General features: G+C 33.9%; 3 protein-coding genes and 1 long non-coding RNA gene across 4 annotated transcripts; 1 reads left to right on the top strand and 3 right to left on the bottom strand.

Annotated features, from left to right (window-relative positions):
• The first annotated feature begins 514 nt into the window (after positions 1–514).
• Positions 515–2,346, top strand: LOC139523438 (uncharacterized). The gene is made up of 3 exons (XM_071317482.1): positions 515–635; positions 1,621–1,816; positions 2,124–2,346. The coding sequence occupies exons 1-3, from the start codon at positions 596–598 to the stop codon at positions 2,272–2,274; spliced, it is 387 nt and encodes a 128-aa protein (XP_071173583.1). The 5' UTR covers positions 515–595; the 3' UTR covers positions 2,275–2,346.
• A 4,611-nt stretch (positions 2,347–6,957) lies between these two features.
• On the bottom strand, positions 6,958–22,935 carry LOC139523435 (uncharacterized). Its single transcript, XM_071317480.1, has 16 exons — positions 22,769–22,935; positions 21,383–21,660; positions 20,518–20,551; positions 19,378–19,806; positions 18,353–18,557; positions 17,841–17,972; positions 16,874–17,068; positions 15,860–16,013; positions 15,390–15,535; positions 14,548–14,761; positions 12,625–12,763; positions 11,870–12,353; positions 10,461–10,509; positions 9,193–9,416; positions 8,248–8,332; positions 6,958–7,703 (listed from the first exon to the last, which is right to left on the bottom strand). The coding sequence occupies exons 2-16, from the start codon at positions 21,651–21,653 to the stop codon at positions 7,423–7,425; spliced, it is 3,042 nt and encodes a 1,013-aa protein (XP_071173581.1). The 5' UTR covers positions 21,654–21,660; positions 22,769–22,935; the 3' UTR covers positions 6,958–7,422.
• A 16,295-nt stretch (positions 22,936–39,230) lies between these two features.
• LOC139525032 (uncharacterized) lies at positions 39,231–94,412 on the bottom strand. The gene is made up of 19 exons (XM_071320210.1): positions 94,127–94,412; positions 93,096–93,143; positions 92,007–92,054; positions 91,598–91,645; positions 90,709–90,754; positions 88,765–89,553; positions 88,249–88,453; positions 83,869–84,015; positions 68,139–68,333; positions 66,902–67,055; positions 66,479–66,618; positions 65,275–65,488; positions 63,596–63,734; positions 62,875–63,358; positions 62,497–62,545; positions 61,448–61,671; positions 60,396–60,480; positions 58,319–58,466; positions 39,231–39,594 (listed from the first exon to the last, which is right to left on the bottom strand). The coding sequence occupies exons 1-19, from the start codon at positions 94,389–94,391 to the stop codon at positions 39,231–39,233; spliced, it is 3,792 nt and encodes a 1,263-aa protein (XP_071176311.1). The 5' UTR covers positions 94,392–94,412.
• A 13,235-nt stretch (positions 94,413–107,647) lies between these two features.
• On the bottom strand, positions 107,648–112,191 carry LOC139523439 (uncharacterized). Its single transcript, XR_011664617.1, has 2 exons — positions 111,552–112,191; positions 107,648–110,948 (listed from the first exon to the last, which is right to left on the bottom strand). It is a non-coding gene; the product is annotated as an uncharacterized lncRNA (long non-coding RNA).
• Positions 112,192–122,824: the final 10,633 nt, after the last annotated feature.

Here is a 122,824-nt window from a genome sequence, read left to right on the forward strand (position 1 = left end):
TGAATAGTTGCTTACAATTGAGAAAAATAAAAATACATAAAAACATTAAACAAAGACAAAGGATACATGGCTTCAGAAACTTGCAGTTGTTGAAAGTAAGTGATAGAATAAAATAAAAACGAACTCCTAAATTTAAGATGGTGAGTCCGTAATCAGAAGATTAACAGCTTTGGTCCACTCAGATAAAGAACACAGTTGTGTTTAGTCTGTTTATTGTGCAAGTTTTAACCACTGTTTTCTACAGTTGATTTTTTAGGTTATTACATTTAATAAATGACTGAATAAAACCAGTTGAAAGGCTGAGATGCATCGATTCACTTCTAATATGAGCAAAGATATAATACATACATGATTTTGAGTGTTGTTAAAAACATGTACATGTAGTAATATTCAACACAAAGAAAAACAGCGTGTATCTTGTTTTTATATTTGACATGGGGATGCAAACAAAATCAATCATGTGACATTGATAGCCAATAACATTGATTTTCCAATTTGACCAATTATTCAATAACCTCACCTAGTAGTGATAACTTAATAAATTAACAGGTTTTGAGAACAAATACAGAAATTGAAAGCTTCTGAATTTTGAGGAATGGAGGGTTTCACTCTTTCTTGTCTATTTTTTGCTTTTGGTAAGTTGTATAATTATATATGGTATCCTTTTAATTTTTTTATTTGTTCAGTAAAAAAAACCATAATTACATATTCAGTGTTTGACGACAAATATTATATGTGTGTTTTTCATGTTACGTAGAATTTTTTGTTTGTAACTATGCAAACGAGATTTTATCAAGAAAGTCGTGAATTCTTTGTACCGGTCAGTCTAACATTAAGCATCAATCTAGAAATAGTATGCTCATCAATCAGTTGGCCTTGTGGATTGTGAATTGCTTCCCTGTCTGAATAGGATACTTCTAAAACGATAGAAAGAAAAATCGACTGATTTTTTTTAAACACGTTTGATATATTGTCTCTTTATGAATGGTTTAAAGATCAATAACAAGTGAGAGAAAAGACTTATTCCAAATAAAGAAAACAGTAGTATACCGATGTTCAAAACTCATAAATCGATAGAAAAAAAACCCGAGGGAAACGCATTCAATATAAGAGGAGAATTACGAAGCAATATTAAAATATAACACACACACAATCGAACTAAGCATTAGACAAAACAAATAAAACATCAAAACTAAATACATGAATTTGGGATAGAAAAGTACCGTGACACGTCTTATAATAATGTGAATTCACATTCAAATATAAGAGGAAACATACGACAAAAAACCACAACGTTAAAATGTAACACACATAGAAACGAACTATAATATGACAATGACGATTTCCATAAAAAAAATAATAAAACAATTTCGCAGAAAGTATTTTTATTTTTCATTTTCGCCAGTGCTTAAACCTTGTTTAATGATTTGATTGTAAAATACATAATCAATAAAAGTAATTCGCCATCGATACCTATACAAGCATCTGGTATAATATAGTAGCTAAAATATATACCAGTATCAAGGATATATAATACAAATCACCTCAAGAGTCTAAATGTAAGTTATGTAAACACCATAAGAATTGAATATTAACTAAAATATGTCTTTCTATATGTAGTAGCACTTGCTCACCTAAATGTCAGTGTTAGCACAGATCACCAGATGGCACAGTCGGCTTGCATTGGTGTATCCCAAGATAATGCATATATTTCTGCAATACCACGTGATTGTCATGGGGGAAAGACATGTGAAAGCATATGTACCGATGCCACAGCTACAATGGATAGATTTTCAGATACAGGAGGACCATTAAGGTTATTATTATAATTTTTTGAAACTTTAGTTAATATGAATAGGCATATATCGCATATATTTGTTTTTGCTCTGTTTTTTTCATAAAATTTAACCATTTGGTGTACTTTTCTTACAAATCTTCAAGTGACCAATAATATTCATAGTACAATAATATCTGTCACACTTTACAATAATAAAAAACTTTAATTAGTTAAAAAATGACAACAACGTGTTACCAATGTCATGCATCCGAAAAGCATTTTTTGATTTACCAACGCATAAAGCCTAATATTTGAAAGTAATAAGACATCATTGAATCTTTTTCAGCACCGCTCGTTGTGTAAATGCTTTTCACTTTTACAAAAGACGTGGTGACGAAAATGTACCCTACAAACCTTTTGTGGTGACATGGAAGTATGGAGTTGCAGGATGCTTCTACACACACTGTGGACCTAACTTTTGTTGTTGTATCAGTTAAACAAAAAACATATTTGTTAAAAAAAGATATTGTCTTTATTGTTAACACCAATAAAGTCATTCTTCGATCTAATGGCTGTACCTTTTTCATTCGGAACTTTTTAATCTAGCAAAACAAAAACGAAGGAACAAGTTAAAGTTTTATGATTCTATTAATTTAAAAAAAACCGTTTGTTTCAATCCCTTATACATAAACGTATATCCAGAATTTTTCATTGCATTTTTTGGAGTCAAAATGATTTTCTTGAATACATTTTGTGAGGGTACAACGTTATCGGTAATAACTCTAATATCGTGTTTTGTGTGTTTTCTTTTCCTTACTACAAAAAAAGTCAGTTTATAAACTAAACGTTTCAAGATATTTGAGTATGTATTTTTTTTAATTTCATTTAAATAAACAAATCATGAATCACAGGACATGACGAATACATTAAATAGCGAACAACACACGTTTAGTATATCCTGAATATGTTTATACACTAATAATTTTGAGTTTTTCTAGTCAATTTGTTTTTATCCTTTATATATAATATGTCGTTACCTATATAGACTTAAATCCAGTTTGAAGAACTACACAATGCTGCTTATATTTATACTTTCTTGAAGAAACAATTATATGATACACATTTTAAACAGCAATAATGAAACGTGCTCGTTAATAGCCAAGGTAGCTACAGAAAATGGTGAGACACTGCCAACACTGATAACAAGTTCAATATCGGGAATAACTGGACTATTCCGGTACAGTTTCGGCAAAGACGGTTCGCATTCGACAAGTTCTTGATGCAATCTGGACTCAATTGGCAGATAAACAATATTAAAACAATTCTCCAGATAATTACCGTTCCATATGACACCGTCAAAAAACCAAGAAGATTGTTAGAACTTTTATCCGATGCAGCAGAATCTGTCAAGACATAGTCACGCTTGTAATCTGACTAGAGAAGATCGGCTGAGTTTCACCGAATGTTACGACACCTTACTGTCGGGGTGCTTGGCCTATCTATCCTGACCATTCCCGACCCGCAGGAAACTGTTACAAACTTAAACGACTGCGTTCAGATAATGATAGGACAATCTAGATAATTGAGCGTAGTAATCTTTTATTTTTCACTTTTCGTGTCTCATTCTGTTTAATCTCAAACGGGAACATAATTGGCAATGTGTGAACATCGCATTGCAATTCAATTTTATACGGGATTCGCATATTGCCGATTATTGCTCCCATTTAAGATCAGACAGCTATAAGACACGAAAAGTGAAAAAGTCGGATAACTATCTTCAACTATCTATTTACGAACGGATAACTTCCGCCAGCGTCGGTTCACTGTCTGGTCAATGTCTGATCTCTGTCGGATTACATTAGGTAGAATCAGGGCGCAGTCGTGACAGATTCGGTCGAATTTAACCATGCGAAAGATACAAATCGGATTATTAACGGAATTTTACGGTCAAATTTGCTGGAAATCGGTTAAATATCGACGCTTCCTGAACAATATCTAATTGTTGTCGTCATTAATTTGTTTTTTTGCAAATTTTAATTAAAGTTTGAATTTCCATCAACGATTCAACGACTTTTGATAAATGTTAATTATAAACGTTTAACATTGCTCTGCAGTGTTAGTGGTTCAACCTTATCAGAGTTAATGATGCACTTTGTTGAAAACCCAATATCTAAATTTTCGTGCATTACATCAGAATAGTTTTAAACTGAAAGCAAACAGATAAAAGCCTGTCTCTGAATGCAAAAAAAGAAAAACCCAACACAACAACAAACAAACGAAAGGAATTACAAAAAAGACCGTTATAGTTTTTTTTTTAAGCATTCCATTTACTAAAAAATACAAAAGTGTATCGTTTAAGTCATAATCAGTTATGTCTTCCTTGCTGATTTTGTTTTGTTTTGAATAAATAGGATAACTATACCAAAGAAATTTAAAAAATAATAACCAACAGACTCCAAGTCTGAGTACGAGTATGACTACAAATAATTCAGGTAAGATATGAGGGAGATCTCAAAATAATTTGACCTACACTTATTATTGAAAGGTGTTAAATCTCTGCGTTGCAATGTGAACAAACAAAAACCATTCATCAAATTGTTTTTGTTTTCCTAAAGGCTTACACAATTGTTCTTCAATCTCTCCTTTTAACAGATTTTTTTTCCGAATATTACTATTTCACAACAATCTTTTGCTCGTGTTTTCTAACCACTACTGTATGTTAGCTAATCAAAATGATTAATTATTTAAGGGAAATGAATTATTCTATTATTAATTTCTTTTCAATTTTTTTTTAGCAACATCCCCCCCCCCCCATTGTATAAAGTTATGGAGGATATAATACATATATGCAATTGAATAATTGGAAATAGTTTCAAATTTTTTTTGTATAGAAACTTGTTATTGTTTTTCGCATTTTGAAAAAAAATATTATCCCCACAGCACAACCTTCTTAGTTATTCCAATGATCCTTCCTGTCAAATTGACTTTTGTCTGATTTTAAAAATGAAAAATCAATTGAGTGTTCTAGAAATTTTGGTCCTCAACGCTCTTCAACTTCGTACTTTATTTGGCCTTTATAACTATTTTGGATTCGAGCGTCACTGATTAGTCTTTTGTAGACGAAACGCGCGTCTGGCGTATAGACTAAAGTTAGTCCTGATATCTATGATGAGTTTATCTATATTATTTTATCTTGAAGTTCGTGCCTTTGTTATAAGGATACATACGGGGACTTAGGCAAAATGATGACTTACTTCACCCGGTAAGCAGATCAAATTGAAATAGAAAAAAGAAGACACCATAAAAATAATGAGACTGAGTAATGTGTTAATGAACATTGATGGGATATGGGGTTGGGTTGAGCTTTACGGGGGAAATGATAATATATGTACACAAACCAGATATTTGTTTTAATTTTACTTCTGGGACTGTGTATTAAAATGGAGTATGTTTTAGATTTTTTGTTTGCATTGTTAATTACATAATATGTCTTTCCTGGACCTTTTATAGCTTATAATCCGCTATGGTTTTTTTCATTGTTGAAGTCAGCTGCTAACCTATACTTGTTTTTGTTCTAAACCTCAATCATATGGTATCTGGTTAGAAGTTGTCTTTTTGGAAATCTTACATGCTATGTTTTGGGAAATATTCTTTGTTTTATGATTGTTTGACTTTTCGTATATTGTTCTTCCCGAAAACTAGTCCAACAAAACTCATTTAAACGATATGGTCCAAGATTCATGCTTTAAGTTTTCATGAATTATGTTGTTTCACTTATTTCCGTAGCGACAACATAGGACCGTACACGTTGCATCACTTTCAGATGAATCAGAATTCACAACGAGGATTTTGAAGAGACTTATGACATAATAACGAGTTTTCCGTAGACATTTTATTGGCGATTTGAAATGCTAAAAGGTTATTGGAACTCTTTCGAGACATCCTCGTCACAAACTCAAAGCAATTGTTGAAGTTTGTTAGAGTTTTTAAATCTAAAACTTTTCAGTTAGTATTAAATTATAAAACAATAATGTTTACAATATTTTTATTGTTTTAAAACGCCCCTGACATATACTATGTCTTACTATGCATATGACTCGTAGTCACACTCGGTTCGAAGTCAACCAGTTATAGTTAATCGGTAATACCCGGCGTCCCCATATTGTTCCAAAATGACACTTAACCAACATTAGAAATCAACTTACAGATGAAGTATATGTATGTTAAAAATATCAAAACAGTAGAACATGAATCTCATCTGAGCTTTGCTTGCTTCTCTGACTGCATCTGAATACAAAACACAATGTAGGAGAAAAGGTAATTTTCAGTTCAAAGTTTTAGCATTTCCTCTAGAAGTTATGACAAGACGCAATTGCGAATCCTTAACAACTTAACAACAAGGTGAATAAGCCTGAAAGTTTACAACAGTTCTTAACAAGTTCACCGTTGTGACTAGAACATATCAAGAAGGTTGACAGATGGCTATTCACAGAAAGATAGTGAACAAAAGACACCAGAGGAACAATCAAACTCATAGATCGAAAAATAAACTGACAACGCCATGACTAAAAAAGAGAGACAAATAAACAAATAATATACACAAGACCCAACATAAAAAAAACTAAAACTTAGCAAAACGTAACCCAATAAAAATCGTGGTGATATCATGTGCTTTAGAACGGCAAGCAGATCCTGCATCACATATGACACCTGTCGTGTTGCTTATGCTATTACAAAAAAAAAGAAGGTAAAATCATAAAAATACTGAACTTAGAGGAAAATCAATTCGGAAAGTCCATAATCACATGGGAAAATCAAATAATAAAACGCATCAAAAACGAATGGACAAAACCGGTTAATATTCTAATTTGATAGTTTACATTTGTGAAAAAGGAACGAAATTGTAGTAACGACATACGAAACATATTCGATATCATCTGTGAGACGGTCAACCAACTCGTAACGGCGCCCTAAAAAAAACGAAGGGAAAATTCCTGGAACACATGGTTTAATAGCTTTCGTGTAACCAGCATCCATCTATCAAGGAAATCATGTACAAAAAAACAAGTCCTGGAATATCGTTTCAGTTGGGAGATATATGCACCATATGCAGGCGCTGCTCGAATGTTGTTAAAGAGCAATGGAAAGTTCGCAGTTGGGTAATTAAGAAAGCTTCGTGATTGTTTTAGTTTGCTTTTAATTTTTTTTATTATAGTCAACACAATACTTATTAATAAACTAAGCATAGATACCAGGATTGCAATTTTGTATTTGCACCACAAGCGCATTTCATCTAACAAAGACTCGTCAGAGACGCCCGAATGACAGTTAGTTCTAAAGACAAACAAACGTACGACGTTGAAGAGCATTGAGGACCAAACAGTCCTTAAAATTTTGTCAAAACACAGCTTAGGTAATTAATTTCCTGAGGTACAAAAGTCTAAGTATTTCAAAAATTTTAAGTTTTATAAACACTTATTGATAACATCACTTACACCGTAACTAAGACGCTAAATATGAACTAGTATAATTTGAAAATTTGTAAACAGCTTTCAACTACAATCATATGCAATCAGTTATATATGATATATGTATAACTATGTACTATATATTTTAGGGGTTATTGCGTTATATGCTTCGTGCTATCAATTTACATTTTTAGATATTATGTTTAGCAATTTTGCACCACATTGTGCTGACTTGGCTGTTTCGTGGAAATTTTTCACAAGATCCGTGCCTCTCTGTATTGCGCTATCCGACAATCGCCACAAATCTAACATTCGAAGTGTCTGTTTAACAGCTCCTGGTTGACTATTTTTGATTTTATTGATTTCGTCATTTGTAAAACCAAGATTTTTTGCCATTGTTTCCCATTCTCCAGCTATTGCAAATGACATTTTCTCCAAGCTGTCGTTTGAAAACATTCCTGCAATTTGAAAATACATGCAAGTTTATACCAGCAACAAAAGGACGGTGTGTACCATATGTACCAAGAATTTAATAAACAAAATATATCGAGAAATAGCGACATATCGTTTATTGCAACGCCGGTCACTCGATCGAAGCTTTAAATCAAATGCGAATTCTATATTAAATTGAACAGTTCATAACTTAAATCATTATGCATTAAGTCATTGTTCTTATGTCTCCCAGTTAACCTTGTGAAGACGAAATGTGCGTATAGCGAACAATAAAATAACTGTATGTCTGTGATGCGATTACACAGAAGTTTATAAAATAGGTTCAACTGTCTGACTATATCATTGGGTTCTTCTTATGTGATTACATGTGTATATTTGAAAATGCATTCATAAGAACATGCATAATCAATGCAATTGAAAAATGTAACGATACCAACTTAAAGACAAACACATGTTTTTAGTTGCAAAGTTTGAACATTCAAAGCCTTAAAATTACACAAAGACACTAAAATTTTCTTTCAGTCTGATAATGCTAAATTATGTGAATACCTTTTCCAGGAAGGTATGGTTTGATAAACTGATGCGCTTCTGATTCCAAACTTGGATCATGATGAGACGCTATTATCTCCTCAATCTAAAACAAAGCAACAGGAATGACCTACAGTGTTCACCATACTATAGAGTTTTAAATAGTTCTTATATTGTTTTTACATATTTTTCTCGAATACTTATATTTTATCGCTTGATCTATGTACATGATCAAAATTTACTTATGACTTCAAATTGTTTTACTGTACGCTTATATTGCTATTATGATATCAGTTAAAAACAATCATGTCTGATGACATCACATACAAATATCAAACTGTGTTTGCTGATCTTTAAAGAAAGGAAGATCATACCCATAAAAATACTATATTGGGTCAAGATATATTTTTTCTTTTAGGTGTTGCAATTCATCACTCTATGAAAATGTCAATGGTTCTTTTTTCAGCTCTAGTCAAAATGTTTCTAGATTGTAATATGAGCGTGTCTTTATTGTGTTGTGTGACAAAAATCCAGTGCTCGAGCAAAGTGTGTTCGACTCTGATATTTAAGGGCATTTTTTTGCAAGTCTACATGCCTATCGTCAGTGTTTGATCTTGGTTTACATCTCGCTTCTTCCAAAAGAAATCCTAGATCGCTATGATATAGTCAATTGGGTAGGAATTGGCGTTAACAAAATAAATATTATTACACAGTATGCAGGAGAAGGTGGGAATGTAAATAATTTGCATTATCACTGATAACTGAAAGTGAATAAAGCAACCGTACCTTTTCTATTTTAGTGGCAAGAAAAGCTGTAAATATTAAAATTATGAATATGTAATATTTTGATCGTTACATATATTTGTCAAATTTTCATTATACAATTAAACATTTTAAACTCTTGTCACAATATACTACTCTATATGAATATAGACTTATTAATTAACATGTGTACATCAATCTTACCCTATCTGATTCTATCGGTGCATGATGATTTGCCCAATATAAAATGAAGTGCTCGCATCTCTCTCGTTGTGGTGCTTTCGTTGCTTCTTCGTCAATATGTTTAACGATTTGATGATACAGATGGGAGTCACAGTTAGTTAAAAATCCGCCAAGTCTTACCCATTTTGTTGAATTGAAATTTGTACGTGTTAACTGCCAAGCGATAAACTTAGCAAGTGCTTTAACTGCAAAACATGAATTGAACATTTCACATGTTTTATACGTCATACAGGCAAGCTAATTAACAACTTGTTTTATGCAGTCAAAGAAAACCATAAACTTGTTTTGAATTTATTTTTGGATATTTTTGAAATACAAAGGGGATAAATCATTAGACGAGAAAAAAAACCCCATCAGCAGTAAAATGATCAGCATACAAGACGTCAAAAAGACAAATAACAACCAATTTAGGCTATATAATTTGGGTGGTAGAATTAGAAAAAATATTTTTCAATAATACATTTTGTTTTACACACAAGACCACTGTAGATTGTTACTAAAAAGATTTTGTTGGCATGATACAGGTTATGTTCTCCCCATATATGTAATGATGGTACGATACTAAACCCCTAATGAAAGATATTGCCTGATTATATATGATGCAGAAATAATCTTGCAATCAGTTTTATTAAGGTCTGAAGCTGGCATGTCTGTTACTGCTGGTAGTCTTTTGTTAATGTATGTATCATTGCAATTATGACCAGTTTCTTTTGTTAGCCTTTCTGATATCGGACACCTACTTCTATACACTGCATTTGCCTGTGCTTATTGCTGTGTGTTTGTTGTTTTCTAAATTTCTAAACAGGTATCAGGAGAGGGTTGAGATCTCAATAAACATATTCAACTCCACTTAATTTTTGCGACTGTCCAATTAAATATCCTCTAGCCTTTGTTAGTCTTGGATATTTTTTTCCCTCAGTTTCATGTCCATTTACTCCGAAACATTTTTTTTGTTTTAGTTACAGCTGATATGGTGAAGACCACATGCTGATTTTCAGCTGTTTTCTGTTGTTTTTTTCGTTTGGGTTGTTTCCTCTTTGACACTTTCCCCATTACCATTATCAATTTTACCTTTGCAAGTTGTGAAACTTTATCGTTAAAAAATTCGAAATGTATTTGACTTGTCAATAAATGCTCATTTAGACCAAAGTATCAAACTCATACTCTCCCGGAGTAATTATGCTTTCTAATGTGAATAGATATGATTTTTTTAATTAACATATGCATACCTGGTACATCAAGAGTATATGGAAAGTTGCCAATTATTTCATCCAGAGGCTAGTAAATTAAAAGTAAACACAGCATGTTCATAAAACATTATTGTTCATAATGACAGAAGTAATACAAATAATTGTATTAAAACGTTTGATGGTTCAAACCTATGCTGCAAATAAAGCAACATGACAAGCACTCATAACACAAAATCTTATCGTTTATACTATGATACAGAATGCAAAGTGAAGAGTGAACTTAAGATATAGTAATATCATTCAAGACTGAATATTCTTACATTCAAACAATCGTGCTTTTTTCAAATTCACGGTAAGGCTCTCAAAAAAACATTGCAAATTTCTGGTTTAAGGGAAACGATATTGTACATGTTGAATGTCTGGAAGTACCTATCAGCCACGTTTGTCTTTTCTTCAGGACCCAACACATCGTGTTTCTGCAGTACAGAATAAGACAAAGTCTATAATATTCCGTGGCTCATATGAAGGTCGGTCCTTTATCAGGGGTCCTGACCCAATCCGTTATGTTGTACTTATAAGCTTTGACTACCGATCTAGTCAGTATTTCTTTTAAGTTTCGATGTCTACTATACGCCACCGTTGGTGGTTTTTGAAATAGCTCCGTTTTAATTTATTTTAACTGCACCAGCAAGTATACAAACATGAAGTTTAATGAAGTAATTCATTCTGTTGAACGGGCTTACTAGTATAACACTGCAGTAAAACAGATTATCCGATAAAATAAACTAGCTGTGAAACAATTAAATCGTAAGTATCTACAGTATTGAAAAATATTTTTTGGAATTTAATTACCGTTATTTTGAACAGAAATAGGCGCTAGTATTGGAAGTAAATGAAGCCCAGAAATTTGGGATATTAGAGCATTCGAAGGTACCAATGAAATTATTGAAAAATATAAATACATGCTGGTGCATTCAAAAGAAATTAAAAGGGAGATATTTCCAAAACCACCAATGATGGCGTATAGTAGACATCGGGACTTAAAAGAAATACTGACTAGATCGGTAGTCAAAGCTTATTACAACATGAAGGATTGGATCAGGACCCATGATGAAGCACCCACCCTACATAAGAGCCAGAGAATATTATAGAGTTTGTCATATTCTATACTGCAGAAACACGATGTGTTCGGTCCGGGAGAATAGGCAAACGTGGCTGATAGGTACTTCCAGACATTCAACAAACAACAAAATATCAATGTGATCGTAAATATATGCATTTATGCATACATTATGAGATACATGTATGTATAGATGTATTTTCTATCATTTCAATAACAGCATAACATGTAAACATTTCTTCACATTTTGGTAAACATTTTCATTTAATTATACATTTGTTGTTAAAATAAATTGATTTGAATGCACATAACGTAACATGTAGCTTACCCTTGGAACATACACAACAAGTGACCCTGACCTTGGTAGGGACAAACGACCCGGAGGTACACTGTACTTCAGATATCCATGGTAGTTGCTGTCTTCTCCTTGCTCTGCCTTGCTGACGACTACTAGGTGTTCGGAATATCTGCTAGAAGGGAGATGCTTATAAAATTTTATCTTCAGAAGTGAATGTTTAAGACGCTCTAGATAAAGATTTGATTCAAACTTTATTTCGATCTCTTCTCCATCAACAACACCAAACTCTGCACCCTCAGCTGGTCCATCATTATAACCAATATAATCCAAGTGCTGCATTGTGGTTTCTACATTTTCAGATTTAACACATTCAATAATCACTTCATGAGGATTTGAATGCTTTTGACGACATATAACTGACACATTGGTGACACAGTTTAATCCTTCTAGTATTTCAGCTGCTCTGCAAATATCTTCGTCTGACATGTTATCTGGAACAACTAGACCTAAAACTCTATAGAAACATAATAATAAAGTAAATATAACATCTTTGTCATTCAAAATTGCTATTTCTTTTTATTCCTTAGAGAAATATCTCTCATACGTTCTTATATGGCAATTAAGATATCTCAAAAAAATATATTTATGAGTTAAAACGGATTAACCAATTCGATTAGAGTAACTAAATACCACTCATTAATTATTTGACTAACGATTTATATTTATGTGTGATCTGTTATTTGTCGTTTTAAAATCCTTTTATGAAAAGCTGATGTAGCACTCACTGATATTTATCATTTCCGGACGGTAGTTTAAGGAACCTTGCTTTTGGATGTTCTTCAGATGCCTCTATAGGTACAATTTCCCAACTCTTTCCGGTCAACTTTGAAACTACACAAATGGTACCCTCCTTCTTTTCAAAATCTATCAAAATAAAAACATCGAACATCACATTATTCAAAAGTGAAATCACAAAAATACTGAACTCAGAGGAAAATCAATTCGGAAAGTCCATAATCACATGGCAAAATCAAATAACAAAACGCAACAAAAACGAATAGACAAGAACTGTCATATTCCTGACTTGGTACATGCATTTTCAAATGTAGAAAATGGTGGATTAAATGCAAATGCAATCTATTTCTACATTATCTTGTATTTGAAATATGGTATAAAATAAACAACATGTCCCTGTATAGTTATATGTGAGCGTTATTATCTACCAGGAAGCATTGCTGTGATTGCAACGTAAAGCATCAAAACATATAATGAAACACCCATTGAAACTGACATATGTCAACAACAAACAAAATTAAAAGTCTTGCTGTTTAAGTTGACCAAAAGGATTTAGAAAAAATATATTTACATTCAAATTTTCTGTTGAAAATGTGTAAGACTTATAGAAAACTATAAAACAAAAAGTGTTTTACTACTGAGAAAATAACTTATAAAATATTTCTTGGTGACTAAAGGGAACTCAAATAGACACTAAACTACTTTCTAAGTTATATTTATTCCTCAGTTGGATTGAGCTGGTATATATCGTGCATCGAATGAAATGCCACGAGAGAGAAAGGCCATGTTAAAGACTTTTCAGAAATATTGTCAGTTGTGTGCAAACCCATTCAACGTTTTGGTGTGATCGGAACCGCCGAAATCAATTCAAATGATCTTATAACAAATGCATTTGCTATCCCAAACAATGGTTATCAGTTATTTTAAACTAATGAAATTTAATGAACGAATACATTTATACACATTTGTAAAGGGCTAAAACGCATACATATATAAAAGCCAGATAACGATTGCAAATATTACTGTATGAAATATGTTCACCATTCGGCTTTTGTCATGAATATTCCCCTTTTCATATTTTCTAAAGTACATCAAACTCATCAAAATACTTTACAAGGAGTCGCCTTTTAGTATGGATAATAAAATATGTGGATGTCATGTTGATGTCATATTGAATATTGTATTATATTAGTTTAAATCAAAACTTAAAATGACCCCATTTTTTTTATATGTTTTACATCAAACAAATCCTTTGCTTTGGTATTTGAAAATCCACATCAAGATTTACAAAGACTTCTATACAAATAATAAGTCAATGTATTTGGGGCGACAAATAGCTATAGATATAGATGGACGGACTAATAGGCGTAAGAAATAAAATGCATGTTCACCCTGCTTACTTAAGGGTTAAACAATGAACCCAATTTCATGCATTGATATTAAGATAAATGCGATTTTAGTACAGTTTTACTTGTTTAGTCATTTACCAATATGACAAATAAACAAATTTCTTTTTATTTCGGAACCTCAACACTGACTACTTAGGTATGTAATTATGAGTATACAAGTGCAGTACATGTTGTTTCTCATAGTACAATTATACTGTTATCAAATAACACGTACGTTTGAATACTTCTTTTCGATTTGAAATTTAAATTATTGTGGACCTAATACCGTAAATTCGGTCTTCAACGATGTTCAATTATTTGTTTATCTATAAAAATACAACAAGTTCGATGCGTCATTTTAGATTATCAAAACATTTAAAGCTCGCGATCAATATCTAAACGAACACATGACAAATGTTTAACTTTTATCAAATATTGTATTCAAAACATGTCAAACACGTATATGTAACTTGAGCTTATATAATTACTGTCTGAAACTGTTGTATATATTTTAAATCACCACACCTGGATCAAAATCACTAGCAAAGTTGTCCTCTGCGTCCGTGTCTGTAGTTTTTCTAGACAGCTTGACTTGATTTTTTACAGAAGTTATTCTGTTTGCTACATTTGGTTGAGTAGATTTCAATCCGACTAAAAAGTTATCGAAATCGCTATCAGCATCAGAATCGTGCAAATGACGTAGAATCAGACGATTCTTGTCCCCATCTGTCTCCTTTGTCTGCAAATCAGAATATCATTTACCTGTTTATACATGAGAGTAGTATATACATACGCATATTATTTGCCAGCATATATATAAAACTATCATTCTTTAAACACATAATTATGTATGTGTATCATACAACAAGAAATCGTTTGTATATTTTATTGTGTGTATAGTTTTGAAGATTCGGATTATATAATTAGCGTTGTTTCTCCATTTGTGTATAATACTTATTTCCAATTCTGTTTTTGGTTCATTGATATAAGAATAATGGAATGAGTGCCAATATGACAACTCTCAATCTAAGTCACAATTTGTAAAAAAGTGATTAATTATAGGTCAAAGTACGACCTTCAAAACGGATCTTACTATATATAATAGGTTCACACCGAAACGCAAGCTAGAAAGGGATTCACAATTACTAATGAAAAACCATTCAAACTAAAAAAACATCGGTATAATCAATATAAAATCGAGAACTAAAAAAATACATCAGCAAACGAAAACTATTGAACATCAGATTCTTCACTATTTATATACACTAATTAGTATTTACACTATGTTTATTTATTAATGATTGCATAAATGAATTGCATTATATATATTATCGAACTGTAGTTCATGAATAAATTTTTCAACAAACCTTCAGGTCATCAACAAAGTCACTATCAAAGACATCATCCAACTGCAATGCATTTTCATCAGGGTTCAAATTGTTCACTACCCATCTGCTACATCTGTTCAGAGTTTCTTGGTTGACAGACTGATTCTTGTTTATATTTTTGTCAACTGGATAATATAAAGATATAATTATTAATTTCTTTATAATGTTTTTGTAGGCATTTATGATATAACTAGCCCACCTGAAAGAGGAAGAAGAGGAAGTCAACTGGATAACAGAAAGAAATAATTATTACTTTTTTGTTTCTGTAGGCATTTGTGATATAACAAGCCCTTGTGAAAGAAGAAGAACGGATACAACAACAAGAAAAAGAACAAGAAAAATGACAAGAGCAATGACAAGAACAAGGAAAAGAACAAAACAAGAAGAAGAAGATCAAGAACAAGATTAGTAGGATGAGTTAGTGTTGTTAAAGCGTCTTGCACACTTACCAACCCATCCAAAATCATACATCTCTAAATCAGAATCTTCCTTCGTGGTATTTTCGCATGATATATCTATATAAGAACCAGCTGTTTTAATATTTTGCAACTCTTTGTGCTTCTTTGAGGCATTTTTAATGTCCGCATGGGTCCATGGTACTGCCTTGAAAAATACAACACATAGTTATACTTAATTAATGTCTGGCTTCAATGATAACATATAATGCCAACTGCTGCATTACATTCAGAATATAAAAATCTATAATACTAAAATATATTGTTAAACATACTGAATAGATTTTTTTATTTGATATAGTTTTCAAAATCCTCTTCAAAACCATATCAATTTACAAAAGAAAACTAGCCGAGGAGTAGAAGCGCTTTGAATCTTCTTTGTGTATGAACATTGTGAAATAGAAAATATCCGAGCATCTACTGTCATGATGTACAAATGAACTGAAAAATACTGTCTTAAGTATGGTGTCATAGTAATTCGATAGATAATTTTCATTAAATCTATAACCCCTAATTTTCTATAGTATGACACAGAACGCCAAGGTTGTCATTAAACAAGATCATTGAAAGAATAATGTATATGCCATTGTATAAATACTCGACTAACTAACTATATAAATTGTGAACGGTGGAATACTTTTGTCGTCAGTAGAATCTTCATTTTACCAATGCTTGTAGGTCTATTTTGGTAAATCGTGTTAACAGGATGAAAACTAGGATATATTTCTAAAACAGTTTCTCTGTTTATACAAAAATAGTCCTAGCTGTTTTATCAATTCTTCAAGAAATCTTGTTGCAAAAGATGTTTTCTACTTCTGTGATACATATTCCATATTACTTGTAGCTTTTACAAGCCCTGGTGATTCTTATTCCTTCTTTATTATTTCATTTTCCTATTTGGTTAAGACTCACATAGATGTATTTACCTTAACAGTATCATTGCGCAGCCATCAATTTTGTGTTTGAAACAATGTTTTTCTTTTCATATTAGTTTTTTTATAATATTACCTTTGTAGCAACAACAGTTTTCCCAGCAAACGCTCTCTGTGGAAACTTTACTTTGATATTTCTGTCAACTTCTGGTTCAAACACTTTTCCTTTTTCGTCAACTTCGATTTCATGACGTTTTTGTCGAGCAACAGCAACACATTGAATGTTCTCAAATTGTTTGACGGGTATTTCAACTCCAACAAAGGAAACACCCTAGTTTAAAAAAAAAAATGATAACAAATAATGACAGTACGTCTAGAAAATGTAACGACAAAATATTGACCACAGTTGCACCACATATCAGATTTCGAAAGAAATTCCATTTAATATTACTGAACATGTTTTGCAAGGTAACATGGAAAAGTTCGATTGCTATATACAGTTTATAGATTTTGATGTCCAGTATCATTTATGTTGATTAGTTACACCATCAACTTCGCACTTGCAGTCTGAATCGATATTTGTGTTTGTTTGTAGTATCATTTTAACAAAAGAGCAATATAGTTTAGTGAAATGATACTTCATACAGGGAAAAGATTCTGCATAAAGAAACTAAATATGTTGAATAAATTGAAACATTTCACTTTTTTTATAGTGTTTGAATGAATAACTCTGTTATTTCTTGCTTAATTTGTTGAATATGAAAAAAACATGATTTTTTGTTTTTTAAATTGTTGGTATTATATAATGTTCGGCGCAAATATAATATCCGTTGCGTAACTTACTAAGTGATACTACATTAGATATGAAAAAGGGGGTATAAACTTAGAATAGGAAAAGCTAAGTGAACCTCGCTTCTCATAATAACACTTGAATATAACCACATTGTATAAAAAAACATTTGTAAAAATGCTCGAAGCTCTCGAGATTTATAAAACAATAGCTGTTTGAAATGGTAAACAATTGGTTGTTGTGGAATGTATAAATATACATTCAATGTAATATTCTAATTACACAACGTGGTCAAAGTCTTTGTCTCACTTACTGTCACTTTTGGCAGTTGGATTTCTGGAAGGGATTTTCCTGATCTCCATTTCTGACCATTAATTGATAACTTGAGTGTTGGAAGTAGGCTCTGATCATGTGATACAATTGGCACATACACACGCATTGGCAACTAAAATGTAAGCTTGTCAGTACAATAGTTTTAGTAGTTACATTTTTAAAGTTAAATACAGAGATGTGTATTTAATTTTTGAACATTCAATCGATTTAAACCTTGACTTTGATTAAAGGGCATTTGATTTCAATGAGGGTAACAGATCATATCGCATAAGTGCATATTCTTCCCGCAGGGTATGTACGTAGTGATTTTGTGTAGACATTTAAAAAATGTTAGTAAAGTCTTTTGTGGATAGTTGTCTCATTGGCAATCATACCACATCTTCTTTTTTATATTTTGAACCAAACATTTGCGAAGTGTCATTATAACTACACAGTTCGAATTACATTTTATAAATACATTTATAGTATGAAACAGTTACTGATGAAGTATACCTCAAACATCTTTTTGACCTTTTGCGGTTGAATTGTGATAACAGAGGATATAACTTGCTCGTCATTGGTTTCCAAACATTTATCTAGATCTTCTACAGCATCTGATCCTTGACAGCTAAAATAACTAGCATCAGTTCCATCAGGCATTGTATAAATGACACAGCAGATATCCTGACTAAACTTGTTTTTTCTTGGATTGTAATATCTAAATAAATGGATGAAATTTGCATATGATTAATATTAAGAACAACAAAGAATAAGCACACAAGCATACATATTTGAAAGTATTAGTTAAATATAGTCACAATTTGTAAAGACTAAGAATCGAAGCTGCTGATAGCTTGCTAATTTGATAAAACTTAGAATGGAAACTAGGATTGGGTTTTAAAAGAGACAATAACCCGACTCAACAGCAGCAAACAACTAAAGGCCTCCAATGAGTCTTCAAGACAGCGACATATCTCACACCCGGAGGCGGGCTTCAGCTGGCCAACAATTAATGTGTACTGATTCAGTAAATATGGACAGCACACTGAATTTTAAAGCACTAAATTTAAAAATCATTCAAAACAAACCAGACCAGAAGCTTCGACAAAAAAGGCGGGGTAAAACATGTTTTTTGAGATCTAAATCCTCCTTATATGTATATATCCAATGGAGAATAAACAAACAAACAGAAATACGCACAGCGAAAGAAGTCCATGTTCGATTTCAGAATAGGTAACATAAGAAACTACGCAAAATGACAATGATTATAAATTAACAAAGGACTACTAGCAGTTACTGAAATTCCAGCTCCAGACCTAAATCAAACTGATTAAAAGATCATGGTTTCATTATTTGTTTGTACCATTGAATATTGTTGAATTCATAATATTTAAATCTATGTCATTCGGTGTTTTGCTTTTGTTTCTCTTAGTACAAACTACTTGACCTTTATTACCATGTAAGAAATAACTGCTGAAAGGAAGACTTTTACTGAACTGATTTATATTCATACAAAGTAATAAATGAAGCAAAATTACATGAATGGTGGCCAGTTCTTCCAATCTCTTTTTTTCTTTTCCTCTTCTTGCTTTCTTCTTTTTTCCTCAGCTTCTCGTTCTTCTTGTTCTTTTCTTTGTTTCTCAGCTTCCTCTTGTTCTTTCTTTTTTCGTTCTTCCTCTTCTACTTTTTTCCGTTCTGCGTCTTCTTTTTCTCTTTTACGGGTTTCTTCTGCTTCCTTTTCTTCTCTTTTTCTTTTCTTCTGTTCTTCTAATGTTTCTAATCCATCACACCATTGTTTCATTTGACTTGACACACCAGTAAAATCGGAAAATGACAAAGCTGCATTACTTTCAATCTTCAAAACTAGTTGTTCTGTTTTCGCAATGAACTCCATAAGTTCTTGTTGTTGTTTTGCAAGTCTCTGCACGGTTTGAACTTGTTCTAGTTTTTTCATATCAATATCATCCCTATTTGGAATAAAACATGCAAAACTAGGGTATGATATATCAAGCACAGCATAAAAATAGTTTAACTTTACATTGGCATTTAAAAAATTTTTTTTGAATTAAATATGCTGATGGACAGCCGTTTAATTTTACGCAGCAATTCAAATACCTATTTAGGACAAAAACCTGTGGTGAGCAAATGAACCTGGATTGAACCAGACTTACACGCTGTACAGGACTTTCAACATGCTAGTTAAAAAGGTTACAGTCCGCAGGAAGGCAATCCACTTTAACTGGACACCAATTTAACCAGTCTTTGATTTTACTATAACATGCTGCCTGCTGAGGAAAAATTCGCCGAAGAGAAAGTGTTGGTATGGACGGGGATCGCACCGTCGATCTCCCAAACGTATATGGAGCGCTACCACTTGTCCAGATATCAGAGGCGATTTTGCAGAATGTTTTAAATACTTAGGCTCATGTATAAAGTGTTATTAGAAGGCCGTATGGTATTTTTTATCCAGGTTATTCGGACACTGATAGATAGTTATCACATTGACCATCATACCGCCTAGCGTTTTCTTAGCTTGTATCTATGCATTGCTAATTTTGCAACGATGTTCTATTAAATGTGAATTTGTGTGTTTTAGTCAGTTGCTGTCTTAATGACGTTTATCACCTATCTTTATACTAACACTACTCTGATATGTCATTTTATGGTGTAAAGTTTACCTATTCAGCGGCCTTCCTTGTGGTGAAAATTCAACTGCAAAAGAATGTTATAAAATAAACTGCAAAAAAATTAAAACAAATACAGATAGATTTAAATTTAAAAAAAACCCACATCACGTTAGTGGTAGCATACTAACAATTCAAATTATATATTATCATAGTTCATCATCAGGATAGGATTATCAAAGGAATAAAAACGAACTGTATGTCATACATTGCTTTTGTAATTACTACAATGTATATCATAAGTGTTTCATAAAACAAGCGTAAAAATGTTCTCTGAAATGTGCATAAAGAATAAAAGAATATACACCTGACTGTGTAACATTATTTATCAAACGTGAAATAGTATCATGGGATAAGTACAATTACAGGTTTATAGAAGATATTTTTTTTGTCACCGAATTAATCAATTCGGGTACATTGTTTACTTGCAAATACCCGCAGTAATGGATATTTAAAAAGGCAGCAATTTCGTTTTGAAATTGCAAATTCAACTCTATCATAAAAAAAAAACCCACCTGCAGAACACCCCAATCCCAACAAACCACACACCCTCAAAATAAAACTATCGACAAAAAAGCCGAATCTTGAGTAAACCTAAAGAAAATTATCCATCGTTAGCGTTTAAATTTACATTCAATTGACATATGAATTAATCAAATCTTCATCTTGAAAAATAAGATATTTGACTCTTTGAAAACATGGCCAGCACTTACGAATATTGACCAGTTTATGCCAAAACAAGATCTTGACAGTAAAATATATTTACCAGGATCATATCTAACTTTTATTCTAAAATAGTAATTGTAATGAACCTTCACATTAAAACAATCGATTAAATGCATTCTGTAAGATAACGTACTTTTTATCAAATTCTTTTTCATCAATTCTTGTAGATGTTCACCAATTTTGATGCTACAATTTTTCACCAATTCTCTGACATTTTCGAGTTCTTCTATAATTTCTGTTGCATACTTTGAAACTGTTTCTATATCTGTCTGTGTCTTTCTCATAGTCCTTGATACGGTTTCTTCATACTTCTCAAATGATATGTTTTGGTCGGCGGGATTTGGTAATTTTTTAAGCGCCTCTTTTCGCTGTCGTAATAAGTTTAACGCTTCGATTTCGACCATTTTGATACTGTAAAAAGAATCTGTTTTATAATTCTTTACTATCTAAGTGACTCATATGATTTTGTAATCAACTGTGAAGAAAAAAATGTACTCATCAAGGGAGAACCCCAGTTAACGTATCCTATAAAACTACAGATTAATTTTAACTTATGTTTTTTAACCGACAGACGTATATCAATAGGCAAAAAAAAAACAATAGAAAAATTCCGAAAACCCTTACCGATACTTCTGACTTAGAGTAAGACATACCGAATGTCTGATGTTACGTAATTTGTATGTTCTGGAGCCATTAAAAGAGAGGCAAAAGCTATTAAAGAGGCATTCAAACTCATAAGTCGAAACAAACTGATAATGTCATGACAAACTAGAGGCTCTAAAGAGCATGTGTCGCTCACCTTGGTCTATGTGCATTTTCAGCGAATGACACTCCTCTCCAACATTGTATACGTGAATATAATTATTGACAAAAATCTTGGTTTTGTTGATCTTGTATTGCTGATCGTTTAATCTGTTTAGTTTATTTCTCTCTTCTTCAGTTTTCCCCCCAAAATATAATACATGGTAAAGATAATCCTTATTTGAGGGACTGGCCAATTACTCGTATAAAGTAACAGGCTACTACCTACATCAGCAAAATTTGACTTTATACATTGTAGTCGATCGTGTCTTAACGATGATGTTTGCTTAATTAAGTTTTTATCTATGATCCATTATACTTTTTTTAAATATATTAAGACAAACATACAAAAAATCGTAAAGTAGATGGAAGCGTTATGCAATTATGGCGCATCTGTTTACATGACTTTTGTATGCATTTGTTTGAGAGATTTAAAATATCTAGTCTAATACATTGTATTGAACGTGTTTTATAATCAATGAAATTTAAGGGTCATAAAGCGCCCTCATCAAATTTTCTTCTCAAACTAGTCATTGCCACCTCCTTTAACACCATTAATTACAGGTTTGTAACCAGGAAAATCAAACGCATGTAATCTGACATGCTTGTTCTGAAGATATTTTGCTTTCGATTAGCTTTTTTATTTCTTAATTTTATGAATTCATTCTTTAAATAAAATATATCAAGTTTCAATCATGATAAAAAAACATTAACAAACCTTAATAATGACCATCAATTGAAAGATTCCGCCTTCAATGTTTAAAAGCTATTTCAGAGCTACACGACATATGAATACTTGTTCTTAAATGATTAAAAATATTTTGAAATTCTTTTTAACTGGAATACTTATTCTTCCGGGTTAGGTGATAGACAGACTAATACGTCATATTAACAAATACGTTATAAAAATCTTAAGTTTAAAGGGAATAAACACAATTATGTATCTGGCTTATTCATGTATCGCACTAGACTTGTTATTCATTTAAACTAAAAAATATACATTCAATTTAAATATTATCAATAAAATGCGTCCTGATATTCGCAAGGTTTAATATTGCCTTTCAATTTATAAAATACAAAAAGAAAATGTTTCTTCAGATGAGTAACATTTTATTTATTCAAAGTGAAATATTATCAACGTTATGCTTCTGATACATTATAATCTTTCCATTTTTGTTTTCTCGCTCAGTGGAAATTAATTAAGATGTTATACAATCCAGCAAATAAAATTTCAAATTGAATGCATATTCGGGACTAAAACAAGTATCAGTGTCAAGGAAACAACTCCACACAAGTAACAATTTTTAAAGTAAACCATTATAGGTCATAGTACAGTCTTCAACATCTTGGATCACACTGAGCAGCAAGCTATAAAGGGCCCAAAACATTAACTAGTGAAAACCATTCAAACCATGCTTTGTACAAGACACTCTGAATCGGACTGTTAACGTACTAGCTAATAGAGTAAAAGTTCACAGGAAATTAAGTCGTCATACCAAACAACATTTCTGACTCTGTACGAGCCAGTCCTTGAACTAATGTAACTCCTTTTATATCACGTTGTTTGCTTTGAAAATCAAAAACATATTTTAACGTCGTTTTTTGTGTGTGCCGTAGTTGTGTAATCTTACATCTTTACATCATACCAGCCAAAAGTCCAGATATGCCAATATGCTTTTTTGGCTGGTAAGGACTCCAATTAAAATACACAGAGAGTCGGTAGTATAGAATATCATACAAAAAGTGTAATAAACCATAGTTTCATAGAATTCTTGAAGATACTAAAGCAAGATTAAAGAATCAAACCTATACATTGTCGTTGGAACCTACACTTAAATATCGAAGATCAACCTCAGAGTTGATTTCATACCGTCAACGCTGTGCAAAATAAAATCTCCTGTACCATTCGTTTGATGATTCTGTAAGTAGTCAGTTATTGCTGGGCTACCCCAAACCCCACGGTTGATCTATTGCAAGACCTACCTATTGTATTTAAAACGTAATTGCTCTCGTCATGCATAAGCCTGCCATTAGACGTAAACCAAGCAATAACAAATCATCTAAATAACCCGTACAGGAAGACGAAGATCTTGTTTAATATAATAAAATGTCAATTTTCAATTTAAATCTCGTAATAATAATTATAATTACTTAAATGTAGCTAATCGTTTGCAAATTGCTACGTAACTGAACAATCTATTACCATAGTATATGATTATGTCAGGGAATTATAGAACATTCTCTTATCTAAGTCACAATTTGTTAAAGTAAACCATTAAAGGTTAAACTATGGTCTTTAACACGGAGTCTTGGCTCACACCAACCAGCAAGATATAAAGGCCCAACAATTACAAATGTACATGACTTTTTTTGTGTAGAACCATTCAAATCGGAAAACCAACAGTCTAATATATATATAAAAAACGAGAAACGAGAAACACTTGTGAGCTACATAAACAATCGACAACTACTAAACATCGAATTCATGACTTAGGACAAGTGCAGACACATGCAGCGGGTTTTAACGTTTTAATAGGTACCATCATTTGCACTGTTTGAAACAATAGTGTAACAATTTACTGTAACCGTGGTTTGGTAGTAAAATTTGTCCGCAAGACTTTTTCCCCTAGTTAATCAAGTCCATATCCATGTATAATAATATTTGAAAATCAGATATATATATTTATCTTACCTCCTATACATTTCCAGGAATATGATTGGTTAAAAGCGTCCGCGTGCAAACCGTGTATATTTGATATTAGGTCAGTAGGGGGGCGGGGTTTATCTCATACACGGTTAGTAGTGGAGTTACGTCCCTTTATATTCCATATTAGGTAAGAAGGGGGCGGGGCTTATTTCATACACGGTTAGTAATGGTGTTATGTCCCTTTATAAAAACAAAACGGTACTGAGAAAAAACTTAAATGTTCCAACAGACGAAGAAATTGATGATTAAGATTGAAATAAATTCATAAAACACATTTAAACCTTACAAGTCGTTATTGTTGGCATCTGTTTTTGTACGATCAATGGAAGTATTTTCTTAATGCTAACAGTATTAAAGACTTGATCATTTTGAGAATCACTAGTCTTAATTTCACACGTTAAGATAGTCGGTAAGATAAATTCGTTACATAGTGTGCTAGTGACGTAATACGGTATATATGGGGTAAGTAAATTCCATATGGGGATTCGAGCTTCGCTCTCACCCCATATGGAATTTACTGACCCCATATATACCGTATTAGGTCACTAGCACACTATGTAACTAATAATATATCTGATTTTCTGATTTTCAAATATATATAAACGCTTGGCAAAATATTTAATATATAAATTTAGATATTGAAAACTTCCTGACGCTGTTTTCCAAGACGAACAGTAAACATGTAAACATGTAAACAACCCCTTGTATTAATATAAATGTAAGATTAGATTACTGATATGAAAGATTAACTTAAGACATTTAAAGATATATCATTTAAAGTTGTTAGCATTGTTTTAAATTACCACTGATTGAATGCTACGTCATGTTATAATTGTTCATATAAAATTTTGCAATACGTCAAGTAAATTCTTCAGGTGATTCCCCTTATAATGTTTTCTTGTAAATTATCATGAATGTCATTGTTTTTTATTCGCAGCGTGAAACGTTTTATTGAAAGGCAATTAAAACAAGAAGATTTGGTATGATTGTCAATGAGACAAGTCTCCACAAGACACCAAAATGACACAGAAAATTAACAACTATTGGTCATCGTACGACCTTAAACTATGAGCAAAGCCTATATGGCATAGTTAGCAATGAAAGGCCTCACAATGACAAAAGACTAATGTAAAACAATTCAAACGAGAAAACGTGAAAACTAACGGCCTAATTTATGTTCAAAAACAAATATGCAACCCATCAACAAACGACAAGCACTGATTTAAAGGCTCTAGTCGTTTGATAGGCACATACTTACAGAATGGGACGCGGTTAAACATGTTAGTGGGATCTCAACCCTCCCCTAACAGCGGTGTTACCGTACAATATGAGAACGAACTATGAAAATCTGTTGAAAAAGGCTTAACTTATCGGATTGATACAAATAGAAATGCATATAACAAAACCAGAGAGTGGACGTGGTCGGGTACTTGTATATCCCAACAAAAAAAAAGACACTAAGTACAGCTCTGAGAGTTCTCGCATCTACTGACAGCTAGTTAAAGCCACTAACAACTAATAGAAATAATAATGCAACTAAGACTAAATTAACGTGATGTCCACAATATCTACCCCCTTCCAAAACACACAGAAAACGAATAGACAATGCTTATTTAAGTACCGTATTGTTGTATTTTTGCCTGTGTCAATTGATTAGAATCAATTTTAGGTTTGAAATATATTTGTGTCTTGGGATGTTGTTTCTTTCAAGTTTATCTTATTCGTCTTTTTTAATTTAGAATTTTTATTAGAATACAAGCAGTTATAAAGTACGCACTTTATTGTGACATTCTAAATAGATAAAATGGAATAGTATATTAAATATTTGCAAACAAATTCTTTTTTATAAAAGATAATTATAAACGAAATCGTTTTTCATATATATAGTTATAAAGTTGATAAAAAGTTTAACCAACGTAGAAAATATTAAAATTTCTCAGTGTAAGACGAACGTTATAAACATACACGAAAAGCCTTTGATTTTATCATTTGTCACCATAGTTCTTTGTTCTACTTAAATATCAAAAACTTGTTTCCATAAATGCTTTAATAAAAAAGATTTATTATAATTTAACTATTATACATAAAAACATAAAATTTAAATCACCGCAGCATTATGGTTTTATTTAGTTTACTTTGTAATTCTCTCATGAATTTCTAATAAGTTGCTTTGATTATGACTTCCTTCAGTTAGCAAAGGTAACCTTTATAAAGGCAATGAATATGGAGTATACATTTTAACTTAAACGAAACTTTTTGTGATTCATGAATAGACAGAAAATAGGTGATGTCAATATAAAATTTGGCAGAATATGGTAACAACTTATCTGCTGGGTAGTGGCTTGTGGTAACGAAATGACCGAATTTAATTTTAATAATTATAAAGTATTTTTTACTATTATGCATGTAATACTTGTCGATGGACATTGTTACATGTACATCTGCAAACCCTAACTATAGTTAATGCCTTTGTCTAGTTTTTTTTAAATTTTAGGTTCTACAAATAAATGTAATACAAAACATTACCTGTGAAAGGAGAGGAAGTCTGTATGAATTTTTGACTAGTGTGGATCTAGCCGTCGATAGCAGCCGGCGTTAATATTCATGAGGCCAGCCTTCAATAATATTCATGAGCCGTCAATAATATTCATGAGATGACTTGCGTTCGAAGAAGTGTTTTTAGAAACTATGAACGATAATTATTATTAAATAACGTTCCTATTTATATTTGATATTACTTCAAATAGGCATGTCAATGAGTGTCTTCTTCGAGGTCCGCGTTTATTGAATCAACTTTGGGTCTTCTTCAAGGTCTGCGTCTTTAAACAACATTGTAAATGTAATAAAAACAATGTAAATGCCTCCATAAATATAAAACAAAGAAACGGTCTTTTAACATTCTGTGATTAGTGAAATAATGTAAACTAAAGCAATAACAAGTTTTAAAAAAATATAATTAAATATAGAAATTAAACGGGACATTACAACAAACAAATAAAGTAAAGAACAGTTCTTATTAAAATTTTGTGATAATTAAATCAATGTAAGCTACAATAAATTAAAAATATTGATTAAATATAGAAATTTAGGAATGACATAGAATTGATGGTCATTTGTTCGTTGTCTACAAATATAGTCCAATCATGAAACTAAAACATACAATATTACGACAGTATTTTCTATTTAAACATATCAGAAAAATAGAAACATAGTTAATTGCAGAAATAAAAATAACAGAAAAATAACAACTGTCAATTACTATTTCAATGACATATGATTCTTCAAAATTATGGAGACCAATCTGAGTCATTATTAACAATTCATATTATTGCCTCTACTATGGCCCATAGCACTTATGCCCTAGACCCGTACGAGTTAGTCAGGAGAGAATAAGGGGGTACCCTGGTATATCACAAATTCGGAAATGAACTATTGCCGGCTGGCCAAACGAAGAGATTCTCCACGTGGGCAATGGTATCAGACGAAGAGGTACTTATTGCCTTTAAAATGGCCCATAGCACTGATACCCTAGACCCGTACGAGTTTGTCAGTAGAGGGTTCAAAGGGGGGATATGGTATCCGGTTTACAACGAATTCTTACTGAACTATTGCCGGCTGGCCAAACTAAGAGATTCTCCACATTGACCATCATACCAGAGGTAGAGGTTGGCATTGCCTCTAACATGGCCCATAGCACTTATGCCCTAGACCCGTACGAGTTAGTCAGGAGAGGATAAGGGGTACCCTGGTATATCACAAATTCTAAAATGAACTATTGCCGGCTGGCCAAACGAAGAGATTCTCCACACGGGCAATGGTACCAGACGAAGAGGTACTTATTGCCTTTAAAATGGCCTATAGCACTTGTACCCTAGACCCGTACGAGTTTGTCAGTAGAGGGTTCAAAGGGGGATATGGTATCCGGTTTACAACGAATTCTTACTGAACTATTGCCGGCTGGCAAACCTAAGAGATTCTCCACATTGACCATCATACCAGTGGTAGAGGTTGGTATTGCCTCTAACATGGCCCATAGCACTTATGCCCTAGACCCGTACGAATAAGTCAGGAGAGGATAAGGGGTACCCTGGTATATCACAAATTCTTAAATGAACTATTGCCGCCTGGCAAAACGAAAAGATTCTCCACGTGGGCAATGGTACCAGACGAAGAGGTACTTATTGCCTTTAAAATGTCCACTAGCACTTGTACCCTAGACCCGTACGAGTTTGTCAGTAGAGGGTTCAAAGGGGGGATATGGTATCCGGTTTACAACGAATTCTTACTGAACTATTGCCGGCTGGCCAAACTAAGAGATTCTCCACATCGACCATCATACCAGGGGTAGAGGTGTGTATTGCCTCTAAAATGGCCAATAGCACTTATGCCCTAGACCCGTACGAGATAGTAAGAAAAGGATAAGGGGGTACCCTGGTATATCACAAATTCGAAAATGAACTATTGCCGGCTGGCCAAACGAAGAGATTCTCCACGTGGGCAATGATACCAGAGGAAGAGGTACTTATTGCCTTTAAAATGGCCCATATCACTTTTACCCTAGGCCCGTACGAGTTTGTCAGTAGAGGGTTCAAAGGGGGGGATATGGAATCCAAGATACAACGAATTCGAACTGAACTATTGCCGGCTGGCCAAACTAAGAGATTCTCCACACCGACCATTATACCAGAGGTAGAGGTTGGTATTGCCTCTAAAATGGTCCATAGCACTTATGCCCTAGACCCGTACGAGTTAGTCAGAAAAGGATTAAGGGGGGGGGTACCCTGGTATATCACAAATTCGAAAATGAACTATTGCCGGCTGGCCAAACGAAGAGATTCTCAATGTGGGCAATGATACCAGAGGAAGAGGTACTTATTGCCTTTAAAATGGCTCATAGCACTTATACCCTAGACCCGTACGAGTTTGTCAGTAGAGGGTTCAAAGGGGGGATATGGAATCCAAGATACAACGAATTCGAACTGAACTATTGCCGGCTGGCCAAACTAAGAGATTCTCCACACCGACCATTATACAAGAGGTAGAGGTTGGTATTGCCTCTAAAATGGCGCCTCTAAAATGGCCCATAGCACTTATGCCCTAGACCCGTACGAGTTAGTCAGAAAAGAATAAGGGGGGGGGGGATACCCTGGTATATCACAAATTCGAAAATGAACTATTGGCGGCTGGCCAAACGAAGAGATTCTCCACGTGAGCAATGATACCAGAGGAAGAGATACTTTTTGCCTTTAAAATGGTCCATAGCACTTATACCCTAGACCCGTACGAGTTTGTCAGTAGAGGGTTCAAAGGGGGGATATGGAATCCAAGATACAACGAATTCGAACTGAACTATTGCCGGCTGGCCAAACTAAGAGATTCTCCACACCGACCATTATACCAGAGGTAGAGGTTGGTATTGCCTCTAAAATGGCCCATAGCACTTATGCCCTAGACCCGTACGAGTTAGTCAGAAAAGGATAAGGGGGGGTACCCTGGTATATCACAAATTCGAAAATGAACTATTGCCGGCTGGCTGGCCAAACGAAGAGATTCTCCACGTGGGCAATGATACCAGAGGAAGAGGTACTTATTGCCTTTAAAATGGCCTATAGCACTTATACCCTAGACCCGTACGAGTTTGTCAGTAGAGGGTTCAAAGGGTGGATATGGTATCCGGTTTACAACGAATTCTTACTGAACTATTGCCGGCTGGCCAAACTAAGAGATTCTCCACATTGACCATCATACCAGAGGTAGAGGTTGGTATTGCCTCTAACATGGCCCATAGCACTTATGCCCTAGACCCGTACGAGTTAGTCAGGAGAGGATAAGGGGTACCCTGGTATATCACAAATTCTAAAATGAACTATTGCCGGCTGGCCAAACGAAGAGATTCTCCACACGGGCAATGGTACCAGACGAAGAGGTACTTATTGCCTTTAAAATGGCCTATAGCACTTGTACCCTAGACCCGTACGAGTTTGTCAGTAGAGGGTTCAAAGGGAGATATGGTATCCGGTTTACAACGAATCTTTCTGAACTATTGCCGGCTGGCAAACCTAAGAGATTCTCCACATTGACCATCATACCAGTGGTAGAGGTTGGTATTGCCTCTAACATGGCCCATAGCACTTATGCCCTAGACCCGTACGAGTTAGTCAGGAGAGGATAAGGGGTACCCTGGTATATCACAAATTCTTAAATGAACTATTGCCGCCTGGCAAAACGAAAAGATTCTCCACGTGGGCAATGGTACCAGACGAAAAGGTACTTATTGCCTTTAAAATGGCCACTAGCACTTGTACCCTAGACCCGTACGAGTTTGTCAGTAGAGGGTTCAAAGGGGGGATATGGTATCCGGTTTACAACGAATTCTTACTGAACTATTGCCGGCTGGCCAAACTAAGAGATTCTCCACATCGACCATCATACCAGAGGTAGAAGTGTGTATTGCCTCTAAAATGGCCAATAGCACTTATGCCCTAGACCCGTACGAGATAGTCAGAAAAGGATAAGGGGGGGGGGGGGGTACCCTGGTATATCACAAATTCGAAAATGAACTATTGCCGGCTGGCCAAACGAAGAGATTCTCAATGTGGGCAATGATACCAGAGGAAGAGGTACTTATTGCCTTTAAAATGGCCCATAGCACTTATACCCTAGACCCGTACGAGTTTGTCAGTAGAGGGTTCAAAGGGGGGATATGGAATCCAAGATACAACGAATTCGAACTGAACTATTGCCGGCTGGCCAAACTAAGAGATTCTCCACACCGACCATTATACAAGAGGTAGAGGTTGGTATTGCCTCTAAAATGGCGCCTCTAAAATGGCCCATAGCACTTATGCCCTAGACCCGTACGAGTTAGTCAGAAAAGAATAAGGGGGGGGGGGGTACCCTGGTATATCACAAATTCGAAAATGAACTATTGCCGGCTGGCCAAACGAAGAGATTCTCCACGTGAGCAATGATACCAGAGGAAGAGGTACTTTTTTTGCCTTAAAAAATGGTCCATAGCACTTATACCCTAGACCCGTACGAGTTTGTCAGTAGAGGGTTCAAAGGGGGGATATGGAATCCAAGATACAACGAATTCGAACTGAACTATTGCCGGCTGGCCAAACTAAGAGATTCTCCACACCGACCATTATACCAGAGGTAGAGGTTGGTATTGCCTCTAAAATGGCCCATAGCACTTATGCCCTAGACCCGTACGAGTTAGTCAGAAAAGGATAAGGGGGGGTACCCTGGTATATCACAAATTCGAAAATGAACTATTGCCGGCTGGCTGGCCAAACGAAGAGATTCTCCACGTGGGCAATGATACCAGAGGAAGAGGTACTTATTGCCTTTAAAATTGCCCAAAGCACTTATACCCTAGACCCGTACGAGTTTGTCAGTAGAGGGTTCAAAGGGGGGATATGGAATCCAAGATACAACGAATTCGAACTGAACTATTGCCGGCTGGCCAAACTAAGAGATTCTCCACACCGACCATTATACCAGAGGTAGAGGTTGGTATTGCCTCTAAAATGGCCCATAGCACTTATGCCCTAGACCCGTACGAGTTAGTCAGAAAAGGATAAGGGGGGGGTACCCTGGTATATCACAAATTCGAAAATGAACTATTGCCGGCTGGCCAAACGAAGAGATTCTCCACGTGGGCAATGATACCAGCGGAAGAAGTACTTATTGCCTTTAAAATGGCCCATAGCACTTATACCCTAGACCCGTACGAGTTTGTCAGTAGAGGGTTCAAAGGGGGGATATGGAATCCAAGATACAACGAATTCGAACTGAACTATTGCCGGCTGGCCAAACTAAGAGATTCTCCACACCGACCATTATACCAGAGGTAGAGGTTGGTATTGCCTCTAAAATGGCCCATAGCACTTATGCCCTAGACCCGTACGAGTTAGTCAGAAAAGGATAAGGGGGGTACCCTGGTATATCACAAATTCGAAAATGAACTATTGCCGGCTGGCTGGCCAAACAAAGAGATTCTCCACGTGGGCAATGATACCAGAGGAAGAGGTACTTATTGCCTTTAAAATGGCCCATAGCACTTATACCCTAGACCCGTACGAGTTTGTCAGTAGAGGGTTTAAAGGGGGGATATGGAATCCAAGATACAACGAATTCGAACTGAACTATTGCCGGCTGGCCAAACTAAGAGTTTCTCCACACCGACCATTATACCAGAGGTAGAGGTTGGTATTGCCTCTAAAATGGCTCATAGCACTTATGCCCTAGACCCGTACGAGTTAGTCAGAAAAGGATAAGGGGGTACCCTGGTATATCACAAATTCGAAAATGAACTATTGCCGGCTGGCCAAACGAAGAGATTCTCCACGTGGGCAATGATACCAGAGGAAGAGGTACTTATTGCCTTTAAAATGGCCCATAGCACTTATACCCTAGACCCGTACGAGTTTGTCAGTAGAGGGTTCAAAGGGGGAAAGGGAATCCAAGATACAACGAATTCGAACTGAACTATTGCCGGCTGGCCAAACTAAGAGATTCTCCACACCGACCATTATACCAGAGGTAGAGGTTGGTATTGCCTCTAAAATGGCCCATAGCACTTATGCTCTAGACCCGTACGAGTTAGTTAGAAAAGGATAATGGGGGGTACACTGGTATATCACAAATTCTAAAATAAACTATTGCCGGCTGGCCAAACGAAGAGATTCTCCACGTGGGCAATGATACCAGAGGAAGAGGTACTTATTGCCTTTAAAATGGCCCATAGCACTTATACCCTAGACCCGTACGAGTTTGTCAGTAGAGGGTTCAAAGGGGGATATGGAATCCAAGATACAACGAATTCGAACTGAACTATTGCCGGCTGGCCAAACTAAGAGATTCTCCACACCGACCATTATACCAGAGGTAGAGGTTGGTATTGCCTCTAAAATGGCCAATAGCATTTATGCCCTAGACCCGTACGAGTTAGTCAGAAAAGGATAATGGGGGGTACCCTGGTATATCACAAATTCGAAAATAAACTATTGCCGGCTGGCCAAACGAAGAGATTTTCCACGTGGGCAATGATACCAGAGGAAGAGGTACTTATTGCCTTTAAAATGACTTATACCCTAGACCCGTACGAGTTTGTCAGTAGAGGGTTCAAAGGGGGGATATGGAATCCAAGATACAACGAATTCGAACTGAACTATTGCCGGCTGGCCAAACTAAGAGATTCTCCACACCGACCATTATACCAGAGGTAGAGGTTGGTATTGCCTCTAAAATGGCTCATAGCACTTATGCCCTAGACCCGTACGAGTTAGTCAGAAAAGGATAATGGGGGGTACCCTGGTATATCACAAATTCTAAAATAAACTATTGCCGGTTGGCCAAACTAAGAGATTCTCCACGTGGGCAATGATACCAGAGGAAGAGGTACTTATTGCCTTTAAAATGGCCTATAGCACTTATACCCTAGACCCGTACGAGTTTGTCAGTAGAGGGTTCAAAGGGGGGATATGGAATCCAAGATACAACGAATTCGAACTGAACTATTGCCGGCTGGCCAAACTAAGAGATTCTCCACACCGACCATTATACCAGAGGTAGAGGTTGGTATTGCCTCTAAAATGGCCCATAGCACTTATGCCCTAGACCCGTACGAGTTAGTCAGAAAAGGATAATGGGGGGTACCCTGGTATATCACAAATTCTAAAATAAACTATTGCCGGCTGGCCAAACGAAGAGATTCTCCACGTGGGCAATGATACCAGAGGAAGAGGTACTTATTGCCTTTAAAATGGCCTATAACACTTATACCCTAGACCCGTACGAGTTTGTCAGTAGAGGGTTCAAAGGGGGGATATGGAATCCAAGATACAACGAATTCGAACTGAACTATTGCCGGCTGGCCAAACTAAGAGATTCTCCACACCGACCATTATACCAGAGTTAGAGGTTGGTATTGCCTCTAAAATGGCCCATAGCACTTATGCCCTAGACCCGTACGAGTTAGTTAGAAAAGGATAATGGGGGGTACCCTGGTATATCACAAATTCTAAAATAAACTATTGCCGGCTGGCCAAACGAAGAGATTCTCCACACGGGCAATGGAACCAGAGGAAGATGTACTTATTGCCTTTAAAATGGCCCATAGCATTTATACCCTAGACCCGTACGAGTTTGTCAGTAGAGGGTTAAAGGGGGGGATATGGTGTCCCTGTATACAACGAATTCGAACTGAACTATTGCCGGCTGGCCAAACTAAGAGATTCTCCACATCGACCATTATACCAAAGTTAGAGGTGTGTATTGCCTCTATAATGACCTATAGCACTTATCCCTAGACCCATACGAGTTAGTCAGGAAAGGATAAGGGGGGTACCCTGGTATATCTCAAATTCGAAAATGAACTATTGCCGGCTGGCCAAACGAAGAGATTCTCTTCGTGGGTAATGATACCAGAGGAAGAGGTACTTATTGCCTTTAAAATTGTCAAAAGCACTTATACCCTAGACCCGTACGATTTTGTCTGCAAGGGGTTAAAAGGGGGAGGTGGTACCTCTGTTTACAGCGAAGTCGAAATAAACTATTGGCGGCTAGCCAAACTGAGAGATTCTCCACGTGGACCTTTATACCAGAGAGAGAGGTGGACCTAGCCTTTAAAATGGCCTATAGCACTTATGCCCTCGACCCGTCCGATTTTGTCAGCAAGGGGTTAAAAGGGGGAGGTGATACCTATGTTTACAACGAAGTCGAAATAAACTATTGCCGGCTGGCCACACTAAGGGATTCTCCACGTGGGCCATAATACCAGTGGTAGAGGTTGGCATTGCCTCTAAAATGGCCCATAACACTTATGCCCTAGATCCGTACGAATTAGTCAGCAAAGGGTAAAGGGGTACCCTCGAATATCACAAAGTCGAAATGAACTGTTGCCGGCTGGCCAAACTAAGAGATTCTCCACGTGGACCATTATACTAGAGATAGAAGTGGACCCAGCCTTTAAAATGGCATATAGCACTTATGCCCTAGACCCGTACGATTTTGTTAGCAATGGGGTTAAAAGGGGGAGGTGGTACCTCTGTTTACAACGAAGTCGAAATAAACTATTACCGGCTGGCCAAACTAAGGGATTCTCCATGTGGGCCATTATACCAGTGGTAGAGGTGGGCATTGCCTCTAAAATGGCCCATGACACTTATACCCTAGATCCGTACAAATTTGATAGCAGACGGTTTAAAGGGGGATATGGTATCCCGGTGTACAACGAAGTCGAAATGAAATATTATTGTCAGCTGACTGACTAAGATATTCTAAACGTGGACCATTTTAGCAGAGGTAGAGGTAGTCATTGCCTTTAAGATGGGCCATAGCACTATCCCTGATGGCGTTGTCCATTATATCAGATGTAGAGAATAATATTGCCTCGAAAATTACGCATGGTTTTTATGTCCTAGACTCGTACCTGTTGGACAGCAAAGGGAAAGTAGGACTCTTGTATATCACAAAGACCAAAATAAGAGATTCTCCTTGTGGACTATTAAAAAGATTATCGTAGTTGTTTTCTCTAAAAAGGCCCATATATCGTATATCATAGATCCGTACGTATTGGTAGGAAAAGAGTAAGAGAAGTACTCTTGTATATCAAAATATTCAAACATACTTTTACTTGCTGGCCATTTTAAAGGCAATTATTACCTTAACCTCTGTATCGTGGTCCATGAGGAGAATCTTTTAGTTTGACAAGTCGTCAATAGTTCAATTCGACTTTGAGATATATAAAGGTACCTACCTTTCTCTTTGCTGACTAAGTCGTACGGGTCTAGGGAATAAGTAATATGGGTAATTTTAGAGGCAATGCCTACTTCTTCCTCTGATATAATGACCCACGTGGAGAATTTCTTAGTTTGACCATCCGGCAATAGTTTGTTTCGACTTCGTGATGAATCGGAGTATCACATCCCCCTTTTTACCCTCTACTGACAAACTCGTACAGGTCTAGGGCATAAGTACTATATGGGCCATTACACAACTACTACATCTACCTCTGGTGTCATGACCCATGTGGAAAATGTCTTGGTTTGGCCAGCTGGCAATAGTTCATGTCGACTTTGAGATATATAAAGGTACCAACCTTATCCTTTCCTGGCTAAGTCGTACGAGTCTAGGGCATTAATGATTTGGGTCATGTTAGAGGCAATGGATACCTCTCCCTCTGATATAATGGCTCGTGTGGAAAATCTCTTCGTTTGGCCAACCAGTAATAGTTTATTTCGACTTCGTGTTAAACCGGGTTACTACCCTTTTAACCTACAGCTGACAAACTCGTACGGGTCTAGGCTATCGTTTAGTGGATAAATCGGGCAACTATATGGCTAACAATAACAAATCTCTCTATTCAAGCTCTAATGTCAACATGTCACACTTAGGTGACATTACAATGAATAGCGGCAGCGAGAACGTTACGTTTGTGATTTTGCTCCCAACATGCTTGGGCCGCACATGTATTACTTTACAATAAATGAAAGTGATCACAACTTTAATTATTAAAGTTCTAATAAAATAAATTAAAACTTGAAAGTTTATATGTAAAATATTTAGCAGCCCACTTTTTATATTCATTTTAATGTCCATATGCTAATCACACATTATCATTTTACTTTTCACAATTTACATTTAACACATGTTAGTCCAAGTTTTTATTTTCGTCTTTGCCTCACTTTGAGCTGCTCTATTTTCAAGTTCCAAAGAATTCAGTTCTTACAGATAAAGTTTGATAATTGGTCTAGATATCAAACCAGTTTTGTTCGATTATGACTGATCGTGTAAGTCCATCTTTGCCGTAAAATAATTTGTCAATGATCTAATTTACTCTTGATACATAGTCCTGAATCTGAACTACATTTCCGACTTTAATGTTCTATGTGTTTCGATCTGTGTATCGGTAATGTTCCCTAAGCGAATTTATGTATTCCTGCTTCCATCTTTTTATGTATTTTTTACGAGTTTTAATTAAAGAAACTTCGATTGTCTAGCCAGTTACTGATTCATGCGTAGTGTCTTTGGTTCCTGGTTGTAAACTACAGTCTTCAAGTCCGTTATACGGTAGCGTCCTGGTCCGTTTTCAATGTAATAAATGTGACGGACTAAGGGGTTCGTCGTCCGTTTGATCCGATGAAACGTATGTTAATGGGCGATCACTGAGTAAACTTTCTACTTCAGTAATTATCGTGTTGAGTGTTTTATTGTCCATAAGTGCTCGTCCTTATACTTTTTAAATGCAGTTTTTCGTTATTCATCTCAACCTCTCCCACCATCCGCCGAACAAAATTGTTCCATAAGAATTAAGCTTCTCGGTTCCATATGATGATTTTGATAAATGTTCAATTTCTTATGCTCCCGCATCATACAAATCATTTACAAATACTCAACGTGATGCATGAAAGAAGTCTAACAAAGCTCTTTGTTGATCAAAGCTCGAAATATTATTGTCGACATAAAAGTCTTTCTTTAAAATTGTTGTCAAGTCTGTGGAATTGCAGTCAAATGTTAACGTATAACAGCATTTAGGATAAACGGAGAGAAAGTTGCTCCAAATTATACTGACTTGAATCTGTTTGCGGTTAGTTGACTATTTGGGTCATCCGGGTTACTAGGTTAAAAGAATCTGGTAACATCACGATCCTCTTCATCCAACCCATATTAAGAAAGGCTTTTTTGTATATCTGACGACACGGCGTATTTGTGCATTCTAAATCGGAGAAAAATTCCGGTTAAATCATTAAAGTTTGGCCAAAGATCCATCAAACAATCATTTAATCTTAGACTAACAGGTGAAGGTTTGTAGCTGCAGTCAAATACAATTCTTATGGGCGTGGTTGACGACTTTTACAGTATGATGGTGCGGTATGGAATGAACATTTGTTTTGGTTGATCGTTCATCAACTCTCTCGATAAATCCACGTTTTTCTTGTTCATTTATAATTTTTCCGTTGTTCTATAAAAATGTAAGTTCACGACTAAGACGCTTATTGACATTATCTGTTCTCCGTTGTGCAACACCTCTGTTGTCTAGTAAGGTGTGGTGTTCCTCCTTACAAGGTAACTTAGCAATATATCTTTCTGTTTCCATATGGTAACCTCTACTATTTGATTCATATACATCTTGGAATGGTCTGTTTTCAGATTTGTTGTCAGTATTATTTATACTAGCAGCTTCAACTTCTCAAAATTTCTCCAATATATGCTCTTCAAATTTGTTACCTACTAATATGTTCATCATTGACGTAAGTGTGTGATCTGGATTTGCAGGTATTCAATTGATTGTGCCGGACAGAAGGTTACGGATTTTCGACTTGACGGTAGTAGGTCCTGCTCCTCATACTATTCTATCATCGACAATTGACCAGTAATAATCGATTTAGATAGAATTCAATAGAGAAACTTCAACCATTGGGTCATGTGAGAGCGCATGGGCTAATTTCAAGCCAAACAAATACTTTCAATTTGTAATATTATGTACATAAGTTTTCATTGGTACAGCTATTTCTGGTACAATCAAAACGTTGATAGGTAATTTTCCGTTGTCTGTAAGTAAGTAAATGGTACCATTATTTTGATGTCGAACTGTTTTGCCCTCACTTGTGTCACAAAATCCTGACAAGTTTATGGTCTCCTGTCTGGTAATTGTCAAATCAAGCTCTGTAGCTAATTTTTCTGTGATGAAGGACATCTGTGCGCCCTTGTCAAATAATGTGTTTGTGTTAGTACATTGAATGCCCGAACTTACTTGCCCTACGGCAGTTTTTATTCTGTGTCTGTGAGTGAAGAACTGTGCCCGTTTTCTTCGCTTTGTGTTGTGTTTCCTGAATTGTGTTAATATTTACATAAGTGTTACTCTGTTTTTCATCTTTTTCAACCGCGTCTTTGCATAAACTAGTATGGTGTCATATTTTACATTTCCTGCAACTTTGGTGTGATTTGCAATCATCTATATTGGGAGGTCAAAGACAGTTAAAACATAAACTATCCCGTTTAACAATAGAAATAATTGCTGTGTGATCAATTATCTTAGTGCAGTTAACGGGGACATGTGATTCGTTACAAAAGTACACATGGTTTTACGTTTATTTGTCTGTTGATTTATTTTGTACGTACCTTTGCATTGGTGTGAAATGCTGCTGTAGCGGTATACGTTTCCGTATGATCATGCAGAGGAATTGCCTTCCTCCATTATGTAGAGTTCGTGAGATAGTATTGTAGTAGTTCATTTAATGGCCAACTATTTGATTCATGGTGTCTTGTTAGATTTATGCGTACGTCCCCCGGTAACTTTTTCAATATGACAGGGACCAATAATGGGCCATATGTATTCTCTGTCTGACCAACGGATTCTAAACCACGTATATATGTTTCAATTTTCTCGTAAAAAATAACGTCAGCTCTTATATGAAGGTATGTAAAATAATGCATTCATGTACTTTTGTGTGATGTTGTGAACTTGTGGCATTTGTGTTTAGCGTTGATGTTTGTACTTAGATACATTTTGCTATTTAACGTATTTTTGTTTCTAAATTAAATAAATTCTCATCAGAGTCAGCGATTTCTGTTTCGAAAGTTCATCGGAATCAACAAGTTCTGTTCCGCTCTCCCCATTTTCGTCTAATTTCTGGAATATTCTGAAAACGGCGCTTCTATGTCCTGCTAGTATCGATTTCAGCTTCAAATTCATCCTGGTCATTTGACACCAATATCGTTAAGTGGATACATCGGGCAACTATATAGCTAACAATAACAAAAGCAAATAGAATGTATGTATATCTATTCGGACTCTAATGTCAACACGTCACACTTAGGTACTAGTAACATAACAATGATTAACAGGAGCGAAAACTTGATCAATTACTCCTTAACAAATTGTTTAAGTATCGGTACCCAATACGATTGTAGTACGTAAGTAAGCGTAGCACTGAGTCCAAAATGAAGTGAACGCTCGTGTGCGTCTGTCACTATCAGTTTGGTAAGTAAATGATTCGCAGGTAATAAATACGGAAATTTGGTATTCTCTGAAATCGTTGCGGTGTGAATCCTTCCATTGCATCTCACAAAACCACTGTCATCTATGAAGAGTCCTACTTGTCTAATGCTAGGATATTTCCTTGTGTTTTATCTCAGATGTTTGGTTTATCGGTATATTGGTAGTTGGATATGAACCACTGAACGTAAGCAGTTACTCGAATCACTTTCCTGAAAGTTCCATATTTCGAATTGTCTATAACGTTACTGATACCATAGTGATCAGTATGAACTTCATTGTTTAGAAATTCCTCGTCTTCGTTTTCTTCTGTAATTGTCAATACCTTTATAACTAACTCGGTCTTTTTTTAATGACACTATCGATGTATTGATCGACGTCAATTCCTCGTGTTAAGAGATCGGTTGGGTTGCATTCTTTCGGGCAATATCTCCATTAATGTTGATTTTGTAGATTTTGTTATTTCTCGCACTCGATTCACAATAAATCGTTTAAACGGTTTCGATGATTTTAACCAGTGCAATAATATACAACTATCCGACCAAAAAACCACGTTTTTACATTCAAAGGTCGATTTTACATGAAAAGCTAGTCTAGTTCCAATAACGGCGGCCATAAGTTCTAGTTGCGGTTATGTTAGGTTTTTCACTTGCTCTAATCTGCTTTTTGCAATCACTAACGTAGTTTCGGTTCCGTTGTTCAGATATGCAGTCGCAAAATACGTGTAGTTCAAGGTATTCCGAAGATTAGATGAAGCAAAGGAGAATACAAATTTCGATGAAGTAGAAGACATTGCAACACTCGGAAAACTTGTGAAAAAACAAACATTTTTTAGGACTTGAATGAACAAATTCTAAAGTTAACGGAATGTTACGATGTGGTAAATTAGATTATTTGATTCAGATGAATTTTCGGTTAATATGGTAACGAAGATTCAACACGTACGTAAGTTCATACAAAATGTCCAAAACCCTGCAGTCCCGTCATATTGAATCAAATACTTAAGTACTAGAACGCACACTTTAAATCCAGAAACTATACCGTTTGTTTCAACGCACAACATAGCCAACCCACACAACACACAGTCGTTTGAAAACCAGTTTGCTCAAGCTAGTCTCACAATCAACACGCAACAAAGTACATTTTCTGCAGCTATTAATCAGAGTCACGGCCTACAAAACTTACGCTTCCAACTTTCAAAGGCACCATTTTAGAATGGCAAACCTTCTGGGACTCATATGAGTCGGCCTCACATCTGAACCTGTCACTTACAAATATATAAAAGTGTAACTGCTTGAAAGCTCATGAGCTAGAACACGAAGCACTAGGTTTAGAAATTCCTTCGCCTATAAATCAGTTTACAAGCTTACGAAGTTTTTACGATCAAATTGAAGGTAGTCAGGGTCTAGAAACTTTGGGTCAGACACATGAAACATACGGCACGCTACTTGTTCCCATTATTGTGAACAAATTACCCGTGGAAGTCAGAAAATATCTCGCGCGAGAACATAGAATAAAAACCTTGGTATTACGGGACCTCCGTAAAAGCATATAAGATGAGATCGTTATACTGGTCACAGGACAATAGAGTCGACACCCGAAATTGATGAAATCTAAATCTTACAAGAATATGGAGACTAGACCTAGCGTTTTCTGTCACGAAATACACGCACCAACTCGTTGCAGTAAAATAGCCGACACAGAATCCCGTATGAACAGCTTAGTTATTCTTTAACTGCCTTGTTATATACAGACTAAACGACTGTAAATCTAAACACACATGTACACATTGTAATGAGAAACACCATACAAACTAATGTAATGCACTTCCAAGAAACAATATAATTTTATTAAAACAAGGGAATGAGGTTAGCCATAGAAACAAGGGTAGTAACTCAGCGCATACTAATTTTCGCGCAAAAGGAAATCAGAGCGGCAACCCGTTAATCCCACTATCTTCGAATTCGACCAACGTTCAACTCGTGAATGACATTCGTAATACGGAACATGATGCTACTATTTTGTATTCTCAATCGACAGAATTGCAATCAATGTAATTTTGTAAACTGCCGTAGCACAAGTAGGCTCAAATCAGTACTTTATCGATACGAATATTCTTTTTGACGAAGGAGCGCAAACATCTTTTTTAACGCAGAACTTAACTTAATTTACAGATAGCGGGAACAGAAATAATATATTTATCGGCATTTGGAGTTGCAGAGAAAAACGCGAGACACATAGAAAAGTCAACAATCTATCTGAAAACCGTTGCAAGACACGTCTTTTCAATCAAAGTACAGATGATCGGCATGTTGATCGGCATGCCTCTACAGAATTACATACGTAACATTGATACACAGAACGGTTATTTGCGTGGTTTAAAGTTAGCGCACACGGTGAAAAAGCATGATTCATTCGAGATATCGTTGCTGGTAGGCGCATATCACTACGGGGACATTGTTAACGATTATATAGTACGTGGAAACGATCCGACCGCCGTGAAATCCAAGATCGGATATATGCTTTCGGTACTTACATACGGTACGAAAACAAACACGTCGAAGACTAGTATGTTTAATGTTCTAATATCACACAAAGTTGAACAATCTAGAGAGATTTTGGAATTTAGATTCAATAGGAATAAAAAGCAGGGAGGTAGACGAAGACGACAATGAATATATTAAAGTCTATCAGGACAGATCAATTGAGTTCTGAGAAACTAAATATTTCGCTAGGTTACCTTAGAAACATGATGAATTGCCTATAAATTAAGCAGTCACGAACAGAACGACTGAAAACGTCCTTCAAAGACTTACTAATAACTCAGATATGTTAAAGAAGTACGGAAACATTATACAAGAACAGGAACGAAGAGGATTCAAAGAGAAGGTAGATGAAACAGCTGAACTTAAGAAAAGTATCACTACATTCCTAATCATCATGTACAGAAGGAATCCAGCACTATGCCTATCAGAATTGTTTACGACTGCAGTTGTCGACAGTCGCATAATTCGCCAAGTTTAAATGACTGCCTTTTGGATACACCGCCGAAGCTAAACGACCTGAAAAAAATTCTGATGAGATTTACAGACAATTCTGTCGCCATAACAACGGATATTTAAACCAGCCTTTTTACATGAAGGATTACAAAAAAGGGTGATCGAGACGATACACGTTTCTGGTGGCTAAGTAACCCATCCGACCCAACAAGTTATTTACAGACTTAGAAGTTCAAATCCGTTCTGTTCGGAGCGACTTGTTCGCCGTTTATACCAAACGCCACGATATTTAACATTTACAACGTAATAACACTACAACAGCTACATTGATGGAAAGAGATTTGTATGTGGACAACATTCTGTTTAGTTTACAGAACGAGGTTGTGCTGACTATAAGGAAGGGAGAACAATGATGGAGGAAACTGGATTCTATCTACGATCCTGGACGTCAAACAGTGTGGATATACGTAAGTCTAGCTAGGACAGAAAAAGTACTATATGCGGACAAAACACAAAAGTACTTGGTATGTTATGGAATAGCTGATTCGATGATCTGATGTACCAGAAATTAATACGGCAGCTTTGTGAAAAATTGTGCAAATCCTGCTACAAGAATAAAATTTGGCATAGACCTTCCTCAGCTATTACTCTTTTATTTCAGATAAGGAGGCATTTGAAAAAAAATGTCTCACTTCCGGTAAAAATCCAAAATGGCCGACATCATACTTAAATCATCCAAATATCAGAGGCTAGTGTGTGAAAAGCGGTTTTTATCATGCTGCTATACTAATATTTGGTACAAACCTTTGTTATGTACTACTTTTGGATATATTATATAGATGAGATGTCTTTAAAACCCTACTTTCGGTAAAATCCAACATGGCGGACATTGTACTAAAATAAGCTTATTTTTTAGGGAGGTGATTGAAACGTGTTTTGACGTATTGCTACTATCATTAAATTGTTCAGGAACCTTTCTTTGATGCTGCTAATGGATATAATAAATAAGAGATATGTCTTTAAAATCATTACTTCCGGTTATATTCAAACTGGCGGACATAAAATATCATTATTTTATTTTGATATTCAATTTTATTTCAAAATGAAAAGAAACTGTTTTTTTTTTTTGTGCTGGTCAGTAAACATTTGGATTTGGCTTTAAGTTATCCTCTAAACCACTTATTCTATTCTATAGATAATGATTAAATACAAAATTAACACTTCCGGTAAATAAAACCAATTTTGCGTAAATTTTAAAGATGAGTCGTCAGTCCATATCTTCGATGTAGAGTTTTGGATAGATTGATGAAAATAAAATAAAATCACTTTAGTACTAAAACATCTTTAAAATTACGGATTAATGGCCGCAAATATTCACAATCGGAGAGCTGATTTTCCTCATTTAAAAAGACAGCGGTATTGTTTCTTACATCAATAATGTACAAGCTCCTGATAAGGTGAAGAGGCCTCACAAAGAGTTGTCCAAAAGGGTTCCAATGGTTCATATTTTTCCTTTCGCCATACATAAGCGTCTGGAATAGTAAGCATAGAAACCAATCCCAAGCTTGTTACTCATCCACACCCGCTATGGTATATTGCACGTTTTACATGCTGAAAAAAACTGGACCGAGTCGTTTAAATAGCCTCATAAGCGTCTGGACTAGTTAGCATAGGAAAAAAATAAGCTTGTTACTCATCCAAACCCGCCATGGTATATTGCACGTTTTACATGCTGAAAAACACTAGACCGAGTCGTTCAAATAGCATCAATAAGTCTTTCCACTTCCAAAAAAATGTTTTCTTGCTTCATAAACCCCATCTGATAAGTTTGTTCGATCTTACTACAAAACCACGTATCATTTTATCAATGACATTATCAAATCCATATCTGGTGATGTTGGCTGATCAATCATCATTCTAAATCATAAAGTCACATCTTCAAACGCCATCCATGTCAACAAGTAAAAGTGCATTTGAAAGGTCATGGATAGATTATATCTAAAGCTTTTCCCACTTCCAAATGCAAGCAAAAGTTCGTCTGCCCCTTTGTCACGGAATAACGAAACAGCAATGACAGCAGCATCAGAATCGACTGTTAAAGTCATGACTCAGTCTGTGTATCACTGCATCAGACACATGTATATTGATTCTATAGTATAAGCCTCTTCATTTTAACATGGGGCTAAACTTGAAACACCATCATGTGGTGAATAACACAGAACACCCTGAGCATTTGTTGCTACAACTTACTCTCCCTCAAAATCTATTGAGCAAGCTCCTGAGAATAAAAACTAAAAAGTTCTTTCTTAATGTCGTCATCTCTCAGAAAACTTTACCAATTTTGAGATTTGTTTTGACTCTGGATTCGTCTATGTATTCCCTTACCCCTCAATGTAGCTCTTTTTTCTTGTGGCAGCCTTCTAACTACCGGTATTTTCTATGTACGCATTCATCCACTGTTGTTTACAGTTTCAAGTTGTTTCACAACGAGTATGCTGATAGGGCATTATGCCCTTACCTTAAAAAAAACATGAAACTATTATGATGAAGTCTTAAATGCATATGACAGTTGTAGCAACACATGTTCAGGATATTCTATCTTTACCACCACGCGATGCACTTCAAGTTAAACACAATATTCATATTAAAAGGCTGACACTAGAATCATGGTGCATGTGTCTGATGCAGTGAAACACGAACTTAAACAAGTCATTATTCGAACAGTCGTTTCTGATGATGCTGTCATTACTGTTTCGCTATTCCGTGAGATATGGGTAGACAAACTATGGATTGTGTTTAGGAGGAGGAAAAGCTTTGGATAAATATATATCAATGACCTTCCAAATGCACTAGCGATGAGTGATCACACACAAATATTGTGATCCATATATTTTCCGGTTGTGATACGGTTCTCTGTTTTCTTGAAAAGGGAAAAAAAAAAGACTGCTTGGGAGACATTGCATTTGCAGATGTGACTTTCACATAAAGAATAATAATTGATCCGCCTCGGTGTTTACTGTAAGATAGCACAAACTTATCATATGGGGTTAGCATGGTTAACAAAGCAAGAAATATATATTTACGCAAAAGGGTAGGTTAATTGAGGCTATCAACTTAGTCTAGTCTTTTCCAGCATGCAAAACGTACAATATACTAAGACACGTGTCAAGGGGACGAGCCTGAAATTGGCTCTTATGCTACCAAGTCCAGGCGCTAATGGATGACGACGGAACAAAGAGGATCACTTTAAAAAAAAAAACTCTTTCTGAGGCCTCATCATGTTGTCAGAAGCTTGCACATTGTGGATGTAAGAAAGGTGCCGCGGTTGTTGTTAATGTGGAAAATCAAGTCTCCCGTGCCCTGCGTCGTGTGCATGTGGTGGTAACTGGGAATACACATATTTTTTTGGCCAAATAGTAGTAGTTTTTAAAATGTTTTAGTACTTAAGTGATTTTCTTTGTTTAAATCAATCTATCCAAAACTCTACATCGAAGATATACATTGAGTACTCATCTTTGACCTTTACGCCATATTGTTTTTTTTTACCGGAAGTGTTAACTTTGTATTCAAATATCAACTACAGAATATGATTAGTGGTTTAGAGGATAAATGAAAGCATATGGTTAATGACCACCACAAAAAAAACCCCACTTTCTTCACATTTTGAAAAGAAGTTGAATATCAAAATAAAAAAATGATATATTTATGTACGCCATTTTGAATATTACCGGAAAAAAGGGTTTTTAAGACATATGTCTTATACATTGTATCCCTTAAAAGCATCAAAGAAAGGTTCCTGCACAATTTAATAATAGTAACAATATGTTAAATCCCATTTCAATCACCCTCCCTAAAAAATAAGCTTATTTACGTCAATGTCCACCATATTGGATTCTACCGGAAGTAGGGTTTTTAAAGACATCTAATCTATATAATATATCCAAAAGTAGTACATAAAAAAGGTTTGTATCTTTTAGTTTTGCCAGTCGGCAATAGTTCAATTCGACTTAGTGATATACCAGGGTAAACCCCTTTCTCTTTGATGACTGACTCGTACGGTTCTAGGGCATAAGTGCAATATGCCATTTTAGAGTCAATGCCCACCTCTACCTATGGTGTAATGGCCTACGTGGAGATCCGTTGTAAACCAGGATACCATATCCCCCTTTTAACCCTATGCTGACAAACTCGCACGGGTCTAGGGTATAAGTGCTATATACCATTTTAGAGGCAACAAGTACCTCTACCTCCGGTGTCATTGCCCACGTAGAGAATCTCTTAGTTTGTCCAGCCGGCAATAGTTCATTTCGAATTTGTGATATACCAGGGTACCCACCTTACCCTTTCCTGACTAACTCGTACGGGTCTAGCGGATAAGTGATATAGACCATTTTAGAGGAAATACCCACCTCTACGTATGGTATAATGGCCAATGTGGAGAATCTCTTAGTTTGTCCAGCCGGCAATAGTTCATTTCGAATTTGTGATATACCAGGGTATCCACCTTACCCTTTCCTGACTAACTCATACGGGTCTAGGGGATAAGTAATATAGCCCATTTTAGATGCAATACCTACCTCTACCTCTGGTATAATGGCCGATGTGGACAATCTCTTAGTTTGGCCAGCCGGCAATAGTTCAGTTCGACTTCGTTGTAAACCAGGATACCATATCCCCCTTTTAACCCTCTGCTGACAAAATCGTACTGGTCTAGGGTATAAGTGCTATGGGTCATTTTAAAGGCAATAAGTACCTCTTCCTCTGGTATGATTGCCCACGTGGAGAATCTCTTAGTTTGGCCAGCCGGCAATAGTTCATTTTCGAATTTGTGATATACCAGGGTACCCAACTTACCCTTTCCTGACTAACTCGTACAGGTCTAGGGCATAAGTGCTGTGGACCATTTTAAAGGCAATACCAACCTCTACCTCTGGTATAATGGTCGATGTGGAGAATCTCTTAGTTTGGTCAGCCGGCAATAGTTCAGTTCGAATTCGTTGTATCTTGGATTCCATATCCCCCTTTGAACCCTCTTCTGACAAACTCGTACGGGTCTAGGGTATAAGTGCTATGGGCCATTTTAAAGGCAATAAGTACCTCTTCCTCTGGTATCATTGCCCACGTGAAGAATCTCTTCGTTTGGCCAGCCGGCAATAGTTCATTTTCGAATTTGTGATATACCAGGGTACCCCCCCCCCCCTTATCCTTTTCTGACTAACTCGTACGGGTCTAGGGCATAAGTGCTATGGGCCATTTTAGAGGCAATACTAACCTCTACCTCTGGTATAATGGTCGATGTGGAGAATCTCTTAGTTTGGCCAGCCGGCAATAGTTCAGTTTGAATTCGTTGTATCTTGGATTCCATATCCCCCCTTTGAACCCTCTACTGACAAACTCGTACGGGTCTAGGGTATAAGTGCTATGGGCCATTTTAGAGGCAATACCAACCTCTACCTCTGGTATAATGGTCGATGTGGAGAATCTCTTAGTTTGGCCAGCCGGCAATAGTTCAGTTCGAATTCGTTGTATCTTGGATTCCATATCCCCCCTTTGAACCCTCTACTGACAAACTCGTACGGGTCTAGGGTATAAGTGCTATGGGCCATTTTAGAGGCAATACCAACCTCTACCTCTGGTATAATGGTCGATGTGGAGAATCTCTTAGTTTGGCCAGCCGGCAATAGTTCAGTTCGAATTCGATGTATCTTGGATTCCATATCCCCCCTTTGAACCCTCTACTGACAAACTCGTACGGGTCTAGGGTATAAGTGCTATGGGCCATTTTAAAGGCAATAAGTACCTCTTCCTCTGGTATTATTGCCCACGTGGAGAATCTCTTCGTTTGGCCAGCCGGCAATAGTTCATTTTCGAATTTGTGATATACCAGGGTACCCCCCCCCTTATCCTTTTCTGACTAACTCGTACGGGTCTAGGGCATAAGTGCTATGGGCCATTTTAGAGGCAATACCAACCTCTACCTCTGGTATAATGGTCGATGTGGAGAATCTCTTAGTTTGGCCAGCCGGCAATAGTTCAGTTTGAATTCGTTGTATCTTGGATTCCATATCCCCCCTTTGAACCCTCTACTGACAAACTCGTACGGGTCTAGGGTATAAGTGCTATGGGCCATTTTAGAGGCAATACCAACCTCTACCTCTGGTATAATGGTCGATGTGGAGAATCTCTTAGTTTGGCCAGCCGGCAATAGTTCAGTTCGAATTCGTTGTATCTTGGATTCCATATCCCCCCTTTGAACCCTCTACTGACAAACTCGTACGGGTCTAGGGTATAAGTGCTATGGGCAATTTTAAAGGCAATAAGTACCTCTTCCTCTGGTATCATTGCCCACGTGGAGAATCTCTTCGTTTGGCCAGCCGGCAATAGTTCATTTTCGAATTTGTGATATACCAGGGTACCCCCCCCCCCTTATCCTTTTCTGACTAACTCGTACGGGTCTAGGGCATAAGTGCTATGGGCCATTTTAGAGGCAATACCAACCTCTACCTCTGGTATAATGGTCGATGTGGAGAATCTCTTAGTTTGGCCAGCCGGCAATAGTTCAGTTTGAATTCGTTGTATCTTGGATTCCATATCCCCCCTTTGAACCCTCTACTGACAAACTCGTACGGGTCTAGGGTATAAGTGCTATGGGCCATTTTAGAGGCAATACCAACCTCTACCTCTGGTATAATGGTCGATGTGGAGAATCTCTTAGTTTGGCCAGCCGGCAATAGTTCAGTTCGAATTCGTTGTATCTTGGATTCCATATCCCCCCTTTGAACCCTCTACTGACAAACTCGTACGGGTCTAGGGTATAAGTGCTATGGGCCATTTTAAAGGCAATAAGTACCTCTTCCTCTGGTATCATTGCCCACGTGGAGAATCTCTTCGTTTGGCCAGCCGGCAATAGTTCATTTTCGAATTTGTGATATACCAGGGTACCCCCCCCCCTTATCCTTTTCTGACTAACTCGTACGGGTCTAGGGCATAAGTGCTATGGGCCATTTTAGAGGCAATACCAACCTCTACCTCTGGTATAATGGTCGATGTGGAGAATCTCTTAGTTTGGCCAGCCGGCAATAGTTCAGTTTGAATTCGTTGTATCTTGGATTCCATATCCCCCCTTTGAACCCTCTACTGACAAACTCGTACGGGTCTAGGGTATAAGTGCTATGGGCCATTTTAGAGGCAATACCAACCTCTACCTCTGGTATAATGGTCGATGTGGAGAATCTCTTAGTTTGGCCAGCCGGCAATAGTTCAGTTCGAATTCGTTGTATCTTGGATTCCATATCCCCCCTTTGAACCCTCTACTGACAAACTCGTACGGGTCTAGGGTATAAGTGCTATGGGCCATTTTAAAGGCAATAAGTACCTCTTCCTCTGGTATCATTGCCCACGTGGAGAATCTCTTCGTTTGGCCAGCCGGCAATAGTTCATTTTCGAATTTGTGATATACCAGGGTACCCCCCCCCCCCCTTATCCTTTTCTGACTAACTCGTACGGGTCTAGGGCATAAGTGCTATGGGCCATTTTAGAGGCAATACCAACCTCTACCTCTGGTATAATGGTCGATGTGGAGAATCTCTTAGTTTGGCCAGCCGGCAATAGTTCAGTTTGAATTCGTTGTATCTTGGATTCCATATCCCCCCTTTGAACCCTCTACTGACAAACTCGTACGGGTCTAGGGTATAAGTGCTATGGGCCATTTTAGAGGCAATACCAACCTCTACCTCTGGTATAATGGTCGATGTGGAAAATCTCTTAGTTTGGCCAGCCGGCAATAGTTCAGTTCGAATTCGATGTATCTTGGATTCCATATCCCCCCTTTGAACCCTCTACTGACAAACTCGTACGGGTCTAGGGTATAAGTGCTATGGGCCATTTTAAAGGCAATAAGTACCTCTTCCTCTGGTATCATTGCCCACGTGGAGAATCTCTTCGTTTGGCCAGCCGGCAATAGTTCATTTTCGAATTTGTGATATACCAGGGTACCCCCCCCCCCCTTATCCTTTTCTGACTAACTCGTACGGGTCTAGGGCATAAGTGCTATGGGCCATTTTAGAGGCAATACCAACCTCTACCTCTGGTATAATGGTCGATGTGGAGAATCTCTTAGTTTGGCCAGCCGGCAATAGTTCAGTTTGAATTCGTTGTATCTTGGATTCCATATCCCCCCTTTGAACCCTCTACTGACAAACTCGTACGGGTCTAGGGTATAAGTGCTATGGGCCATTTTAGAGGCAATACCAACCTCTACCTCTGGTATAATGGTCGATGTGGAGAATCTCTTAGTTTGGCCAGCCGGCAATAGTTCAGTTCGAATTCGATGTATCTTGGATTCCATATCCCCCCTTTGAACCCTCTACTGACAAACTCGTACGGGTCTAGGGTATAAGTGCTATGGGCCATTTTAAAGGCAATAAGTACCTCTTCCTCTGGTATCATTGCCCACGTGGAGAATCTCTTCGTTTGGCCAGCCGGCAATAGTTCATTTTCGAATTTGTGATATACCAGGGTACCCCCCCCCCCCCCTTATCCTTTTCTGACTAACTCGTACGGGTCTAGGGCATAAGTGCTATGGGCCATTTTAGAGGCAATACCAACCTCTACCTCTGGTATAATGGTCGATGTGGAGAATCTCTTAGTTTGGCCAGCCGGCAATAGTTCAGTTTGAATTCGTTGTATCTTGGATTCCATATCCCCCCTTTGAACCCTCTACTGACAAACTCGTACGGGTCTAGGGTATAAGTGCTATAGGCCATTTTAGAGGCAATACCAACCTCTACCTCTGGTATAATGGTCGATGTGGAGAATCTCTTAGTTTGGCCAGCCGGCAATAGTTCAGTTCGAATTCGATGTATCTTGGATTCCATATCCCCCCTTTGAACCCTCTACTGACAAACTCGTACGGGTCTAGGGTATAAGTGCTATGGGCCATTTTAAAGGCAATAAGTACCTCTTCCTCTGGTATCATTGCCCACGTGGAGAATCTCTTCGTTTGGCCAGCCGGCAATAGTTCATTTTCGAATTTGTGATATACCAGGGTACCCCCCCCCCTTATCCTTTTCTGACTAACTCGTACGGGTCTAGGGCATAAGTGCTATGGGCCATTTTAGAGGCAATACCAACCTCTACCTCTGGTATAATGGTCGATGTGGAGAATCTCTTAGTTTGGCCAGCCGGCAATAGTTCAGTTTGAATTCGTTGTATCTTGGATTCCATATCCCCCCTTTGAACCCTCTACTGACAAACTCGTACGGGTCTAGGGTATAAGTGCTATGGGCCATTTTAGAGGCAATACCAACCTCTACCTCTGGTATAATGGTCGATGTGGAGAATCTCTTAGTTTGGCCAGCCGGCAATAGTTCAGTTCGAATTCGATGTATCTTGGATTCCATATCCCCCCTTTGAACCCTCTACTGACAAACTCGTACGGGTCTAGGGTATAAGTGCTATGGGCCATTTTAAAGGCAATAAGTACCTCTTCCTCTGGTATCATTGCCCACGTGGAGAATCTCTTCGTTTGGCCAGCCGGCAATAGTTCATTTTCGAATTTGTGATATACCAGGGTACCCCCCCCCCCCCCTTATCCTTTTCTGACTAACTCGTACGGGTCTAGGGCATAAGTGATATGGGCCATTTTAGAGGCAATAATATGGACTGAATTAAAGATTAAAGACTCTTATTGATCTCCGTAATTTTGAAGAATTATGTCATTGAAATAGTAATTGACAGTTTCTATTTTTCTGTTTATTATATGTCTTCAATTAACTATGTTTCTTGTTTTTCTGATCTTTTTAATTGTGTGATACTATCATATGTATTGTATATTTTAGTTTTAGAATTGGACTATATTTGTAGACAACGAACAGATTATGGAATGCCCATATGACAATTAATTCCATTTAATTACCCTCTATTTAATCATCTTGTTTTAATTACTAAAGTTTACATTGATTCAATAATAACAACATTTTAATGATCATAATTGTTTTGTGTTGTGTGAGGCAATGCAATTAAACTTTTCATTTACTTTCATTTTAAATGACGCGGACCTTGCAGAAGACACCTATTGGCTTACTATTTCTTAATTACTTTATATTGCTATAAATAGCATTACCATAATGGATAATGACGGTAGCAAAATTTAATTTATTGTCACAATCTAATAACTACCCAAAACATTTCATCGAACGCGGTTTTGATCTCATGAATATTATTGACGGCTAGCCTCATGAATATTAACGCCGGCTAGATCCACACTAGTGAATTTTTGTTTTAAATTCAAATATATTTTAATTTTAAAACGGGAATATCGTAACGTTTCCGATTTTGGTTCTGTTGTTAGGGATTTAAGCAACTCCCGATGCAAAGTTGTCGGCTCTCTGGACATTCCCGAAGTTCTGCGTTCAACACCGAGTTTATTAGCTTTCTAGCTTGGAAGTTGGGATTTTAGTAGTGACGTTATATAAGTTATGAAGTACATTGTAGATTTCAGCGCAGATGCGGGAATTAAAAAAAAGCGACAAAAAAGGTAATTTTTTTATATTTTTTTTGCCGACTTTCCACTGTTACATGTATGGGGAATTTCATCCCCATATTAGATATTTTTGTTGTTTTGAAGCCACTTTTATCCACCACATTTAGACTATATCATGGCGGTCAGTTTTTGTTGGTGGAGGAAGCCGGAGAGCCCGGAGAAAACCACCGCGCGTGACTTTCGATAGAAAAAGATTAATATGTAAATACTAAAAAACAAGATGTGGTATGATTTCGAATGAGACAACTCTTCACAAGAGACCAAATGACACACACATTTGAAAACAACTATAGGTCGTAGTACGACCTTCTACAACGAGCAAATTCCATACCACATTGTCAACTATAAAAGGCATCGAAATGAAAAATGTAAAACAATTCAACCATTTTGTCTCTATTTCCGCACAAAGTCACATAAATGTAGAACAAGAGGATGTTAAAATATTTGGAAACAGGTCTTTATGACATTGACTCGTGTTATTGTTTAAGAAATTAAGCCCGGGTCATAACTATATTTTGTCATGTTGTCATCAGTAACAATATTATATTAAATTTCTAAACTCATTGGTTGAATGGTTCATACATTATTTTACGGAAACGACATATTTCTAATCATTGAAAATTGTAAGTATAGAACACACACATTTTATTATCAGTTACACAAATTGGTTGTAGATTGCATTATGTAAATACTGCTCCTTCTCAAACCACGCCTCTTTTGGGGATATATAGAATATTTATAGATAATTATTTTTTTACATACTGGTTCCCAGTTATGATCTCTAGGTTTCATCTGATAGGGACATAACTTGGGAATGGTACAAGTCAATATACATATGCATATTGTTTATGTTGAAATCTGTGGTAATCCTCCAGTCAATGTAGGGATAGTTTAGTTTAAACTCAGGGCATATAAATGAAAATATGCCACACAGCCCAATATTTTGACTCTTGAAAAATATAGTAGTGCATATGAACTTTCCATTCTATGATATTATATTTTTCAAAACTTCTTAGAAAAGTGGTACAGTTTTAGCCGTAAAAGGAGTTCCTACGGGAAATTGTACGGTTCATTAGTTATGACGCAAACACTGCATGTATGTCATACCTTTCGTATACAACAAGGAGTACAACCACCAAATTAATACCAGGATTCCATCAGCAAACCCAATTGAAAATCATTTATATATAGTTTTTTTAAGGAGTCGACTTACAGTTTCAACCATGAGAAATAATTTATAGCTAATACTTACCCTGCTGATATTTTTTTCTTATTCACATTTCTACTCTTATCTGTTCAAAATTAACGTTTAACTTTATTCTTCAACTTTTCCCCCATAAATCACTTTCGCGTTAGATATATGATCTTTAATATCTGACATATATATAAAGTAGAATATTGACATCGAGTGTTTCTAATAATATCAATGAACTCTGAAAAAATAATTGTTTCAATGTCACCAGCATGACCGGTTAACATGAATACTGAAAGATACACTATTACATAAGTCATTGTGCATACCTAAACGTTAAAAAGGAACAATGAATAATTAGTTATTGAAATTTGAAAGAATGCTAAAAATACGTACTTAACGACTTGGTGTGGACCGTTTTCATAAAAATGATGAAAAATACAGATTATATAAATTATGCAGTTTTGAATTCCATCGTTGTATTCATTATGATTATCTTGAGCAGCAAAGCAACAACAATATAATTTAGAGAAGTTTTATCATTAATTTATATCAATTGACAGTATTTCACCAATTTAAAAAAGATATTATTTTTGGAGCACACATACTTTTGCAAGCTAAAATGTACTTAAAATTTAATGAAAAAAATAGTAAAACAAGAGAAATTAATATATCCTAATTTCGTCTTCACGTAGCCTTTGCAACTCATTAAATGTGATATTTCTTTTCATTTTCTGAATTCCTTGTACCTTTTTCTAGTTAAGACAAAGTAAAGAATATGTATGATAACTTCGTGCTTTGAAGTAATATTTGGGGCAAGTATGACCCTTATTTCCCCTACTCCATATAATTAATTTTACATCGCTCTATAAATTTTGGTTTTATTCACGTGCTTCATGTTCTTCTGTCTTGATTGTTTATCAATATGACCTTTCCGGTACACTTTAACAATATACCTAAAAATTTATAAATCAACAAACACTAAATGAAGTTAAATAATTGAACGTGGCTGCGTACTTCTACATCTTCAATGAGCAACACCCTGCGATTTAAGGTGGTATCAATTGAGAATTTTAGAAATGACAAAGGTAACAGAATAGCAACAGAGACTGCGGAGTAATTTGTATTATAACACAATCGAAAAGGACTGCGTGAATAAGAACCACACCTTTTATTGATCCCATTTGGTGCCAAATATTTTAGTTTTCTTATCCAAAATCTTTTCCTAACGAATCTATACTCTTGTGACCAAGCAGAGTCAATTGCCTATTGCAAACATTGTATTCTCCGGAGTTAAGAGACCGTTAAATGAAATAAGTCTCCTACTTATCTCTTGTCGAAAGATGTCAATTTCTACATACGGTTAGTAAGTGTTAAAACATGTATGTACTTTATAATTTAGACCAATTCTTTTCAAACGCTAATTCTTAACGATTTGAACAACAATTTAGTAATGAAGTTCCTCAGAATTATAAGAGGTGGATAATTCACATTGAAATTAGGAACGAGAATGAGAATGAGTAAACAAAATAAAATCACAAAAATACTGCACTCCTAGAAAAATTCAAAAAGGAAAGTCAAAAGTCAAAAGTTCAAACACAGCAAACAAATGGATTACAATTTTAATATTTCTTACTTGGTACAAGCATTTTCTAATGATGGAAAATGATGAATTAAACCTGGTTTCAAAGCTAGCTTAACCTCTCACATGTTTGCCAGTCAACAACAACCAAAGAGCAGAACTATTCCAAGGCTAGAATTGGTTCTTCAACACAGCGGGGAAAAACATTAGCAAACATATGATCCATGAGTGACCTTACATTGTTTCTAAAAAAAAGAATGGTTGACCGAAAAGCGACTGTCTGATAGCAATGTTCGTAATGATTTTTTTTTATTATTATTCTCATTTCTTTTGCCACTGTTCATCTTATGCTTTTTTTATATTTTGTGATTAGTTGAATTTTATATTTCTTCCCCATTTCAGTCATGACCACCAACTTGGTTGATTAAACTCATCATGCTAGGCTAATAATTTGTATAGTGCGTTTTTTCTCTACATTACGGCCAGATCAACCGACTAATGAATGAAAACAAACAAATTGAAACAACCGTTGTTTATTTCATAAAGTAAATTAAACAAAAGAAACACAACAAGGTGCAACGATTTCAAATAAATGTGCAAATTCTAACCTACTGTTCATAAATTGATGTTTACCGAAAAGTTGTAGATGATACATGTAGTTAAATATAAAAAAAATGTTAAGTTTGTGTTTTGGATTTTATTAACCATTTTGTAAAATGATGTTAATCGGGGTCGAAGTATTAAAAACAAACCACAGTAAGGACTACTGGTCGTGCATGAAGTTTTTAAAAGTATGGTGGAAATTTTACACAAGGTGATTTGGAAAACATAATCAAATATTTGCAGTTATCTACATTTTTATGTTAATTCGTATGTATCCTGTTACAGAAACATATTGTTCTGATAATTTTTCTTAATCCCTTATCATCTGTTTAAATAAACTGTCATCCGTGTTATGTATAAAAAGAAACAACACATCTTTACGTCAAATAAAAGTTTTAAAAAGTTATTAACATCTACATTGATATACAGCGTTTCAGTTTTTTAAACTGTTTAGAACAATCTCCCATATATTTGTTGGTAATAAGATTATATGCTTTGTGCGCTTAATTTACATTTTTAGAAATAATGGTAAGCAATTTTGCTCCACATTTTGCTGACTTCGCTGTTTCATGGAAATTTTTCACCAGATCTGTTCCTTTTTGTATTGCGCTATCCGACAAACGCCACAAATCTAACATTCTTAGTGTCTTTTTAACAGCTCCGGGTTGACTAGTTTTGATTGCATTGATTTCATCATTTGTAAAACCAAGTTTTGTTGCCATAGATTCCCACTCACCAGCTATTGCAAATGCCATTTTCTCTAGACCATCGTTTGAAAATACTCCTACAATTAAATCGATATGGAGATAATTTTAGTGTGCGTAATTAAAGAACAGTTTGTTATAAAACTCAATATCTTGAAAAGTAACAACAGTTGGTTATTTCATAGCTTACCTCTCGAATCGAAGTCCTTAAAACAATATGTATTTTATTGAAATCAACATGTAAGTCGTTGTATACGCCACTGAATGAGTCTTGTATAAACGAAAAAAAGTGTGTGGTGATAACATGAGTAAGTCTCGTTTCTATAATGTTATTATAGATACAGAGACAAAAAAGGCTACAAATGTGAAAGCAATTTAGATTTTAAAATGCTCCTCGTTGATATTCGAATGTGGATATTTGAACTTAATATCTTAACTCCTATACATTACTACGAATATTATTGGTTAAAAGCGACCTCGTGGAGACCGTGTATATTCAATATTATGTAAGTAGGGAGGAGTGGTAATTTCAATACACGGTAAGTACTGGATTTACGACTTAGGCACTGTTTGATTATTTAGAAGAATTAAAAGTTCTGTTTAATATTGTAATATCAAGTTTGGTGATAATATCAGATTATTACATGGCATTTTTCATATCGCATGTATTATCAGCCCTAGGTTCAATATCAGCCCAAGAGCCGCATGGCTCGAGGGCTGATATTGACCGAGGGCTGATAATACATGCGATATGAAAAATGACATGTTATGATCTTTTTATCATATGCTTCAACAATGGAGAAGAATAACAGATTCATATATTGATCCTTTTACGGTGGTTCCAAAATAGAAATTCAAAGATTGAAAAGCTCACGGACGTCGGACCCCAGATTTAGTACATTCGATTTGATATCTTTCTATCATATGCCTCAACAGAGAAGAAAAGTATTTTAATATGGACGAATCAACAAAATAAATAATTCAACAATATACATGTTTAATGAACACCGTTTGGAAAAGTCAACTGTTTTTTAAAGTAACTTTCTAAATTATGTTTGAAACTTTTAAAAATGCATTAAATAGTTAATCTTTATTTTTGTTTTTTTATTATTTTACACATTCATACTTTCCAATATCCAAATAATTGTGTTGTATACTACTTCGTAATTTTTTTTTCACTGAAAAGTTAAACGTAGAATTCAGGTGTATTTTCCGGAATTTGCCGAGTATCACCGGAATGCCATGCGATAACGTTATGGAAAGGCATGTGATAACAATCGAAGCATGTGATAAACTTTTCATATCAGCCCGCTAAGCACCAATTCGAAAAATATGAAATTTACGTTAATTTAATGCTATTATCGTACCGTAAAAATCATAAGTTATTTAGTCTAAGTATATGATAATAGATATATATCGTTTACATTAGTTTTTTTAGTGCAGACCAAATGAAGAAGGTTATTAAAATTGAACATTTGAACACTTTAATACAGAAATAAGAAGCTGTGTTATGATAGCAAATAATTAAGACAACTTTAGTCTAAATACAACAAATAAAGATAGTCTGTAAGATAAATTCGTTTGCACCCCATATGGTTTTTACTTACCCTGTATATATCATATAAGTTCACTTACACACTATGTAACTAATAATATATGCACACAAGAGGGATCAACGTGATAAATGACCGAAACGATTCTGACTTTGAGACCATTAATAAATGGCGAAAGATACCAACTGGCATCCAAACTTAAAATTAGGAGATAAACGGACATCGCAATACATAGATAAGAAAGGAAAACAGACAAACAACAGTACTCAAAATACAACAATAGAAAACAGAAGAATGAGCAATACGAATCAAACTAAAATCATGGAAAGAACTCTTGTGGTTTGGAATAGTGAGCAGATCCTACTCCAAGGGTGGCACCCGTCGTTGTGTAATATAAGTAAAATTTATTGACAAGCTCATCAAAGATATTCATTTCTATGAAAATTATGTGAATACCATTTCCAGGAAGGTATGACTTGATAAACTGATGCGCTTCTGATTCCAAATTTGGATCATGATGAGATGATATTATCTTCTCAACCTGAAAACAAATATATGAACTAAAATGCAAACAATTCTGAATAATTGTAGTGCATGATATACGAAACTTAACCCCGCATGTTATCTTTACTATCCAAAAGCCAAAATAGTAGTAATTTCTCGAAAATCGTATCCTTCCGTTGAATTTGAATACATTATTATCTTCACAAATATTTTTTGTTTTCGCTTCATTTCATTTCATCATCAATCAAAATTTACTTATGAAGTCAAAATGACTGTTTCTACTGATGTAGCTTTTGAAAGGTACAAAACAACGTGATATGCCTGTACACGGCATGGGCAAATTATGTTGGACGAACACTGAAAAAGAAAGTTAACGTTATGTACATATCGGCTTAATATCGATAAAAAGTTATTTGTTAACATCGTTTTTTCTGCAATTTGATATTTTACAGTCTCTACACATCATTGCCCCTATAGAATTAAATTGTTTTACGGGTAAACTGACGGTATTCAGCTTCCTCAACAGAAAAAAACCCATTGCCTTTAGGGTATAGTCAAAATCTGCTGAAAGTGGTGTTGGACTCAATCGATTGATATATATACAGGACTACTTTATTTATAATAACTTTCATTTCTTCGGGTTCAGATGAACTATATCATGTTTACAAATACTATTTACTGACGACAGACGAATGATGATTCATTTTGCGTTGTTTTTTTAAAAACATTTAATTGTTCGCTGCTGACCCTGCGCGGAATTATGACAAGAAGCAACATGCATTACACTATTTGTTTTATTTTTGCATTCGTGAAAAATGCATCCGTTTTTTTTTATAATGGCAATGGGATCTAGGAAAAAAACCATCTTTTAATTTTCAAAGTATGTTATGTTATCATTAATGTATACACATGTCATATTTCATTAAAGATACATATGATTAAGCATGGATTGACTTTTATTAGTATGTACTTCTCTTTGTGAATTTAGACTTATCATAAATTACCTTGTCCAACTCTAATTGTGCGTGGTGATTTGCCCAATACAAAATGTACTGTTCGCATCTCTCTCGTTGAAGCGCTTTTGTTGCTTTTTCGTCAATATTCTTACAGATTTGGTGATAAAGATGAGAGTCACGATCAGTTAGATACCCAGCAAGTATCACCCATTTAGTCGAATTTAGATTCGTACGTGTCAGTTGCCAAGCAATGAATTTAGCTATTGCCTTCACTGCAATACACAAATTCAACACACTTCGTCATAAACGTATCAACATTGTTGTTCTTATTACAAATGTTTTGATACAATGTAGTGTGTAATTTTTTTTAAGAATAAACAACTTCTAAATACTATTCATTCATTCATTCCTACTGGTTACTCATTTTCGAAGATAATGGAAACTTATATTTTTTCGTGAATATTGATTTCGAGGTTTTACCTAGAAGACTTCATACATGCCAGTAGAATATGTGTAATTAGTTCATGGTGAATCTACAGAGCTTTTCGCTCACCGATCGTAAAAGAGACCTCCCATATAATTATGTTTTCTTAGGATATAAACAATGCTTTATCCCTTTTTTGTCATCTCGTTAGGGTCAGAACTCAAAACAATGAGATGTCTATTACAAATAAGTATTGGCATATTTGGATGGAGAGTTGTTACAAATGACAACAGTAATTCAGGTGAACCGACAAAAATAAATATACAGCTTCACTCACTTGTATGTTACATATTTATTATTCTTGAAAGAGTGATCCATATATAATAAGGAATAATTACTTATATCTGTATATCATCTACATGCGTATAACGTCTTGATAACAGTTTTTATTTGTTGACAAAAAATAGCAAGAAACTTAAACCGCATGCAATTTATACTAGAATAATTTCATTGGATATATAGCAGTATGACAAACGATTGTTTTGATTTATTTAACTCTTTTACTAATTGTGTGTTAGTGAAACGTTCAGCTGGTTTTCAAAGAGGAAAATTTCTTAGATCATGTAGTTGTTCGGTACCCATAAATAGCTTAACTATTTTGATGATAACATACCGGGTACATCAATTGTATATGGAAAGTTTCCAATTAATTCCTCCAGAGGCTAAGAAATAAAAAAGTATGATAAACGTCAATGATAATTAATAGAGAACAGTCCACAAAAAAAAATAATATATTACGTCAATGTTCATGGTTTAAAACTATACTATAGCATTTATCTTCGTAATTTGAACTCTATTGGATGTTTTGATTGGACACCGTGCCACATTTTCTTCCATTTGTGTTGATACATCAACAAGGGAATCATTTATTGCAATGAAATTAATCAGCACAAAATACCCAATGTAAACATAAAATTTCTAAACAAATTAGTAAGTTTGTTATTTTGTTGGTAAAAGATACTTATTTGTATAACACGCCTAATTGCTTTACCTTTGGAATGTATACTACAAGTGACCCTGTTCTTGATGAGGACAATCTACCTGGAGTAACGCTGTACTTAAGATATCCATGATATGCGATGTCTTCTCCTTGATCTGCCTTGCTGACGACTACTAGATGTCCAAAATATCTACTAGATTTTATATTTTTATAAAATTTAATCTTCAGTGATGAATGCTTTTGCTTCTCTAAATAAAGATTTGATTCAAACTTTATTTCGATCTCTTCTCCATCAACAACACCAAACTCTGCACTCTCAGCCGGTCCATCAATATAACCTTTGATATCCAACTCTTTCATCGTTGAAGCTAAATTTTCAGATTGTACACATTCAATGATCACATCATGGGGATTCGAATGTTTTTGACGACAGATTATTGACACATTAGTGACACAGTTTAATCCTTCCAGTATTTCAGCTGCTCTGCAGATATCTTCGTCTGACATGTTATCCGGAACAACTAGCCCTAAAACTCTACATAAAGATAAGAGAAAAATAAAGATTGTTCGATTTTTGTCATTGCCTTGATTTAATTTGAACACATGTACATTGTCTGTTACATATAAATGAAAACGCAAGAAAATGGAAACGCAAAACATTTAAAGAGAAATAATAGTCGATAAAGTGTCTTATAAGAGTAATTAGTTTGACGATCGACTTTAATTTTTTCAAACATTGTTTAAATATGTTATATTGGCGCTATTTACTTACTGATATTTATCATATCCTGCCGGAAGTTTTAGGAACCTTGCTTTGGGATATTCGTCAGATGCTTCTAATGGTACTACCTCCCAACTCTTTCCTGTCACCTTTGAAACTATACAAATCGTGCCCTCCTTCTTTTCAAAATCTGTTGAATAAGGGATGTGAATGATTTCTTTTTTTCAATTGTTCTTTGGTTGTCATATGAATTATACAAAATGTCCTATACGGTTTGGGCCTTGCTCATTATTGAAGACAGTACATTGGGGCCTATTGCGCTGTTATTTACTATGACATTTGGTCTCTTGTTGAGAGTTGTCTCATTGGCAATCATACCATACATTGTTTTTTTGTATAGTATATTATAAACGTATGTTTAGATTTATTAATCAGTATACAATTTTTTATGATGCAATTTCACAATCAAACGACATAAACTTGATTTAAAGCAACATTGCATTATAAAACAAGTGACAATGAAGTAAATATCGATTGTTTCTAAACTATGTACACACATAGTTATGTTTTATGTTGAGCAAAATATTGGTCGGAAAAAAACCAATTTATTTTCAAGCACAGGGAAAGATACTAGTATGCAAATATTTTGTAAACACATATCCAGTTTATCGTTTGCTTACATTATACATTTGAAATGTTTGTTTTTTTTTCAAATCTAAATTCGAACTCCTTGTTTCTACATACATTATTGAACGATTAAAAAGCCGATGATTGTACATGGTTTTATTTTTCGCAACGCATTGAATAAAATTAACAGTTAAGGTTTAACATGTAAACGCTGTATGAATGAAATGGGATATGGGGAATAAATCAATGAGATAAACATCTTAGCAACGAAATTTATCAACAGATATAGGGAGAATAAAAAAAATCACAAAACAATGCCATTAAAACCGAGGGAGTAAAAATATCAAGTTCAACATTATTTAAAAACTACTCACGAGGGTCCTGTATTTAAACAGACACATGGCAATATGAACTTTGAATGTGTTGCATAAAAGCAATTCGGAGAGATGTTGTCTTCAATAAGATCATTTGAATGCATGAATGTACCCCACAAAAATCCAAACAAAACATATAAGATATGCGAACGCTATTCAAAGTAATATCACAAAAATACAGAACTCAGAGGAAAATCAATTAGGAAAGTCCATAATCACATGGCAAAATCAAATAACAAAACGCATCAAAAACGAATGGACAAGAACTGTCATATTCCTGACTTGGTACAGGCATTTTCAAATGTAGAAAATGGTGGTTTAGGTGTAAAACCATAAAATCATACATATATGTTCATTTTTTTGACAGAGTTAAGTCAATCCAAACGATATTTTATAGTGTATCTTTCTATGTCTATGTTGTGATGTTATGCTACCTATTTTAGAAGACGGGAGAAGGTTTGGAACCATTAAAACGTTTAATCCCGCTGCAATTGTTTGCACCTGCCCAGTCAGAAATCTGATGTTCAGTGGTTGTCGTATATTAATGTGGTTCATAAGTGTTTCTTGTTTTTCCGTTTGAATGATTTTACACTAGCTTTACAGTCTTTTTGTATAATGTTTTGTACATCTCTTAAATATGACAGCTGGGGCTCTCCATATTTATGCAAATTATTTTAGATTTTTTAATCTTCTGGGTGATATTTACATGATTGTAATAAATCTTCAAACCTGGATCAAAGTCATTGCCGTAGTTGTTTTCCGACTCCGTGTCTTCTGTTTTGCTACTAAGACTGACTTGATCTTTTACGCATTTTATTTTATTTTCAAGATCTGGATGCGTAGATTTCAATCCGATTAAAAAATTATCGAAGTCACTATCAGAATCATAATCGTGCAAATGACGAAGAATCAAACGATTCTTGTCCCCTTCTGTCTCTTTCGTCTGTAGATAAAAATAAGACTGACGAATATCATAACAAACAAATTATAAACTTTGTTCTTCTTCCGTTAACACCCATATATCACAATCACTGACAATAATCATACGTCTAATACATATTATAAAAAGAGTAAAGTGCAATACGACACGACAGAGCCGAGGACTGGTTTGATAACAACCATTTAATAATATTTATCGTATACAAATTACGAATCTGATCGAAATGTTTTCATATATATACTAATATTTCATAAAACACAATCATTTGTAAATCAATCAATTTCTTAATACATGAAACAAAATATCAAAAAGCATGGATGTAAAAATGAATGTGATCTATCGAGTGGACCCTGTCGTCCCGAATGATTTAACCTCAAAATCACACAAAACACTTAACCTGAAGGCTATCTATTTGCAGACAATTCAGAAGAAAAAAATCTCACTCTAATTCCTAATATGAACCGACTGAAAACTTAATCCCTAAACGTTTTTTTTTAATGTTTCTTTTGCACGATAGTTTTTGCTTCGTATAGTTGTACCTTACGTCAAATCCGTAAGGAAAACTATTTAAAAAGATTGATTTTGAATTTTAAGAAAGTGACTTTTCACCAATTGTTTTCTGTTTCACGAGCATAATTGTGGATAGATTTGTGGAGCAGATTTGCTTATACCTTTTAAAAACTTGATACTTCCACTCTCATAATTTGGTCATGTTCGTATTGTTAAGGTTGAAAGTATATGCATATCGTTTTTTTACACTGGAATTTTTCCTTTTCTTTTTTTTTTGGCCTTGATGTGACATTTTTCTTTGTTATGTGTTATTACCAAATACTTGGTATCCTCTGTATCGTGTTTCTGTTTCAATATTTAAAGCAATACCAAATAGTATATCATTCTTAACTTATAAACATTATGTTTAGTAAATATTTTTTGTACTAGTGAATCTGAATAATTCATATTGTCGAATTTAATACATTTATCAACAAACTGTACCTTCAAGTCGTCCACAAAATCACTATCAAATACATCATACAAAGTACTTTCATCAAGGTTTAGATTGTTGACTACATATCGGCTACATTTGTTAATTGTCTCTTGGTTAACGGATTGATTCTTTTGTAATTTTTTGTCAACTACAATAAAGGAATGCAGGAATAATCAATTTTCATTGGAACTGTAGACATTTATATCTGAATTAGGACAGAAGAAGAAGAAGAAGAAGAAGAAGAAGAAGAAGAAGAAGAAGAAGAAGAAGAAGAAGAAGAAGAAGAAGAAGAAGAAGAAGAAGAAGAAGAAGAAGAAGAAGAAGAAGAAGAAGAAGAAGAAGAAGAAGAAGAAGAAGAAGAAGAAGAAGAAGAAAGAGAAGAAGAAGAAAGAGGAAGAAGAAGAAGAGGAAGAAGAAATCTGGTAACTTACCAACCCATCCAAAATCATACATCTCTAAATCTGAATCCTCCTTTGTTGTATTTTCACATGATATATCTATAAAGGAACCAGCTGTTTTGATATTTTCCAACTCTTTGTGCTTTTTGGATGCCTTTTTGATATCAGAATTAGTCCATTGTAATGCCTTAAACAACACAACACATTTTTGATTAAACTAATGTCAATTGATGAAATATCATTCAAAATATAACAGAAACTATCGACCATTTAACGCATTATAGCCGTTATTATTATATTTGGTTTGTGTTATAAATCATATAAACCAGTAATTTACGTTCCTAAAATCTCATACGTACAAATGCATTTGATATTCTTTACTTCTTGTCACGTTATAACTTTGTTATGGACATTTTATATTGTAGTTTGTTATATATATATTTTTTATACTTTTTTTCATCCCCAAGGGTGACTGGGGTATAGAAATATGGTCACTTGGTCTTCTCCCGACCGGCAGTAAAACGCTTGCCGTAGTGGGGCGTCCGTTTGGCTGTGCGGGATGTATCAAGTTCGCAGTCACGTCCGGTCAGAAGGGGGACGTTAAATCCGATGCCTCGTGTAAAAGAGTGTCACGCTCTTTGCACGTTAAGAACCCTTGCAACAACTCTTTGAGGGGTCCGTAGGTGGCCTGTTGCAAGGCTAAATTTCTGTCCCTATCCAAAATACCCTCCTTTTCCGGTGGCAGTGCAAATTTCTCCGACCATCATCCCAGATGGCCTCTATTGTATCAACCTACCTATTGTATTTATTGTGAACTTGTTCTCGTCCTGAATGTGCATGAAATAATTGCCACTGGACGTTAAGCAACCAACAATCAATCAATTATATTTTTTTACATTCTATAGTTAAACAGCATATTTTCTATACATACTTTAGTCCATAGTTTGTGTGTGTAATTATTGTTACACAACATTTAAACTTTAGCATTTTTTTCATACTTTATTTATAGATTCCTAGCCATGCTATTATTTCCGTATCAAGTTTTTGGCAAATGTAAGTACCCACAGCTACTTTTCAGTTTTCAGGTTTCCATTAACCCTTCTGAGCTGAAAAGTATTTTATTTCATATCAAGTTTCCTTTTAGTGAGCAGTTTCAAGTTAGCAGTGGTGTACCTATTTCAAATGTGATAGCCTCAATATAGTTCTCCAGGTTATGTAAGAGTTAAAAAAAGTAGCTGACCCGGAAAGGTTTTGTATTAACAATATATACCTTTGTTGCAACAATAGTTTTTCCCGCAAAAGCTCCTTCTGGAAACTTGACTTTGATATTCCGGTCAACTTCTGGTTCAAAAACTTTTCCTTTTTCATCAACCTCGGTTTCATAATATTTGTTTCTGGCAACAGCAACACACTGAATTTTTTCCAGTTCCTTAATAGGTATTTCTACTCCAACAAAGGAAACACCCTAATTTTAAATGGTTAAAATTAATTTATGCACCACGTAATAACAACTTTATTAAATTTTGATTTTCTGATTCCGTTTAACGAGTATACATATCATTAAATTGTCTTCGCAGACAAAGATGCTTTTCATATGCATTCTTTTTTAATTCATGCTACTTTGGTTTATATTAATATTGAGAATATGTTATGCTTTTGACAAATATAAGAGAAATTTGGTTGTTAGTAGATAAAATCAACAGAAGTATACCGCTGTTTGAGTGTCATATAAATTTATTGAGAAAAAAACAAATCCGGGTTACTAACTAACACCGAGCAGAACCCATCAACTATAAAAGAAAAACAACGAAACAACAGAAACAATGAAGTGCATAAAACACGACAAAGTTACACACACAGACACGAAATATAGGTTAACAACTGCACTTTTCCTGAATGGTACAGGGTTTTAAGAACAAAATAGTGGGTCGAACCTATTTGTACGACTATGTTAAATATAACACTAAAAGGACTTCATTATATGACTGGAATGCAGCACAAATAAATGCAAGAACATTCATGACAGAAAAAACCCACAAATTAACAATACAATTATACATTTCGACATGCAAATAGTTAAGAAGTACCAGGATTATATTTTAATACGTCAGACGCGCGTTTCGTCTGCATAATACTCACCAGTGACGCACAAATCAAAACAGCAAGAAAACCAAACAAGTATAGAGTTTTAACGCATTGATGACCAAACATTCGAAAACGTTGTGCCAAATACGGCTAAGGTTATCAATGCCTAGGATAAGAAAATCGTTAGTTTTTAGAATAATTCATACTTTTGCATATAGTAAATTTATGAAAAATACCATATAATTGATATGCATGTCAACACCTAGTTGCTGACTAACTAAAAATTAACCCTTTAAACAACGCGATGCAGCACATAAAAACAGCACAAAAAAACACACATTGATAAAAACAGAAATAGATTAATAGAAACAAATAAGTTACTATTTGAGCAATTTATAAATGAACCCCAATTTATTTTAGGAGTCGATTAAGATATACTATAAATATAAAGCTTTTCAAACTTTTTATGTTCCTGTCGAATTTTAGTGATCTCGTAAGCATTGTCAAGTTATTAATGCAGTTGGTCGTGAATGAGCAGCTGAGATAACCATCAACTGAATATAGGGTTCGTGTTGCTTAACTTTTAGTTTTCTACGTTTTGAATTGTGTATTGTGTTCTACAGCTACTGAAGCTGAACGGGTCGTTGTCGACCTGGGTACTCCATCAACGTACGGGTCGTTGTCGACCTGGGTACTCCATCAACGTACCCTGGGTACTTTTACTTTCAATGATGGTACCCTGGGTACCGTGTTTTGTCATACACGTACCCTCGTTTGAAATAAAATGCGTCATGGTACCGCGGAGTAATAAACGTACCCTACTCTCGTCTTAAAACCACGTGATTGCTATCGGAACATCTCTGGATGTTGCTGATGTTGTTGATGATGCAAAATGGCGCGGAAAATTAAACAAGAAAATCTTAAGGAGTATTTGGATTCTATTGAAACTTTCAACTTGGCCAATATTATCCGGAAAGGAAGAGAAGTTAAAACAAAATATGTGAAAGCTGAAAAGGGAGAAAATGGATTTTTGACAGACACAATTATATTCAAGAGTGAAGACATTGATAAACCAAAACAGAGAATTTGGGTTGCTCGGGAGACCCTCCTCTGCAATGGGACAGGCAATTGTCTCCGGAATTGTGGAGGTTTTGGTGCATGTGTTGAAGGTAGGAAGTATGTAATGCTTAGCTATAATGCTACAGAAACGTTTGATAAAATATGGGGAAATGGGGGGGGGGACTGATCTTCTGCGTTCTGTTCTATGCGTAACGTCCGGTTGGAAGTTGGATTTTCAAAACACCCACCTTACCTCTTTCAAAAAAGGAGAACACTGATGCGTTCTTAATTCTTTAATTTGTTACCTATTGGCAAGATATAATAAATCTTATCTGGTGATTTAACTATTCGGAACTCCTAAGAAATCTCGCGATAAATTTCAAGACTCAAATCGGTACGAAGCTGGGTACGATTATCGACGGAAACGTACCCTATTGGTACCATTCATCCAAAACATGGTACCCAGGGTACCATCATTGAAAGTAAAAGTACCCAGGGTACGTTGATGGAGTACCCAGGTCGACAACGACCCGTTCAGCGCTACGGAACCACTCAAGTTTCCCGTTTTTCCGTTTTCGCTCCGTTTTTCATTCGTTCCGTTTGCGTGTTTCGTTCATTCCGTTTCCGTGTCATTCATTTCATTCATTTCGTTCATTTCGTTTGAGTTCATTCCGTGTTACATGCCGTGTTCTATTCCGTTTATACACGACATAGAATGATATTAATTAAGCGTGTTGTTCGGTAAACGCGTGAAGCTAATCATTTCGTTTTAGAACGTTTACAGCATGTGTGAACGATTATATCATTCTAAAGCGAAATATAATTTGGTTCGTTTCACAGTCAAATTTCGTATTTTATAATCACATCATCACATGTATTTTATTCATCAACAAAACCGACGACCACCACAACGTCTTTATTCATTTTAAATGAAGCCATTTCTGTACCAATATGATTATTTAGTTAAACAATAAAAGCGATAAATATACTATTTGTATAAAAAATAATATTGATTAGAATCAAATTAAGACTAAAAAACGACTGCACACAATCTCTTTGGAGCACTAGCTTTTGTAAAATATAATACTTATAACTTTTATTGTTAAATACTAAAAAAAAATAAAAGTTTGCATGCCAAAGAACTGGTGTTCATTCCGATATCATGAACAATGTATTGTTGTAGCTTCTGCTGAAATTAAAATGAATTGTCAAGGATGTATAATAAACTGTGGACACTTGTCTATATCTATAGGTCAAATTTGTCGTATATATTTCTATTTTAACGTTAATAGTTGGATTGCTGTCTCTGCATGGAACGTTACACAGTATATTTTAATGGGATTGTTGCACATATTTATGTCAATAGGTACAATGTAGCAATGTAATATTTGTCACTGGGTGTTCAGATAACACCGTTAAGGATGATGATTAATTTCTATTTGATGTCCAGTGGCAAATAGATTATGTAAATCAACGGGAAAAAGGTCGATGGGTTATAAATATGACTTCTACTTCTAATGGTTCACAGGATAACAGTCCACAAAAAGACATACCAGTCATTAGTTTTTTTTATTATTAATTATGATAAAACCCATGATTCGTAACTGAATACAAAAAAAAATAACACGATCACAATGTAGAAGTCGCCAATTAATCACACTGGTAACTCCTGACATTATAACGCAAACATATTACGTAAATTATTTGAAAACACATATAAACTTATATACTTGCTTCCGTATAGGTTCTTATACATTTTTCCGAGGTTTTCGTTAATTGCGGAAGATATGTTTAGCAAAAAAAACAAAACCTTGTTTTTTATATTATAATTGCAAAATTATGTGTGTTATTTTTCTAATTATAAAAAACTAATCTCAAATGTATGTTCATTGTTTAATACATACTTTAGACTACAGTGTACTTTTCTGATAAAGATTTCAGTAGTTTAAACAAAACAAAAACTCGATTTCTCTTTACTGTTTTTTTGTGTCTCTCTCTCATGAACTTATCTAGCTCTTCCCATACGATTTATTATTGAAAATGTTTATCACTATCCTCAAATGTATATGTCACGAAAACACAAAAGTATAAAGAACGTGAAAGAAAAAAATCTAAGAACGTGTCTAGAATGAGGATGTGATTATAATTAAAGATTGGACAACGAAATTTCAACAGTGATAATGATGGTCACTGGCTCAGGTCTGAATAAACCGTTTATTATAATAAAATGATGTGAAATTTAGTAAAACTTTTTGGTTCACAGTATAGCCATTAAAACTTGTTGAGACATGGAAATATTTCGAGGGAAATATTATATATTTTACTTCCATATTGAGATTAAATGTATTCACTGGTTCCTTATTTTTTTTTAGTAAAAAGGATGTTTACAATATATCTATCTTAAAGTGTATTATAAACATGGCTTATTGGTTACGCCGAGTTTCAGCTATGGTTGTCTAACTAATTTACAAAAAAACGAATGTACAAAATTGCAGTGTGTAAGTTTGTTTAGTTTTTTTTCTATATATTTTAAATGAAGTAAATGCTAAATAAAATGTATCTACGATTGCTTTAAAAATAGGGACTGTTATCTTACTGTTATAGGAAAGTGTTTTTTATTTACATATTATAAATATCATGCATATTATGAAACAAGTGTATGCAGCATTGTGTTTGGGTTTAGTGGACTATTAAAAATAAAATATCTCTGTAAGGCTAAAATTACTTAACATGGCTATAGCAACATTTTATTGCAATAGTTGTGTAATAATTAAAGTGGTGACAACGCTCTCGAGGTTAGAATGCATTTTTGGATCAATCTAAATAACCAGCGGGCGAACTCTGCAGGACATCTTTAGAGAAATAGCCAGACATTTCACACTTAGTTGTTCAACAGATAATTATTCTACCGCCAATCATCTTAAATTTCTTTTATCAAATGGATCTTTTATTTTTGTTATTTTTAGCAAATGAGACTGATAAAGATATATGAATATATACAGATTTTGATCTTTTTTTTTGGTGTTCAAAATCTTGTTCAGTGATATGATTCAGTATTTTAATTTCTTTTATTCAAAATGTTTTAGCTTTCAGCTAATCTGACAATAACAGTGTAGTTATAACGTGATACCTGTTAAGAGAACGGTAAACGAATAAAAAGTCATGGAAAAAAGTCACACAAAGTCCCTAGGAAATGAAGTCGCAGGAAAAATAGCCACAAGAATAGAAGTCACATGAAAAATAATCACCGTGAGCTTACGATGTGTAATGGGTTTTGCTCCCTGTTGAAGGCCGTTATATATATATAAATATATATATATTAAATTGGTAATTTCTGTGTCATTTGGTGTCTTGTGGAGCTCGGATTCATCTCACTGGCAATCATACCACATCTTCTTTTTTTTATATATGCATGATATGTGTTGTGCAAACAAAAGCCGAAACCAGAACAAGTTGTCGATTTATTCACTGACAGCTGCCTTTTCAGTTACTGAAAACTTTACTATTACCGTAATTTGACGCTTAAAATTAATTTGAATACGCAAGGCATACCGGTAGATACATGTATGTAAAGGCTGTATAGCCAGTCAAGTTCGTTAAAAAACTTCAATCATCATTAAAAATTATAGCTTATGATGATGTTTCTAAAATATTTTGATATTCTTACAAATTCCCATGAACCAGAAATTGGTATTCAGCCCTAAACGTTGCCGGTGAAAGATTTTAGAAAACCATGAATAATGTAGTGTAGATATTTCAGCTTTGTCTTAAAATTTTCATTAAAAAGTACCTACAAATAATGAATCAAAACTGTTTGAAACAAGGAACTGGTATAAAAAAGATTTTTTTTCCTTTTCTAATCAATTGTACTCATGACTTACAGCAATATGAAATTTTACAACAAATCATCTCAAATATTGCACTTTTGTGTCAGTAAGGACAAAACGACAAATTTAGTGTAAAGTGCAGTGTATTTAGAGTTTTGAATTTTCGTTTATTGATATATCATATATTATATAACTTATATAAAGTAATATTAAGATTAAACCAGGATAACAAAAATCGCACTGATAGCGTAGAAAAGAATATTCAATAAATATTAAACAAAATGCGTCGTCGCAAATTCGTGTAAAACCTTAGAAATATACTACAGTTGCATGTTATCGACTGATGAATACTGAAAGTGTATTGAGGACGAGAAAACGAATAAAAAAGCTATATTTTGCACGAAACAACTACCCAACTAGTGGCGGATCCAAGGGAGGGGGGTTCCGGGGGTGAGAACCCCCTTTTTTGGACGATCAATGCATTTGAATGGGAGCATATAGTTGGACCCCCTATTTACTCTGGGTTGGGACCCCCCCTTTTAAATTGGGTGGATCCACCCCTGCCAACAGAGACCAAATGACTTATAGATATTAAACAGGTCCGCAATATCTATAGTTTCGTACTGTTAGTGTAGAGATAAGTGAACACAACAGGGATCCAGTTTTTATTGATGTTAGTTGTTATAGGTCACCATCTCGAAATCCTACGCACGTTTGAGTTGAAATCTCGCGGTAATTAACTATATTATAGTACGTGACAGGGGTACATCAAAATGATATACAATTAATATTCATGAATTGTATATATTCCGCAGGAATAGTTTAATAGTTTAATTATACAGAGAATGACATAAATCTAAAATAATAAGATTTGTTATGATTGCAAAAGAGACAACAATCCACAAGAGTTAATGACAGATGAAAGCAACCATAAGTCACAATACAGAAAATCCATACCGAATAGTAAGCTCTAAAAAGGTTCTGACACAAAACGATTCAAACCAGATAATAAGTCATCCTGTTGCTGTAAAGACTTCATAACAGTTGTGTTTATGAATTAATGGTTCAAAGAAGGTATCAATCTTTCAATTGCTTTCTTTTGCTTACTGCACTGCATTGCTGTGTGTCCAACTTAATTTTTCGCGAAAAGAGGAATATTTTGTTAAAAAAAGAACAATCTAAACATTAGAGAAAGATACATTTAATTTCAGTTCTGTTCCAGTATCTTTTCGCAGTTTTTCTTTAATGTTTTTCCCTTTTTTTTCTAATATGCAAAGTGTTATTCAATAAACTCCCTGTTTTGAATATTTCTGTTTTTGTTGTCTATAAAACTGTTGTTTTTATCAAATGCGAGAGACAAATTTTATGAAATATGAATCGAAATGTTAATTATCTTCATTGGAGTTGTATACGTAGCACGCAAGAAATTAATTCCTGTCTCGCATAATATTTGGTCTATGTTCCATTTTTTTCCCACTAAACTATTCTAAACATTTAATAATAGTTTTGCCAAGTTCTTTTTCAATAATTTTGATAACCAAATGCATATAAAGTGTTGTGTGCTAAAACATCTTGATTTAAACCCCAAGTGCTTATATGACTATATCTTTTATTTCGAGTCTGTTTCACCATTAGAACAAGAGGATAGATCGTTAATGATACTTGTTTGTCATGCAATTTGTCCCGAATATTAAAAAAAAATCTGTAAGTAGGTCTTTGATAAAAGAAAACCGGCATTTGACAATTCTGAGAGCACCCTTTCCGATTTATTATTGATAAATTATTATGGCTTAGATTTCGTCGTCTTCATAGTACATACATGTTTGTATATGTCTAAAATGAAAAAACATCCTCGAACCTTCCATCTAGCAGTAAAACCAAATGCCGCGAACAGAGATATAAGTATGGATGAGCAGGCAGTATAGACATCCAAGTTTCGTTGAAAACGGACGCTAAAATCGACGACTCGTGTAACATCGAGTAGGTACATTACTGTGCACTATGCGAGTTAACGAACAATTACAACAACACTTTGAATGATCGTATATATGTGGCCTGTTGGACTTTCAAAATGTATGCCTCTTTATAATATTTCTCCAATGTTCAGTAGCTGTCAAAATTCTTACCCTATTTTGATTAACACATTTTAGTATTATAAGATTTTGTTATTACCACTATTTCATCCGGAATTTAAGTGAATATTTGCCACTATACGTTAGGAAAACGTAAGAAAATAAGCTAAGAATCGATTCACAAAGCTATCATACATTATGTTACTTGACAAAATAAAAAGAATTGGTAATTTGTTTTTATTATAATCAATTTTTTTTCGAAGTAATATGTTTTAGTATTAAAGTTTGAATAAATACCTATCTGTCGTAAACTTTATAACGGAGTCTTTCAAATCTTATTCAGTTGGGTTACGGGGGTTGGAACCAACTATTTTTGACGATCAATGCTTTTGGATGGGGTCATATGATTGGAACTCTTCTATATCCTGTGTTGGACCCCCCCCCCCCCCACCCCTTTTTTTAAATGGCTTGATCCGACCATGAATATTTTCTGTTTTCATCATAGATACGTGTATGTATATGACCATGATTTGAATATCCTGGATATTTCCAACTCAACATGACGTAAAATTGAGAATGAAAATGGGGAATGTTTTCAAAGAAACAACAACCCGATTATCGAGTTGAAAACAGCCAAAGGCCACCAATGGGTTTTCAAGACATTGAGAAAATCTCGCACCCGGAGTCGTGCTTTAGAAAGCCTCCAAAAAAATGTATATACTAGTTCAGTGATAATGGACGTCATACTCAACTCCGAAATATATAAATGAGCTAAAATTAAAAAGCATACAAGACTAAGAAATACCAGAGGCTCTTGACTTGAGACAAGCACAAAATTCGGCGGGGCTTAACATGTTTTATATTAAAGGTATATATTAATATGTCAAAGCTTTTAATATGAAAAATAACATACTAGTATGCATTATATCTAAACATGCTATAAAGGGCCCCTTTATATATACATATATTGACATTTTGGCAATTTTTAAGTTTGCTATAACAATTTTTAAACGATTAAATCTAAATGAAACAAGTGTAAAAAAAAATATCAATTTTCTGATTTATTACAGTTTAAACTAAATCATAATATTGGTCAATTATCGATGATAAACGTGATTAAACTGAAACATTATTCTGATTTTAGTTCGAACACCTAAAAGTTCCCAATTGTGAAATATATAGCGACTATTTATTTCTCTCCCAAGGTGGGAAACTTCTAAGAGTGACGATGTGATAGACGGATTCTAAAAATCAACATGTACATTACCCTCATCACCAGACATGACAAATATCCCAAACACGACTCATTCAGATCATCGTCCTAGTGACAACAGCAACATTACACATATACAGCCATGTTCAGTTATCCTTAAAGACATTTTGGTTTTTGATGACACAGTACAACACTGTCGCATTTCAAAATGTGAGACCAAAGGCTGCAAAACTTGTGCTATTTTAATTACAGATGCTGAATTCACTAGCAATTTGACCAAGAAGTCATATTTTACCAGAAGTTACGATGATCTGAATTGTAAATCGATAAATGTCGTCTACGGATTAGAGTGCAACCTTTGCGGATTGGTATACGTCGGTGAAACGAAAGGAAGGCTAAACAAACGGATGTGCGGTCATAGATCAGACATTAACCTCAATGCTAACGACATTCTATACCAGCATTTCAATCAGCCCGATCATTCCATCGTTTCTATGACAGTTCGAATTATTGAAAAAATATACCATAGCTCGAACAATCCTAATCTTTCAACGACTCTCCGTAGACAAAAAGAAGACTACTGGATTAGACAATTGGGAACTGCAACACCGTATGGCTGCAATGACAAAATTGATGGTATAGGTATTATATCTAGTCCTTCGTGTAACTCGGTGAATGTGATGAATATATTCAACTCGACTCCTCGTCGTAGACGTAGTCATGGCCATCGTCATTATACATCACCCTCTCTGCATGATGTCTCTATTAATGACTTGCTGCCATGCATACACAAACCGTTAGGTATTCATCACATTCGCACGAAACTTTATTCATTACCCCTTTCAAAACTTCATTCTCTGTTCAATTTATGTTTGGAATCCACTGTTACAAACCCTCATTCAAACCAATACAAACTTCAAGCTATAATTTTGGATATTGCAAGTCATAGACTTTTCAAGCCAGTTCGCATTGGAAAAGATGAAAAAGAGAAAAGATCTTTTCTAAATCTTTCCTTTGCCAACAAAGGTCTCGATGGCGTCAACCTTGGCAATATCCTTCATCATAAATTAGTTCAATCGAAAATACCTCCTTATTCTAAAGACCAGTCTGTACCAATAATTTCTTAAACCTATACCAAACCTATTGCAACTAAAATTTTCAATTACAAACGCGTTTTGCAGGATCTCGATATTGACGACTTCAAGTCTAAACCTCCTGATTGCACTTGTGCTAGTTCCCAATTCACATATAATCCTGCTGGTCACGTTATTACCGGTGACCTTAACATTGTTAATAACACTTCTCTACGAAACGTGTTATCGAAAGGTCCGAAATATCGTGAGCCTAAATCCATCAATTGGAAATACAACTTTAAAATTTTGATGGATTCAGTCGAGGATTATGCCAGGCAATGGGCTAAGCGCGAGAAGGAAGACGTAGACACTCTATCCGAATGGATAAAGGCAGTGAGGTCCTTAATACAAATCTGAATTAAGAAACTGAATGGGTCCATCAATGCCCATGCTACGTCAATCTTTAAAGACCCAAATGTTGCTAAACACCTATCCGACCTCCATGATAAATATGTTGTTGTCCCCGCAGACAAAGCCCCAAATAACATCGTTTTTGTCTGTAAAAGTCATTACATTAATTGCTTGATAGACGAATTAGGTATAGACAATTCACTTGGAAACTCAACATATACCCTCACGACACTTACCAAAGAGTAAATCCTGGATAATCATAGGTCTGTTCTTTGTTCCTTTGGTATTTCAACCAAAGATGAAGAACTGGATCTTCCATCACTGTATTGGATACCTAAACTACATAAGTGTCCTTACAAACAGCGGTATATTGCTGGGTCTTCAAAGTGCTCCACAAAACCTCTTTCTAAATTATTAACATCCATTTTATCAGCAATCAAAGACGGGCTTCAAAGTTATTGTGAAACTGCCTATTCTAGAGGTGGCGTGAATCAGATGTGGATACTTAAAAATTCCAAAGATCTTTTAGAGTACATACAATCTAACTCTCTTTCATCTTGTAACAGTATTAAAACATTTGACTTCTCTACTCTTTACACAAGTATTCCACATTCCAAACTTAAAGACAAATTAAAAGAGTTGGTATTACTTTGCTTCATAAAAAAGAATGGCCATCGTAGATACAAGTATCTTGTCTTAGGGAGGGATAAATCCTACTTTGTAAAGAATCACTCTGATTCAAACAAAAAATTCTCTGAAACCGATATTATCAAGATGATTGATTTCTTGATCGACAACCTATTTGTGACGTTCGGAGGACGTGTTTTTCAACAGACTGTCGGCATCCCAATGGGAACAAACTGTGCCCCTCTACTTGCTGACTTGTTTCTTTATTATTATGAGGCTGACTTCATGCAGGAACTTCTTAGGAAGAAAGATAAGAAGTTAGCAATATCCTTTAACTCTACTTTCCGTTATATAGATGACGTTCTTTCACTAAACAATTCAAAATTTGGTGACTATGTGGAACGCATCTATCCCATCGAATTGGAGATAAAGGATACTACAGATACAGTTAAGTCAGCTTCGTATCTTGACTTACATCTAGAAATTGACAATGAGGGTAGGTTGAAGACAAAACTTTACGACAAAAGAGATGATTTCAGCTTTCCAATTGTGAACTTTCCATTTCTAAGTGGCAACATTCCAGCAGCACCTGCATACGGGGTATATATCTCTCAATTGATACGATATTCCCGTGCTTGCATTTCCTATCATGATTTTCTTGATAGAGGGTTACTGCTCACAAGGAAGCTATTAAATCAAGAGTTCCAAATGGTGAAGTTGAAATTATCCCTTCGTAAATTTTACGGACGCCATCACGAGTTGGTTGACCGTTATGGAATAACCATTTCACAAATGATATCGGATATGTTCCTTACGTCGTAACTACAATCACCTTCCCTTTCATGAATTTGACCTACCGAATTAGACTATTTACCGGATTTGTAATCACATAAGCAACACGACGGGTGCCGCATGTGGAGCAGGATCTGCTTACCCTTCCGGAACACCTGAGATCACCCCTAGTTTTTGGTGGGGTTCGTGTTGTTTATTCTTTAGTTTTCTATGTTGTGTCAAGTGTACTATTGTTTTTCTGTTTGTCTTTTTCATTTTTAGCCATGGCGTTGTCAGTTTGTTTTAGATTTATGAGTTTGACTGTCCCTTTGGTATCTTTCGTCCCTCTTTTATATGGACATGATGGACTAGAAAAAAAAGGTGTTACATGTATGAAGTTATTCTGGAAACTATTATCAATTAGCGAGATTCCGATCAAAGCTTTGTATTTGCGGTCGGCAAAGAACGCAAAAAATGCACAAATTAGGAGTGATGTTATTAATTTAAAAGTTCATAAAGTTTATTTTAAACATGATTATTTCTATTTCCAAGCCAATCGTCACTTACTTGCATATTACATAAAAACAAATATCTTATAAGAGTATATTTTTTTTCATATTTGGTATTTATTTTACTGTCCAAGACATTTCCAATATTTTCATAGTATTTTTAGATATTCAAAGCAGTTTTATTTCTTTTTCAAACACGTTTAAAATGACTCCCTTCTCTTGTGTCTGGTTACTTTTCAGTTTTTGTTATAAACGTCTGTTTTGTAATTTCCGTTAGATAGATTTTCTAATAAAATCAACCGTTTAATTGTTTTGAGCCTTATAGGTAAACAGAAAGTACTATATATTGAATGATTATTTTCTTCACTGAATAGTCTTTCTAAGTATATCAGTGAACGTAATTCGTCCTGAGCATGCATGATATATGTGCCACTGGAATATAAGAAACCAACAAACAATCATTACCGATTACCGGTTTTTGCACTTGAATAACAACAAATACATTGTATATGTAAATAATACTGGACTTGACCTGCTTATGCAGATATTTTAACAGAATTTGGTTAATGGTTTAATTGAAGAATGTCGTTTGCAGAATATTGTCCTAGGTTTGAAAACGGTTAAATACATGTATACCGTTCATACGCGTATATACAAAATGGGAGATGTTTTCACTACAGTCATCGTAAGACATGGTTTCCCTACGTGAAACGAAATAAGAAGATTTTTTATTTTATTTTTTCGAAAAAACCGTAACAGGAATTAGTTTAATTACAAACACGAATACAGTCATTCATTTCTTTAATAAAGAAAACTATGCAAATCGTTTGACGTTGAAAACGAAAAAGATTGACACACAAATGTTAATATAATAATTTTTATTTATTTTAACCAAGGAGAGCGACTGTCACTAAATTATATTTCTGAGATACGTCTTTTACGATGTATATTTCACTAACTAATATGAAGATCCCTAAGCAAAATAAATAGAAAAAATGACAACTTTAATAATAGATGTGAATAATGAAATAAAGAATGTTCGCGTACATTTTTTTTTCCAAGTAATATGCATTTTTTTTAAGAACTCGTATAACAAGCCAGCAAAAGAAGAGAAAGTATTTTAATATTTAGATTGATCTTGTTAGCCCTTCATAATTTGAATATTTTTTTTATGTTACTTGTCTTTTTATACATTAATTTCAGACTTATTACTTTTATTTTATATGCAATAACGAAATAATGTAATGAATAAAACTATTCATAAATAAGTATATGAGTAGTATAATATACCTATTAATTTTAGTATATTTATTCGTTTCATTTGGAAATTTGAAAACTAGCATAAACGCCAAACAACCAATCAGGTGAGATAGTATCGTTTCTGAACGGAACATGTTTGTTTACACGGAATATACTGATCGTTTCGTTCGTTTCGTTCACACACGACTGTGAGCGGAAAAACACGATTTGACTTATATGAATGAAATGAGTACAGAAACACGATTCTGACTGATTTAACTCGATCGTTCTCATTCCATTCCATTTGCGTGTTCGTTCCGTTTTCGTTCCGTGTAAGAGGGAACGTTGAGTGGTTTAGTAGCTGTATTATTTGTCATTCTGTTTGTCTCTTTTTTTGCCATGGCGTTGTCAGTTTATTTTCGATCTACGAGTTGGACTGGAATCGTTTACCCCTCTTTTACGAAAAGTTTATTAACGGTATTACTAGATTTATTACACTTGACTGAAAGCAGTTCGTTTAGTTACGAACTTTTTGAGGACGTTTGGGATAAACTCAGCAATGAAGTGTCCAATTATACGTTCCATATCAAACACTCAATGATTTTGTATATGCGCTTGGTGACACTGATAGGTGAATAGAAATCAATAATGATTACAACGGCAATCATCCTGATCACACATAACTTCAAACATAAGCTCCGCCCGATCAGTTGATATAACATTAGTACTATAAACTTATTAGTGTCTTTAAACTTAATCATGTGACATTTATAACTTGACACAACATATATTGATCATTCTCCAATCTTGAGAACCTTATTATCAACTTCGAGAAAAGTTAGTTTTTGTTGTGACAGTATATATCAATATCTTTATAAATGGAAGATTTTCAAAGTTTCAAAACAAATTTTCAAATAAGATGCTTTTCAACATATGCAATTCCTGAAGATTGATTTTCTATTTTTAGTGTTTTTATATACAAATCATTAGCATTAGCTTTTAATACATGATACAATTGCTTAATTGTTAGGATTTTCAGTGAATACAAGAAAACATGTTCAAAATGAAATTCCAAAGATCAAATAGCAAATTAAAAAAATGAATTGTTCCCTTCCTCACTAAATTGAACTAATATCAACTATCAAATACTACTAATTACTTTTCCCCCTTAAATGATACATTTACATGTATCACTGGAAATCTTTGTTCTAAATCATGAAGATGGATTGTAAAATTTCTTGATTTTTAGTAGATAACTGGTTTGTATCTTAAGCTGCGACGGCATCAATCGATGATTTGATGGTCGCAAATAATATTACGGGTATTTGCAACCATCAAACCACCAATTAATTCTGTCAGAGCTTAAAATACAATATTGTTATCTCTATTTTAATGAAGCTGACAGGAAACAATGTGAAGCAAATATTTAAAATCTGTCAAATGTCATATGTCGTTGGCGCTTGTATGTAATTTTTAAAGCATTAATTTACAATTAATGCCCTGACATTTTTTTGCGTTGTCCAATTGAAATGAACGTTACATACCATGTTGCATCAGAATCCTTTTTAGACATCAATGGTTTAGTATATTTTAGATTTAAAAAGTAGATGCACACCAAAACACATTTTTATTTTTGAAGACGTTATGATAACATTTATAATAATGTTTCCCCATAGTGTTTTGTTCTTTATGTGGTGTTCACGGAATTCCACAATGAGAATAACGACAGCAACTGCATCAATTTAGTATGTTTCATCGTTTTGCATGATCACTTTTTTTCATGTAATTCAAACGACATACCTATATATGTCTAACCTATATTTCTCAACTATATGCATTACCAAACATTATGTACAAATTTGAAACAGTTTTCATGCACTTTATTTTCATGGGTCAAAACCGGGACGTAATGCCCTACTGCTTTGGGTCTGGTTCCGTAGCCGAGAGTGCCTATTTTGCCTAATAATTGATCGTCCTTAAAATAAATACACAATGAATTCAGTTATATTATAATTAAGCTTTACTTGATGTCAATAAGTATAATGTAAAATTAAAAATATCAGGCAGTTCTTCTGCTTCTCAACGAAATATGGTCAAAGTTGAATTTTACTCACTTTAACTTTTGGAAGTTGTACCTCTGGAAGTTGTACCTCTGGCAGTGGTTTTCCGAATCTCCATTTTTGACCTTTTACTGAGAATTTTAAGGTTGGTAAGAGTCTCTCATCATGCGACACTATTGGCACATAAACTCGAATTGGCAGCTGAAATGACACTGCACACTTACACTATTTCTAAAACACTGATTTTATAAATTCAAAGGAGTAAGTTTAGGAAGGGCAAATGTTGCCCCGATTATACATTCAATATCAAAAGACAAAAGAAAGTGTTTTAAGTTGATCTAAATACACATGATACATGTGCGAAAGTTAAATTGAAATACTTTTGTCAAAGTTTAATTCGAACACGTTGGTTTTAACATCCTAAGAAGGTCAAGATAAGAGATTTTATTGAAACATGACAAACTCTGCTGGATTTAGGATCAGAAAACAAATACAGCAGGCGTCGACAAACTAAATTTTCAAATAAGACATGTTAAATGTCTTTACAAACATTATTTCAAAAGATCTTTGTAGTCGACGTTTGCGCTCCATGTTTCCTGTTCAATAATCAATGGACATATATCCATTTTCATTTATCTTTTCGTCGAATATCAATATGAGTTCCACTTATGACGTCATAATAAAACGCAGGAACGTAAATTTTACACATTGCTTATTTTTTTATCAGGTCACTACTTTGGCTTCAGTTATTGTGATATTGGTCAATAAATCCCTTTTTTGAAATTTACGCTTAAAAAAGAGGACCGTTTTAGAACCTTACCGAACCAACTCTTTTAAAATACAGATCATGGTTCTAAAAAAAGTGTCCCAATTCAAACATTTTTAACCCGTCTTCGTGGCATAAAGGGTGCTGTTATAAAATTGAATGATTTTAAAAGTTGTGTATATTACTCATCCGCCCAGTAGCAAAACTACAATTGCATGAACTTACGAAGAACTAACAGGAAACTGGCTCGGACGTCGCCCAGTATAAAAAGGTCCGAAAAAGACGACATGGACACGGTGTCGTCTGATACGGCAGGTGTCCCCTCATCACCAGACATGACAAATAACCCAAACACGACTCATTCAGATCGTCGTCCTAGTGACAACAGCAATATTACACATATACAGCCTTGTTCAGTTCTCCTTAAAGACATTTTGGTTTTTGATGACACAGTACAACACTGTCGCATTTCAAAATGTAAGACCAAAGGCTGCAAAACTTGTGCTATTTTAATTACAGATGCTGAGTTCACTAGCAATTTGACCAAGAAGTCATGTTTTACCAGAAGTTACGATGATCTGAATTGTAAATCGATAAATGTCGTCTACGGATTAGAGTGCAACCTTTGCGGATTGGTATACGTCGGTGAAACGAAAGGAAGGCTAAACAAACGGATGTGCGGTCATAGATCAGACATTAACCTCAATGCTAACGACATTCTATACCAGCATTTCAATCAGCCCGATCATTCCATTGTTTCTATGACAGTTCGAATTATTGAAAAAATATACCATAGCTCGAACAATCCTAATCTTTCAACGACTCTCCGTAGACAAGAAGAAGACTACTGGATTAGACAATTGGGAACTGCAACACCGTATGGCTGCAATGACAAAATTGATGGTATAGGTATTCTATCTAGTCCTTCGTGTAACTCGGTGAATGTGATGAATATTTTCAACTCGACTCATCGACGTAGACGTAGTCATGGCCATCGTCATTATACATCACCCTCTCTGCATGATGTCTCTATTAATGACTTTCTGCCATGCATACAAAAACCGTTAGGTATTCATCACATTCGCACGAAACTTTATTCATTACCCCTTTCAAAACTTCATTCTCTGTTCAATTTATGTTTGGAATCCACTGTTACAAACCCTCATTCAAACCAATACAAACTACAAGCTATAATTTCGGATATTGCTAGTCACAGACTTTTCAAGCCAGTTCGCATTGGAAAAGATGAACAAGAGAAAAGATCTTTTCTAAATCTTTCCTTTGCCAACAAAGGTCTCGATGGCGTCAACCTAGGCAATATCCTTCATCATAAATTAGTTCAATCGAAAATACCTCCTTATTTTAAAGACCAGTTTGTACCAATAATTTCTTATACCTATACCAAACATTTTGCAACTAAAATTTTCAATTACAAACGCGTTTTGCAGGATCTCGATATTGACGACTTCAAGTCTTAACCTCCTGATTGCACTTGTGCTAGTTCCCAATTCACATATAATCCTGCTGGTCACGTTATTACCGGTGACCTTAACATTGTTAATAACACTTCTCTACGAAACGTGTTATCGAAAGGTCCGAAATATCGTGAGCCTAAATCCATCAATTGGAAACACAACTTTAAAATTTTGATGGATTCAGTCGAGAATTATGCCAGGCAATGGGCTAAGCGCGAGAAGGAAGACGTAGACACTCTATCCGAATGGATTAAGGCAGTGAGGTCCTTAATACAAATCAAAATTAAGAAACTGAATGGGTCCATCAATGCCCATGCTACGTCAATCTTCAAAGATCCAAATGTTGCTAAACACCTATCTGACCTCCATGATGAATATGTTGTTGTCCCCGCAGACAAAGCCCCAAATAACATCGTTTTTATCTGTAAAAGTCATTACATTAATTGCTTGATAAACGAATTAGGTATAGACAATTCACTTGGAAACCCAACATATACCCTCACGACACTTACCGAAGAGGAAATCCTGGATAATCATAGGTCTGTTCTTTGTTCCTTTGGTATTTCAACCAAAGATGAAGAACTGGATCTTCCATCGCTGTATTGGATACCTAAACTACATAAGTGTCCTTACAAACAACGGTATATTGCTGGGTCTTCCAAGTGCTCCACGAAACCCCTTTCTAAATTATTAACATCCATTTTATCAGCAATCAAAGACGGGCTTCAAAGTTATTGTGAAACCGCCTATTCTAGGTGGCGTGAATCAGATGTGGATACTTAAAAATTCCAAAGATCTTTTAGAGTACATACAATCTAACTCTCTTTCATCTTGTAACAGTATTAAAACATTTGACTTTTCTACTCTTTACACAAGTATTCCACATTCCAAACTAAAAGACAAATTAAAAGAGTTGGTATTACTTTGCTTCATAAAAAAGAATGGCCAACGTAGATACAAGTATCTTGTCTTAGGGAGGGATAAATCATACTTTGTAAAGAATCATTCTGATTCAAGCAAAAAATTCTCTGAAACCGATATTATCAAGAAGCTTGATTTCTTGATTGACAACATATTTGTTACGTTCGGAGGACGTGGTTTTCAACAGACTGTCGGCATCCCAATGGGAACAAACTGTGCCCCTCTACTTGCTGACTTGTTTCTTTATTATTATGAGGCTGACTTCATGCAGGAACTTCTTAGGAAGAAAGATAAGAAATTAGCAATATCCTTTAACTCTACTTTCCGCTATATAGATGACGTTCTTTCACTAAACAATTCAAAATTTGGTGACTATGTGGATCGCATCTATCCCATCGAATTGGAGATAAAGGATACTACAGATACAGTTATGTCGGCTTCATATCTTGACTTACATCTAGAAATTGACAATGAGGGTCGGTTGAAGACAAAACTTTACGACAAAAGAGATGATTTCAGCTTTCCAATTGTGAACTTTCCATTTCTTAGTAGCAACATTCCAGCAGCACCTGCATACGGGGTATATATCTCCCAATTGATACGATATTCCCGTGCTTGCATTTCCTATCATGATTTTCTTGATAGAGGGTTACTGCTCACAAGGAAGCTATTAAATCAAGAGTTCCAAATGGTGAAGTTGAAATCATCCCTTCGTAAATTTTACGGACGCCATCACGAGTTGGTTGACCGTTATGGAATAACCATTTCACAAATGATATCGGATATGTTCCTTACGTCGTAACTACAATCACCTTCCCTTTCATGAATTTGACCTACCGAATTAGACTATTTACCGGATTTGTAATCACATAAGCAACACGACGGGTGCCGCATGTGGAGCAGGATCTGCTTACCCTTCCGGTGCACCTGAGATCACCCCTAGTTTTTGGTGGGGTTCGTGTTGTTTATTCTTTAGTTTTCTATGTTGTGTCATGTGTACTATTGTTTTTCTGTTTGTCTTTTTCATTTTTAGCCATGGCGTTGTCAGTTTGTTTTAGATTTACGAGTTTGACTATCCCTTTGGTATCTTTCGTCCCTCTTTTAGGTTTGTATACAATGGTAACGTTTGACTATTAATGTGTATCGAGGCGAAGAAATCGAAATAGGACTTGCTATATTATAACTACACAATTCGAATTGCTCATCAATTCTGAAATTCGATTACTATTAAAATAACCCGATATACGGTATTAGTTATAAAAAAAAATATACCTCAAGTTCCGTTATCCCTTTCTTGGATTGTATTGAGATAACAGAGGAGATAAGTTGTTCGTCATTTGTTTCCAAACACATATCTAGATCTTCAACATTATCAGAGCCTTGGCAGCTAAAATCACTCTCCTGAACTCCATCCGGCATTGTAAATATAACACAGCATATTTCCTGATGGAATCTGTTTTGTTTTGTATTGTAATATCTAATTAAACAGAAAATATATTGTAAAGAAGAAAAACGTGTAACTTTACGCAAATGTGCTGCCTTCGATGAAACTTGTCATAATATATACATACATATATTCGTGTAATAGTATTCTGTTGAAAACTATATGTTGGCATCAGTCGTTTTTTGTGTCTTTTGTGAATAGTCTCATATTCCTTTTTTTTTCCAGACAAATGGATATAGTCATAAATAATGGTTTTACAATAGCTTAAAATAAAACAGTTATAACATAAATTGATATTTGTACATTAATATTGCAGAAAGATTTAATAAAGGAAGCAAACTTACATGAAAGGTGGCCAGTTTTTCCAATCTCTCCTCTTCTTTTCGTTCTCTTGTTTTCTTCGTTTTTCTTCAGCCTTACGTTCTTCTTCGTCTTTTCGTCGCTTATCATCTTCCTCTTTTTCTCTCTTTTCTCGTTCTTCCTCTTCTTTTTTCTGTCGTTTTGCTTCTATGTGTTCTCTTTCTTTTCGTACGTCCTCTTCTTTTATCTGTCGTTCTGTTTTTTGCTCTCTTTCTCTTCTTTCTTTCTCTTCATTTTTTCGCTGTTCTGCTTCTTCAATTTCCCTCTTCTTCCTTTCTTCTGCTTCTTTTATTTCTCTTCTCTTCCGTTCCTTTTCTTCTTTTATGTGTCGTTCAGCTTCTTTTTGCTCTCTTTTAATTCGTTCCTCCGCTTCTTTTTTCTGTCGTTTTTCGTATTCCCTTTCCATTTTCCTTCTTTCGTTTGCTTCTGTCGCTTGTCTTTTCTTCTGTTCTTCCTCTTCCTTTTTTTTACGCTCTTCTTCCACTTTTGCCTGTTTCCTTTTTTTTTCTGCTTCTATTTCTGCTTCTTTTTCTTCTTTTTTTCTGGTCTCCTGTTCTTCTATTGTTTCCAAAACATCACACCATTTGTTCATTTGTTTCTTAAATTCAGTTATATCAGATTCAGATACCGCTGCATCATTTTCAATATTTAAAACTAGGGCTTCTGTTTTTAGAATGAAGTCCATCAGTTCTTGTTGTTGTTTTGCAAGTCCCTGCATGTCCTGAATTTGTTTTAGCGCTTTTAGATCAATATCATTTCTTTTTGCTGAAACACTATGAAAAATATTAGATCAATTCAAATTGACTGTACACTTTGTATTTGAACAAACAAAAGTATTACTGAAGGAATATTTAACTATCTAAGTATGTTATTTAGATAATCAATAACATTTCCAAATCATGTTTCGTTAGACACTCCATGTTAATCGGTTCCTTAAATGAACAGGTTTGTCAATAGATGTACCATTTTTTTCTTATTGTAGTTAATATTGTTTAACACTTGAATGATGTATGTGGTAGGGGACACCTTTTTTTTCAATCCAATGCATTGTAAATCTTCAATACTGATGTAGCATTTATGAAGACGTAACCTTAACCTTCGACAACGATATTATAAAGAATAAAATAATTAAATAGGAACTTATCGACACACTTCACGTTTCTTGGATAATAGTAAGAACATCAAAATTGAGATCGTTTTTTAAGAAGATTTACTTCAAACGTAACACATATATTATTTAAGGAAAAGATACTAAAATTCTTGGTTTTAACCCAAAACTTATTTTAAAGATGTCAGCAAATGGGTTTATAACTTAATCAGTTAGCATTCAATTAAGTTTAAAACATTAGGTTGTTTTCATATTATTTCTACCGTTGTTTTGCAAATTTAATTTAAAGATCTAGAGGTGCCTTGAGGGATCACAAACAGAACTATAATATATTATTTCCTCTATGTGTGTTATGGGATAAAAACTGTTCAATTTTCAGAAAGGGGATACAAAGGGTGTGTGCCTGTTCTTTTAATAAACAAGCGCAACTCGGATTGTAAATCTGTGAAATTGGAATCAACATATCCTTCTTTCTCTCATTCCAAACTGTCAGATCTGCGGTTGCCGACAATAAATTCGATTTACAAATATTTCGAAGGATGTGAGTTACATTACTGCGCTATTTAAATGCGGCATAAGATATCTTTTCGGTTACTTCGTCGAATACTCAGCGTTGAGTCGCACTAAATTGTCTCTGTTAAATCTATAATGACATTTCGTAGTGATGTATGATAAAATCAAACACTAGATTTACATTCTCAAACTTGTGCCAAAAAGTTGCTATCTGGATAACGTATTCAATTTTTTTTTTATATTTCTGTATTTTATTTAGAAATAACAGCTTATAAATATATATATATATATATATCAATTCAATTACCTAGTATGCGGCCTTCCAAATGATAATGATACATCTGTAAATGAGCCTAAAATATTCACATCGTATTCTTATAACTATATCAATTTTATAGGTAAACAAATACTTGAAAGGTTCAAAGCACTTTATATTTTTGTGGGCATTGTACATGATTGCAATGAATCGTAATGCACCATTCGTGACTTTGATTTTTGTTTGATTCTGAGAAAAGTTAAAAAAAAACCCAAAAAAAAACAAAACATTCTTTTGTTTACTTACTGTAAGTATCTAATTAGAAAGGATTTGTTTGTTAATGTTTCTGCTCAATGTCTCTTTATATTTTATATTTTGCTGTCAGAAAAAAAAACTGTACAAAAGAAGTAAAAGAGATTTGTCTAAATCGACTACTTTGTAAAACAACTGTTAATCACAAACGAAAACTTTCTACTGAGGAACGGTAGATAGTTGTACAGCAATGTCGTATGCGATTCATTTCAAAATGATATGATGCTACTCGATGAATGCCACATGTGAAGCAGAATCTGCGTACCGTTCTGGAGCAACTTAGATCATCCCTGATTTTTTGTTGGGTTTGGTGTTGCTAAGTCTTTCGTTTTCTATGTTGTGTTTTGTGTGCAATTATTTGTATGTTTGTATTTTTCTTTGTTAGCTTTATTTTCCATCTATGGATTTGACTGTCCCCCTTGTATCTTTCGCCCCTCATTAAGTAATTATATATACTGAATAGAACACAAACATGCTATTGGTTTGAAAAGCACCTTCATATACTTTCCATTCATGCAACTTACACACACACGCACTAACAAAAAATGCTGTTGGACAAAACAATAATTTTCATTGGTGTCAAATGTTATTTACCTTGAGTGTATTTGATAATATATATAACACTTACGTTCTTGATTACCACTGCTGTTATAGCTACCTCCAGAAAACCCCACTGCTGGAAAAACGAAATAAACCAATCTATGAATTTTCAGTTCCGTTTATATAAGATATATAGAGTATGCTCTCGTTACACAGTATTTCTGTTGTTACAAAATGAAAATTAGGGGAACTATTCTATTCATCATGATTTTAGTTTGACTGTCCCCCTGGTATCTTTCACCCCTCTTTTAGTAATAACATATACTGAATAGAACACAAACACGCTATTGGTTTGTAAAGCACCTTCATATACTTTCCATTCATGCACCTTACACAGACACGCACTTACAATAAATGCTGTAAGGGAAAACTATTATTTTCGTTGGTTTATAATGTTATTTACCCTGAGTGTATTCGTAAATATATATAACACTTACGTTCTTGATTACCACTGCTGTTATAGCTACCTCCATGAAAGGTCAGAGCTGGAAAAACGAAATCAATTAATCTATGAATTTGAACTGTGCTGATAAATATTACACACCGGTGTACCATAACATTTGATCGTGAAGATTGTAATGTCATTGGGAATCATATCACATCTTCGTATTTCTATTCTTGTGAAAACAATGTTGTGACAGAAAATGATTCAAATTCAGAATATTGAAAACTTGAACAATCTTTTTAGTTTTAAAGATAGAATATAAATATTCGAAAGGCGTTGCTGCGCTTAGCTTTAATGCTATCATATTAAAGTTATTCTTTGTTTTGGCTGTTTGTTATTCATTGGAATAAAAGTAAAACAAATACGCAAGTTTAAATGTTGAAGCAATTTATATTTTGTTCAATAAATACAAATGAAAGTTATTGATATCATTGATAATAGGTACTGGCTTTGAAACCTCATTATGGTGACTATTTCCAGTTTCGTTGATATAAGTTATATAGATTATTCTCTCGTTACACAGTATTTCTGTTGTTACAAAATGATCATTAGGGGAACTATTCTTTTCAGCATAATTTTTTTTTTATTCAGTATTGACATTATTTGTAAATATTAGGATCACAAATCCAAATGTGATCTTCTGAATACGACTTATTCCGGGGTTTTATTAACATGAGCAGCAGGACGGATGCCACAGCGTTTGCTAACACTTCCAGACAATACTTTCCCCGGTTTTGAAGGTGTTTTTGGTGCTCAGGCTTTGGTTGCGCAAGCACTAATTAAAAGATACATATTTTGTTGCATAATGACAATTGAATATTTTTTTTAAAACTGAATGGAAAGAAGATTGTATTAACCACTAACAAAAGAGGGTTATAGATATCAAAACTATAAATACAGGATATATAAAGTACAAGAAGATGTACAAAGACATTGCTAGCAAGGTTTCTACATGTACTTTTAATTCTAGCACATTCACGACCGAGAACTATCATGTGTTTGACAAATTATTGTCTTCTTTTGAAATCAACATTTTATCTTTGAGCATATATACTATGCATAGTATGTACAAACCACTTACATCGTTGATTTTTTCCTTTGTCCTGGCGATGTTCATGGAACTTATGATCTGCAAAATGAGTAATTTGTACTTCTAGAAATGTCAAATGTACTGATGAAAGATGTCATAATACTTTAATATTTTAATGGCGTCAAAATGAATAAGTTACACGTGCACGTACCTTTGATAACTATTTCTTCTTCGTTTAAAATATAAGATTGATAAGTTATTGAATGCTAATATGGAAGCACAATGACTTTATTTAAGAAATAATTCATGGGGGGCTTGAATATATCGTGATTTTACCACGGGTTGGCCCTTTATGACAAATATTTTACCCTGAGCGATAGCGAGGGGTAATATATCGGCATAACGGGCCAACCCGTGGTAAAAAAAGATATATTCAAGCCCCCATGAATTATTTCGATTCTAATAGGACAAATACGGCAATTATTTTGGATCAAAGTGCTCTAGGTGGAGGCAAATATTCGCCGTTCCCATAGATAAACAAACTTTTAATTTTTTTTCGAATAATCATAAAAATACCTACTAACTAAAATGGCTTTCTCCCTTCCAACATACGGGCATCTCAGACTCATGTGATGGCAGAAACAGATACAGGACAGGGAACAGGTCTAAATTACTTTCAAAATCAAATGTTCATTTATTATACTTCGTACTTATGTTTACTAAGACAGACACAAGGTACTATTTTTTTTTGTATTCATCAAACAAGTTATAATTTATTTTGGGAAGCAATACGTCTCCTGATTGCTTGACGATATTTTGTTTTATCAGCTCATGGAAACAATTTTGTCATGTGAACGTGACATCAACGTTTTTTGTGATTTACTTCGGCTTAAAATTGAATTTAGAACTAAAGTATAAGGAGTAATAATATTATTTAAAAAATTTATGTCTATTTCAAAAAAAAACCTGCTTCACGTTTTATTTAGTGTGCACAACATTTATTATGTTGTTTCTGCAGAGAAAAAAAATCTAGTACAGTCATTTCTTAATGAAAGTAATCAGAAATGAACCACACTACGTACTTTTTATCATATATTGTAATTTCTCGCTAATTTGGATGCTGCAAACTTTCACCAGTTCTCTCACATTCTCCAGTTGTTCTTTGATCTGTAATGCATACTCGGACACCTTTTCTATATCTTCCCGTGTCTCTGTCATGGTTTTAAACACGGTTTCTTGAATTTCGTGGTAGTTTTCAGAAGATGTTATTGGGTCGACAGGCTTTGTCAAATTTTTAAGAACATCTTTTAGCTGACGTAACAAGTATAATGCTTCAATGTCATCCATTTTTGGTACTATTAAAAAGTATATTCATTACGGTCTGTCAACAAAGGATAAATAACTCTTATTGTAACAGATACATTGCAAAGAAAAAATCGTGTATTTTTAACGTCAATGATGAAGACAAACACATGTTATAAACCTAGCTGACCTAATTTTGTTTAACTAATTAGGCATTTAGTTTTCTAGTTTCAGTTGTTTTACTTTGAATTGAATAGGAAGCTTTTAAAGTGTACTATACATGCTATATTAGTATGGCTTTTTGTCTTTTTTTTAAGTTGCACGTTGATAATACGTTGCTCACGTCTTTGTCCGTTTGGAAATTGGCATATTGTTGCGGTCTCACCACACACATTTATACTTAGTTCTACAGTATAATCTATGAATATGTTTGCTTATAATTTGAATAAGATATTAGTTAATATCAACCAATGAAATTGCATTTGAAGTTGGACAGCGACATTGTATTTATTAGGTCTTTCCACCTTTCCGTGGAAAGACCTATTGTATTTGTTCTGATTATTATTTTTTTTTTTCTTCCGCCTAATTTTTTTTCTTGCGTAGTATTGAGGTTTCAAAAGATGTCGCTTAGATATTTGAAATATGATATCATATAGTTTATACGCTTTAAAAATTTACAACGACAAAATAAAATACTTTACATTGTAAGAGTTATCTCCCCTAACACTGTTTTTCTTGTGGCCACTACTCTTTCGCAACCGTAAAAGATTACGACAAATTTATTTTACCAAATTGCTCGTTACATCTTCAGGATAAGGATATTCATTTTGGACCGAAACTTTACGGAGACTCCATATGAGAGTTATTCCCCCTTTTTCATTTGATTCAAGTGATATACATTTCTAACTAATAAACCATAAGTGATAGAGACCTAGGGTCTTCAGATTTGAGGTCCTTGGTCCAAAAAAATGAAAATGAGGTAAAGGTCAAAGGTCAAGGTCATTTTCTAAATTTTGATTTTGACTTATTTTGACTTATTTTCAAATACCTTATGACATACCGACAAATAATTCTTCATAAATTGTTAGTTGCGACATGTCCTTACTTGTATATTTTGGTTGAAAGGGTGCGCAGACAATAAATTGGAGTTTTTGCCCATCTTACATTTAGAATAACGCCTAAAGTGATATTATTCATAAACCAAACATATTATAGACCTAGGGTCCTTTGATTTAAGGTCCTTGGTTTGTGACCTTGAAATTGAGGTCAAGGTCATAGGTTAATAGGACGCTCTAGATTTTGACCTTTGCTTTAAATTCATATAAATACATCATAAAGCCATAGAAACTAACATTTTTAACTGATTTTTTCATATTTCAAAATAGATCTTTAATAGTGAAAAGACCTTCAATTGTTCTCTGAACAATTGGTTTTTAATTATTTATGTATTGTGTTATACATATTAAGTTATCCAACAATAAAAATCCGGATTAAGGAAAATATTTTGAAGAATACGTGAAGTATTGAATTTTAATATATATATCATTTGAAACCAGCGTGATATAAGAAGATGTGATATGTGTGCAAATGAAACAACTCCCGATCCAAGTAAAAATTTATAAATGTAAACCATTTAAGTTCAATGTACGATCTTCTATACGGAGCATTGACTCACACCGAAAAGAAAACTATGAAGGGCACCAAAATTACCAACGTATAATCTAAATAAAACACAACTGCAATGGGTTTACACGTTTTAATGGTACAAAGCATTCGCTCGCATCTAACACAATAGGGTAAGATCACAACATATAATTGATTAAACTCTTTGATAAAAGCTTAAGCCTTTCGGTGATCTATAGCTATAGTTGATGATTTATGTGTCATTTGTGCTCGTGTTGAGATTTGAATCATAAGCAACAAATCCGCATATTCTCGGCTTTATATTAAATCTAAAAGGTCTATGTTGGTTTTTTTTTTACAAAAAATGTTGTCCTAAAATCATATTCCATTCATCTGAAAAATATAACAACATACCTTAAACGAAATTATCATCAAACGATATTTACACCATAGCTCTACAAGCAATTTCAAAACCCTGATGATAAGACAATCTGACTTTGTCGTGATTTCAAATCAACTTTTATCATTTGAAATACTTTTTATACCGAGTTACACTAGATTATACAAACTAATCAGAAATATATATAATCAATGTAAAGAAAGTAATTAAATGAAAATAGTTTATCATGTATCACATTTGTAGTGCGTGTGAGAATAGACGAGCCTAACAATAAATTTGTTCAATTCTAAAATTATATTTAATTTCTGAAAGAGGATATGGTATTTTGGTAGACAAAACTTAGCTCAATTTCTTTGTCACTGTTCGAATATTTGCTGAAAAAGAGTAAAGCGCGTTTTAAATTTGAAAACCGTTTGAAACATTCTTAACAAAGGCAATACATGTTGTAGTATACCGCTGCTAACATTGACTAAATTGTTTATGGTTCATTGCTGTCTGTTTATCAATCAAGCCATAGCTCCTTTATTTCAAAATCAGTCCTTAGCTTGTGAAAATAAACATCGTCTTTTGAAAAAAATGATAATCAAAAGGTCAACAGCTTCTTTTTGATCGAAAATAAGACTGAAGAAGCCAAGCAACAGTAGTGTATCGATGTGCAAATTCATATGAGAACATAATCTGGGTTGATAGTTAAAACTGAAGGAAACACATTAAATAAAAGAGAGGAAAACAACGCAACACATAAGCACTGAGCTGCAATAAAGATAAACGACTATATACATAAAAACAACTATCCTATTCTTCTCTTTGTACCGGACAATTACTGTAAAAACATTATGAGTTGAACATGGCTTGATGACTAGAGAAACCTCCCTCTTATATGGCAATGTTAAATAACACCACTTGAATGACAACACTACATGATAGGTATACAGTACTTAAAAACAGAACATTCAGCACAGTGTCAATAAGAACATTGTAGGTCAATACATTTTAAACAGGACTGGCAGGCAGGGGAGTCTGATAAGATACGATTTAAATTCTACTCTGATCTGACAAGATTTGTTTAGGTTTATAGGATATGCAATAGTTTATTTAATTTACTTGTCAGTAAATTAAATAGTTTGGTTGACTATTGCCGAAATAATAATGAGACAGTTATTGACAGTATGGAACATGGTTATATGATACGCACTTAGATAATTACAGTATTTTATGATACTTTTTTTGTTATATAACTCTGAATTCGCAGTAAAAAGAAATATCAACTTTAGTTGAAACAGTATACCTATTTGTGTATTTTCTTGTAGACCTAAAGAAATGAACCCGTCAAACATATAATATGTTTTTTTTAATTTGAAGACATATTGATTTACATCTGCATTAGTTTAATTATCTTTTATATTATGGTAATAACAGCGTAGCTAGCCAGTTAAATGATAAAGAAACAAAATCAATGCGCATTACTTTTAATTTAAAATCAGGTTATCACCACATTTCGGTTTTGTTCGGGAGAACAAAAGATAAAACAAAAATAAATCTATTAAACGTTTTACTGTTAAGCATACCTACAGATGGGTACATCAATCGTCACGAATTGAATTTATACATATTAGAGAAATTCCGATTGACTAGTTCTATATCTTAGGTAGATCTGACGAGACAAATCAAGCTTTACAAGTCAATAACAAACAAAACCAAGGAGTAAACAAAGGCTCACAAAACCAAAGGACATTTACATCAACAGTTATAAATAACTGATAAGAAACAACACGAACTCCACTAAAAACTGGGAGTGAAATCAGGTGCATCGGAAGGGTAAGCATTTCCTGTACCGGTTACGAGTCTGTTGTGTCATTTTTTGGTCAGTTCGATAATGATCATTGATGATAGAAGTTTATAATGACTGAGGAAGAATATCAGATATGATTTCTGACACACACTTTTTTCATAATGGGCAATGAGTTCATGATGCGACCGTAAAATTTCTTGAGTGATGACCTTAATTTGATTGATTCATAGCCCTTTCTTAGCTAGTGTTGTTGTTAAAAATTTCAAAAAGCTGCCTTTACCTAACATCGACACCGACATAAGCAGATCTTGTAAGCGCCAAATATCCATCTGACATAAAAAGTTACATGACAAAAATACTAAACTTTGAGGAAATCTCAAGACGGAAATGTCCTAACATATTGGCAAAATCTAACGATAAATAAAGGCAACAGTAGTATACCGCTGTTCAAAACTCATAAATCCATGGACAAAAAACAAAATCGGGGTAACAAACTAAAACCGAGGGAAACACATTAAATATAAGAGGAGAACAATGACACACACAGAAACGGACCAAGCATCAGACAAAATCCCACGGGAATAACAAAAAAAACATCTAAACCAAATACATGAATTTTGGATGAACAAGTACCGTACCACGTCTTATCTTAATATCTCAAAAATAAGAGAAAACAAACGACACAACATTAAAATGCAACACACACAGAAACGAAAATAATATAACAATGGCCATCTTTCTGACTTGGTACAGGACATTTTTGAAGGGGAATAAAAATGGTTGGTTGAACCTGGTTTTGTGGCATGCCAAACCTCGCACTTTAATGGCCAAGTTAAATATAACATTGAAAGGACAACATAATATTACAGGACTACAATACAAATAAATAGGAGAACATATTAGACAAAGAAACACATGATTAATTGATTACAAAAAGAATCAGGTTTAAAATTCAGTACGTCAAAAACGCGCCTCGTCAACACAAAACTCACCAGTGACGCCCAGATATAAAAGATCGAAAGTGAAAAAAAAGTACAAAGTTGTACAGCACTGAAGATCAAGAGTTTAAAAAGGTTATGCCAAATACGGCGTAGTTTTTATGCTTGGGATAAGAACATCCTTATTATTATTATCCTTAAAACACATCAAACGAATAGATAATAACTGTCACATTCCTGACTTGGTACAGGCGTTTTCTTACATAGAAAATGGTGGATTGAACCTGATTTTATAGCTAGGTAGACTTCTCACTTGTGTGACAGTCGAATCAAATTCCATAATATTCACAACGATGCTTGAACAAAACAAACAGACATATCATATACAAATGTCAAAAATAGGGGTATAGCAGTCAACATTGTGGTATAATTTTAATCACTAAAAAATAAAGAAACATGTAACTAAGAAGCACAAATGCACCCAAAAGAACTAGGGTAGAAAGGTTTCGTTAAAATCGTCTTCCTGTCTATTGGATGGAATGCTATCTATGATGGTCAGTAAATCGATGATATTAAGTTAAAGCTAGTAATCAACTTTAACATCAGCGGCGCAGCTACATCATGTATCTTATTAGTTTGAAGTCACGCTGAGGCATGACGTGTGATTAAAGAAAATTTATATAACTTCGAAAATAAAAAGTTACGACAAGGAAATTGTATGAGTAAAAGTTTGGGAATATCTTTTCAAATACATAAAGTAAGAACTCAAGTATCAGTCTGCAAGCGGATAAAGAGCTGTGTTAAAAACTAAAAATTTTGGAGATCATTTCAGAGGACGACAAATGCATATTTCGAACAGAATATAAACATATAATAAATAAAACAAAATAAATAAAAATTACTTCAAAAACACGTCCAACGCTCATCAAGGACACATAGTTGAAACAGCAAAACTATAGATGATAGTTATATTGTTAATCGGTTACAAAAATTACACGCTGACAACATATCTATTCGCGTTTTACCTCACAATTAATCTTTCAATTGACTGTTTGTTAAGATGATGTCTATCTTAATTTGTTTTTTCGGGTCTTATGTTCATATTTTCATATTTTCGTACTTTTTTCTATTTTTCATTACATAAAAAAAATTACAGCTATCTTACCTTAATCAAAACTTAGAAGTGACAAATATTCCTGTCAATATTCGCGTGATAAAGATTTTGCTTAATCATTGTTTATAGATTTGCTTAATCATTGTCGATAGAGAATTGATATCTTTGAAGTTTAATCTTTTAAGTTCTTTGTTGATATGTATTTCTCCCTAGAGAAAATGTTTTCAATTTGATATTACGTAAAAAAATACCAATCATTTTCTCATAGGATGTAAACATAAAAAAACCAGGAGATTTGGTATGATGTTTTATACGATAACTCTCTATCAGAGACCAAATGCCGTAGAAGTAAGCAACTATTTGTTGTAGGGCCTTTAAAATACAAAAAACTCATATATATATTTTATTTGAATGTATTCGACGTTCTTTTAAACAAATCACAAAAATATTAGGCACACTATGTTGTATGTATAATTTACGTATCTTAAAGTATGTTTGTACCAAATTTGTCACTCTACGGTATAGGTAGGGATGTACACATATTTTTTTTCAAATTGAATAAAAACAAACGGGTTTAATATTGTATACACTTCATATCCCTGACGTTTTGTAGTTTAATATTGTCATACACGATTTGCATCCAGTCGAAAGAAATCAGGACAGTAGGGCCCTTTTATAGTCTCAGAGATTAAAGCAAATCAAAGCTATTATATATGTTATTACATTTGTCTTCAAAACACTAAGTTTCAAGGTGAATAGCAAATAAAAATATTTGACGAGTTACTTGACTACTATGTCAGACGAACTTTGTTTATTTTCTTTATTTGTTTTACCTTATTTTTATGACAATAGCAATAGACATGATAGAAGACTTAAAATATTTCATTTCTCTCACTATTCATGAAAACGTTGCATTTGACGACATGATTGTGACGTCGTAACTTCAAAAGTTTGATGTTCTTCACTTATATTTTGGATATTATCATTATGCATCTAAAATGATATTTAGCAAATTCGAAATAATTTCGAAAAGTGTATTTTCATGGGCAAAAAGTAGGCATTTACGACCCTACTCAAAATATTCGATAGAAACTAATGGTTACAAGCAATACAGTGAACTGTTCAGTTTTTAATCTTTTCTTCAGAAAGTTTTGACTATAAATTATCAACTTTTTTTTATCTTAAACTACGTAATGATACCTTTTAATATATATGACTAAATTGAATTCCTTTAAGAATACGCTTGGTAAGCGGATACCTAAATCAATATTCGTTTTATCATAATATTATCGATTACGTTTTATTTTTACATATACAAAGTTAAAGTTTGTTAATGAATTAATGACAATAACTTATGACCTTCCATTAGAACCGAGTTCCGTTAAGTAAATATGTCATTACTAACTTTTAAAAGATACAGGATGAAAATAAATTAGCAAAAAATAGCAAAACATTGACGATATATCTATCGTGTCGCATAGGTATTAAAATTGAGAATGAAAATGGGGAATGTATCAAAGAGACAACAACCCGACCATAGAAAAAATAACAGCGGAAGATCCCCAACAGGTCTTCAATGTAACGAGAAATTCCCGCACCCGAAGGTGTCCTTCAGCTGGCCCCTAAACAAATATATACTAGTTCAGTGATAATGAACGCCATACTTCCATTTATTTGGGACCGAACCTTAAAACACAAGAAGTACTACTTATTTTACACAAAATAAATCTTACGCATAGCTTTATCTTTGTCAATAGGTAAAATTGTGGATATATTTTCTCATATAAAAGGTTTTGGACTTCGAAATACCGTAGAACCCTTGTTTGAAGTTTCTGCTTATTTATTGAAAAATACATACATGTACAATTAAAACAGAAGGGCACATTTGCCATGTTGTTCAGATCAAAAGTACATATCAAATTTCTGGCAACCAGTTCGCTCTTATATGCAATTAAAGGCATGCTAAATTTGTCATCACGTGTTAGGATAAGGTATATTATGATTGTTATCATTTGACCAAGTATTTTTATAGTATCAATTGTAACACATAAAGGTCTGGACTTGGATGGGTCTTCAAATCTGTATTTCATACTTTTTCGTCTCGTTTCTTTACTTGTTGTTTTTGAAATTATCAACGCATTTTTCTTAACACGCTCATATTTTAAACCCATATTTTTCATTGTTTAAGAAACTTTTTCTAGAATAAATAACTTTAATAATACATAATTCGCACACTAAAACTAAGCTAATTTTACCAATGTTTACCAAAAAAATCATATCCGAATGCAGCTCAATCTAAATATGTTCAATCACTCATAACAATAAAAATAAACTTGCAATCTATATATATCGGTTTGTTTGAAAAGTTTAATCTCTTAGTTTAATATTATAACTTTTTTTCTACCATAATATTGCTTATTACTTCTCTGAACGATGTATATTAACACAGATATATAAGATCGTTATGTCACATATCGATAGTGACTAAAATGATAGCAACTGCTCGATACAGATTTTTGCACTTTTTTATTTTAACATTGAATTATTGGTAAGTATTAGATGAATATTAAAATAACCCTGTGATGCTAGCGTTATTTCACACTGATGCTCTAATGGAAAAACCCTTAATATAATGTCTTCATATAATAACCCTCAAACGGAATCACTTTGTAAATAATGTGCGTATACCAGACGCATTCATTATGCCAAAAAAAGTGATTAAATACACAACTGCTCAAGATCAATTATCAAATGATATAACATATGATTTTAGATAACATACTTACACAACTGCTCAAGATCAATTATCAAATGATATACCATATGATTTTAGAAAACATACTTAATAAAGTCTGTTTATAGTAAATTTAAAATCATAGAACGGACATGACTGTAAGGTCACAGTGTAGGTTATCCTTATATTTTGTTTACTAATTACCAATTTTTATTGTATAAATATGTAGGAATCTGAACCGCAATGGTACTCCGAACCGCGATGGTAACCCTGAGGTGCGAAATTTTGACGCTGATTTGCGTTTTTTTTATCACGCTGAAGTGCAATAGTGGCATTGTGACTCTATCTTGTTGATAGTAACTCCGAGGTGCGATGGTCGTCACTCTGAAGTACAATGGTATATACAAACTACATTTTCAATGTTTTTCATATGTCGATGTAGAAGACAACTTGAATGTAAAAATCAGTTTTCCAGGTTTTTAAGTTCATTTGGGGGCTTACAAAATTTAAAAAATACACAAACGGGGATGATAATTTGAAAGTAAATCTTATGTAGCAATTTGTTTTTAAATTTGCAAATATTTCCTCTTTTACGTTAACAATGGTGCATGACATTCTTTAAATACCTACAGTTTAGCAGACATACTCTCCGTATTATCATATTATAACGGTAAACGACAATCTTATAACAGTAACAAAGTACAGATAAAATGTTAATTAAGAGTTATTATGTCCACAAAAAGGTCAAGTAGAAAATCAAAGTGGACAATCTCTCATTTAGTATGCAAATGTAATTAAGGACAGACCTCGCAAATAATAAATGTAGATCTATATACAGTAACTAACTATTAAAATCTACATGTACTTCTTAAAACAATCTACATAATTTTAAACTCGCCATCATGCGTTTGACCAACAATCACCCATCAACGAATGGACCATTGCACCTATATATATTCAATTATGATAGAAGCCTTATATTTTACTTTGCTCTTATAGATTTGTTAATCGTGGTGCTATTTGTTGTAAAACATTCAACAAGAGGTATTGTTATAACAGTAACAAAGTACAGATAAAATATTAATTAAGAATTATAATGTCCACAAAAAGGTCAAGTAGAAAATCAAAGTGGACAATCTCCCATTTAGTATGCAACTGTAATTAAGGACAGACCTAGCAAATAATAAATATAGATCTATAAACAGTATCTAACTATTATATAATCTACATGTACTTCTGAAAACAATCTACATAATTTTAAACTCGCCATCATGCGTTTGACCAACAATCACCCATCAACGAATGGACCATTGCACTTATATATATTCAATTATGATAGAAGCCTTATATTTTACTTTGCTCCTATAGATTTGTTAATCGTGGTGCTATTTGTTGTAAAACATTCAACAAGAGGTATTGTTCAGTTATCTATCCAAAACAACACTGTCCTATTGATAGCCTGGGAATATCAAATGAATTGGGATATATATACTATATGCTGGCCCTGCTGGAATGTTGGTTGCTACATAGAAATGGAAAGCGAAAATCATCTCTTTTGTCGTTAAGTTTTGTTTTCAACCGACCCTCATTATCAATTTCTAGATGTAAGTTAAGATATTAGGCCGACATAACTGTATCCGTTGTATCCTTTATCTGTAGTTCGACGGGATGGATGCATTCAACAAAATTGCCAAATTTTGAATTATTTACTGAGAGCATATCTTCTAAATAGCAGAAAGTAAAGTTAAAGGATATTGCTAACTTCTTATCTTTCATGTGAAGTCAGTCTCATTAATAATTAAGAAACAAGTCAGCAGGAAGAGGGGCACTATTAGTTCCCATTCGAATGCCGACAGTCTGTTGAAAAACACCTCCTCAAAACGTAACTTACATGTTGTCAATCAAGATATCAAGCATCTTGATAATGTTAGTTTCAGAGAATGTTTTGTTTGAATCAGAGTGATTCTTTACACAGCAGGATTAAATCCTCTGGGGAATACTTGTGTAAAGTGTAGAAAAGTCAAATGTTTTAATACAATTGACAGATGAAATAGTCTTGGATTGTATGTACACTAAAAGATCTTCGAAATTTTTTACTATATACATTAGTTTCACGCCCACTCTAGAATAGGCAGTTTTACAATAAGGATGAAGCGCGGCTTTGATTGCTGATAACACAGATGTTTATAATTTAGGAAAAAGTTTCTTAGAGTACTTGGAGCAATATACCGTTGTTTGTAAAGACACTTGTGTAGTTTTGTTATCCATTATAGTGATGGAAGATCCAGTTCTTCATCTTTGGTTGAAATTCAAAAGGAACAAAGAACAGACCTATGATTATCTAGGATGTCCTCTTTTGTAAGTGTCGTGAGGGTAAACACTAAAGTTCCAAGTGAATCGCCATTACCTTATTCATTTATGAAGCTGTTTGTGTAATGAAATTTACACAAAAAAAAACGATATTGTTTAAGGCTTTGTAGAGTACGACGACTAGGGTACATGTATTTTATTGTGACGTGTGATAGACATGTAAGATATTTTTGATGTATGTTTAAAATTGGTATTGATAAAGCATACTGTTTAATATTCTGTACTTTTTATGAAAGTTATTATGTAGGAAACAGTTACTGTGTGAAATAACTTGTATTATACCACTTGTAATACTTGTAGTCTGGAACATATGATAATTGAAGCAAATAAGTTTTAATTAACATTTAATAAAGTAAAGTTAGAACAATTACAATATTATGATTTTTCTAGAAATATTGAATTACTGTCATTTGCATATATTTGATAAACTAGTTGAAGTTCATGTAATAATTTACCAGTTCATAGTAATAATCCACTGAATAATCCAACTGTATGTCTTGTATTTTTGTGAAGATCCAATTGTAGCAACTGTAGTAGATCGTAGTAAATCGTAGTAAATTCCACGCACCTGTGCTTGAATTTTATGAATGAAATGTATTGACATGCGCAGTAGAACCCATGTGTCACTTGGGACGATTGTTCAATAAAAACACTATTTTTACGTGTTGGCAACTGTTTTCACATACTCCTTGTAATTCCTTTTAGTATTTGTAGTCAACGTCTCCAATGTTTTGCAGATGTTAATGCTCACTATCCTTGATATTTGTCATTTTGGTCCGCCGGTGACACACATAACTTTTCGCAATGTTGTTAACGTATTGTGACTTCCGGTGGCGCTGTATATATTGTTGTATTTTTAGTTACTATAGAAATTTATCTAGTACCATGCAAACTTTGTTTATTATATAAAGGTTACTAAAATTGTATATTATTATGGTTTTTGTAAGTTATTTAAGAATTCAAATATTTAGTTGGACGGTAAGCGCACGATCCAACAATCCAACTATCCAACAATCCAACAATCCAACAATCCAACAATCCAACATTGACGTAATTTTGACGCTTGGTCGTCAGTTCTGCTTAAACTTTTGGTTCCTACAGTTGGTATTTTTATTTGCTCGTTATTTATTTTAGTCAAAATGGTTTATTTTTCTTAGAAACTTCATTTTTTTAAAGGTTAAATTGTAAAGGAAAATAGTAAAGTTAGCGTTTTCAAAGTTAAAAAGGAATATTTCATTTTAGCGGACTTTTTGAAGTTTTATTTTTAGTTTATCTTTTAAAGTTAGGATTATTTAAATTATTCATTGAAGTTCATGTTTACTGTTAACATTTGTCTTTTTGTAACAAATAGGATTAAATAGGAAAACATTTGACAAGTAAGGGATAATTTCCTAAAGGTCTGGAAATTATAATAAACAATACAGTTTATGTATGGTATAAACTGTAGTTCATTGTTAGTTATTCAGGAAAGGTTCTGAATATAACTAATATTAATAAACATTTTTTATGTAACTGGTGAGGTATCAGTTACAACTATATACAAAAATGTCAGAAAGAGGTATTCTGATTAAATTCACTTGAAGTTAGGATTTTCTCTTAGGGTAATTTATTTTCTTAGTAAGATAGCAGAACTCAGCCTTTTTATGTATTTTTCCGACACACTAACATATTATCTCTTGAGTGTAGAGATAACTCAATAAATATCTCTTGAGTGTAGAGATAAATTACTACATGTATTATCCTGAATAGATTCTTGTCATATCTTGAATACAAATGAAAATATATGATTCTGGAAATGAATAAAATATAGAAACTTATTTACGTCACTTTTAGCAAATGCCTATACTGACCAGTAATATCTTGTCATACTGACTTTGTTATTTACAAACTACTCATATAATCTGAGTAAAAACTCTTGGGTCGAAGCATTGCAAGCCCCTGCCCGCTACATAATTTTGGCATCCTCGGTGGGATTCATTAAACTTTATTGGATCCTGTGATACGAACCTTTTGAAGTGTAATAGATAAACAGTGCAATGGGTAAACCAAGGTCTGTTCGTTCAAGAAAGACCGACACATATATTAATAGGGGACATAGTAGCCAATATGACACAGAAGACAGTGAAATTAATACTCTCTATACCACTGATGATGAACCATTATGTCATTTTGAAAGTGACCAAGTTAATGAAGTTTCTAATGACTTGTCTTGTATTGAGACTGAAGAAGAAGAAACAATAGTTTTAAGACCCAGATCGAAATTGAGTAAGAGGACAAGTCCTAGAAAACCTGGCTCTCCAAGAAGGTTCTCCAGATATCAAAAGCAAAAGGATATAGAAAACAAGTCTGAACCTCAAAATCAAGGTGATTCTGGGGTATATGACAGTATAAAAGTAGCGATACAAGATATGACTGGTCAAGTAGTATCAGCCATTCAAAATGCTTTTACTGGCATTACCAAACAATATAGGCATAATAATGCTTCAAGTCAGCAACAAAAACATGCTAAAAGTACAACAATTGCTAATAATAGCAATTCTTTTTCTAAAGTTAGAAAAAGTAAACCAAGTTTTACATCTTATAGTAATTTAGATTTCACCTCAGCATCTGAGTGTGATGAATCTGATGATGAAATATTTAGTGATGCATGCTCTGATATTGATACAAATAGTATTGATACAGATGTAATAACCCAAAGTAAACGATCAAAATCAAAAATGGGGTTTTCCAATGCCAAACTCCTTTCTTTCACAGGAAAAGAAAAATGGGAGGTCTGGATAAATATATTTGAGGCAGTTGCAAATCTACAAAATTGGGATAACAGAAATAAATTGGGAGAATTGTTAACCAGACTTCAAGGGGAAGCTGGTGATTTTGTGTTTGATCAACTTAATAGTAAAACATTAAAGAATTACTCTAAATTAGCTACAGAACTTAAGAATAGATTTGGGTTTTTTTGAAAATGAAAGAGCAAATAAGGTACAATTTAATAGACGTACCCAAAAACCTAATGAAGACACTGCAGACTATGCTGCAGAATTAAAACGCCTATATGACAAGGCCTATTCAAACCGACATGCAAAAATTAGGCAGGAAGACTTGCTCCAAAGATTTTTAATGGGACTGTCGGATACTGAAGCGAGAATTTATCTTGAACTTCATAAAGACCCAAAAAACTATAGTGGAAGCAGTCCAAGAGGTCATTACCTATAAGGAGATAACTTCTGAAATACATGAGGATATTAATTCAGGAAGAAATACCAAAGTAAGGCAACTAAAGAAAGAGAACACTAATTTCAACAAGCAAGATTCCACAAGTTCAGAAAAAGATGTAATTTCAGTAACCAAAGATGAATTACAGAAGATGTTTGATCAAATGTACCTAGACAAGAAAAGAAATGATGAGATACAGACATAAGTAACAGGACATAGTCGTCCTGATGAAAGACAGTTGGACAGACAGCCCTTCAATGTCAATGTCCCACCTAATGGGAATTATAGGAAGAACAATTGTGACAGAAACAATAACCCAGAAAACATCCCAAAATGTTACTATTGTGGTCGACCCGGTCACTATGCAAGAAAATGCTATAGCAATCCCAATAGGCAACCAGATTATAGAAACAATATGGCTACTCCTCCAAGTCAAATGAATATGCCTTACACTCCCCCCAACAGTAGTATGTCACAAGGTGAATTGAAATCAGATGGATATACATTAAACTAGAACGGGTTAACACAGTTGACCAGGAGTTAGCCCTTAAGTTTAATGAAAATGATCATAAATTGGATAACAGTGGTGTATGTGACAAGCAGTATAACTTTTAGTAATAGTAAAGAGAAAAATATTAGCAATAGTAATAGTAATAGTAAAGATGAAACTAGTAGTAATAGTAATAGTAAAGAGGAAACTAGTAGTAATAGTAATAGTAAAGATGAAACTAGTAGTTATAGTAATAGTAAAGAGGAAACTAGTAGTAATAGTAATAGTAAAGAGGAAACTAGTAGTAATAGTAATAGTAAAGAGGAAACTAGTAGTAATAGTAAAAGTAAAGAGGAAACTAGTAGTAATAGTAATAGTAAAGAGGAAACTAGTAGTAATAGTAATAGTAAAGAGGAAAATAGTAGTAATAGTAATACATCTTCTGTTACTTTAGAAGATAAAAGTTTAGTTTGTTCTAACCCAATTTTAGGAAGTGAACAATCAGTTGCAAGTAATGTTATTGCAAGACAAGTACTCCGAAGTGATGGAGTCTATGTCGAAGGACATATCCAAGGGTCTGAGGTTAATATTACTGTAGATACAGGGGCAGTCCGGACAGTATTATCCGTGTATGCCTTTAATAAAATTCCTCATGTTAATAGACCAATCTTGGAAAAGTCTAATACTTTAGCTTGTGCTGATGGCAAACCCCTAACGGAGCTAGGGAAAGCTATTTTTGAAATTAAATTAGGAAATTTATGTTTTGATACAGAAATGATAATTGCAAATATAGAAGATGAAGCTTTGTTAGGACTAGACGTTTAGATGAAATCTCAGTGGGGTCCTGCTGACATAAAGTTAACAGATGGAATTATACTGCTCGGTGGTCATGCTATCCATTGTACACAAATTGGCCAAACAAATAAATTTATACGAAAGCTTACTATGAAATTTCCCCAAGGTCTGAAAATTTTGTTGATGTTTTCATTGACCGACGTCATGATGATTCTCTTGAAACAGTTCAAGATTGTATTTTACAATCCACTGAGAAATTTTCAGAAAGATTTCCATTAGTAATGGCACCATGTTTAGTTAATAGTAATAGTAGCCAAGCTAACATAAGCCAAGATGTAATTTGTAATACTAGTACATGTAGTATAATGAACCCAAATGATCACAAAAAGACTTTTTATCAAGATACAGTAATTGGTTCAGCAGAAGTTGTTGAACATGAACCAAAGATGCTATTAAATGTGAAGACACATTTGATGGAAATAACCAAATTGCAATGAGAAGACTGCAATTTCATGACTCAAATTTAGAGTCTGGAAAGGGGGTATCCAAAGAAGAAATAGGTAGACATTTGACTACTAAAGAAAAAGATCTGACAACAGAACCACCCCCTGCAATACATTGTGTACATGTAGCAACAATGCTCCAGTTGCACAAAAGATACAGAAGTCCCTGGTAGCTACATGAAGAGACATTTAATTTAAGATTGAATAAAGATGTACGTGTAATTTTAATTTTTAATAGAAATGTTATGGTATTGCTTATTTGAATTGTTAATATCAAAAGTAATTTAAGGTTATTATACATGTTATAAAATTAAAAGTTATTAAAAAAATAATTTAGCCTGAAAATTTATTTTGGAAAGTTGAAAACTTAAAAAGTTATTTATATTAGATACAGTCAAAGCTTTTCAGTGTTAAAAGTTAAATTTTGGGTGTGTTTTTGAACTTATATTTAAATGCTTTGGTACTATTTGCATGGTAACTAACATTTTCCTTCAGAAAACCTCTGGTTCTAAGCCATGTTCCAGTTTGTTCATAACGTTCAGTAATTTTCCACATTTGGTATATATGTATGTTTATCTGGTATCTACTGCCCTCATGCTAATGGTCACAATGTTGAATCTTCTGGTGTATCTGTAAAATATAATATAAAAAGACATATATTTATGTATAATTTTTACATATTTTAATATATTATGATGTATTTATATTATAATCATAGATGGTATTAATAAGAAAGCTAATTTCATTAAGTTTAAGAAATAATTTCTTTTTTAAGAAGTATATATTTACAAATGATTTAAGACATAGACAAATTTGAAATGAAAACTTTTGCAAAAGTTTAAAGTGTTTGCGGGGACGCAAATAATGGAAAGGGGGTAAAATGTAGAGTACGACGACTAGGGTACATGTATTTTATTGTGACGTGTGATAGACATGTAAGATATTTTTGATGTATGTTTTAAATTGGTATTGATAAAGCATACTGTTTTTAATATTCTGTACTTTTTATGAAAGTTATTATGTAGGCAACAGTAACTGTGTGAAATAACTTGTATTATACTACTTGTAATACTTGTAGTCTGGAACATATGATAATTGAAGCAAATAAGTTTTAATTAACATTTAATAAAGTAAAGTTAGAACAATTACAATATTATGATTTTTCTAGAAATATTGAATTACTGTCATTTGCATATATTTGATAAACTAGTTGAAGTTCATGTAATAATTTACCAGTTCATAGTAATAATCCACTGAATAATCCAACTGTATGTCTTGTATTTTTGTGAAGATCCAATTGTAGCAACTGTAGTAGATCGTAGTAAATCGTAGTAAATTCCACGCACCTGTGCTTGAATTTTATGAATGAAATGTATTGACATGCGCAGTAGAACCCATGTGTCACTTGGGACGATTGTTCAATAAAACACTATTTTTACGTGTTGGCAACTGTTTTCACATACTCCTTGTAATTCCTTTTAGTATTTGTAGTCAACGTCTTCAATGTTTTGCAGATGTTAATGCTCACTATCCTTGATATTTGTCATTTTGGTCCGCCGGTGACACACATAACTTTTCGCAATGTTGTTTACGTATTGTGACTTCCGATGGCGCTGTATATATTGTTGTATTTTTAGTTACTATAGAAATTTATCTAGTACCATGCAAACTTTGTTTATTATATAAAGGTTACTAAAATTGTATATTATTATGGTTTTTGTAAGTTATTTAAGAATTCAAATATTTAGTTGGACGGCAAGCGCGCGATCCAACAATCCAACTATCCAACAATCCAACAATCCAACCATCCAACATTGACGTAATTTCGACGCTTGGTCGTCAGTTCTGCTAAAACTTTTGGTTCCTACAGTTGGTATTTTTATTTGCTCGTTATTTATTTTAGTCAAAATGGTTTATTTTAGAAACTTCATTTTTTTAAAGGTTAAATTGTAAAGGAAAATAGTAAAGTTAGCGTTTTCAAAGTTAAAAAGGAATATTTCATTTTAGCGGACTTTTTGAAGTTTTATTTCTTGTTTATCTTTTAAAGTTAGGATTATTTAAATTATTCATTGAAGTTCATGTTTACTGTTAACATTTTTCTTTTTGTAACAAATAGGATTAAATAGGAAAACATTTGACAAGTAAGGGATAATTTCCTATAGGTCTGGAAATTATAATAAACAATACAGTTTATGTATGGTACAAACTGTAGTTCATTGTTAGTTATTCAGGAAAGGTTCTGACTATAACTAATAATAATAAACATGTTTTATGTAACTGGTGAGGTATCAGTTACAACTATATACAAAAATGTCAGAAAGAGGTATTGTGATTAAATTCACTTGAAGTTAGGATTTTCTCTTAGGGTAATTTATTTTCTTAGTAAGATAGCAGAACTCAGCCGTTTTATGTATTTTTCCGACACACTAACATATTATCTCTTGAGTGTAGAGATAAATTACTACATGTATTATACTGAATAGATTCTTGTCATATCTTGAATACAAATGAAAATATATGATTCTGGAAATGAACAAAACATAGAAACTTATTTACGTGACTTTTAGCAAATGCCTGTATACTGACCAGCTCATATCTTGTCATACTGACTTTGTTATTTACAAACTACTCATATAATTGGAGTAAAAACTCGTGGGTCGAAGCATTTCAAGCCCCTGCCCGCTACAGCTTTATCGGAAGGGACAACAACATATTAGTCATGGAGATAGGACAAGTCTTTTGCAACATTATGGTCTTTAAATATGTACGTAGCATGGGTATCGATAGACTCATACAGTTTCTTAGTTCTGATTTCTAACAATGGCCCCACAGCCTTAATCAATTAACGTGCTCAGGTACCATTTGTTATAAAAAAAAGAAATACAGAATATCACAGAAAATGATTTGTTGATAAAACATAAAATGCATTCAAGGCCATCTGAACATGTCACTTTCCAAAATTAGTTCAACCATGTCTTTTTAAATTTGCTCTTATTCAAAGAGACCTGAAAAAATATTGAAGACGTTTTATATATTTATTGCTACCACTTCTGTGAACATTTTGATATGGTATAAAGGTACACGAAAATATTTCCTGGGAGAAAATTTCAGGGACTGAATTTTCGGTTTTCCGTTGACAACATTTACGAGTGTGGTATTAAGAAAACAAATAATAGTCTGTAAGAAGGGGACGATAAACGGCTGACCTGTGTTAAGAGTGAGCCATATCTCTTTCATGTAAAAGGCACCCATGTACAATTCGAAGAAGAGCAGGCTAATGCTGCTACAAGTAGGCACTCGCACCTACAAAATGTAAAGAGATTAGAATAAGTTGCAATTACTTGTTTTCCAATCCACTATAAATAAATATTTTTAAACTAAACGAAAATATTCTTAATCGCACTTCTTATCATATATGTTTGAATATATAAACATTGATGTGATGCACTATTATCTGGTTCAAAATATATTTGTTGTATATTTCTAGAATTTATTATCTACACTAATTTTTCGTAGTAATGATTGCGTCATACTGTACTGCATGTTTGATTTGTGAATGTTTTTTTTTATTTTAGCTTTTGTATTTATCCTGTTTGACGGAGTGGTTTTGCGAATCAGACAAAGTAATTCAAATGATAACAGAGCAACCTGGGAGAGTTTACCAAAATCATGTGTCCGTCGAAAACAGACACTGTACCAAAAACATAAAAAGGAAAAAAATACAATAACTATCGACGATCGAAAAACTATTGTAATGAAATGAACCCAATCAACAACCACAGAAGAAGGGAAACTAGTTCCATATCTAACTGTAACACGAGTCGTTTGACTCTCACGAAAAAATGATAAAGCATTAGTATGCATTTGTCGAAGAAGTTACACATGATATCTGTTTTAGCAAACCATATTGAATTAAACAAATGTTAAATGGACATTATTCTAACCATCACAATTATAAAGTGAATTATTATATAATACGATAACAAGCATTGTAGCTAAGATAGTTTATGTTCTTCAATATGGGGCTTGGTCATGGATTGAACATTACATATATAATCACAGGTCCAACAATTTGTTTCTTGACAAAATTATTATAAAATGTCAATTCAGTTATATGGTAAAAGATCAACAGTATACCGGATATAGGTCCATTTAAAGATATTTTAAATCTGGCTATATCAATGACTAGCAACATACACAAAGGCATTCTAAATTGACAGGATGATATTGTGGGACACGATATAACTGCTTCGTCCGGAAAATTTCTGTTCAGTACAGTGACATTCCCCGGTATATAGTGCATTAATATAATCAGCTCGTGTCTGTGTACATCTTGGTGTTTTATACTTAAAAGTAAGTTTTTAGTAAACGTGTTAAGTGATTGTATAAAATCTTTATTCCACGGGTGATTTATCTAAGTATAAATTATACTTCAAATCATAGTGTTTGCCACATGAGTTATATAAAATATAACCTTGTGATTATAATAAAGATTTTATAAGTTCAATTGTCATAAACTAATACACAGCTAACTCTTGTATATTTAAAGACGACAACATGTGTACTTTAAAACAAATGGTTGTCATAATTCATTATTGCACAGTTGCTTAAAAAAATCATTTTAACCCCAGTCCCCCTAAAAAAATCATAACAAAACTTTTTAAACGCCATTTGAACAAAGGACACCAAAACAAATATTATTGATCATTTAGTCAATTTCTATAGCTGGACGATTTCGTACAAAACGTCACGTTGACCTTCAATAAATTGATATTTAATTGTGTACGGCTGTTTGTTCTTGCTTAAATAATTTTGATGACAAGCATAATACAATTGCATATTCAAATTTGTAAACAGATAATGGACGGAAATAATAACACTTTATCGCAATGAAGCTATCTGGTTTTTGTTTTACTTGTACTGTTACACCTGTTTATACCGTCATAAAGTACAGTTAAGTTTTTTATGTTGTGTCTTCTGCACTATTATTTGTCTATTAGTCTTTTAATTTTAAGCCATGTCGTTGTCAGTTTATTTTCAATATATGAGTTCGACTATCCCTCTGGTATCTTTCGTCCCTCTTTTAAGATGTAACTTATTTATTTTTTAACTACATCGATATTATTTACATTTTTGTTACTGCACACACTTCAATTGGTAAATAAATACAGCAGTAGTTAACCGCTGTTCGAAAATCAAATCTTTGTTGAGAAACTGTTTTGTTATAACTAAAATCGAGGAGAAATATAAAAAATAAGAGACAAACAACGGAACAACAGAAGCACTCTCACTATAAATTCTACTTTACATTGAGTTTTTAAAAGAGTGTTATTAATGCATAATTGTAAAATGGGACCAAAGTATCTTAACAAGGTACGACGGAATGTTATACTGCAGTATATTTACACTTCTATAGCAACCCTTATTGAGACTATACAAAGAGAAACTAAGTGATGAAACCACAGAATATGAATTAAAAAAAAATAACTGTTTAAGATTTATACCATTATCAGTCTGATAATCTGATAATTATATGCCACTAGTGATAAATTTAAAAACATGACGTGATCGTTTATACACCAATTAAATTATATTAAATGATTTCATAAAGTGTACTTAACAATTGTATATGTAAAGCAATCTACATGTTAACATGCTACTGCTGTAACTGATTACGTTGAATTGGTTTTAAGATATTTGATCTGCTTTAAATGTTTATGTTACTTTTTTCAAAACTATAAAGCATGTATTAATCAAAATTAAATATTTTGCGATGGATATGTGGTGATCTTTTGTGTCCCTTCTATGTCCCATTGTCTTTTTTTTATATTAATTAAACATTTACTGTATTAACCTCTATTTCAAAATTTGATATTTGTTAAAAAAAAATTCTGTTTTTAAGTTTAAGGATAAAAATATTATCATGTCTTGATGAAGTATATATATTGTATTGATTTTGGATAAATTGATATAATTTCATCACTGTTGGTTATTTTGTGTTTGTCAGGTTAAATTGGTTGGAAGCAGTCGGTATTCCAGAAACGATACAAACATATGTCATATTTTGGGTTTGAACTCACAAAATTAGTGTTCAAAAGGTAGTGTCTGATGTAGATGAACAACCAAGGCCCTGTGTTGGAGTTCGACAGGCGACATTTACTAGCTCATTACTATGGTATAAAATCTAAAAATCAGAAACATCAAATTGAATGTATTTGATAATATTAAGGTGGTGCCATTAATGGAACAGGAATTGCAGAAACTTCCGACCCATCTATATTATCTAAGTTCGTATGGATCAACCGTTAAATTGTCGTTATGCACCGTTTCTTGTCTGTTTTTTTAATTTCTATTTTGTCATGATTTTGTTTGTGAATAATATGGTAAATGCATATGCATATTTCAAGATAAGGGAATGATGAAAGGAATAATATTAAATGAAAACAACTTGAAACCTTTTATTTTGCTTATCAAGCTAAATTGAGTTTAAATTGAAAAATAACATATAACTAGTATATAATTCATGTATGAAGTTACTATTTCAAACGAAAGTTGCTATTATCTCGGATCAATTTTTGTTAGTGATTTAAAAAAAAATAAATGATTCCATAAGGTTCACGAAAAACTAGTGCATTTAATATTTATCTTACTTCTCGCTGCTTGTATGAATAAATTTCTTATTTTATTATATCAAATTATATTTAGACACGCTGTGTGAATTTGGGACATATAGTTTCAAACTACCCTTGTTTGTATTCAGTTTTTTAATTCCTTATTCATTTACTTTTTGAAAGCTGTGGTATTATATAAATTTGATATCAACAGCAATATTTACATTTATAATTTTGTTGAGTCACATTTTCTGGCAAATTGAAATTTAAAAGTGCCCGATTTTTCTATTTAAATTCTTTTTAATAATTAACAAATTATGTTTGTCGCTGATGCTTCTGTTTTCAATTGTGGTTTTCGTGTTCCTTTTATAACATGAGACTCCACGTAATGAGACTAATTGTATATTTGTATTGAATAAAGGCAACAGTATATACCGGTGTTAAAAAGTCATAAATCGATTGAGAGGAATACAAATCTGGGTAACAAACTGAATCCGAGGGAAACACATCAACTACAAGAAGAAATCAAAGGTACAACTAGAACAAAAACAAACATAAACGTACACTTAAACGACATATTTTCAAACATTTGCCATATTCCTGACTTGGTACAGAAGAATTTAAGAATACAACGGTGGGTTGAACCTTGAACACTTTCAGATATATTGATGATGTTCTTTCCATTAACAATCCGAACTTTTCTGGTTGGGTTCCATTAATATATCCACCAGAACTATAAATTAAAGAGACAACAGACACGGCTTCATCCGCCTCATTTTTAGACTAATACCTCGAATTTGACATACACAGTCATCTTTATACCAGAATCTATGACAAACGAGACGATTTTGATTTTGAAATTATCAATTTCCTCCACCTTAGTAGTAATATACCAACTTCACCTGCATATGGAATATACATTTCCCAACTTATTCGGTATTCAAGAGCTTGCAGCTCCTACTCAGACTTTGTAAAACGTCACCAGTGTCTGAGCAGAAAGTTGATGAACCAGGGGTATGTCAAAGAACGTCTCGTCCTTTTTCTAAAAATGTTCAGCGGAAGGTACCCAGAACTTGTTGATAAATATTCCGTATCAACTTCACAAATAATACACGATGGTCTTGACGTATAGATTTTGCGTACTGACGTTGTTTATCATCTTAATAACGTGTTATATTATTCTTTTATTTGTCTTTATTAATATTACTTTTACTGTTAAGTCTGTTTTTTGAGATATCCTTTTGACGTAACTCTGTGCTTATGTATCCCATAATACTTTGAACGACAAAATTATTGTATGATGTGGCTCTGTACCTATGTATCTTGTCATACTTTGAATGACAAAATTATTTTATTTATTAATATCAATTTTACTGTTAACCCACTTTTTTGTGATATACATTTGACGTGTACTTATGTATCCTGTCATACTTTGAACCATACTATTATTTTATTTATTATTATTACTTTAACCGTTAAGTCAGTTTTTGTTATATCTATTTTGCGTGACTGTATTTATGCATCCCGTCGTACTTTGAACGACAAAATTATTTCATGTCTACCTGTGCGAATTTTAAACGCGTATTTTTACACCAGTACTCAAAACCCTCCTTCCTTGATGGGTGCATTTTACATAGACAGATAAAATCGTATAATATAATCATAATGCGAATGTTAATTTGATGTATGCTTTTTTGTGCTTCTTCGTTACATTTGTTGTTTATATAGTGATTAAGATGATAACACAATATTGACTGCTGTACCCCTATTTTTGACATTTTTACCTATTGTGTCTGTTTGTTTTGTTCACGCATCGGTGACAATATAATGGAATTTGATGCGACTGTCATACAAGTCAGAGGTTTAGCTAGCTATAAAACCAGGTTCAATCAACCATGTTCTACATTTGAAAATGCCTGTACCAAGTCCGGAATATGACAGTTCTTGTACATTCGTTTTTGATGCGTTTTGTTATTTGATTTTGCCATGTGATTATGGACTTTCCGAATTGATTTTCCTCTGAGTTCAGTATTTTTGTGATTTTACTTTTGATGGCTAGCAAAACCTCCCGCTTTTATGACAATGCTATTTTTTTTTTTATTAAAATGACAACACTACGGACAGCAATACAGTCAAAACAAACACAAGAACATTAATCACAGAGAAACGCAAACACACTTAATTTAATAGTCGACTTATGAACAACATAGTCTGAATCATATGCTGAGATTGATTTTCCATACCCTCACAGAGCAAGCTAGATCAACCTTGTTTTTTTCTGATATTAATTGCGTTCAGCCGTTAGTTTTAATCGGTGATAGGTCGGTATAATGTCGTCTATTGTTTGTCTGTTTTTCCTTTTCAATTTTAGCCATGGCGTTGTCAGTTTATTTTCGATTTATGAGTTTGACTGTCCCTCTGGTATCTTTCGTCCCTCTTTTAAAAATATTGTATATACTTTTTAATAAAAAAAAAGACCCCAATTATTTTCAATTTCAAATGTTAATTCTTTCAATTGGAGGTAGACAATCATTATAGATGGAGCATGGGAACGTGGTTGACATAATATGTGATGTCGTAGGAAAAATAAGAGTCAATAGCCGATTTGCTATATTGCAACGTTATTTATAGTAAAAATATAAAATTAAAGGTGATGCGTTATAAACGCTATTTCGTTTTTGATAGTAGTAATGTCTCGTTTATATCGATGTGTGACTCAGAATATGAATAATTTGCATTTGTGTAATCTGTGCATGTTGAAGGACGAAAAATATGTTTTGATGTATTTTTGAGGTCATCCAAAACGGAGGCTTGTTGTTTTGTTATTGATGAGGGAAACACCTATGTACTGCGCAAATAAATCTAAAAAAGGAATGTTATCGGACGTTGTATATCATATCTTACGAAAATCTTGTTATATTTGGCTTTTACCTTCATTGTTGACAAGTTAAAGTGCATATCAAGTAAAGCAGCTTCTTTTAACATAAATTTGTTCAATATATTTGCTGTTCATATTGATTACACATACCTTCTTAATAGTAATAAATTTGAATAGAATACAAATAATAGAATCCGTGTGCGATCACGATTAAAATTGTGTTAAGTCAAGAATTAAAAGAGTGTGAGTGTATTCCCCGTGTTCAACTATAAAAACCTTAATAACCAATACAATTAAGTGAAAGTATATTGTCCCCGAGGGTATCACCAGCCCATGTGTCAACACTTTAGGGTTGACAAGAATATCACTTATATTGCCATTTTTATAAATTTACTGTTTGCGAAAGTATGAATTACCCGAAATGCATAGGATTTTCTTATCCAAGGAATAGACAACCTTACCAATTTTTTACAAAATGTTTTGGAATTTTGGACCATCAATTCTCTTGAACTATGTATGTGTTTTGCCTTCTAGCTATTTTGATCTGGGCGTCACTGATCAGTCTTATGTAGACTAAATGCGCGTTTGGCGTATTAAATTATAATACTTTATACCTTACATAAATATAATTAACAGTTTGCATATTTTGATGAACAACGTTTGCTTTTGTTTATGAACGATTTTTTCCCCTAAACAGACAAACACGTCTGCTTATGTTAATAATGGGTTTTCTTTTTATATTATATGGTTTTGCTGTAAATTCTAAGTTCAGTACTTTGACATTCGAAACAATAATATCCATATCATATATCGTGATCATTGTAAGGGTAGATAATGAATGGTATACATTGTATTACATCTGAACACAATAATGATCAGCTTTGATCCATTTTTATATACATATAAAGTGCAGAACTTCGGCTCACCAGGTTTGCGCAAATACATCCATTCTGGTAAAGCTCTTATTGCAAAACACATTGTTTGCCTTAATAAAGAAAACGTGAATGAAATTGATGAGAATCTCATACAAGTGCGTGGTTTCGAAAAATGCCTGTACCAATTCCGTAATATGCTAGCTATTCGTTTGGTGTGTTTGAGCTTTTTATACATTTCTAATCATGGTTTTGAAATTCTACTTAAAAATTATGTGTAGTGATTTCCGATGTAAAAATAGTTCTGGAACACGGAAACGTCCTAGGATTGTTACTTATTAGACAGACAATATAGTTTAATCGATAAGAGTGGTGTGCTTACAAGTAACAAGTATAACGGAAACGTGTATGCATAAAAGGTGTAAAAATAGATAAAACATTATGTTTCTAGCTTTAGAAAGAACTCTAATTTTTGTCAAAAATGCTATTTCAATTCTTAACACCATGAGAACACTGTAAGTTGAGACCTTATCAGCTCAAGCGTTCTATCAGCGATAAATGGTGTATTGTTTTTTTTTTATATACTTCATAACCATGGTAGCGTTGAAAAAGATTACGACGACATGTATATGGATAAAATAAATTGTTCATAAATGTGTTCCATTCTATTAAAAGAAGTTGACCGATCTTTACCAAATTTTGATAAACAACTTCGCACTGTTCGTAAAAGATTTGTTCACAACCATTTCACATAGAAGTCAAATTTTGTGGACGAGGTTTAAAATTGATCATGTAAGCATATTGCGAAATGGGAAGGCTTATATATTTCTTATTATGATGTATTAATTACAAAAAAAAATATTAACGAAAATATGAAACTATAACAAAAATGTAAAAAAAAAGGGGGCGGTCCATATACCATGAAAAAACCAATCGCTCGAATATATCGACAAATAAACTGACTAGATACTTACATGACTTGTTCCTGACCTTGTACAAAATATTTCAATATCCAATAGATTAATAGATATTCCACAGATCATGCTGTTTGCAATCTGTTAAAGTAGTATAAGGGCGTATCACACTCAAACCTTTGGCCAATCAAAATTATTTTTACATTTGATCAATCAGAGATAAAACATACAAATTCATGACTTGGGTAAAATATATAAATATCGTGATTTGAAAATGAAACAACTTATAGTGCTTATAGATACAGAAGTTTGTAGATAGAAACTAGCTAAAATGGGGAGCGTTGCACTTTATTGTCTATTGTTTTGTTTTGGTAAGTTTTTTTTTTTTTTTTTTATATAAATTCATTATTTATTTGTAAACCTTGCGCTTTGACTCTATAAATACAAATAAAAACATATTCTTTTTTTGACTGGCATTAATATGAAAAGAGTAAAATAAATATATTTTATATTGCCATCAATTTAAAAAGTTAAAAACTTGAAATATGAAATATGAAAGGGAGTTAAACATTTATATGTATTGTTAGTTCGTTCTTATCAATGGTTTATCTTGGTTTCACAAATGCGATTATTTAAAACGATTAATATTCACTTTTATCTTTGAGTCGTTTTATATACCCAAAATATCAAATCCAGTTGAATACATGACGAATATTTGTATTATTTATAAATGTTTTTTTTTTATATAGTTGCTCTTGGTAACATACAAGTCAGTGTTGGATCAGACCATCAGATGGCACAATCTGCCTGCATGGGCGAGGCCCAGTCAGGTGCATACGCATCAGCAATACCACGTTCTTGTTATGGTGGAAAGACTTGTGAAAGTATTTGTGCAGATGCCACATCTACTATGAATCAATATTCAACTGCTGGAGGCCCCTTAAGGTATTTTACAATGTTTAATATGTGTTATCATTGATTTGAGAGAACATATTACTAAAGAGTTTTTAAGGTATTTTAAAGTGTAAAGTAATACGGAGTATGTAAATTATTTCATTTCTGAAATTTACTTTGTACTTAAGTTAGATTTTGTTTTTCATTCGAGCGTCACTGATGAGTCTTTTGAGCACGAAAAACGAGCGTCTGGCGTATAAAATGTAACGGGAGGTATCTATAATGAGTATTTTTATATATTTTATAACATATAAACATTTTCTGATTTTTTCATATA

Source organism: Mytilus edulis, chromosome 5, assembly GCF_963676685.1.
Source record: "Mytilus edulis chromosome 5, xbMytEdul2.2, whole genome shotgun sequence".
Lineage (NCBI taxonomy): Eukaryota > Metazoa > Mollusca > Bivalvia > Mytilida > Mytilidae > Mytilus > Mytilus edulis.

What these genes read in the sequence shown, in the direction of transcription:
- LOC139523438 (XM_071317482.1), top strand. Translation starts at nt 596, where the DNA reads ATGGAGGGTTTCACTCTTTCTTGTCTATTTTTTGCTTTTG. An exon ending in TTGTCTATTTTTTGCTTTTG is followed by an intron (nt 636 to 1,620) that starts GTAAGTTGTATA and finishes TTCTATATGTAG; the next exon opens with TAGCACTTGCTCACCTAAAT. An exon ending in GATACAGGAGGACCATTAAG is followed by an intron (nt 1,817 to 2,123) that starts GTTATTATTATA and finishes AATCTTTTTCAG; the next exon opens with CACCGCTCGTTGTGTAAATG.
- LOC139523435 (XM_071317480.1), bottom strand. Translation starts at nt 21,653, where the DNA reads ATGGTCGAAATCGAAGCGTTAAACTTATTACGACAGCGAAAAGAGGCG. An exon ending in AAGAACTGGCCACCATTCAT is followed by an intron (nt 18,558 to 19,377) that starts GTAATTTTGCTT and finishes CCATTTATTTAG; the next exon opens with ATATTACAATCCAAGAAAAA. An exon ending in TCCGGAAATGATAAATATCA is followed by an intron (nt 12,354 to 12,624) that starts GTGAGTGCTACA and finishes ATGTTTCTATAG; the next exon opens with AGTTTTAGGTCTAGTTGTTC.
- LOC139525032 (XM_071320210.1), bottom strand. Translation starts at nt 94,391, where the DNA reads ATGGATGACATTGAAGCATTATACTTGTTACGTCAGCTAAAAGATGTT. An exon ending in CAGCAGTGGTAATCAAGAAC is followed by an intron (nt 91,646 to 92,006) that starts GTAAGTGTTATA and finishes TCGTTTTTCCAG; the next exon opens with CAGTGGGGTTTTCTGGAGGT. An exon ending in ATATACAATTGATGTACCCG is followed by an intron (nt 61,672 to 62,496) that starts GTATGTTATCAT and finishes TGTGTATTGCAG; the next exon opens with TGAAGGCAATAGCTAAATTC.